General features: G+C 37.8%; 7 protein-coding genes and 1 non-coding gene across 9 annotated transcripts; 3 read left to right on the top strand and 5 right to left on the bottom strand.

The window, feature by feature from the left end:
• Positions 1-278: 278 nt before the first annotated feature.
• Positions 279-24174, top strand: LOC114473246 (MAM domain-containing protein 2-like). Its single transcript, XM_028462750.1, has 15 exons — positions 279-446; positions 565-675; positions 5470-5735; positions 10737-10821; positions 12502-12636; positions 12706-12968; positions 15007-15100; positions 16691-16828; positions 18651-18770; positions 19762-19907; positions 20915-21011; positions 21941-22096; positions 22886-23139; positions 23739-23823; positions 23900-24174. The coding sequence occupies exons 1-15, from the start codon at positions 413-415 to the stop codon at positions 23944-23946; spliced, it is 2031 nt and encodes a 676-aa protein (XP_028318551.1). The 5' UTR covers positions 279-412; the 3' UTR covers positions 23947-24174.
• Positions 24175-25291: 1117 nt separating this feature from the next.
• Positions 25292-40286, bottom strand: slc30a5 (solute carrier family 30 member 5). The gene is made up of 16 exons (XM_028463527.1): positions 39888-40286; positions 39178-39300; positions 39028-39094; positions 38800-38885; positions 38629-38716; positions 37609-37696; positions 36460-36536; positions 35377-35547; positions 33933-34221; positions 32074-32282; positions 30442-30599; positions 30239-30368; positions 28595-28835; positions 28225-28451; positions 26905-27033; positions 25292-25557 (listed from the first exon to the last, which is right to left on the bottom strand). Exons 1-16 carry the CDS (start codon positions 39956-39958, stop codon positions 25387-25389), a joined length of 2325 nt encoding a protein of 774 aa, XP_028319328.1. The 5' UTR covers positions 39959-40286; the 3' UTR covers positions 25292-25386.
• A 2476-nt stretch (positions 40287-42762) lies between these two features.
• LOC114473672 (uncharacterized) lies at positions 42763-45537 on the bottom strand. Its single transcript, XM_028463434.1, has 4 exons — positions 45155-45537; positions 44820-45029; positions 43912-44591; positions 42763-43656 (listed from the first exon to the last, which is right to left on the bottom strand). Exons 1-4 carry the CDS (start codon positions 45501-45503, stop codon positions 42763-42765), a joined length of 2133 nt encoding a protein of 710 aa, XP_028319235.1. The 5' UTR covers positions 45504-45537.
• Positions 45538-49997: 4460 nt separating this feature from the next.
• LOC114473284 (annexin A1-like) lies at positions 49998-62516 on the bottom strand. The gene is made up of 12 exons (XM_028462811.1): positions 62283-62516; positions 62123-62202; positions 60691-60796; positions 58374-58468; positions 58002-58124; positions 56791-56881; positions 55812-55948; positions 53856-53949; positions 52733-52831; positions 51557-51615; positions 50282-50404; positions 49998-50174 (listed from the first exon to the last, which is right to left on the bottom strand). Exons 2-12 carry the CDS (start codon positions 62177-62179, stop codon positions 50118-50120), a joined length of 1041 nt encoding a protein of 346 aa, XP_028318612.1. The 5' UTR covers positions 62180-62202; positions 62283-62516; the 3' UTR covers positions 49998-50117.
• Positions 62517-66130: 3614 nt separating this feature from the next.
• tmc2a (transmembrane channel-like 2a) lies at positions 66131-88323 on the bottom strand. Of its 2 annotated transcripts, none has more exons than XM_028462625.1 (20): positions 88251-88323; positions 80409-80447; positions 79946-80336; positions 78172-78324; positions 78006-78096; positions 77850-77931; positions 77647-77753; positions 77475-77573; positions 74996-75138; positions 74258-74405; positions 73976-74164; positions 73710-73889; positions 71364-71522; positions 70541-70669; positions 69675-69742; positions 69279-69518; positions 68669-68794; positions 68513-68591; positions 68271-68397; positions 66131-67325 (listed from the first exon to the last, which is right to left on the bottom strand). In XM_028462625.1, exons 1-20 carry the CDS (start codon positions 88285-88287, stop codon positions 67147-67149), a joined length of 2766 nt encoding a protein of 921 aa, XP_028318426.1. In that variant the 5' UTR covers positions 88288-88323; the 3' UTR covers positions 66131-67146. The 2 variants fall into 2 exon arrangements, with proteins under 2 accessions (XP_028318426.1, XP_028318427.1); XM_028462626.1 differs by lacking the exon at positions 88251-88323 and adding an exon at positions 85447-85661.
• trnan-guu (transfer RNA asparagine (anticodon GUU)) lies at positions 84690-84763 on the top strand. Its single transcript has one exon. It is a non-coding gene; the product is annotated as a tRNA-Asn (tRNA).
• Positions 88324-93649: 5326 nt separating the features above from the next.
• Positions 93650-105371, bottom strand: LOC114473640 (AN1-type zinc finger protein 5-like). Its single transcript, XM_028463402.1, has 6 exons — positions 105139-105371; positions 103717-103904; positions 101680-101824; positions 100582-100688; positions 97366-97497; positions 93650-94355 (listed from the first exon to the last, which is right to left on the bottom strand). The coding sequence occupies exons 2-6, from the start codon at positions 103871-103873 to the stop codon at positions 94207-94209; spliced, it is 690 nt and encodes a 229-aa protein (XP_028319203.1). The 5' UTR covers positions 103874-103904; positions 105139-105371; the 3' UTR covers positions 93650-94206.
• Positions 105372-109649: 4278 nt separating this feature from the next.
• ccnb1 (cyclin B1) lies at positions 109650-115573 on the top strand. The gene is made up of 9 exons (XM_028462786.1): positions 109650-109798; positions 110037-110162; positions 111149-111265; positions 111344-111532; positions 112100-112258; positions 113095-113331; positions 113648-113788; positions 115110-115220; positions 115286-115573. The coding sequence occupies exons 1-9, from the start codon at positions 109778-109780 to the stop codon at positions 115388-115390; spliced, it is 1206 nt and encodes a 401-aa protein (XP_028318587.1). The 5' UTR covers positions 109650-109777; the 3' UTR covers positions 115391-115573.
• Positions 115574-121896: the final 6323 nt, after the last annotated feature.

The following is a 121896-nucleotide window of genomic DNA, read 5'->3' as shown; positions in this document are numbered from 1 at the left end:
TTGCTATTGTCGGCAAAAGTTCTTTAAAGTGTGCAGCTGTTGGATGAATATTCTTCAGTACTCGCTCCAATTGCTCCACTTTTTCTTCCCTTTTCGTTTGTTGCCTATTCCTCACCCTCTCCTTCTTTTTCTCCATCAAACTCTCATTCGGTGATCCTCCTCCTCCTCCTCCTCCCCCTCCTCCTCCCCCTCCTCCTCCCCCTCCCCCTCCCCCTCCTCCTCCTCCTCCTCCTCCTCCTCCTCCTCTTCTTCCTCATCCTCTGACTCTGCAGTGTGCTGCCAGTCTGTGAGCTGGAGAGACACTGCACTGGGAGCACCCTCAGGAAAACTCTTCAAAAAGAAACTTTGCTGCAACTTTTTCTTATTTTTAAATGTGGATTTAAGAGCTGCTTTGCTTTCCATTGTCCGGTCCATGATGCTGTCCCTGTACCTCCTGGCTGTTGTCGGTGAGTTTTCTCTGTTAACGGTTAAACCATGCAGGACATGCTTTTGTCGCTGCCAGTGCAGATGATTCACTCTCACCATTCACCCTTTCCTTCTTTCCTCTCTGCACTCGCCCTGAAGTCTGTACCCAAGCACAAAGCCAGCTGCTGCCCGGATCGTGCAGCTTCAAGTCCAACACCTGCGGATACACTTCAGACGTAGACTCCAGGAGCTGGACCCTGCACAGAGATGGTACTTTACCCAATGCCCCAATGCATTTCACACGTGGACGTTTGTTGTGATGTTTCACTGGTTGTATCACTTCAGTAAAAGTTTTGGTGCGGTTTTTGGTCATGCATTAGCCTGAAAGGAAGAAAGTCCATCTGGTCCACATTGATTCCAATATCCGTGAACATCTGGAGACAGTGAAAGAACACATTTAGGCATTCATGTTGGGTTGGTGTTTCTGGCTGAATAAATGGCTGCAGCACATTACCTTAAATATTTAGACGGGGGAACAATATTCATCATTTTGACTGTGGTGCAACCACAATGGAAATATATTGAAGGAAGATGTGTTTTAGGTCACCCAACCACTAATGCTAACCCTAAACATAACAATAAACTAAACACTAAACCCAAGACTTAACTCTAGCCCTAAATTCCACTTTCTACTTTCAAACAAATGATTTGAAAAAGAAACACTAGAAACTATGGTCATGAGCTTTGGGTCTGATGCAGTAGGCTGAAATGTACTTCCTTCGTAGGGTGGCTAGGCTCTCCCTTAAGGCAAACATCCGTGGACTCCACTTTTAGAAATAGGGTGAGAAGGTCAGTCATCTGGGAGCGACTCAGGGTAGAGCTGCTGCTCCTCTGCATTGAGAAGAGCCAGATGAGGTGGCTCTGGCACCTGATTAGGATGCCCCCTGTACGCGTCCCTGGTGAGGCATTCAGGTCACGTCCCACCGGTAGGCGACTGTGAGGAAGACCCAGAACACGCTGGCCTGGGAACACCTCGGGAAAAGCTGGACGAAAGTGGCCGAGGAGAGGGAAGTCTGGGCCTCGCTGCTCAGGATGCTACTACCCTGACCCAACCACAGATACGCAGCAGAAAATGGATGGATGGACACTAGAAAATGGATTTTATGATTCAAACAAATCCTGGGTGTATATTGTATGAGGTCAAAAACAGATATAATGCAGAAGTAGGTTGTGTTTATTTATTACAATAAAAGAAGACTCCATCAAACCAAGCGCAATCTGTTTCATGAAAAAAGCAAGGCTTACAACAAGCCTTCTCAATGATTCAGTTAAATCAGTAACTCACAAATCCCAACCTAAGCCAAACAAATGAAGATGTACAAGGGCCTACACTACAAAGCTAAATAATTATATCCTGGATTTATCTCCATTAGCCGGCTTCACCTAACCAAACATTCTCCGTCAGACAGAAGCTGTCCTACGAATCTTGATAACTCGTTAAGTTAAGCGAGGTGATTTCAGCCTGGCATCTATATGTTTCCTATAGGATGTCATCAGGTAAATGAAAGGATAAATATTCTCTCTCCTGTCAGCGTCACATCAGATCCATACAGAGACGTGTTAACAGAATGATCCACCTTTTATTGGACAGGTCGTTTTCTAAGAGAACTGATTGGTCAGGAGGCAGGACTTTCATACTCGCTCAGATCCTAGCCGGAACAAAACTTGCTCCCGACCAGGTTAGTTGTTCAGCCTAAGTTACCATGGTGATTTAGCCCCATAAGATGTTAACCAGCTTCATACACACACAAGAGGAAATCCAGTTTTGTACTTTAGGCCCTAAAGGCTAATCTAAACCCTAATCCTAACCTTGGCGCAAAGTCTGACTCAAAACCAAACCCTGAGGTCTGTCAGTGCACTCACCCTACAATGACAAATATTAACTCAATGCAGATGAGGCTCAATTAGAAGAAGTGACCTTAGACAAAAAGTGAGTGTGCTATGGATGTGGATAACGTGACATCACTAAAGTCCACCAGACAACAAAGCTAAAGCTCTTGGATGGACCATCATGATGTAGATGGACCATGAAAAAACAAAACTGACAAAAAACTGTTAAATTAATAACACATATTACGAAACCAACAAAGCATGCACTTTAACTTTTTTGACAAAATAAAAGGGAAATCCACTATAACAAGTAAGAACTGAAGGCGGTTACAAGGCATCACCAGCAGCGTCTGCAAACAAATATTAAAAAGTGACCATTTTGTGTTTCACTCATAGAATTGGATTTGTCATCGTCTTCAAAGATTAACGCCTTTAAATAAAGCTGCAAACTCAGCACTGTGCTGTGAGTGACTTCTTGACTGTATCACTGAAAAAAATGCACTTGTTTAATTTAATTCTGAGTCTTATTCTGTGATGTTTAGAGCCAGAACACTGAAAACGGTCACATCTACTACTACTGCAGTGTGTGTGTGTGTGTGTGTGTGTGTGTGCGTGTTTGTGTGTGTGTGCGTGTGTGTGTGTGTGTGCGCGTGCGTGCGTGCACAGAGAGACTTTCCATCCACCGAATGGTTTTAATGATGTATTAACTGATGCTGTATGTGCCCAAACCGCAAAGCCTCAAATCCCACGACCAGTGTTTGAATTCAGGGTTTCTTGTGGCAGTTATTAACAACTCTTTGGTTGTTGTCAAGGAGATGCTGTGAGGAGGAAACATGGCTAAACACAACTCCAAAGTGGCTCCGAATGTACGTTTGTGTGGACGCTGCTGGAAGTTTCCTGTGTTGCACCTTCAGTCGAAGCCAGCTGAGCTGCTTTATTGAATCTGCCATGGTACCTGACATCATTCTGTCCTCATTTGTTCTCTAACTATCCGTCTAGAAAGGCTTTGGAAAAACAAACTCATTAAGTTTTTCTTCCCGCTGTAACCTTTGCTCCGGCTCGTCTGGAAATGTCTCGGCTGCAGCTCGACTTCTTTCCAGGATGTGTTGATCACTTGCTCCTTTCCTGTTTCATACGACTTGCTGCTTTTTCTGCCAGTTTGGTAAAAAAAAAAATGTATCCAACGCTCAGTCCTCACTTTCCTGCTTCAATGTCAGAAACTGTCCAAAAAGACACTGGGCATCGACTTGATCGGAATGTCTCATTATTTTTGTGAAACAGGTTAAATTGGTGTCTTTGATTTGGCAAAATGAATAGAAACATTACAACATTATTAAGTGAAATGAAATGAATTAAGTAAAAGTCCAAAGAGTCTGTGCTTACATTACATGATTGGAGTCATTTCTAATTGCAAATTATCTCTTTGTTTTTCTAAAAACCCTGGAATGTATCATTAATATTCCCTCAAAATTCCTGTAAATTGGATATTTACTTTTGAGAAAATGGGTTTCAAAATCAACGAATTTTGACGTAAAGATCCTGGATGTGCTAATATGTTTACCTCATTACCAGTACTTGGGTACTACAAACTGCAAAAAAATTATCTTTCACACATTTTTATCTTTTTAAAAAATCTGTATTTCTTCAGTCCAGCCCAAATCAAACTGCCATTAATTGTTGGTTGGTTTTTTGTTTGTTTTGTTGGTTTTTTGTTTGTTTTGTTGGTTTTTTGTTTGTTCTTATTAATCTAAAATTTAAAGTTTGTCTGTTAAAATATTTTTGGGGTAATTCTTTCTTGCCCGTGCAACCCTATAGTAAACTAGGATAGGCTTTATGATTATCTTGGGCAGAATAGGCTTTAATATTATTTATCACTAATTTATTGGTGAATATCAATTCATAACTAACATAAATTGGCTATTAATCATCTGTTAATAACAATAATAATATCAAAGAACAGAGCCGCCAAACTGGGCCACAGATTAATCATTAATGTACCCCAGTTAACATTTCCAGGTATAAATGATATGTAAAGTATGTATGTACAATATCCAAGCAATAAGTGACAGAAATCAGTCGCTGAAAGATCTTTACTTTAAATTTTCTTTGATTTCGTAACCAGGATAGGATTTTGTAAAAAGTTCTTTTAACAACCTGTGATTAAATATGACGACCAAATGTGCCCTGCAAATAATGTGGAGTTTTATTGAATTTGTGTATTTAGAGGGGGTGAAATATCTACAACGGGATTATTTGGTGATTTACACAATAACTTTTTCCTGCATGATGAATTGGATGCTTTGAATGGCCAGATTTGGCCCCCGAGCCTTGAGTTTGACATCAGTGCCCTTGAGGATGTAAAACTGCAGGTGATGAAGTGTTTTACAGCTGAAGCTGTGGCAGGAGAAATGTGCACCTGCAGGCAATGGAGGATTTAAGGGTCTTCAACATGTTTCCACATGAACTCTGTACGGACATGAGTGTTTGGCCACGCCTCTTTTTTAAGTTCTGGGCCAATGAAGACCAATCATACAGCTTCTACCTGGATAATGTGTTTCATTAGATAGATTAGATCAAACATTCTGGGAATACCGAGAACAAAAAAAGAAAAATGACAGAATTAATGTAGAATGAAGAATAAAAGTTAAAAAATTTTCCAATAAGCACAACTGTAACTTCACATTGCACTTTCAACTTAAAATAGTCAACTCCTCCCACCCCTTCATTTGTCCTACCCCTGCTCCCTCTTCCCTGTTCCTTTCCCCCTCACTAAGGTGCAACACTGCCCTCTTTTATTATGTCCAACCTTTAATAAAGTTTTTATCACCCTTCCTTATGGAGGAAATAGCTGTCACAAAAAAAATGCACTACACGTAGTGTTGACCTTCGACCTCTGCATGTGCAGACAAGGTAAAAAGTAAAGACAATTCTATGGATTGGTTTGCTGGACTCCACATCCCACAATGCAAAGCATGAAAATGTCACCAAACGGAGTGTTGCGGGCAAAGAGGAGAACAAACTTTCAATCGGCTTTTTCCACCTCAGGTCCTTTCTTTTTGGAGTAAATGTCATGAATGAAACTGAACTAATGTTGGTGTGTGTGTGTGTGTGTGTGTGTGTGTGTGTGTGTGTGTGTGTGTGTGTGTGTGTGTGTGTGTGTGTGCGTGTGTGTAGGTCGGTTCGTGGCAGTGGACCTAGAGGATGATGCTGCATCCAAACCAGGCAGGGAGGTTCCGGGCATCCTGCTGAGTCCACCTCTGGATCACAACGACTGGAGCTGCCTGAGGCTGGTCTACCAGATCACCGGGTCTGGGAGCCTGGAAGTCCTTCAGCGCTTCAATGGAAAGAGCATTGACAGGCCTCTGTGGAGCAGCCAGACTCCCTCAGACAGCTGGGTCATCTCAAGCATGGACCTGCAGAACCACACAGAGTCCTCCATGGTGAGAAATACACCCTTATTCTTTGGCCAACAGTGGGATGAATGACTCCAGGTTCTCCTGTGGGAACGTGGGGAAAAAAAATCCTTTAGATGTCAGAAGAAGGGTTAGCTGCTGTATTCAATATTCAAACATACACATGATCAACTCTTAAGTCTCTCAAACATGAATCTAATCTAAACCTGGGCAGTTTCCCAACCCAGACGAGCATAAATTGTTCTAAAGTCAAGATTTATATAGAACCCATTGTTTTGTCTGAACCTTAAACTCTCTAAAAACAGCTCCTTTATAAACGGTCACAACCCCAAACTCCTCACAGGCAATCTTTGAACTCAGTCAATCTCTTAATCTCATCAAGTCTGCACCACAAAGCTGTGTCACGAAGGAGGGATAACCTTTTATACCGTGGTACGGAAATAACTCATTGATCATTGTAAATCAAAAGTAGCTCAATAACGCTGAGCAGACGTGGGCGGAGTCATGGTTAGCTTGGTTGTTAGCCGCTGCTTTTGACAGAACGTAAATTCTAGCTGTAGTATTTAACTGGTACAGTCTGAATAGGTTTTTTTTACTAAGTTTCATGCTTGTGTTAAACGTTTAGGAGAACCTGAAGTATGCATACGCAAGAACAAAATGAAGCCAATTCATCATTTTGACTTTAGAAATGTATCTCTAATGGAAGCATGGCATGGTTTGACTGGTGAACATTGTTATTAGTGGCCTGGCAGTATAAGCTGCAGGGAACATTGTTATCTGAGGAAATCCTATTTCACAAAATCACCAAGTTTTGCACAAATGTCCAGTTCCATCCCACTGTAGGTGGAGCTACAGCAAGTATCTAAAGTTAAAAAAAAGGTAAATTCCCAACAAGTCAACCAAATGTAGGGGGATTATACTGGACCATGTCCTCTTTTTACATCTCGTCCGACCGGGTTTTAGAAACAGATGAAAATGTCCAGGTTTCCGTATTAACTCTGCTCACATTTGCTTTAATGGAAAATTTCCACCAGTTTTTGAAGCTTAAGGAATTGTTCTTTAGAGACAATATCATATCATTATGGTATATCTTACTCACACGTGACAGAATCATTCAAGATGCTGCTTTGTTTAGAGGAAATAGTCAGACACAAAGCAGAGAGAAGAGAAAAACTGAAAGAGACCAAATAACGGTGGATTTATTTTTAAAAATGTCAGTGAGAAAACCCTCCTGGATGATAAGAGAAACTCATCCTATAGGAGGTTAAGGTCTGTTATTGGACGTGTATATATATATATATATATGATGATAATTTAATGTTCTTGTTACAGCTCATCGTCAAACTGTCCTACAAAACATATTTATGATTTATCAAAAATTGATCCTACAGGGCATCAAAATGTTTGACTGTAAACAATGATGTTAACATACTTGCAAATTATTGCCAAACATATTTTCAATGTTCATGAAAAAAATGACAATTTTGCAGTCATATTGTGGATGATGTTTGGAAAATATCAGAATTTTAGCTCAAAAACTGAATTTTTAAAAAATTATTTTACAGCATTTTGAAAACAATTGGAGACAATGCAAAAAACATCTGTTTTTCACTTACAGAGCCAATAAATCATTGTTAAAATTTCATTTTGTTTTAAAAGCTTTTGAAATCTGCCTTTAAACGCTAACAGCTGCTGTCTTGCACACAGGTGTCTGACTTAGATAATGAGTGAAGCTAAAGGTGACATTTCCATGTGCTAATTAACTCAGTCACAGAGAGGATGTTTATAGTGTTGAAGATTGGGAGTTCAAGCCTCGGCTCATGTAACATTTCTATTTTTACCTAAAATTGGTGGCCCTAACCATTGCTGCGCAGCAGCTATAATCTCATTTTGTGACAGTGAAATTCATTTAGAGCTCTCTCATCATTCATTGTAGCGTGACTTGTCAAGAGGATCAGATTATTCATATTATTGGGGGTTCATTTTTATGACAGTTAAAACTATTCTTAATAAATTAACTAAATCATAATGCTTTTATTTGCAAATTACAAGTAAAAACAATAGAAAAACCAAGCGAAAGATATAAAAATCAAACTTTTTATGTTTGTAAAATTGAACCTTTGCCTGCAGTTGTTTCCGCTCAAAACACCACTGAAGGTGTGTAAAGCTTGTCTCTGCTGTTGAAAGACCAGATATAGGTTAATACTACATATGAAGCCCTAATGTAGGGTGTAGTCACTGTGTAAACACTGTGGGAACAGAGCCGCACATGTTTAGAATACGTGCTGAGGCTAAACCTGCTCTGACAAGGTCGCAACCTTCATGGTGGTACGTCAGTCCTGCTCCGAGCACCGGGCCCCTCGTAGCATAAACATCTGTCTCTGCAGACTATGGGCGGAGGCCTCCACTCACACATTGATGGAGGCTCAGATGTCCTCTAGTATCATTACAAACACCTGCATAATGTTGTACAATCCTTCACTTTATTTATACTAATTTATACTACACGCCTGAACGCAACACAAGGTGTTTAACATCAGTGAGGGGCAACTTTTATCACAGCAGGGGCCACAAAATGTTTGGTTTGATTAGACGGTCACATGATGATCAACCATGTCAGATTTTAGAATAATGACCAATCTGCCATTAACACAGTCATTGTGTCGATTTTATTTTGTATACATTTTTTTGTGGTCATTTTGTGTATTTTTGTCTTCAGATTGTGTTTTTTGGAGTAATTTTGATTTTCATTTTGTATTTTTTTTTTTTTTTCCAGTTTTTTCTGTCATTTTGTGTGTTTCTCGAGTAATTTTTTGCATTCCCTACATTTACTTGCCCATGTCTGCTTATTAAAGCAATCAAAAATAGAAATTTGTCTTAAAGCATAACTAAATAACTTTTTCACTATAATAAAAGTAATGAAAGTGTTTATGGGGTGATTGGGGGGTCTTTCATCTCCCCCTGCTGTCTCTGGCCAGAAAACTGCACTTGCACCGTTCCTGCCTTCAACCCGGTGGCAGACGTACTGCTTTACGGCAGCTCAATACAAACTAATGCTAGATTATGACCAGCCCCGTGGCTGCACAACTTATATCATGGCGGAGCCAGCAAAAAAAGGCAGAGAAGACCTTTGTCTGAGGAACCGAGCAACTCCATGCAATGACAGCTCAGCAGCAGCACACAGCAATCACACACACTGTTGTTGCCGCAACAGGCACACACGCACACTCACAGCCCAGCGCTCCATCAGGCAGCACACACACAAATACCCATCCATACATTTTCAGAGCCGCTTTGTCAGCACGCAAACAAACACATCACACACATTTCCACACTTCCTTCCATATTACTCCCACATCATTCATTTATTTTACTTGTTACATGCTGTTCACATGGTCACATGCGACTATATGTGTGAAAGCACCCTTAGTGTCACTGTTGTATTAGGATTTTTCAGTGATCGGTTGCTTCCGTCTTGGGAGAGCAAAGGTGCGCATGAAGGGGCAGGAGGTGGGGGGTGCAGAGTTTTTACGACAGTGGACCTTTGGGGGGAGCGCTAAGCGCAAGTTACTTAGTTCTGCTTTAATATTAAAAAAATATCTAATGAACTTGTTACATCACCAAGAATTAGACTGCAGATTAAATGATAAACAATGACCGATCTTGGAGCTATTTTCTACTACCCTTTTTCCTTCAGTTTCAAGATAAAAGATATTTGGGATTGTAATTACTTGCATTTGTAAAGGAAATCTAGTTTTAAACTTGCAATTTAGGACAGATCGAGGGAGACGCAAGGAGCAGCAGAGACGAGAGCAGAGTGAGCACGAAGAGACAAATTAAAAGTTGTTTACAGTACAGATCAAATATGAAAAGCTTTGAAATAATCAATTAACGTGCAAAGTACAATTAAACTATTCAGTCTTGCCGTCTTTGTCGGGAAGGTGAGGTGTTGTTGTAGAGGATGATGTCATGATGAAGTTCTGTGGGCGTGTTTCACCTGTGAGAGAACAGAGGGAGAGAGAGCAACGTGTTCTGTGTCAGAAATGGGATGTATAAGTAAATGCACAAAATGATCCTAAAAACACACGAAATGACAGAAAAATAGAAGAAAGGACAACTAAAATACACAAAAGGAAATCACTCCAAAAACACGCAAGACCATTACAAAAATATGCAAAATTATTCTAAAAACACACAAAAGGACAGAAAAACAGACAAAAGGACAACTAAAATACATGAAATAGCAACGCAATTACTCCAAAAACACACAAGACAACGACAAAAATACACAAAATGACAGATAAATACATCAAATGATAACAAAAACACACAAAATGACAGAAACATACATCAAAGGAAAGCAAAAATACATATGACAATGGAATTACTCCAAAAACAAACAAGACAACAACAAAAATACACAAAATGATTCCAAAAACACACAAAATGACAGATAAATATATCAAAGGACAACAACACACAAAATAACAGAAACACACATCAAAGGAAAAGAAAAATACACAAAATGACAACAGAATTACTAAAAAAAAACACAAGTTGATGACAAATATGACAGAAAAATATACAAAACAACAACAAAAGTCACACAAAACAGTATTTTCCTTCCTGTATTAATGCTCAGATTTGTCACATGAACTCTACTAAGGTTTATAGCTCTTGAATCAGACAGAAACCATCTCTGTTCTTTGTTCCTACAGGGGTTCAATACACAAGTAGGGACTATGACACACAACAGAACGGGAGAAACACAAAGAAACAACGAAATAAATCAGGAACTATGATATGAAGCTAAGCAGAAACAATCAGTGAAAAAAGTCTTTTCTAGAATATTCCTCCACTCACACCTTGAGTAGCTTCTCTTTCATCACCTCCCTCTTCCTATCGTGTCCCAGAACTCAGAGCATGAGTTTCCTCTGCTCTACATTGTGTGTGTGTGTGTGTGATGATGTCATTATATATTAGTGTGTCACTGGCTGTAGGTACTGAACATGTGTCGTTGATCATCAGGTGGTCCTGGAAGGCCGACCTGGACCTTCTGCAGGGAGCAGCGTGGCCATCTTTGAGATCGACATCACTCCAGGATACTGTCTGGGTCAGTGACTGTAGCACTTTACAGCAGTCAGCCATTACATTAGGACCAACCATCCCTCCAGGATACTGTCTGGGTCAGTGACTGTAGCACTTTACAGCAGTCAGCCATTACATTAGGACCAACCATCCCTCCAGGAACTTCTTAGCCTGTTTTTTATTACCATTGTGGCTAAGAATTGAATGATTTTAACAATATTACCATGAATATTAAATGAAGAAGTTACAGAGCGACAAACTTTAGATATAAATCAGTTTGGCTATTCTGATAAATTGTGGGAAAACTGCATATGACGGCGAGTTTTTTTCTGGAGGGACTGTATAATGTCATGGCTGGTAGTTATACTAGACAACATAAATCCACAAAATAACTACAAAAACACATGACGACAACAAAAAAAAACAACACCAAATGAGAGAAAATTTATAAAATTACAAAATGTCAACAAAAACACAGAAAACAAATACACAATAAATGCCTCCAAAACGCACAAAACAACTAGGAAATAGGAAAACAATAAATGACTTTGAAACCCCCCCCCCCCACAAATTACACAAAATGACCACAGAAAAAAAACAAAACAATAAATTACACCAAAAACACGACATGACGAGACAAACTTATTTTTCTTCCCTGTATTAATGCTCAGATTTGTTATTATTCTAAATGCTGACATGAATGTTGATAATGTGGGCGTCAGATCAGAAAATCCCTTGTTTGTGGCCCCGTTGTGATAAAAGTTGCCCATGTATGCTTTAGACAAGTGGTTCTCCAAGTACCACCATCATGACCAACATTAAAATACAGTAGCATAGTAGGACCAAGTATTCATTGAAAACAAAGCAGAGGTTTTATTCAACAAGTATATTTAATATTGTTGGCCACTGTAACATCACACATGGTTTGAACAGTAACACTGTGTTTAAATATAGGAAAATAAAACACAGTACTTAAATAATTTATCAAATAAAATTAATTTGGCATACCACTAGATGGAGCCTGCATACTACTAGTGGTACTCGTACCACAGTTTGAAAATCACTGATTTAGATGATCCAATTTGGCCTGCAGGAGAATAAACACAAATTATTGTGTAAATTACCAAATAATTTTGTTGTAGATCTCTCTGCCCTTCTAAATACACTAATTCAGGGGTCTCAAACCCATCTCGGTTCAGGGGCCAAATATGAACCAGTTTGAATGGTTTGACCTTAAGTGGGCCACAGATTTCTGGATGGGAAGAATGGCAAATTCAACATTAATGTACCCTCTGTAATTCCACGTATAAATGATATATAAATGATAAACTATGTGAGTATATCAGTCCCTGCAGGATGGCCACCTAAATTTCTCTGATTGTGGGAATATGGGGAAATTTCGTGGAATAATTTGAGGAAAATTTGCCAGATTTTGAAAAAGTTCTTTCAACAATTTGATATAAAAAATGACTACCATCAGGTGATATAAGAACTGAAAAACTGAGCTCTGCAAATAATGTGGATTTAAATTGAATTGTTGTATTTGGAGGGGTTGAGATGTATCTACAGCTGAATTAGTTGGTCATTTACAAAATGTTTCATGTTTTTTCTATCATTTTTACTTTCTCAACCAGGCCCAATTTGGCCCCCGGGCCTTGAGTTTGACACATATGCCATATTTGATTGTCGCAATGCGTGTCCACAGAGTGTGACTTCGAAGGGTCTCATCTGTGTGGATACAGCAACCAGTGGAACGCCAACGTCAACTGGTTTGTGGGCGGTGGCGGTCAACTTCTACACAACGACATACCCAACGACCACACGTATAACAACAGGACGGGTGAGTGCACAATATTTTTCAATTGCTTCTTGGTATCGATACATTTCTGACATCAGCTACGTTTCTCAGGTCACTTGATGTACGTGGACTCTGTGTACGCCAAGAGCTTTAAAGAGGTGGCCAAGCTGGTGTCGCCTCTGACCACCGTCCCCATGTCCGGATGCCTGAGTTTTAACTACCAGCGCAGCGAGGAAGGAGGAAACCTGTTCTCCGTGTTCACCCGGGACCGCCTGGGTCAGTACCAGGAGCTGTGGAGGCCAGAGAACCACAGCGAGCCTGAAAGAGAGTGGACCCTTGTACAGGTGGACATGAAGGCCCCATACTCCATACAGGTGTGTGCCTATGAGCGGTGTCGCAGAGAAATCTGTGACCTGTTAGATTCTGTGACCACAGCGAGTGACACCATAACAAAAGATATAAAGAAAATTTGCTTTTTTTGCTTTCATATAAATGCATACGGGCCAATTCTGATAGAAAAAATGATTTTGGGAAAATCAAGAATAAAAATGAAATGTCGAGAACAAAGTGGAAATGTCGAGAACAAAGTTGAAATTTTGAGAATAAAGTCGAAATGTCGAGATTAAAGTTGAAATTTCAAGAATAAAGTTGAAATTTTGAGAATAAAGTCAAAATGTCGAGATTAAAGTTGAAATTTCAAGAATAAAGTTGAAATTTCGAGAATAAAGTCGAAATGTCGAGATTAAAATTGAAATGTCGAGGTTGAAGTTGAAATTTTGAGAATAAAGATGAAATTTCAAGAATAAAGTTGAAATTTCAAGATTAAAGTTGAAATTTCAAGAATAAAGTTGAAATTTTGATAATAAAGTTGAAATGTCGAGAATAAAGTTGAAAATTTGAGAATAAAGTCGAAATGTTGAGATTAAAATTGAAATGTCGAGGTTAAAGTTGAAATTTCAAGAATAAAGTTGAAATTTCGAGAGTAAAGTCAAAATGTCGAGATTAAAATTGAAATTTCGAGAATAAAAATTAAAAAAATTAAATGGATAGATAGATAGATAGATAGATAGATAGATAGATAGATAGATAGATAGATAGATAGATAGATAGATAGATAGATAGATAGATAGATAGATAGATAGATGTATAGATAGATAGATAGATATATAGATGTATAGATAGATAGATAGATAGATATATAGATGTATAGATAGATAGCATATATAGATCGCTGTATAGATAGATAGCTAGATGTATCGCTCAGACTTCGCTCGCTCGCTGTCTCGCTCGCTCGCTCGCTGTATCGCTGTCTCGCTCGCTCCTCCTCGCTCGCTCGCTCGCTGTCTCGCTCGCTCGCTCGCTGTCTCGCTGTCTCGCTCGCTTGTCTCGCTCGCTCGCTGTCTCGCTGTCTCGCTCGCTTCTCGCTCGCTCGCTGTCTCGCTCGCTCGCTAGCTCTCTCGCTGTCTCGCTCGCTCGCTCGCTCGCTGTCTCGCTGTCTCGCTCGTCGCTCGCTCGCTCGCTCGCTCGCTCGCTCGCTCTGTCTCGCTGTCTCGCTGTCTCGCTCGCTGTCTCGCTCGCTCGCTTCTCTCGCTCTCGCTCGCTCGCTGTCTCGCTGTCTCGCTCGCTTTCTCGCTCGCTCGCTGTCTCCTGTCTCGCTCGCTCGCTGTCTCCTGTCTCGCTCGCTCGCTCGCTCTCTCGCTGTCTCGCTCGCTCGCTCGCTCGCTCGCTCGCTCGCTTCTCGCTCGCTCGCTCGCTCGCTCGCTCGCTCGCTCGCTCCTGCTTCTCTGTCGCTCGCTCGCTGTCTCGCTGTCTCGCTGTCTCGCTCGCTGTCTCGCTCGCTCGCTGTCTCGCTGTCTCGCTCGCTCGCTGTCTCGCTGTCTCGCTCGCTCGCTCGCTCTCTCGCTTCTCGCTCGCTCGCTCGCTCGCTCTCGCTCCGCGCGTCTCCCTCGCTCGCTTCGCTCGCTCGCTGTCTCTCTGCTCGCTGTCTCTTCTGTCCGCTCGCTCGCTGTCTCGCTGTCTCGCTCGCTGTCTCGCTCGCTCGCTTCTCGCTGTCTCGCTCGCTCGCTGTCTCGCTTTCTCGCTCGCTCGCTCGCTCTCTCGCTGTCTCGCTCGCTCGCTCGCTCGCTCGCTCGCTCCTCTTTCTCGCTCGCTCGCTCGCGCTCGCTCGCTCGCTCGCTCTCTCGCTCGCTGTCTCGCTGTCCTCGATAGATAGATGGATAGATGTATAGATGTATCGTAGCTAGCTACTCTATATACATTTCCTACCATTTACTTTGCAAATGCATAGAAAACCATTGATAATGTGTCAGAAACATGTGAGTAAGTGAAGTGCAGAGATGGAAAACTCTGGTATTCCCAGTTTGTGCTCCTAACTACTGCTGTGTTTACGAGCATGTGTTATGGAACCCTCAGGGGTTCTTTGAAGCAGCCTTTAACAGTCCTCGAAGCGGTCGCATCGCCCTTGATGACATTTCCTTCTCTCCAGAGTTCTGCAGCAAAGACACAGGTGAGCTGCTCATTTCATCTGAGTAGACATTAATTTAGATACATGTACAGTACATTTATTATTGAGGAAAATAATGTCATATTTGGTTAAATATTTGGTACTCAAATCGATTAACCTTTTTTAATTAGAATTGTGCTTTTATTTTGTTAAGGGGAAGTTATTTAACTATAAGTAGAAGGATTTCATGTGATGAGATGAAATGAGATAAGATTAGATCAAATAAAATAAGATTAGGTCAAATTAGATGAGCAAGAGTTGATATGGGATAGGTAGTAAAAGATTAAATAATCCAAAAATAAGATGAGAGGAAATAAGATATAATAATATGAGAAAAGATGATACCAACTGGGATGAGTTTAGATAAAATGAGAAGAGGAAAAATGAGAAAACATTAAATGAGATAAGATTAGATAATGAGTTAAGTAGAAAAACCAAGATGAGGAAAGACTAAATCAAATGAGATTAGATAAAGTGTGATAAAGTGAGATTAGATCAAATAAAATGAGATATAATGAGATAAAATGAGATGTGATAGGAAAAGACACGATAAACCAAAACTGAGATAAGATTAAATTAAATAAAATTAGATAAAGGTGATACAGTGAGATGAGATACAATGATGTAAAATGGGACGAAACATTTCAAATGAGATAAATAAATAGATAAGATTAGATAATGAGTTAAGCAGAAAAAGATCAATCAAGATAAGGTATGATTAGATCAAATGAGATGAGATTAGATGTGATAAAGTGAGATTATTAGATCAAATAAAATTTGATATGCGATATGATGATAAAGATATGCCAAAAATGAGATGAAATAAGATTAGAATAAATAAAATGAGATAAAGGTGGTGAAATATGACATGAGATAGGATGATGTAAAATGGGAAAAAGAAATTGAAATGAGATAAATAAATAGATAAGATTAGATCATGAGTTAAGTAGAAAAAGAATAAGATTATTCATGATGAGGTAAGATTAGAATAAATAAAATGAGATAAAGGTGGTACAATGAGATGAAATATGAGATGAGATACAATGATGTAAAATGGGATGAGCTTAGATGAGAAATTGAAATAAGACGAAATAATGAGATAATTAGTTAAGTGGCAAAGCAAAGATAAACAGAGGTGAGATGATTGATTATGAAAATTATGAGATAATGAAAAATAACAGAAAAAGACAGTATTATTTGTTCATAAATTAATAAAACTTCTGACCTAAAAATGTCTCTAAATGGAGCTGAATTTGTTCTGAAACGTAGATATTATTTCCAAAGTGTCTTACGTTCTATTTCAAGATTTCTTTGAACATCTGGTGCATTCAATGTTGGGAAGGTTTTGGACACTCATCTTTTATTCTATATTTTCTATCTATCTGTATAGCTCTATTCTATGTTTTATTCTGTTTTCTATACTATAGCCTGCTTTTATCTAAAACATTAGAGAAATAAATGAAAAACTTTACCTGGAATCATCTTACATTTATTTTTTCTCTTCTCAGGAGTTTTTAGGATTTTAGGGGATGTTTTGGTATTTATTACGAGTAGAGGGAAAAACCACACTTTGACCAAGATGTTGTTCCACAGAGCCGACCTTTGACCCTTCCATCGCCAACTGCGACTTTGAGTCTGGTTTGTGTCGCTACACTCAGAGCCAGCTGACATGGAGGAAAGTGTCTGTGAAGCCCAACATCTTCAGGATTGGAGACCACACCACAGGGGCCGGTACGGCTACACCCCATGACCTCTGACCCTTGTCATCACAACCATGCACCTGCTACACCAGCAGGGCGGCGACCTTCAACTTCAAAGGAGGGTCATTCCAGGTCAATCCAAAAAAAATTTCAAGACATCCCACGCACTTTGGTCTCATAAAATTCAGAAATTCTTACCAATTGTTCCATGATAATTCAATAGGTACACTGTATTTTTAGTTTGATCGGATAAATACTTTTTGAGTTATGGACATTTTAGTGAAGTGGCTATGTGTCGATTTTCGTGCATCATTAATTTTCTTCCATTTTCAGTTTCCAACATGGTAAATGGACTTGATTTATATAGCGCTACACTGAAGTAGTCCCATTCACACAATAATGGGACTGAGCCGCCATGCAAGGCACTGCTCAACCACTGGGAGAAACTTAAGGTTCAGTGTCTTGCCCAAGGACACTTTGACGCATAGACAGGTATAGACTGGGATCAAACCCCCAACCTCTTAATCAGAAGACGACCCCTCTTCTTTGGTATAGTAATACAGCTCCAACCCTACTCTCTCAGAATATACAAAAACATCTGATATACAGTATATCTAGTGGACATTTGGACATGACAGATCCCCAAAAGTGGAAAAAAAATTGTTGGAGTTTGGGTCTGGAACATGTTTGGCTCTTCAGGAAACAACTTAGCATATGCCTCAGCTCCCTGTAATTTGATCAGCTTAGAGCTATGAACATAGACTGTTCACATCACTAATGATTAGTCACATATATGCATTGGTTCTTTGGTGACAGTCTCTTGAAATCCAAAAAAATACTTTTAAAAAATATTTTTATTGGCCAATAACTGCATGTGGGTAAGAAAAAATCTGATCTCGGTTTTATTTTGTAGTATAAAGCAGGAGCTTTCAACTGGTGGGTGGGGACCCAAAAGTGGGTCGTGGGCCTGTAGTAGGTGTGCCATGGACAGCTGGTCAAAAATAAATAAGGCATGCTGTGAAATGCATGGTACACAGGAAAATATAAAGATTTATGTTTTTAAAAAGATGATATACAGTATGTGTGTTTTCAACAGCTATTTCTGGAAAAACTACATTTGGTTGGTTGAATTAAAAAAAAAAAAAAAGCTGGGTTGCAATTTCATAACCGTGGCAAAATGTGGGTCCCAGGGTGAGACCACCTGGTATAAAGATTACTCCCTCTCACTAAATTGTCCATATCTCAAAAAATATTCATCCAATCAAATAAAAAATTTCCAGTTGTGCCGATTGAATAATCACAGAACAATTGGTAAAAATGAGACAAAAATGCGTGGGCCATTAGTGAAGTGACATGGAATGAATAACCCAGGAGCCATTTAGGCCACACCTACCAAAGGAAAAGAAGTGCGAAAGCTGCAAATCAATCAGAATTGTGGCACAAACGTAACGCCATACGAGCGTGCTTGTGTTTATACAGTCGCTCCAGTGGTATCTGCCATTATGTCCTTGCGCAAGGCACTTCACCCACATTGCCTAGTATGAATGTAGTGTGTGAGTGAGTGTTGGTGGTGGTGGTCGGAGGGGCCGATGGCGCACTATGGCAGCCTTGCTTCCGTCAGTCTTCCCCAGGGCAGCTGTGGCTACAATAGTAGCTTTCCACCACTAAGTGTGGAGTGAGTGTCTATGATAAAGCACTATATAAAATCCAATGTATTATTATGATTATGAATATTTATACGCTGGGTTAAAATATGTGTCTACAGTCTCATACACAAGTTACATTTCAACTGATCCATTATATAAAAAAGTTGGACATCTTTCACAGTTTGGTTTGTTTGTTGGATCTTTTAGGTTCATTTTTGCTGACTCATTCCCGCCTCGGCCTCCAGCCCGGCTACGTTAGCCGTCTGATTAGTCCCACTCTGCCAGGGAACATGAAGTACTGCCTGAGGTTTCATTTCTCTCTGAGGGGTGAGTGACACCCACAGGCTTTTTCAATCCAATCAGATTTCATTCTCAAACCGACAGCATTCATTTATGTGGATTTTTTTTGTTACTCCTGACCAGATTTACAGCAATATTTGTGAAATTTGTGATTATTTTTCTCTTAAAAATATAATGTCAATGTTAAATCTAAATATTAAATCTAAATCTAAATCTTAAATCTTAAATCTTAAATCCAAAATCTAAATCTTAAATCTAAATGTCACATTTAAATTGAAATACTAAATGTTAAATCTAAATGCTAAATTTAAAACTTTGAGTTTTTATTTTGGTATTTCTGGTGAATTTGCATACTAACTAATATTTAGTTTCACCTGTGACATTTAGATTTAACATTTAAATTTAACATTTAGATTTAGATGTAACATTTATATTTGAATGTAATTTTTAGATTTAACATTTAGATTTAGACTCAACATTTATATTTAAATGTAAAATTTTGATTTAACATTTATCATTTAGATTTAGATCTATCATTTATTTTTAAATATAATGTTTAGATTTAACATTAGGTGTAGAATTAACATTTAGATATAAAGGAAATATTTATATTTAACATTTAGTATTTAGATTTAAATCTATCATTTATATCTAAATATAATATTTAGATTTAACATTTAGATGTAGATTTAACATTTAGGTTTTAATGAAATATTTAGATTTAACATTTAGATTTAGTTTTACCATTTATATTCAAATGCAATATTTATATTTAACATTTAGACTTAGATTTAACATTTAGACTTAGATTTAACATTTAGACTTAGATTTAACATTTAGATTTAAATGTAATATTGAGATATACCATTTAGATGTAGATTTAACATTTAACTTTAATTTTTATTTTTATATTTTTACATGAAAAAAACATCACAAATTTCACAAATATTGCTGTAATTCTGGTAAATTTTTGTTGCTAAATGTTAAAATGCTCAACTTCACAATCGGCGCCCCACAGGTTTCAACCAGACGACGCAGGCGCTGACCGTTTACCTGCAGAACCAGCAGAGCGGGGGCCTGGAGAGGATCTGGACTCAAGGAGAAAAGTCCAGAGGAATTTGGATCGCTGCAGACGTCACATTCCACACGTCACAGCCTGCAGAGGTTTGAAATGGAAGCGGAATCTACAAATATCGGGATTCCGATACGATCCTCACATTTTAGTTTTCCTATTTAACTTATTCATATGATATCAGGATCAATGATGTAGGGCATCATTGGGCAAGTTTTGCATGAATATTATGAAAAAAATGTATAATAAGGCTGAAAATAAATGTAAATAGATTTAGAATAATTTAAAAAAAAAAGGACAGACAGTCGCACCACATGATATTTTGAAACTTTGAATAACAGAATAAATTACAGAAGTAATTTAGTCACAATTTATAAAAAGAAAAAATCAAAGTGAGGGCATATATACTAAATTACTACATTTTTGGTATCTTGTTATGCCTTTTAAAACTTTTTCAACTAAAAGAAATGCAAATGGGAGAATTTACTCAAACAAATGTCAAAGGTTGAAAATTAGTTTTTGACTCGATCACAAGCAATGTGTTTGTTGATAAAATGATAAAATGTGTGACTTGAACTTTGAAAAAGTTTTATGCAAAACATTCAAAGTTACATTTCTGATATTACCATATTTTGCTTGTGTTTCTTTTGCTAGATGAGAAACACAATTATTTACTTTGTTTTGGATTATTTATGGTTTTCAACATGACATGAAGTCAGTCTGTGTGACATTAAATTTCCATGAGCCAAAATATCATTGTTTTATACACTTTCAATTTGTGAAAACTGCACAAATGTGACTTTGTCAGAGTTTGTGGTTATGACATTTTAACCATCAACATCTTTAAGTAAAATTTGCAAATACATCACCTGATTGGCCGCTACGTGAAAGGCTTGGATGAAAATCCTGATCCCGATCAGACCTTGGCACAGTCTAGGCTGGGAGAAAAGTACTGGGCTAAGAGCAGATCCCTGAGGAATTCCACTAGTGATATAAAACAAGATGGCAACAAATGCTCCTCAAACAAACATGTATGAAAGTCGAAGTCTGAGATTAAGACAATATTCACCGCTGTTCAGAGATGAATTTTGCTCCTCAGGTGGCTTTCGTCAGCTCTTGTCGTAGTTTTTGGGACTGTGGCTTCGTTGCTCTGGACGACATCAGCGTGAGCCTTGGAGACTGTGAGCTGGTGTCAGGTAATAAATACAGTAATAATATACCAGGGACCCCAACTGTACCTGAAGGTGGTTGAACACAGACATGAACATTGAAGAACAGTCATGTGGAGACAGGTCCATCTATAAGGGGGAATAAAGGGGAGAGATTTTTGGGGTCCATCCATAAAGTCAGTAAAATGATGGTCCATTGTTCTATGAATCTGTGATAAACACATTTATTTATTTATCTGAATATAATCATTGTTTTCCAGTTTATTATGATTTGTGCCATAGTATATAGTCATCTTAAAGATACGAAATCCTTGTTTTAATCACAAATAATCAGTTAAAAGTGACCAAAAATGGTGGAAAAGGTGGTGAAATCAGATTTAAAAACCACAAAAATTGGTTAAAAGTTTCAAATTAGAGTGACCAAAAACAGACAAAAGAAGTGACCAAAAATGGTGGAAAAGTGTCAATATTTGAACATTTAAGAGAAACAATTTGTTTAAACTGGCAAATAATGGGCATGACCAATTGTGAATGTGGTTAAATTGACAAAAGCATAAAATATGGTGAAAAGTGACAATAATGTGTCAACAATTGCGACAGGTTGGGAAAAGTGAAAGTGGAAAAAAGTGCAGAAAAGGCATTGGAATTTGATGAAGAAGTGGCAGAAATGGGAGTAATGTAGCAAAAAATGCAGTAAAAGGAGCAAAAAATATGGCACATAAAGTGATAAAAACAGATTAAAATATGGCAAGTTTGGTGTAGTCGCAAAAAAAGGCAAAAATAAGCAAAAATGTATTCAAATTGTTCAAAAATATTCTTAGTTTCTTGAAGGCATCTGGCGACCCTCTCCCAAATTCTCGCGACCCCAAATGGGAATCTTGCCCCAAGGTTGAGAACCCCTGGATTAGAAGACAGTTTTGGTAATTGATTTATTGTGAACACTCACCATCTGGCAGGTCCGTTGTCTTCTCCACCGGGACATTGTGACTTCGAAGTCGGGCTGTGTGGTTACACTCAGGACAAACAGAGCGATGCTGTCGACTGGGAGAGGAGGAGAGGACCCACTCCCACCTCCTACACTGGACCCAGAGGAGACCACAGCAAAGGGCTCGGTGAGGACCCAACATTATCACCATCACCCACATAGTCGGCTTCTTTACGGCTTTCCCACGGCTGACCATGACTGGTTCCTGTAAAACTGTGTAAAGAGTACTGATATGTAAATCCTACTCAAGTACAAGTACAAGTAAAAAGTAGCTCAATTAAATAGTACTCAAAGTAAAATTTACTAGTTACTTACACCCCTCATGTTTATGTCTGGTAATAAATCTTGCCACGTACGGTTCTCTTGAATACAGTAAATCTTGCACAATTGTAACTTGCTTTGTCCAAATGTACAATTCTTTAAAAAAAATAAAAAATACCAATAAATTCAATTCAATTTAAAAAAAAATTCTCAGGCTCTAAGAAGTACAGCTTATGCACTCTTAAGTCAAAAGAAGCTCAACTGAATACTTGGAGACATGGGAAACTGGAGGCACGGGGGCCATGTGTGGCCATCCATCTACTTTTATATGGTCTCTAAAGTAAATGCACAAAATGACAACAAAAATATACAAAATGGCAAAACAAAAAACAAAAAAGATTTTAAAAATATACAAAATCAGGAAAAAATATCCCAAATAACCAAAATGCACAAAAATATACAAAATGAGAGAAAAATACAAATTTACACGGTAATGGTTGGGTGTAGAAATGTAACAAATGACTTTACTTCTTTTAAATTATACTTAAACACGAGTAAAATGACTGATTAAGAAATATACTAAAAGTAAAAAGTAAAAGTACTCATAAAAGCAACTCAGTTACAGTAACGTGAGTACTGTACTTGTAATCCACAGGATACTACCTGTACCTGGAGGCCTCTGATTTACTGCCGGGTGAGAACGCCCGGCTGAAGTCCCGCCCCTTCAGGGGAACTCAGGGCCCACAATGTCTGAGCTTCTTCTACCACATGTACGGCTCGGGTACGGGTCACCTCAGCGTGCACGTGGACAAGGGCGGAGAGGACGTGTTGCTGTGGCAACGGAGTGGCGAGCAATGCGTGGCCTGGCTGAGGGCCCAAGTAGAGTACCAGTGTGAGAGCCAGCACCAGGTGAGGGGCCACAATAGCGACCTTCATTCCTCAACAGTGATTGGTTGAAATCATCCTCCTGCTCCTTTAAAAGTACCAGAGGTGAATTTACGGCAATGGTTCCATTGGTTCCAGGGTAAAATGTGCTCAAATTACAAAAATGACTCAAAAACACACAAAACAATAATGTACAAAATGAGAAAAAAAAACATCCACCGAAAATATCCACGAATTGTGATTGGAAGAAAAATATTAAAAATAACAAATATGACTAAATAACAAAAAAAATACACAAATAAAAAAATGAGAAAATGCACAAAATGACAATACAAATAAACTAAGAGAAAAACAAATATGAAATACTAAGAAAACGACACAAAATAATCCCAAAAATGACAAACATAACTCGAAAAATACACAAAACTTTTCTTATTTTCTCACCTGTAATAATGCTCAGATTGTTCATTATTCTAAACACTGACATAAATGTTGATAATGTAGCTCTGCTCTAGCGCCTCCACCTGGACAATATTCTCTATTACAGCTAATTACTAGCATGACATCCTGATGAAGCCCAGATGTTTTCATCAGGAATGTAACCATGAATATTTCTGTGTCAGATTGTGTTTGAAGCCGTCCGAGGTTCGTCGGTGAGGAGTGACATCGCCATCGATGACATCCTGTTGGAAAGTGGCCCCTGCCCAGGTAACGGGCCCCTTTAAGACACGATGAAGCCTCGTGAAATGCAAAGTCTGATGTATGATGTGTGTTTGTCCTTCAGAGATGGAGATCCAAACCTCTGTGGGGAACTCCAACGACATCGAGTAGAAAGACAGCATTTTGCGTAGATTGCATGTTCACCCAGTTTTGCACATTACGGAGGAAGAAGAAGAAGAAAACGACCCTGACTGATGTTAGTCTGAACATGTGGACAAAGAAATTTAGTCACAGACACATTTCAGTCTGCCAGGAAGTGATCCGACTGTAACTCCAAATTTATATGCATTAGATTAATGCTCACCGCTTAATTAAAGCTAAAAGGTTCTTTATCGTCAATGCTTGTTTTCCTTTTTCTGGAAACTTAACTGTGTTTTATTCTGTGGACTTTACATGATCCATAAACAGCCCAGGCCAGCACAGGGAGAACATGCAAACTCCACTCAAAAAGTTCCAGGGTCCATCATGGTAATTAATTACAGGCTCTAATTAGGACTTTACCAGTAAAACAGTCTCTGTGTCACAGTTTCAACAATCAGACATTTTGATAATTAAGTATTGGAGAAATTGTATAAAAAACTTTTGCTCAATCGATGCTTAATTTTAAATTAATAACAGAAAACATAACCGATTACTTAATACCAGCCAACTTGTTCTATTTTTCTTTTTAAAAACCTACATGACGCAAAGTAGAAAAAGAAAAAATATGAATTGTCGCAAAAAGATTCCACGACATTCCGATTGAAAAGTTGCGCATGCTATAATATAAACAGCAAATTTTTGAAACATTTTGCAACAAACCACATAAAAAAAAACTTACATGAAAATTTTGATTTTACTTTTGAACAGATTTACAGCAATATTTGTGAAAATTCTGATATTTTTTTTCTCATACAAACATAATGTCAACGTTAAATCTAAATGGTAAATATTAAATCTGAATGGCAAATATCAAATCTAAATGTTAAATAAAAAATCTAAATCTAATGTTAAATTTAAATATTAAATATAAATGTTAAATATAAATATAAATGTTAAATGTAAATCTTAAATGTTAAATCTAAAGGTTACATTTTTAATCTAAATGTGAAAATTGTAATTTAAATCTAAATGTTGAATCTAAATGTCACGGGTAAAACTAAATATTTTGCTAATATGCAAATTCATCAGAAGTACCAACATAAAAGCTCATTGATGTAAACAAAAGTATTGCTATAAATTCCACAACACAAAAATTGAAATAATAGTAATAAAAAAAGAGAAAGTTCACTTTTGGAATTTAGGTATTCGAGGAATCTGTATTTCTGCATTATTAGCGAAATGCTAGCTGTTAGCTCATAAGAGCTGCATCTTCACTCCATTATTATAGACTTTGCGAGAAATGTAAAACATGCAGGACGGGGGCCCTCCAGGAGCAGAAAACACCTGCTCTAAACAAACCACACCCACAAAAAGATGAAACCAATATATTCTAATTTATTTAAAGCACATACTTACACTGTACAGTTCAATGAAAACAGTTTAACAGTCTCTTGTGGTCCCGCCCATGAGTCACATGATGCATGTTCCATCGTTCAGGCACTTCATGGATTCCATTTGCTGAGTCATGGTGAGCACTTCCTGAAAGCCCGTGCTGAGTCCGGACATGTGCTGGAAGTACGCCTCCTTCTCCACCTGCACCGACAGGTTGTTCACGCCCGCGTCTTTAAGGACAGGCGTCACCTGTACGAGACGAGTTAAAACTTTATTTACACCAAAGAGGCACAGAATGAACCAACATATCACATCTGAAAGTGACATACTTAGTGGTTAAATAAATAAATAATGACTACTTATCTATTTATTTTCCAAATCATTACATCATCTATTATTGTTTATTTCATTAAAATGTAAACCTTTATTTGTATTTCCTGTATAAATACAGAGACGAGACCTAAGATTGCAGAACGTAAAGTATGTATCATAATTCCACATGACACTTTGCAGGTTTTACTGAGAAGTTTAATTCTTTGAAAAAGTTTTCATTCAGAAACTCTTAACAAAAAAAAAATCATCATCAATGGTTAGATATTCCAACCTTCTCTTAGTATATGTAAATTCCCTTCAAAATAAAAGCATAGCATCTTTTCCACTAATTATGTCTTTGCATATGCCCGTGAGTCACTATTGATGTGGATGGCAGTACTCGTGGATCATGTAGGGGGCGCTCGTGAGCCCAAATATTCTTCTTCTACTATTCAGCCTCAGAGTAAGACACAGGAAGTTATGGGCTGTGTCCGAATATTCCCTACTATCTCCTTTCCTATCCACTTTTCCTTAACCCCGTGGATAACGTCACAGGGTTAAGGAAAGGACTTAGGAAAAGGCAATCACATTATAGCTGATGTTATAATCCGGCGGTAAAAAAGGTTAGTGACGTCTGCCGTGGTGAAAAAACTACACATTTCTGAAAATAATGCACATTTATAACACTTTCCCCTGTGCCTCTAATCTCTGATATAATCTCAAATATCAAGGTTTGACTGTAAATCAAAGGAAAAGAGGCGACAAAAAACTAAAGTGAAACTAAAAGAACATCACATTGAGAATGGTTGCTCACACTCACCTTCCACTCACTAATAAACATTGATCCAAAATAATTTTATGAAATTGTTAAATTTATGTAAGATATAGGCCTACATAACATTGTTGGTATACATATGTACAACCAAACAAAGCATTCCTTGGTGAATAAATTATGTTGAATAAAACATAATTTTTCAGTCTTCGTGAGTTTCCGTAAACACTGATGAGCAGGTCCCTTTAAATGTAATTGTGAGTCAGCATTATCTGGTAAATTATGCATCAGTGTTTCCAAGGCTGAAGGAGGTCATAAAGGAAGCATTGAGCCTCCTTTCCTTAGCTTTTAGAGAATTGGAACGCTCCAACTACAATGACCAAGGTGAGGGAAACTCTAGTTCCCGTAGAAGTATCAGTGCATGGCACTTTAGTTACAGTTTATTACAAGTAAAGGTAAGACCATAAAAACTAAATCCAAGTAGCCAAACGTTAGTGTTGCTATTGTTTTACCTGCTGAATGATCCTCTGCTCCACCACGTCAGACATAACCTGAAGGTGGATGGTTCCAGCGATGGTGTTGGCTGAATGTCTCCAGAAGTGAGCGTCTCTGTACGACAACACTCCGTCCATCTTCTCGATCTGAAACCAACAGAAGAAAAACTAAATCCTGTGTTTTTGGTGGCCGGAGGAGGGAGCAGCCGCCGCCGGAGGCACGCCGCTGCACCTACTCCCTGGGGGGGTCGGGGTGGACGGGCAACCCGATGAGCGTGGGGCGATGTCCGGAGATAGGGAAGCTTACAAAAGGAGGACGAACAGACGGAGACAGAGCGGAGATACGCTCTATATCCAGGCTGTTCTGATCTCTGCTCCGTCAACAGTAAAAGTAGCGCTTTATCGTTTCCTTTTCTGTGGTCTATAAACAGCATAACGTTGCTAAATCACCGGTTGCGTCTGTGGTTAAGGACGCTGGGCTTGTAATCAGAGGGTTGCCGGTTCAAACCTCACCTGGGCCATCACTGTGGGATGTTGAGCAAGTCCCTTAACCCCGAACTGCTCCCCAGGCGCCGCAAAATGGCTGCCGACTGTTCCCCAGGGATGGGTTAAAATACAGAGGACAAATTTCAATATATGTGTACCAACATATATAGCACCAATAAAGACAAAAAGCCCAATTTAATTAATTCATTAATTCTGACTCAAGAGTCGGAACTCGGAGTGATCCGAGTGTATGATTCTGGTTCCAGTAAAAAGTGACCATAAAACGCTGGAAATGGACTAATATGTAGATGCAGGGCAGTGAGGAGAAGAGTTTATGTGGCGATGGAAACTTATCAGTTCTTTTTAAAGTCTACAGTTGAAACACAGAAATCTCTGTTAAACCTAACTTGAGTACAGCAGCCCGCCTACATGCCCGTTCCGATTGGTCGAGTCGTCTGATGGGCACCCTCATCAGCCAATAGAATGCGACCTATGTTATGCTGCGGTTTTCGCGTGGATTTTTTTTAGAAAATTGCTAAATTATTGGAATGCGGTCAATAAAACCCTGGGCTTTATAGCCCAGAAATTATGGTAGTTTTTGATATATTATGAAATATATAACTTTATATGTTAGAACACAAGATGTGTTATTTGGGGGGCAATGGGTGCAGGTTGGGCTTGAAAGTTCATCTTCGTTTAAAATGGGAAATACCCAAAAAAGTTTGAGAACCACTGGTTTAGGGGACACAGCACTGAAATATCAACCCTGTGTGTGTGTGTGTGTGTGTGTGTGTGTGTGTGTGTGTGTGTGTGTGTGTGTGTGTGTGTGTGTGTGTGTGTGTGTTCACTGACCTTTTCCAGCGCGGCGTTCAGCTCCTTCTCATGCTCGGGTGGAGTCCTCAGCAGCAGCACCTCACAGGCGTCCTTTATCAGAGGGATGACGCTGAGGAAGATGAGCGAGGAGATGAAGAGTGAGCAGATGGGGTCGGCGATCAGCCAGCCGAACTGACGGATCAGGATGGTGGAGATGATCACGCCGACGCTGCCCAAAGTGTCGGCCAGGACGTGGAGGAAAACACCTGCAAGTGCACGCACACACACAAGCACACACGCCGAGAACTCAGCGTCACTCCTTTAAAACCACACGGGTGATAAAAATGACTTTTAAAGATAAAAAAAAAAAAACCTAACAGATTCAGGTCACATTCCTACACACACACACCTCTCATGTTAGCGTTCATGCCACTGCCCGAGCTGTGGGAGTGGCCATGCCCTCCGTGGGCGTGGCTTCCGTGGGCATGGCTTCCGTGGGCGTGACCTCCGTGGCCGTGCTCGCTGTGGGAGTGGCCGTGGTGCGAGTGGCCATGGTCATGTGACTGGCAGCTCTTGGCGCCGTGGGAGTGGGCGTGGCTAAAAGCACAGATGCCCACCAGGTTGACCAGTAAACCTCCGACTGACACCGGCTGGAAAAGAAATTCAAACAAAATTATATAAATTTAAAATAAAACTTAAAAAAACTTTTTTTTTAAAAAGAAGCAAAGGAAAATGAGGTATGGAGGAGGCCTGTGGGTGGGGTCCCCCTCAGAACAGTGTCAGATGGGGTACAGCCTGGCCCCCTTGAAACTATTATTTCTCCCCCTTTCTTAGGGTTTCCCCCCTTTCTCTCAATTTTATATCTAATTTGTGTATGTACAGTGTATATATATATATATACTGTATAAAGTCAGCAAAATGATGGTTCATAATTCTATGAATCTGTGATAATCACATTTATTTATTCATCTGAATAATATCCACTGTTATCCAGGAAGTTTATTATTATTTATGCCAAAGTATATAGTAATCTTAAAGATGTAAATCCTTGTTTTAAACAGAAAATAAAAAAAATGACTTAAAAGTGGCCAAAAATGGTAAAAAAGTTGGTGAAATTGGATTTTAAAAATGACAAAAACTGGTTAAGTTGGAAATTAGAGTGGCCAAAAACAGACAGAAAAAGAGGTAAAAAGACGTTAAAAGTGTTAATATTGAAACAGTTAATTTAAACTGATAAATAATGGGCATGACAAATGTGAATGTGGTTAAATTTGTAAAAAAATAAGTATGAAATATGGTGAAAAGAGGTTAAAAGTGACAATAATGGGTCAACATGAGTGACATTTGGTGAGAAAAGTGGTGGAAAGGGTTCATAAGTGCTGAAAAAGTCTTGAAAGTGGGAGTAATGGAGAAAAAATACATTAAAAAGAGGAAAAATATGGCAAAAAAAAGTGAGGAATATAGGCTAAAATATAGCTAGTTTGATGTAGTTGCAGAAGATGTGTAAAAATGGGCTAAAATTCAACAGAAAATATTCTTAGTTTCTTAAAGGTATCTGGCGTTGCTTTCATAAAAGGAAGCTAATAATCACTCATTTATCAACCTATAATATCTGTTCTCTTTATCTCAACAATTTGAAGATTTGATTTCCTTATCGGCCACGACAGAGTGTCAAAAAACCAAAAAAAATCCCAAAAAGATGAGCAGACATTTTCCAGTTTCAGAAACATTCATTCATTGCAGTTCTTCATGTTTCCAGTTTAACAGCAGCATGTGAAATGTGTTTTAATGGACGATTCGCTTCTAGTTTGTACATTTAGTCGTTAAACTTTGACAGAACAGATCTATTCTTTATCTGTCTATGAACAGAGGAGAGGAAAAGTAGTTTATTAGTGACTGATGCACTTTGTTTAGACTTGGATCGTTGTTGTTTTCGGTTGTTAGAAATGCAAAATAGGAAGTTTGGGGGAAATATTTCAGGTTCAAACTTGTTCAAAGTTGGGAAAAAAATTCAAAATCAGTGCATGAGAGTGAAAAAAACATGTCCGGTTACCGTCAGCATGTCCGTGTTGATGTTTGGAGGATCCAGCAGACGCGTGATGGACTCCATGAAGACGAAGAAAGCGATGACCATGAGGAACAAACCGTTGATGAACCCAGAGAGAATCTCAACACGACCGTAGCTGAAACACAGTCAGACATTCTCAGCCTTCAACGTTATATTTCACTCCGTACACAACGAGGCGAGGAACTCACCCGTAGGAGAAGATCCGTGTGGCTTTCCATCGAGTCATGAGAGCCGCAAACAGACCGAGCACCAGAGCGGAGCAGTCGAAGAGCATGTGGAAGCCGTCAGAGATCAGACCCAGACTGTTGGTCCACACGCCGTAAAACAGCTCCACGAAGGTGAACGCCTGAAAAGGAAGCACAAGATCAATACATCTACGAAACAATCACACTGTCCTGAGACTTTCCATATAGCAGAGAAAACATAACATTTACAGAAGAAACTAACGTGATTACTGTCAAAAAATATGTTAAAAGAGTCACATTTCTCCTCTCAAACAAGATGGTCACATGACAGAGATATTCAAAAGATTTGTTTAAAAGTTCAACTTTAAAAGACTGAAATGTATGTTTTTTAAGTAGGACAAAAGAGTAACAAGATTCTGTGCTTTTATTGTGTTATCACTAAAAGGAAGTAAGTTACCACTTAAGTTTATTTAACAAAATGATAATAGGTTTTTTTCTGTTCACTTGCACAGCTACTGATGTGAAATTATTTTATTTTCATGGACATTCTGGTACCTTTATTTTGAAATATTGTCACCTCCACACAGTGAACAGCCTAATTTAATGCAGTTGAAGATACTTTAATCCTAGGGGTGTAAGAATACACTCAACCAATGATTTGATTTCAATCCGATTTAATAAAAAATTAAAAAATAAATTACAAAAAAACTCAAATCAAAGATTGGGATGTAATGATGCATTTAACTTCTTTCAATTTGAATTACATAGAGATCATATTTTGGAGAAAAATACAGATTAGTAAAAATACAGATTCTTAATCATTTTATATAAATGGTCAAGAATTGTTTTAACTACGATAATATATGTTCTTCTTATAACCTTCTTACAAGTTTTTTCATTTATCACCATTGACAGTTGAACAAAAATAGATAACTTTAAATAAAAATGTAAATGTAATTTACATGTTTTTTCTTAAGGTGTGTGTGTGTGTGTGTGTGTGTGTGTGTGTGTGTGTGTGTGTGTGTATTACGTGTTGCTCTGTGCCGACGATCGTTAAACCACGAGTTTGGGCCGGGTTCAGACGTTGCGCGTTAAATCAGGTGATGCGTTTCGATTAGCGTGAGAAAGACGCACAAGTAGATGCTGACGCGCCTACACACTTGCATAGATGTGAAACAGGTTGGGGCTAAAAGAACAATCGGCTTCATTCGGGTTAGGGCTGTGTTCTGTCGGGCTCGGGTCTGGTCTTCTTTTTTTAGCCCGATATAAGCTCTTCTCCCTCCGCTGCTCCTGGCTCAGCTGAGTGTGCAGCTGAACAGTCCCAGCACCCCCTATTGTCTAAGCTGTATCGATTTAAATCCCCTCTTATATCCTTTTATTATCTGATTTAGGATATATCCTTAAATCCCTATTTAATCCTAGTGTCTTCTTCTGCACATTGCATTTATTTTTAGTTGAGTTTTAATAATTCTATACATAATTTTCTAACACTTTAGTTCTTCTCGTACCTCTAGTTTCACACACAATGAAGCAATTAAAGGTAAACTAGATTGATAATAAATGCTGTATTCTATTCTAACTGCTTTAATTTCCTTGCTGCAGGTCTTTGTCTTTGAAGGGAACACTTTGACTCACCAGGTTGAGACACAGGAAGTAGAAGATCTGCCGGGAGTCGTACTCCTCCAGGATCTGCTTCAGTGAGTCTTTGATGAATCGTGGGAGCGACTGTGACGTGTGCTGGAGGGCGTCGCCCATAAAGTTGTACAGGGGTGTGCCCTCCGGCGAGTAGCCCACCAGGGTGCCCTTCTGCCCTTTTCTGGAAGGGGACGAGAGGATGCTGGACGCTGCAGAGAAGGGAAGAGTGAAAAGCAGTCGTTTAGGATTTTGTTTCAAACATGTCAAAAATTAGATAAATAGTACAGTATTTATGTAGAAAATAAGGAGAAAAATGCATTTTATTAAATCGTCAGAGGGAAAAACATATGAAATGTTATCTGTGATCCGAATGATCAGGTGGTTTTATTTCAGTTGTGAAAAAAAAGTGTATTAATCTACGTTTGTACATATTTAGGGACTCAGATTTTCGCAGATAATCGAAAAAAGTGCAGAATTCATGGTCTGAAATTCAAAAAAGCAATCTGAATAGTTTTTTCTTTAGTTTTTAAATTTAAAATCAGGCCCCAGTATGACACAGAAATACATTTACGTGTATGTTTTGGACAATATCACTAGGGATGGGTAACAAATTAGGTACTTCTTTAGGGATCTAAATGCATCCTTGTGACTGCGAGGGAGTGGAAGAGTAGGCTTAAGATAAACAGGATTAAAACCAACTAAGTTATGGCAATAGCACCAAACTAAAACTTGGTTCTTTTGGCCGATAAGGTGTAACTGAGAGACGTGTCTCAAAAGCAAGTGAAATACTTGCAATATAGAGCCCTGTCACATAGAGCCGCTTTTTAATTTGTGCATGAAAGGTAGGGAGTTGTAGTTAAAGGTACAGTCTGCAACACTTGTAAAAATTACTTTTTGTCATATTTTCTAAAGTTGTTACTATGTAAGGACAGTTTTACGTGAAACTAGTAGTTTGTGTGATGAAAACAGACTCATTGAGTCCCTCCTGCAGCCTTTGGCAGATTGCCAGAATGCACCGCGACCGAGCAAAAAGAACCAATCAGAGCCAGGATTGTGTTTGATGGTCTGTCTGACAGCTGTTGCTCACAGTCCCCGCCCCTTTCCCGGGGCTGTAGCGCCGTCTTTTTTCACAGTGTATGGTCTGGAGGAGTAGAAGATAAAAATAGCGACTTTTCTGCTTGCAAGGTAATTACTGCTGCTTGATTTACTTTATGTTTGATTTGTAATTGTTACACTACAACTCTGTAGTGCATGTGTTGTTCATTTGCGCGCAGTGGCCTCCGTGTGAGCTGCTGTAGGTGACACTGTGTTGCTGCTGCTGCTGTTGAGGTGTGTGCACATAGAGAGAGAAAAAAGCGTTGCAGCAATATGCTTTTAACAGAGCATGTTATATTACTGTGATGCTGCTGTCTGGCTAGCATTAGCTTGTTAGCTCGTCTGAGGGAGGGACTTTGGAAAGTTTGGAGGTTGTGCAAGAGAGCAGCGGGGGGAAGGGATGGGGAGAGAGGGATCTCAGAGTCGCGGACTGCACCTTTAAGGGTTTACCTGATGAAGACATTTGTGAAGTTGGATGCTGGTTTGATTTAATTGTTAAAGTTTGTGATAATTATAATTATGAGAAATAAATATGGTAAATTGGAACATTTTGTTATTTACCACACAAACGTACCGAAAATTGGTACCATTGTGTACCGACACCGATTCACAGGAAACGAGTATCGGTTCAAATGTGAAAGGTACCATAGCATATGGCTGCTCTGACCTGTGCTGATATGAAGAGTCCCAAAACAAATCAAGGCAGCGGTAAAGAGGATAACTGCAGCTTTACGGAGCCTGTGCAGAGTCCTTATTGTACTTACACATGATGAAGAAGAGGGCGCTGACGAGCACTCCACCTGAGAGCACGTGCTCGGTGCTGAGCTGCTGCGGAGGCTTTCCCACAGACCACAGCTGGTCCGTTAGCGGGTGGGTCCAGAAGTTGGCCAGCAGCAGGCCGCTGAGGAACAGGGCGACGGCGCCGTAACGAGCACAGCGCGGAGCCTCCATCTTAGCGCTGCACACGGACTCCACGTAAAACTCCAGGATCATAACGGAAAGGACGATCATCCCAAAGGGAAGCACAAGGGACGACCAGGACTCTACTTTGCTCTGAGGGAAAGACGAACCTTCAGCACGTTTCACACATCAACACATCTCCTCATGTCTTCACGACAGAACACAGGGTTTGGGTATTTTTGTTGGCATTTTGTTTATTTTCCCTGACATTTTGGAGTCCCTTTGTGTATTTTTCTTGTAGTTTTGTATATTTTTCTGCATTTATGTTTAATTTGGTCAGTGTTTAGACATTTGCACATTTCTGTTGTTATTTTGCATATGTTACTGGAATTTTTGTTATAGTTTGGCAGCATGCTTTTTTATTTTGTAAATGTTTCTGTTATTTTTTGCGTCTTGTATGTGTTCTTGGAGTCATTTTGTCAATTTCTGCAATGGTTTTGAGTTTTTTCTTTGTCATTGTGTGTATTTTTGGATATTTTTCTGCCATTAACGGTAATTGTATATATTTTTATGGTAATTTTTTTTGTCGTTGTTTATGTACGTGTTATTGGTATTTTTGTGTATTTCTGTTGTCATTTTGCGTGCATTTGTATTTTATATACCGGTATGCTTATGTTATTTTTTAAATATTTTTTTAGTCATCAAGTGTGATTTTGGAGTAAAGTTGTCAATTGGTCAGTTTTTGCTTTGGTTTTGTGTATTTTCTTTATTTGTCATTTTGTGTGTTTTTGGAGTGTTTTTGTGTATTTTTGTTGTCATTTTGTATACGTTACTGGTATTTTTGTTGTAATTTTGCAAGCTTTTTTATTTTGTATATGCTGCTGTTATTTTGTCTTTTATGTCATCGAGTGTGTTTGAGTCGTTGTAATTTTTTTCAATCTTTGCTATGATTTTGTGTAGCTTTTTGTGTATTTTTGTCGTCGTTTTGGTCATTTTTCTGCCATTCTGTGTATTTTTGTTGATGTTTTTTTGTGGACATTTTGTGCCTTATTTTTTTCTTGTTACATATATGTAACTGTCATTTTGCATGCTTTATGTTTTGGAGTAATGTTTTTGTTATTTTGTCAATTTTTGCAATAGTTTTGTGTCATTTTTTTTAATTATTTGTCATTTTGTGTGTTTTTGGAGTCTTTATGCTGTTGTTGTTTTAGATATTTTTCTGCCATTCTGTGTATTTTGGTCTGCGTTTATACATTTTTGTGTAATTCTGTTGTCATTTTGTGTGTTACTTTACAAGTTATAAGTTACCTCTGTGGTGGCTGAGAGCACAACGACCCATGGCAGCAGCACCACGGCACACACCAGGTTGTCGAGCGCGTAGAGGCGTTTGGCTCCGCCCAGTTCCACAGATAACTTCCTGGAAGCGGTGTGGAAGGCAACCTTCAAACACAGAGAAGCAACAAGCAGGACAACGCCACCCTGACAAAAACACACAACACAAGAAGCAGATCAAGTTTTATTTGAAGGACTCATATTTAATAAAGTTTGAATATGACAATTTGGGGCTATAATGTTCAATGAAACTGTCTTATCAGGCGCCTTAATCATTGAGACTTTTGACGCTAACTGGCAGTCCAGGGGCCACATGTGGCTCTCTGACTAATTTGTGCAGCCCAAAGAATAAATGCAAAAAATGACTCAAAAATACACAAAAATATACAAAACAAAAGCAAAAAATACACTAAATGGCAACAAAAACATGCAAATTTACTTAAAAATATTCAAAACAACAACAAATATACATAAAACGTCTCCAAAAACACAAAAAAGAACAAAATTATTAGATACATAAAATGACTGCAAAAACACAAAATTACATAAAAATACACAAAATAACAAAAATACACAAGATAACTAAAAGTTACTCCAAAAACATACATGACAACATAAAAAACACACAAAATGAGAACAAAAATACACAAGACAGTAATTTGAGCAAAACGATAACAAAAATACACAAAACAATAACAAACAGACAAAATGAGCACAGAAATACACAAAATTGCAATAAGTTGAGCAAAATGCTAACAAAAATTTAAAAAATGACTGGTAAAACAATACAATAAGATATACAATACAATAAAATAAGAAAAAATGCATCAAATAATGACAAAAAAATACAGACAATGACACTAAAAACACATAAAATAACAACAAAAACACAAACTCTTTGTTCTTTCGTGTATTAATACAATGACTATTCATCATTATTGTAAATGTTGATGTGGTTTTTGCTCATGTGACCCTCAGATCAGATAATCAGAGTGTTGTGGCTGCTGCTGTGATAAAAGTTGTCCTTGTTTGCAACAGTTGTAAACAGAGAGAACTTACTTTGTGGTCGGCGAGCCCCAAAAAGGAGATTGACGTGTAGAGGAAGTGAGTGAGGTGACTGTCGTGATGTCCCTCCGCTGGACACAAGGACGTTAAGAAAAACAGACACAGAGGACGACAAAGTGCAGGGACAGCAGGACAAAATATAAAAGGACATAAAACGGACTCAAACAGTACTCACAGTTAATAACAAGACTTTTACTCCATTAATACTTAACGCCGCTCAAAAGAGACAATAGAGAAATCACATAAAATATTAAATACGGCAAATTAAAAGAATAAAAGAATCAACTAAAATCAAATATAAGAAAGTAAAATTAGAATAAAATACAAAAAATTTAATCTAAGTAAAGAAAACTAAAACTAAATTGAGATAATTAAAGCTTATTTTAATGTATCCTGTCGTAATTTTTTATATAATTTTATTTCAGTAATGTCATTCATTAACACTGGCATTTATTTAGTGATATAGTATTTACAGGAAATTTAAATTCTTTTTTTTACAGTATCATTTTGTTTTAATTTTCATTTTAAAATTTATTTGTAAAATAAAACTGCTGCCTATTTCACACAAAGCTCTTTTGAAAAGCTGAATAAAATATATAAACTAAATATTTAATACCTCGAGTTTGTTTTCAATAAATAATAAAATCTGAATATTTTTTATTTATTTTTGTGGTAAAGTTGAGATGATGGTTCCTGGAGTCAGACCACAGAACAAGCACTGGTTTTAGAGACTTAAAGCAGCCTTTTTTCAAGCTAGGGGTCGAAACCTCATGTAGGGTCGCCTGTAATTAAAATGGGGTCACCTGAAATGTCTAGTAATTGGTAAAAATATTTAAAATAAATACTGCTTAAAATTATATTTACATCTTTTGAATTATTATTCTCTTTCAAATTAACACATCACGCACACTAAATATCAAACAACCGTTTTCTAGACTTAAACTCTCTCAAATAAAAATATCTGAGGTGGTGCATCTTGTCACATTGTGCACTAATCCTGGCTACTATTTGTAACACCCTTTATAAACATGATCAAAAACAAATTTTAGAAAAATGAAATGTCTCTGGGGTCGGTGGACATTTGTGATATGAAAATGGGGTCACGACCCCAAAAAGGTTGGGAACCACTGGGTTAAAGGATACGGTGCTCGGCCATCTTTGCCATTAGGTCATCGTTGTCGAAGAGGAGGAGGCAAACGACGGCGATGATGAAGAAAGCAGCTCCTCGAGTCTGCATCACACAAGCAATTCAAACAGGGTCTGAATGCTGCTGTACCACATTCACTGTTAAACCTGTCAAAGCTGTTATTCAAGGCTAATCAGAAGTAACATGAACTCAAGTTCAACCCATGATTGAGCACATTGTTCAGACACTGGCAGACATTTCTAGAGATGTCAAACATATTCAGTGCATCCAAGAAAAAGAAAAATATCACAGATTCTCACAAAAATAAAGCCAAAGAAAGCCAATTTACTATTAAGTTTTTAATAAAACCTGGTTACTAGCAGTTACAATGTTACAATAAACTGCAACGAGATTTTGGGCCAGGCTTTATCGTAACAAAAATGACTAAGAAAAACCAAAAACGACAACAAAAGTAGAGAAAAATTACTTCAAAAAATAAAATTGACAGAAAAATATACAAAAGGACAACAAAAATACACATAAATGACTCCAAAAGGCAATAAAAAAAAATACACAAAAAATGACAGCAAAATAAATAAAAAGGCGCATTTAAAAAAACACAAAAAAATTCATTTAAAAATACGTAACAAAAATACAGAAAAATGATTCCAAATAAGCCAAAATGACAACAAAGGTACACAAGAATGACTCCAAAAGCACAAAAAATGACAACAAAAGTAAACAAAAATACAGAAAAGGGACTCCAATAAACATAAAGTACACAAAAATGACTCCAAAATTCACAAAAAATGACAGCAAAATTCACAAAAAAGCACACAATAAAATGACTCTGAAAAATTTCTCCAAAAAAAATCCAAAACAACAGCAAAATACACAAAAAAGCACACCAAAAATTACTCCAAAAATCTAAAAATTACTCCTAAAACTAATAAAATGACAACAAATGGAGTCTTGTTTATGTGTGTTCCGTTTTTCAGTCTTTTTGGACAAGTAAACGTGTTGCGACGACCTCTAACCTTTGATGGTCCTCCTCCAGTGTTGGTAAAAAGGACGCCAAGGAGAGCAATGACCACCACATCACTGTGTTCAAACAGCAGTAGAGCCCTGTGAAACACACACACAGTTTAATCACACACACACAGTGATCATTGTATTAGTGTGTGTGTGTGTGTATCAGCAGGTCTTACCTTAGCGGCCCACACAGAGTTAGACCAAAGAAGCCGAGCAGGGAAATGACACAGCTAAAAACAGCGTGCTTTAGTAACTTTATCCACTAAAAACACACAAAGAGTAAAGGTTAAATTCATGTACACAAAGATTAGGACCACCGCCCAGCGGTTAGAACACTCACAGTTTTACCAGTGCACTTAAAGCAAATAACTGGTCATTAAGGGGATCGGGAGGACTTCACGCACCTGTCTTTTTGTGATAACTTTTCCAGATGAAAAAGGCTTTTGAAAGAACAGCAGAATTATGGCACTCCTGAAGACAAAACACATCTTTTTAACATGAGGAAAAAATTAATAAACCTATAATCCTGATACATTGAATAAATAAATACTTACCCTAGTTTTAAAATGAAAATAAACTGAACTATGTGGACGTATTTAAGGACATCGTAAGATTCAAAGATTCCCAGAGCCTTGAAGACCTTTGAGATGACCAGTAACACAATGTAACGCATCAACCTGCAGAAAAAGAACAAAAATACACAGAAATGACTAATAAAAACAACAACTAAAGTACAAAAAATAACTCAGAAAAATTAAAATTGACAGAAAAATACACAAAAGGACAATAAATAGACACAAATGAATCCAAAAAGGCAATACAAATAAGTTATAACCAAAAAATGACAACAAAACACACAAAAATACTCAAAAAAAAAAAAATACAGAAAAATTTCTTTTAAAAATCCAAAACGACAATAAAAGTACGCAAAAATGACTCCAAAAACAGAGAAAAAAACAGCAAAAAACCAAAACAAAAACACACAAAATATGAAAAAAAAAAAAAAAAATACAGAAAAATGACTCCAAAAAACTACAAAAGTATACAAAAATGACAGCAAAATACACAAAAAGAACACTAAAAACATACAGCCCCCCCCCCCCCAAAAAAAAATTACTCCAAAAATACAGAAAAATGGCTCCCAAAAAAAATCCAAAACTATAACAAAAGTACACAAAAATGACTCCAAAAAAACACACAGACAAAAAATTATAGCAAAATACACGTATTCTTTACGTATTTTTACGATTGTAAAGTGACTCACTTCGCTTCAGGAACTTCCACCATTCCCAGTTTACCCGCTGACAGCACATTACTGCTGTATTTATCCTCCATGGTCCTCTTTGTGTCCAGATGTTTGTCCACACTCACATTAGTAATATTTATTAACACCAACCGCAGCTAAATGTGCTTTAAAACCTCCACGAAGTCAAACTCCATCCTCTCAGCCAGCCTGTTAGCATGTTAGCTGTAGCAGCTGACCGCTAACAAACAGACACAAAAGCTACAGCAGCGTCCGAAAAGCTTTAACATCGGCCTCAGACAAAAAAAAACGAGTAAAAAAAATAATGTTTTTGGCTGAATTTTTTGTTAAAAACGTTCATAAAGTCACATCAGCAGCAGACCAGGAGCTAAAGACACGACACTTCCGGACACGGTAGGATTTCCACGTCACATGTTGTGTTGAGAGGCGTCAGTTGTGCGCTCAACGCGCATCTTAAAAAAATAAAAAAATTAAAAAAAATTACGCAGCGTCGAAATACACAGAGACAGCCTAAAATAAACCGTGCACGGTAATATATATGTTACATTAAAACTAAATAGAATACACATACAGTATATCAATTATGGGACTTATGTTTTAAAACATTAAATATATAAATATTTAAGAGGGCTTCAGATTTTTCATATAAATATTCCACAATGCATTGCCGGTTGTACTGAATGCGTATCGTACTGAGATTGTATATGCGCCAGGGGTGGAAAGAGTACAGAAAAAATATCTTAAGTAAAAGTACTGTTAATTTGATTAAATTTTAAAGTAAAAGTAAAGTTACTGGTGTAAAAATCTACTCGAGTAAAAGTAAAAAGTAGCTCACTTAAAATGTTCTGAGTAAACGTTACTGCGTTATTTATTTTTCATTTATTTATTTATTTTTTTTGGGGGGGGGGGGGCACCTCTCCCATACAATAAAAAAATAAAAAGACTTGTATACAGATCAAACTAGGTTCTTTTCTTATTATAATATATTAGGGAACACAATTTCAAAGTAGCGTGCATGAGAACAAGACGGTGTGACCAACCTGGATAAATAAATTAAAATAAATGTCAAGGATGTCAATTTGATGAAGTGTTTGTATCAATACATCCATTGTGTCAGAACATCCAATAATTCACCTCTGAAAGCAAGAAATGTGCACAGTATGTTATATAAAGTTTATAAAATATTCTAGGTGGAATGAGCCAAAGGACAAAAAAAAAATGATACTGATGCCCCAGGGTGACGTGCGCACACCTACAATTACAGTTTTATATTAATAATTGTAATTAAAATCACATGATCATTGCGCAAAACTGCAGATCAATTGCCTACAACACCTGTAGCTGTTGTAAAAAGAAATGCGCACAAAACGCGTAAAGACGCACAGTGGCTTATCAGGCACTGCTGGAGGACGTGGCGTACGGGAGACTAGAGTCGGCGCCAGGCAGTATTAAATGGGGGGGCATTGAGATAACTTCGAGAGGCATAAACACGCTCCATTCTGAGTCGCTAAAAACGTAATTCATTTTTGTTTTCAAAGTGAAGGGACATGTTATGTTTATAGTCAGTAGTACGTGACAGCGGTGGCCATTTTGGAAGGCTTTATTTACTGAGCGTCATTCTTGACGATAGCGCCATTTAATGCACACGCGATATTTCATAAGTATTCAGTTGAAAATAACATTTCACTGATTTTGGTACCATGGAGAAATACTCCGAGTCACTCTATAAGAAGTCTCTTACTCGTTACAAGGAGAAAACAGCCGTAATTGGATGTGATGATCCTTACCAGATCAACAAGTCTAAGTGGAGTACAGACCACCACACTATTATTCATTTTTGACTGTTAAAATATGGTTGCCCCCCTGTATTAAACTATAATCTGTGACATATAAGCAAACATTTTTATCTAAGATGCATGAATAGTGTTCATAAAATGTCAATAAATTGTGAAAAATTAAGATCAAAGTTTCCAATTGTCTTTTTGAATACATTGAACCAAAACAAGCAGTTATAGTTAGTTTATTCTTTGTTTAGTCATTAAAACAAGGCTTTATACAGAAAATCAAAAACATGTCTATACATAATTACTGAAGGGCTTAAGGTTGAAGTATATTACTTATTGATGCCTTAACCCATGAACACAATTCCAAAATAGACCACAGAACCAAACAGCAAACAAGATGATGAAAAATTAAAAATTCTAACAACTTACAAAGGGTTCCAACTGAGAACAGCAGGCAACAAGATAAATAAATAGAATCATTCGGTTACAGTCATCATTAGTAATGTTCAAGTTTAAACACAAAGCAAAAGATAAACAGAAAAAAAAAAATCCTGCTTGTTTTATCTTTTTGATTCCTTTCTTTCTCTTTCCCCATCTTCCCTTTTTAACCCTGCCTTATTTATTTAACAATATATATATTTATTTCTCCTCCCTGACCTCCCCTTGTATTTGACTATCTTACACACATACAGTACATACAAACACACCCTCACTATGCACATACTCTCATACATACAATATGCATGAACACATAAAGCAAACACACAGAATGTGACAAAACAGATTAGCAAAAAATAATACGGATAAATCAAGTTCAGTCATACTTCAGTCACACTCTCTACATTTACTGCTTTGATGACAAAGTGATAAGCAGAATAAGCAAACAGTGGACAATTATGCTTTAAAATAAATTCAATCAACGTATTGATATATGATCAAATATATGATTTTGATTAAAAAAACTATATACAAATAATACAGTGTCAGAGTCTGTGGGTGGGGAGGAGAGGGACAATATTTAGTGTCCAGGCCTCTGGAATGGGGGGGAGAGGGGCACTAACTAGTGTCCAGACCTCTAGGAGAGAAGTAAACTATTGTTTGTCCTGTTTCATTTTCTCCAACCACAGCTCCTTAGACATAGCCTCTACAGAGGGGCAGTACACAATGCCCTTGTATTGGCTGTGACCTGTGGCAGCTGTCCTGAACTTACCGCATTTTTTGCAGGTGTTGTGGGGTACTTTACGGATCAGTTTGCGGGGCGGCGCACGAGGTGGAGCGAGAGGAGCAGAGAGGAGACTGGCTCCCAGGGATGGAGCAAAAGCCACCAGTGCAGGACCCTGCAAAGTTCCTGGAGCCAGGATTGTGATTTGTGGGCCCATAGGTTGTGCAGGCAGGATCCTCCTTCTCTTCAACTGAGCCTGGCCCACAGTGCTCTCAGGCAGAAGATAAATGTGTTTCTGTCCTGTATGAGTTGGTGCAGCTGGGGCTCGTACATTGGCAGGAGGGAGAGGGGAAGATGCCACGGACAAGCGACTGGGCAGGTGCAGGCCTTGCTTGACAACAGCAGTGTCCTGCCTCTTCACCCTCCTGTTGTGCCACTGAACTAGGGTAGTGTGGCTTACATCTACCAGCTGCAAAGTGGTCTGCTGCATTACTGTCCCATTGGCCAGAATGCGCTGCTTAATTGATCTGTAGTCCTGCAGGATGAGGTCCCACCGGGACATGTACCCTGTCCCCTTTTTTTTAGGACTGCGGTGGATTTCACACAGTCTAATGAAGAGGCAGCAATCTGGCCACTGAGCAAGTGGGGCTGTGGTAGTGAGAGCATGCCTCTTCACACTCTCCAACCCAGGTGTGAATTCCTGCCTCTTCTTAGGAGACCTGAACCTCCCTGTGTCCAGCCTGTTCTGATATCTGGCAGAAAATACAACCCTCTGCCTGTCGTATTCCAGCAGGTTCTGCCACAAATAGACAATGTTGCTCACCTGAGCACAGAGAGAATAAAAAAGGCATGTGAAATGTGTGTGCAGTGCACAATGGCTGGTTTCTGAGCTCCAGAAGATAATCTGCTAAATTGTGAACCTTCTCTATACCTTCTATGCCAGAGTCATCCACAGCCTGATAAATATGTGAGAAAGCATTAAGGACATTTAAGGACAATAACATGGAATATATGCATTTGTGAGATTATTTCTTCCCCCACACAATCTATTATTTACACCAGATTGATCAGAAGATACAGTGACATCTGGCACAGAAATGGAGGCAGCCAGGGAGGAGGTGGTAGCCTGGGAGGAGGAGGAGGAGGAGGCAGCCAGGGAGGAGGTGGTAGCCTGGGAGGAGGAGGAGGCAGCCAGGGAGGAGGTGGTAGCCTGGGAGGAGGAGGAGGAGGAGGCAGCCAGGGAGGAGGAGGCAGCCAGGGAGGAGGTGGTAGCCTGGGAGGAGGTGGTAGCCTGGGAGGAGGTGGTAGCCTGGGGGGAGGTAGCCAGGGAGGTGGTGGTAGCCAGGGAGGAGGTGGTAGCCAGGGAGGAGGTGGTAGCCAGGGAGGTGGTGGTAGCCAGGGAGGAGGTGGTAGCCAGGGAGGAGGTGGTAGCCAGGGAGGAGGTGGTAGCCAGGGAGGTGGTGGTAGCCAGGGAGGTGGTGGTAGCCAGGGAGGTGGTGGTAGCCAGGGAGGAGGTGGTAGCCAGGGAGGTGGTAGTTGGCTGAGACAACAAGAGAGCTTCAGATGATGGGAAGCTCGGGTCATTAAGGAGAGTTGAAATAAAAAAGTCAGGGGCTTGCTCCTCTTCCTCGAAACCTTCATCTTCCTCTTCACCCACATTTACATCCTCCAGCATGTCCTCTGTCTCCTCTGTATCCGGAATAATTTTTAATGGCTGTCCAGTCTGACAAAGCAGGTAGTCAACACCAAGCAGCTCTCCTATAAAAAAGAAGAAACAGAAATTAATGCACACACATACACACAGCTACATTATTGTTTAGTCATATTCAAAGCATACTACTTAGGAACCGTCTATTTTAACATCAATTAAATGTGTGTAACATGGTCGTAGGAAATGAAATTCAGGCCTGTCATAATCACATTAAATGCAAAAAAATGAAAACCAACAAAATGTTGCACTGAAGTAAAATAAATAAATAAACACACCCGTGTATTTGGCAGGTGGCGTGAAGGTGGGTACTAAGGCCCTACCCAACACCTTCAAGCTGCTGGTGTTGACACAGTGGGTCACATCCCCAGAGTAGGTCAGCAGAGATGATGGCCTGCTTGCAACTGCAGCTGCTCCCCGGTCCTGGTTCCACCTGTTCAGGCCTTCCAGCAGGTAGAGCTGAAAGTTAAGTGCATTTGCACTTGTTCCTGGTAAAAAAAAAAAAAAAAACAACACTGATGTCAATAAAAAGGGGTTTTCTTAACAACTGAGTTTTTCTTTCTCTCATAAAAAAATAAGATGAAAACAATCACACATAAAGTGAGACACAAACCTGGAATGAACCTGTTCAGGTGGAGATGAAAGGACTCCAGGGATGTGGAACCTCTGGCACAGCGATACTTTGTAAGAACTACACCACACTTAGTGTTAGTGGTGCCGTTCTCCGTGTAAAGGTGAACATCAGGCACGTCCTGGATGCATTTGATGTGACGCTTCTGAACACGCCAGATGTGTTCCATTCGAACCAGGTCCAGCAGTGGGACCCCCATGAGGTCTCTCCCATTTGCACCCCCCAGTTGCTGGAGCAGCTGATCTAAGAGTCTGGTGGTTTCCTCCTCACCACGAGTTCTCCTCCTGCAATACAGGCTCAGCTCTTTTTTACTGATCTGGATGTCCACCATGCGATCAGTAGGAGCTGGAACACCCTTTCCCTCTTAACCCGTCTTAAGAGAGCGAGGTCTCCTGCATCCCACTCAAAGATGCAGGCAGAGAGGCAGCCCATGAAGGTGGGGTACAGGGGATGAGCGTCTGTGGTGAAGCCACCAGTCAGCCTTCACATGAAGTGCCAGATGTCCAGGCGGATTTTTATGTTTGGCCAGTCTGAAAACCTGGATTGCAGCTTTCTTGCTCCCTCGCTGACACAGCAGCCACAGTCCACGTAAAGCAACAATGGGGATGGACCAGCCGCCTGCCGATAGCGATCCATAACCCCCTTCACCATGGTGTCCAGACCTGGCCCCTCCTGCACCGACAGGACACTGGTGAGGATCTGACCACGCTCGTTTCCAATGGAGGTCACCCAGAGTGCTGTACCCCTGGCATGACCAGCCAGCTTCTTTGTAATCTGAAATTTGACAATAGTGATGTTTAAAGGCATTTTTATGCATTTTATTTTTTTTCTACACAAAATCTATAAAAAATATTTAGATTTTTTTTCACAGCTCACATATCAGCATCTTTTCAACATTTCATCACTGTTAACAGTATTATGTGTACAAAAGATTATCTTCATTACGCAGTAATTTTTTTCTTCACCTTTTTGGTTGAATCCATCTTTAAGATGGTGCCAAATATTGACGTTATGCTGGCCTTTATGTGGTCAAGACGGCAGAGGATGTCCCTCCCATACACAGACAGCAACCAATGACTGGTGGGGATGTCCATTGGCTCAGGGGGCTCCTGGCAGACCACTGGAAATAGGCTGGGCCGATCAACAAAGTCAGCACACTCATCAAGATAGTGTGCCAACCTGTTGAGCCACTCCTCCCCATGGTTCTCCTTCAGCTGTTTCACCAGCCTTGCTGGACTGTTCCCAAGAGTCCGGTCCCGAAGCAGCCGAATGACACGAATGTCACAGGCGTACCTGAAATGTGGATTTTTCCAAAGTTTAGCCACCTGTTAACAGTACAGTTATTTCAATGGTTTAATTTCTCACTAAGTAAACATTAAAAAAAAATATTACTCACTTGCGAGTCAGGATCAGCCGGAACATTTTTTGGTGCGGCAGGTCTAGCTGGTCTCTGACGGTCTGGCTCGTGGACAGATAGTTGACAGAACAAACAGTGCACCTGAGCGTTTCTGTCACCATCAGGTAATACCTGTCAATGTCCAGGACCTTTCTTGCCCTTTTATGGACGCCGTAGCCAGTCAACTGTTTGCCACAAGCTGGGCAAAACACCCTCACCTTCCACAGGTGGTACGGCATCCACACCATCAGCCGATGGGTAAAAAAGCGGTCATGTGTCGGTGTCTGGTGGTAAATTAGGGCTGGGACAGGGGGCTCATACCACAGCTTAACATCTGGCTGTAGTTTTCCTGAGTGGAAGAGGGTGTTTGCAATCCATCTCTGATCCTGCACAGGGATGGTCTTGCTCATTTCCCCTGGCAACCAGAAAGAAGCTGTGGTCTGAGCTGTGACTGGTTGATCCCCTCCAGGCTGAACTCCTTCAGACTCATTCTGTTAAATAAATTAACATTAACATTAAGTTAACTGATTAATTTACGGCTACTCTAGAACAAACAGAGATGTGCCAATAATTGACTGGTAAAGAATATATAATTATAGCAGAGGAGGCTACAGGGCTGATATTTACAGGAGGGTAGGAAATCCTTACAGGGGACGGTGCAGGGCCGGTGGTCCTCACTGAGGCTGTAGAAGGGGTCCCCACAGAGGATGGAGAAGAGGAAGAGCTGGGGGTCTTTCTAGCCACTAAATTGGGCAGACAGCTTTCCACCAAAGCGTGATTTGTTGAACTGATAGGAGAAACAGATAGATTAGATAACTTGGTCACAAAGTAAAATAATTATCTATTTATCAATACCGAACAAATTAAAAACTGTAATAAAAATAAAAATAAAATTAACCATTGATAAACTGAGAGGGGGTCGCCAAAAGGTTTTGCCAGCTGCCGCAGTACCAGCTGCTGGATCTGAGGCCTGAGACTGCTGTGTTGCAGCAGGAGCTTCAGGAGTGGGGGGAGCAGGAGCGGCAGGCTGCTAACATAACAGCAAAACAACAACAAAACAGCAAAAGCACAACAGCATAAAAACATCATAAAATTCAGGTTAAACAATTATAAGATATAATTTTTAGAACACTTTACCTGACCATCATGAAATCCACAATTACAAGCTGTGGATTCTCCAAAAATAGTGGTTTGTTCACAATCTGAAACAGAATCATTATTAGCCTAGGATGAGTCAAATAGTGAATGTTTTTAACACTGAAATGTATTAGTATTTCCCAATGGCGTGTATAATGTCCCTTCAAAACCAGCAGACATTTCACAAACTTACATAGATTACTGTACTTTACCTTCTGGTAGAGGTTGTGCCATTTTTTTTGGCGAGGGGCTGGTCTGTTCCCTCCTCCAAGGGGCCAAACCCCTGTTCTGGCAAAAGACTTCAACCTGGACATCCACTCCCCATCTCCCATTGCCTTGTGGCTTTTAGCTTTAGTGGCCATTCTAAAACAAAAGCAAACATGACAACACAACACAACACTAACAGTAATAACAACTATGCATTGCAGTATGAACATGCTCTATGTGAGTACTGTAACAAGCTATTCCACTACTGTAGAAAACTGCACAGATAATGTTTGTAACACTCAAATACAGAAATGAAAAGTACAAAAGCTGGAGGTTCATGTTAGTGGCAAATCATGTGTACACCCTCTTCATATCATAAGTACCCTCGCCATAATTTAATATGCGTTTTCATTTGTGGAACAGCTGGCTCTCCTAAACCCCTAATTTTTAAAACAGTGTGTGGAATTTAAAGTGGATTTTTTTTTAAATAGCATGGAACTTTTATGTGATTACTTCTACAGTAAGTAAATAAAGTCTCCTTTCTAAAATGTTGGTAATTATTGTCTCCTATTGTCAAAAGTGTGATAAAATAGCCTCTACAATATTAAATAATCCTGTTTCAATAAAGTAAAAGAAAATATAGTATTTTATTGAGCAATAGTACTTTTAGTTTGCAGTGAATTTGTACAAAAAAAAATAGCCTATAAAGGAACCAGGAACATTTCTCAATTATTTTTAAATTCATTGTTAAATCTTTTCGAGTACCCCCTGCAATAATCTATAAATTAATCACAATTGCAAAAGAGAATAAGTCCAGTGTTTGCATGTAACGCGTCGATCACCAGTTACAATAATCGCCACCTAAGCTATAACGCCGGTAATGTTATACGTTATAAGATATAACACCGGTAATGTCACATGTTGTGCTAGCTCAAGACGATAAGGGTACAGCGAAGTGCTGATTAAAATAAAAAAAACACGGGGTTAAATTCGAATACGTTGATTTAAAAATACATTATGTTCTCTCTTAATAAGGGTATCATTAAATAGCGACGGTCACCACTTAAGTTATAACACCGGTAATATTACATGTCATTCTAGCTCAAGATAATATGGGTACAGTGAAGTTCTGGTTGAAAAAAAAAAAAAAAACAGTTTTAAAAAGATATATTAGCTGTCAAAAAGGTATCATTAAATAGCGACGATGGCGCTAGATGTAATGGGTGACGGGCAGTAACATAATAACAAAAACACTTTTTAAACTGATGAAAATACAACATGGGGGTTATAACTATGATTTAAAGTACACATAATTATGAAAATAGTACTTACATTTTGCGTGACATGCAGGAACAGTTCTCCGTCTGCTATGTCCGAGCGATGGAGACTCGAAGGGGGCGGGACGAGATGGTGCAAATGGCACACCGACCTGTGCAATGTCACGTTGGAAAGAGACGGCTCTTATTGGTTGGAAAGAGACGGCTCTTATTGGTTTATGACCAATTTCACAATCGGTCATTATTGGCGCATGTCTAATTTCGGAATAGGCAGTGGCAGTGATGATTGGACAACGACATAGGACCTGAGACAGACAATCCTGCACCAAGATTGCAGTATGGTGAAACAGGCCCATTTCATTACCACTATGGCCCCATATCAGTAAAATGACCTCCAATAATGTCTCTGCCTCAGACGTCTGCTGTCTAAAGCCACTGAGGTGCAAATCGTCTCTTAAAACATCGTCTCTTATAAAAGACAAAGTTAGCTTTGCTAGTGTTAGCTGCAGTTAGCTTACCACCACGTGCTCCCTTTCACGATGGGTTAGGGTTAATCACTGATGATCAGTCTGAGGTGATCTCAGCACACTGACTATAAGGCAGCATTGAGAGAACACTGTTCTCATGTCCGCTTTAATTTCAGAACTGATGAGTTTAGGTCTGTCTCCATTAAACCATAAATATTTGTTCGACTTTATATCTTATCAAAGTCTCCACTTAGTAAGTATTTGAGTAATTCATATACCCACTCTCTGTTAACAGTGAAAATACTTTGCTTACTGTGCAATACAAGCAACAACAACACCCATTTTTCCTCACGTTGCGTTTATTTGCTGATCGTATCAAATGTAGTGATCATATTTTTTTTTTTCTATCATCATCATCATCAGCCTCAGGAAGAATAACAAAGTGTTGATTATTCAGAGTCTCAGTGAGGGCCACACAGTCCCAGCAGGACGGCCTGGTAGTGGCCCTTTGTGTCGTTCTGGAAACAATCACACACACACACACACACACACATATTAGATCCAGATTAAACCACGTGGGTTCAGAGGTTTGTATCCTGTGAGTTATTGATACGTAGGATTTTACCAGAATGTCCTCCTGAATGGGTTTCCCGTACATGCCTCTGTATTCAGCCACGATCTTCTTCAGGTCGATCTCAGAGCGACTCACCAGGATTCGGATCAGCGTGTCCTCACATGTGCCGTGACCCTGTGTGAACAGGAAACGCATTCAGTACCAAGAGACCTGCACCAGCAGCAGGACAACACCACAAAAGGGAAATCAAAATTTTATTTTAATGAACAAAACTCATATTTACATGAAGACTAGAATTACAGTGTGATTATTGAATAATTTGGGGCTTTAGCCATCAGTCAAATTGTCTTATTAGGCTCATCACTCATTATTAACGCACAGCCCAGGAGTCACATGTGACTAATTATGTGTGTCTTACAAAATAAATGCAATCTTCAAAAAAAAAAAAAAAAAAAAAAAAAAAAATGACAGAAATATACTGTACACACGCAAATTTACTTCAAAAAAAACAAATATTAATTTGTAGCCCACAGAATAAATGTAAAAACACGACTATAAAAATACACAAAAAGACAGCAAGATACACAAAAGAAAAGGACAACAAACATGCAAATGTACTTGAAAAAAAACAAACTAATTTGTGTGGCCTACAAAAAAATGCAAAAAAAAATGTGTAAAAACAAATTAAATATATGAAATGACTCCAAAAACACAATTACAGAAAAAGACACAAAAACACAGAAATACAAAAAAGACTAATAGTGAAGTTACACTAAAAATATCCAAAACATAACAAAATAAAAATACACAAAATGACAAAAAATTCAACAAAATAAATAAAACAATAACACACAAAAGGGACAACACACACATGCAAATTGAGTTTTTAAAAAATACACATAAAATAAAGTTAAAAAAAAAAAGTCTAAAATGATAAAAGAAATGCACAAAAATAACTAAAATAAAAAGTTGCGCAAAAAATATACAAAACATAAAAAAAAAATCTCCAAAAAACAATCGATGCTATGCTAACTAGCTTAATACTCACTATAGCTCTATTCATAACTCAGAGTCCACAGGTGGTAGTTTTTATAGAAGGGGCGGGGCCAACAGTGACGCAATAAGCCTCCAAAACAAACCACCAATCTCAGCCAATAGCAAAATTTGACTGTAATAGCCGTTTTAGAACCCATAGAGGGCAGTCACTCTGACATTTTGACAAAATAAATACTTTAACAACAATACCCAATGCTGAATACAGTTTGCAGCTGAAATAATAAGTGTTTTTGTGGTTTAGTTGCTTTTAATCCAAGTTTAGCGACACACCTTCATGGCCTCATGGAGCTTCTCAGCAAAGAAGGCTGGTGTGTTCCAGGCACATTTTACTATTCACAGACAAACACACACGAGGAAAACAAAGTCAGAATCAGAGATACTTTTACACATCATACAGTATATAGATATACAGTAGTCTCACTTTAATCGTGCCAGAGTTTAGGTTTAGTTTGGCTAGAAGTGAACTCTTTGGTGCAGATCTAAGACACAGGAAGGCATCTAGAATTTTTCATTTAGTCTCCTCGGCTGTGTTTGAAATGTAAAACACATTACACACTACAAACTCAATATGTATGCTGTCTACTATATACTATAATCAGGATGATGACTGATGGTGAGCGTTCCCACTAAAGTAAACTTCTCAGTTTTGAAAGATAAATTTCGAACCTACGACGACAAAAACATGAAGCACACTGAGGCTAAATATATCTGTTGATTCTCCTAAACATTAGAAGTGAGAAAGTAGAATATCAACATGTCTTCATTTCATCCATAACTCACGTAAACACACATTTCATTCCAACATTTCTGAGACTTTGAGAGACCCTCCATTGTGCCACTGGTCAAACTTCCTGTTAACTTCAAAACAAGAGCCCTATTTATAAAAGTGTTAAAAACTAATAGAAGACAAGAACAGATGCTTTTATTTTGAAAAGGGGATGATCGATTTTCAGCTTGAAGTCAGTCCCTGGAACATTTTACATTCAGCTCGCAATGCACCATGGGACGGTTGAGTATGACTAGTGTGCCCACTGTGCATACTTAAAAAATGTCCCCCTATAGTAGGCTATACATCCAGGTATTTATCACATACTCAACCTTTACTATCCAACGTGACGCACTACAAATTCATTCTGACGTCAAACTTAGTAGAAGTAGTACATTAGTAAGCGATTTTGAACAGGGCCTTAGTCTAATTTTATAAACACATAATGTATATTATAGATTGATATATTTGAATTTAACTTATAGCTAAAACTATTTTTAAAAATCATCCTTGGTTGACTGAGGTGCATGACTGTACCGTGTCCCTCTAAGCCCCGCCCTAATCACTGAGATGACAGGACAGACATCATATGAGGGCTGTAGACAATCATATTGTGATAAAAGTTGCCCATCTCTGTGAAAGGATGTAGTCTACACTTTAGTTGGGATAACGTCGCCTACCAAGAGAGATGAAGCAGTCCTCTATGTCTCCTTTCAGCTCCTTCTGCATGAGTTTAGGTAAAGACGTCTCCCCCAGTTCCTCTTTGTAAATCTGCAACGCTGGAAAACAAACATCAGGTTTAACACATAATACAGGGATGGGCAACATTATTAACCTTCATGTCAATATTTAGAATGAACAATCTGAGCATTAATACAGGGAAAAGAATAAAAACTGTTTTGTCATTTTATATTTTTTCTCTCAATTTGTTTATTTTTATTGTTATTTTGTGTATTTTTCTCTCATTTTTAATATTTTTTGCCATTTTGCATGTTTTCATTATCATTTCTGTGTATTATTTCGTATATTTTCTCCTTATTTTTATGTTTTTTTTTAAAAAAAAATGTCATTTTATGTGTTTTGGGAGTCATTTTTGTTATGAATATTTTTCTTTGAATTTGTGGATTTTGTTGGGCATATTTTTCTCTCATTTTGTATATTTTGTTGTTTTGTGTGTTTTGAGTCATTTTGCTGCCTTTTTTGTTATTTTGTATATGTTTAATGTAATTTTGTGTTTGTGGAGTCTGTGTGTTATTTTTGTGTTGTTATAATTATTTTTCTGTCATTTTCTGCATTTTTGTGCATTTTTGGGGTCACTGTCTTTGTTGTTTTCTGTATTTTCCTGTCATTTTCTGCAATTTTGTTGACAGTTTGTGTGTCTTTGAAGCTCTTCTGTAATGTATTTTTTTTTGTAGTCATTTTCTTTAAGTGGTTGTTTTGCAGTTTTGTGGTCTAGTCATTTTGTGTATATTTTTGGATTTTTTGTGTGTACTTTGGGCATTTCTCTGTCGATTTGTGTTTTATTGTGTGTATTATGTCGGGCTTAAAATTCCTTCCAACTTCTTGAAATACATAAAGATAAGGAAGATACATATAAAAGTTTCTTAAACCTCATATTTGTGTATGAATTGACTTAAATCTAAAAGTTAGAAAAAGCTGAGCTTTCTTACTCGTATTGTATTTATTTGAGAATCACGGTTCTAAAGGCTTAGTGTTTGTAATATGAGCTGATTTCTCTATTGGTTGGGTGTGGTTCCTGCTATGTTCAGAGGTGTTTCCATGTCTAAATAAACAATGACTCACTTTTCATAAGCTGCGGCTCGCTGCGGGACGTCAGGATGTCGATGAACGTGGCCTCACAGATGTCCCCCTTATTCTCCCCACTGTCAAACAGAGTCTGCACAGAACAAAAGGCAACATTACACATCAGTGTGTTTAAAAAACACTTGTTCATTGTTACAGAACCAAGCCTGCACCGACCCATTTATCCAACGAGGTTGGATGTAAAATTATCTGTGTTCAAATTAGGGGACGGATCTAGATAAGCAAAATGCTTTTTTCCGTCGCCCTTTCCGGCATGAAAAAAAAAAAAAAAAAAAAAAAAAAAAAAGCTCTGAATGTCAAATGAATTTCTGTGAATGCAACCATGTCGGAAATGAACTGAATAAATAAATAAAAATAAAATAAAATAATCACCCTGAACACACCAGTGTTGCACCATAACTGGTCACAGTTCACAGATGGACTTGTTTGACACTGGGTGGAAACACTTTTTTCTGTATTTCAGACATGGGCCACATACAGCCCCCGGTCTGATTTAATTAACGCACAAAATTTTTTTTAATTAAAAGCTAAAATCTTTTCCAAATAATATAAAAATCACAACAAAATTACACAAAATGAGTGAAATAAACAAAGCGACAATAAAAAAATTACGCAATAAATTACTCCAAAACACACAGTAAAAAACTTACAAGATGAGAAAAACAAAATGAGTGACAGCTAAATGACTCCAAAAACAAAACACACAACATGAAAGACAAACACAAAATTACAGAATATATATACAAAAATTTACAAAACAAGTCAATTTAAAAAATTCAAAATCACAACAAAATGACAAAAAATGAGTGAAATAAACAAAGCGACAATAAAAAAAAAAAACACAATAAATGACTCAAAATAAAAACATAAAATGAGAGAAAACCAAAGTGACAAGATAACCAAAATAAGAGAAGTGACACGACAATACAAGAAACATTTTTTATAGAAAAATATACAAATCTAAATTACACAAAATTAGTGAAATTAAGCAAAAATACACAATAAATGATTCCAAAACACAAAACAACAAAAACACAAGAGAAAACAAAAAACAAACAAGTGACGACTAATGACTGCAAAAAAAAATAAATAAAAAATAACAAAGATACACACAATGAGAAAAGTGACAACAAAAATACACAACATGAAAAAAAAAAACACATTGACAGAAAAAGAAACAAAATGAGAAAACAAACCACCCCCCAAAATTTGAGAAAATTAAATGAGAACAGAAACAACAAAAAAAAAAAAACAATACAAACTGTTCTTTCCTGTATTAACCATTTGTTATTTCTTGTGTTAATGCTCAGATTGGTCATTATTGTATGTAAATGCGGACATGAATGTTGATCATGTGACCCTCAGTTCAAACAATAGTCCTCCATTAATGCTTGTTGAATCGGGCTGTAATTTGACATCGACATTCTATGAGCAGATGTTAAGAGCCTCTCCCCCCCTTCCGATAATTTTAAAATTTATCGGAACATAGTCATGTGATATATCCTTTCAAACTTTGAAAGGATATATCACATGACTACGTTCCGATAAATTTGTTCCGTAAAATCGTAATCTAAGATTTTACGTCGCACAATTTATTTTGTTTTACTCGGTGGAACCGAGTCATTTGACTGAGTTCTCGAGAACGTGGTACGTGATATTCGGCGCGGAGACGTTCCGCGGACCCGGCAGAACTTGTTCACTGAACTGGAACTTTTCTCGTAGTTAGCACAAGTGATTGGGAATAATTAGAACCTTAATACAGACACTAAACCATATTGGGTACCAGGGACAACTTTATACCGTACTTATGGTTACGCCTGGTGGGAAAAAAAAACTGGTAAGGTCACATGACCACCAGCTAATCATGAAAAAAAGGAATGATTTGTTTTTAACGTAAACAAAACCATCCGTGAACCAGGTTCGTATTTCATTTACGTGTGCGTCCTCTCGGGCCTTTTTGACGTTCACGTCGTGGCTCTCTTCTCTTTCGGCTCGCAGCAGCTCGAGAAGAGCGTGACAGAACGTTCCACTGGTCTCGTCCTTAATCACCTCCTCCAAGTCTTTGCCGTATTCTAAAGGAGACAAAACAATTGATCAGGCAATACTACTTTTACTTGTTTACCGATTATCATCCTAAGAAAGAAATATTTCTCCTCAGAGTCAGAATCAGCCTCGAAAGGCTTTAGTGTTGAAACTGAAGGCTTTTTCCATTAGAAGCAGCGACAAGTGAATCATTCTTTAATAGGGTGGTTCACGCTATACATTTTCACCAAATTTTTTCAGATCACTTTTTGCCTTGTTCTCATTAAATTTTTGGTAACAGATGCTTACAATGCCAGTCAATTGGGGCACATTTAATGTTCTTACTCATTTAGTTTAAATACAGGGAGAAACTATTAATGATCATATTTACCTTTAAATCCTTAAAATTTCTGATATCTGTGAAAGTTCTCTTTGATTGAGCAATAAAAATTATGAGAAAGTGTCCCCCCCCTTTACGGACGTTATAATGGCTCAGATTTTGGTACAAATGTTTTAAATATGAATAGGAACAAGGCAAAATGTGATGTGGAAAACTTTTTTAACACCATTCTATTGTGAACCACCCTATTATTTATGTTATGGACTGTTTTATGAAATCAAATGTTGAAATATTGAAGGTTCGAATTAAAAACCAACCATGTTAATGACTTATGCAAGCACACATGTGGGAGGAGCCTTAAATAAGTAAATGATGGGAACTGTTAAAAAAAAAAAAACTCCATGAAAGAATATTGGGAGAGTTTTAGTAACGAAGTAGAGACAGGACATCGACCACATTAGGACACTAAAAAGTCCAAATATTAGAATACATGGATTTTGTTCTTAGGTTTCCTTCATCGTGTTCATGTAAAAAATAAAAATATGGTGGGACCTTCTTTGAAGACTCTTTTGATGTCTCGGATCTCTCGGTTCGATCTCGTCACAAGAATCTCAATCAGAATTTCCTCATCTGTGCCGAGACGCTGATGAAATAAAGAAAATATACAGAGTAATTATAACAAAGTTTAAAGTCCAACATGTAAACAAACAGTAAACCGTTTGGAGGTTTGTTTGCACAATATGAATGAAAATTTGATCTGAAGTGGGGAATAAAACAAATTCAACATTCAATGGAATTTGAGACAAATTCAATGAATTGAATAATTGTAAAATTCTAGTTCCAAATAAATCTGTTGAAATGTTATGTTTTTTTTTAATGTATTATTTTGCATAGATGCCAATATTTATGTTTGGATATGATAAATGACTCCCAATTTGTGCTTAATGTCAATAAATAATTCTCATTAAAAGTTCATATTTTTTGAATATTGCCTTAAGTCCTGAGCTTAAGTTACTGTAGAAAATTTTGCCAGACATTTTACGCCCCTGTGCATAGACCACCTATAGCCAGAAACGTCCAATGACTATGATTAAAACAAAAAGTCGAGATCCAGAAATGATTTTACATTTGCAAACATTTTTACATTGGTGAGGAAATCCTGAATCATATCATACAAACTAAAGTGTTTTAATAATGCATCAATTTTATATAGCGCTTTATCATAGATGCTCAGAGTCGCTTTACAGAATTAAGGCATTATTGTGTATGAGACTGTAGACGCATATTTTAACCCAGCGTATAAATATTCATAATCATAATAATACATTGGATTTTATATAGTGCTTTATCATAGACACTCAAAGCGCTTTACAGAATTAAGACATTATTCTTTCACTCCACACTTAGTGGTGGTAAGCTACTATTGTAGCCACAGCTGCCCTGGGGCAGACTGACGTAAGCGAGGCTGCCATAGTGTGCCATCGGCCCCTCCGACCACCACCAACACTCACTCACACACTACATTCATATGAGGCAATGTGGGTGCAGTGCCTTGCCCAAGGACACAATGACAGATACCACTGAGGTGACTGCCACCCCACTGTGGCACCTGGAATTCTCAGTGGTTTCCATCCACCTACTAACCAGGTCCAGACCTGCTTAGCTTGACAGGCTGTATGGCCACATGGGATGTTTTAAGAAACAAGGTGAAGTTATCGCTCTGTTGCATGAATGTTGAAATAAACAAACGTTATGTTTCACACCTTGGTGGCCTTTCTGATCAGAGAAGAATCGAAATGAGCCGGCGTCATCAGCATCGCCAGAGTCACAGCCTCCAAATCTCGATCTTTGAACTTGAGGACGTCGTCCAAGTCCTGCTCCAGTTTCTGTAACATGTGATCGTCAGCACAAATTCTGGCTTTACCATCCTTAGTTACAGCCAGGTCCATTTCTGCCCTTTACAGTAATACATGGCTGTCAAACTCATTTTAGTTCAAGGGCCACATTGAACTCAAGTGGACCGGACCAAAAAAATAAATTCATGTTTTTGTGAAGGAAAAAGAAAGCATTCAAACTAGTGGGCCGAACCTAGCCCGCGGGCCTCGAGTTGGACATATGTACTTTAATACACTCACCTTCCCTGCACTGGCTTCATAAACTGCTTTAATCTTCTGCCGCTGCTCATTGCTTCTCTTCACCAGGACAGCGATGATCACGTCTTCGTCCACTCCTGTAACCAGACGTTTTACAAAAAATACCCAAACTCAGAATTCACAGCAAACCTGTCCAAATATGTGCTTAAAGAACGTATGAATGGCTTATTACAGGGACCAGCGTGTGTTGGAATGCGACGTTAAGTCAGAAATAGCTCATTGAAGCTACAGGGTTTATAAACTATAGTAAGTAAATCACACGCATCTGCTCCTCAAACAACAACTGCCATCTGTGAGTAAAGCTGTGACAGTTCAACGCTGTCAAATGTGTTGATCAAATACAAACAAACATCTCCTAAATCACACTGCATGTGCTAAATTGATCAGTTATTGACCATTAGCAACAGGTGGCTCGGGGGCCACATTCGGCCTTCTGTTTAATTTTGTGTGGCCCCTGAAGTAAAACACACAAAAAGACTTTAAAAAATGACCCAAAATAAACAAATGCACATAGTTACTGTAAAAAATATAAAAGGAAATCAAAACAGAAGTTTTCAAAAACCCACAATGAAATGTGGATTTTTTTCTCAATCTCTTTTTAAAAAAAATTGTTTAATACATAATGCCTCAAAAAAAAAAAAAAAAAAAAAAAAAAACAGAACACAAAATGACTCCAAAGATTATACAAAATGAAAAAAAAATTGAACACACAAAAGGAAAACAAAAACATGAACCAAAAATAAAAATCTCACAAGATGAAAAAAAATACACAAAAGGAAAACAAAAACACAAATGTTCTCAAACACACAATAAGACTACAAAAATATACAGTGGTGTGAGAAAGTGTTTGCCTCCTTCCTGATTTCTTACTTTTTTACATATTTTCCACACTTACATGTTTCAGATCATTAAACAAATTTAAACATTAGTCAAAGATAACAAAATGCAGATTTTAAATGAAGGGTTTTATTAATGAGGATTAAAAAAATCCAAAGCTACATGGCCCTGTGTGAATAAGTGTTTGCCCCCTAAACCTAATAACTGGTGGACCCCCCTTAGCAGCAACTACTGTAATCTTGCGTTTGCGATAAGTTGCAATGACTGTTTTCCAACGCTGTGAAGGAATCAGAATTGTTGTAATTCAGCCACATTGGAGGCTTTTCCAGCATGAACCACATTTTTAAGGTCATGCCACAGCATCTCAATAGGATTGAGGTCAGGACTTTGACTAGACCACTACAAAGTCTTCATTTAGTTTTTCTTCAGCCATTCAGAGGTGGACTTGCTGGTGTGTTTTGGATCATTGTCCTGTTGTAGAACCCAAGTTGGCTTCAGCTTGAGGTCACAAACAGATGGACATTTGGACATTCTCCTTCAGGATTTTTGGTAGAAGCAGAATTCATGCTTCCATTGATCACAGCAAGTCTTCCTGGTTCTGAAGCAGAAAAACAGCCTGTTCCGTGTTTTCACCATTTGTGGATAATGTCTCTCACTGTGGTTCACTGGAGTCCAAAGCTTTAGAAATGGCTTCATAACATTTTCCAGACTGATAGATTTATATGACTTTTTACTCATTTGTTCCTGAATGTCTATGGATCTCTGCATAATGTCTATAGCTTTTGAGGATCTTTTGGTCTACTTCACTTTGTCAGGTAGGTCCTATTTAAGTGATTTCTAGCTTGAAAACAGGGGTGCAGTAATCAGGCCTGGGTGTGGCTACACAAATAGAACTCAAACTTATGTTTTAACAGGAGCTGGGGGGCAAACACTTATTCACACAGGGCCATGGAGCTTTGGATTTTTTTCTTCCTCATGAATAAAACCCTTCATTTAAAAACTGCATTTTGTGTTTACTTGTGTTGTCTTTGACTAATGTTTAAATTTGTTTGATGATCTGAAACATTTAAGTGTGGAAAACATGCAAAAAAAGTAAGAAACCAGGAAGGGGGCAAACACTTTTTCACCCCACTGTACAAAATGGACATCAAGGACTCTCAAAACACACAAAAACAAACCCTGTGCTAATGCTCAGATTGGTCTTTATTCTAAATCCCAACATAAATGTTGGTAACGTGGTCCTCGGATCAGATTACACTTTCGTTGCCCTGCATCTCTTCCTTCCAATATTTTGGTTGTCATTGCAAAAACAAAGATTAAATGTATTTAATTTGATGCTTATGTCATTTAGCCCATTGTACAGACTCATTCTTGGCTTAACAGATCAAATGCAACTACACGTGTTTGTGTTCTTGTCCAGTTTGTAGTAAATCCAGCCCTAACAGTTTCACCGTGTACTCACCTTTACTTTCAATGGCGCTCTTCAGAACTTTAGCGTCATTGCTGGCGTTAAAGTTCTGGCTTGGAGTGATGGTTCCATAATACCTCGGCTGTGGTTTACCCTTTACCTGGAAGACGGAACAGGAAGGTAGAGGTTTGACCAAGTAAATGGACTTGATTGTTTTAGTATAACGCAGGGATCACCAACCTTTCTGAGACAGTGAACTATTACATAGGTACTGAGTACTCCACAGGGCTAGTAGTTTTAAAACCACTACTAAAATACTTTAGAGGGTAAGCTCTTAAGGAAGGCTCGCTGTAAGTTAAAAAGGTAGGAAATGTTGAAGTTTTAACATGTAACACTATATTTCTCCTAGTTTATGCATTTTTCCCCCCATTCTCATTACATTTTTTGGAAAATGATCATATTCCTATTTTACTAGCTAATAACAATTAACTAATCATATAACTTTGTAAAATTCAATGATTGTGTCATTTTACAAAAATCCACCTTGCTTTTTTTTTTTTAGAATACATCTTATAAATTAAGGGAACCTCACGATTTGATCATAATTCAGGGTGCTACGATTCAATTAATCAACAATTATCACGATTTTCAACACATACAGGTTCCCCAAGAGTGGTACGCAAATTGTCATGGGGGGTATGTGAAAAAAAAAATATATATATATACATTTAAACCAGCGTGACAACATTGGAAATTAGAACTAAAATAGAGCAGCAGTCAGGGGCCTCCATTCATTACCACAAATTGCACATTGGCATATGTTAAACTACCCTGTAGTGAAGAGGTTCCCAACTCTTTTTGGACCATGATCCCATTTTTATATCAAGAATATCTATCTTTTTGTTCATGTTTGTTATACTGCATTACAAATACAGAGTGGCCAGGATAAGTGACATTTTATTATTCTTATTATTAATAACTAGATTTATATTTGACTAAGTACAATTAAATAAGTATTGTTTAAGATTGTCCATTGTTTTGATTTGAAAAAAGAATAAAATGATTTTTAAATCAGTATTTTTTTTTTTTTTTTTTAAATAATCAATTACAAGACACTTCAGGTGACCACATTTAAACTCTAGGCGACCCCACATGGGGTCCTGACCCTGAGGTTAAAAAATATTGCTCTTGTAACAAACATGAAAACAAATTAAAGAATAAGACAGAACAATTTAAGAATGAAAAAGGTTCTGAATAAGATGTTTTGTGTCCGTACAGATTCTTCTTCTTTTTTTAAATATATTATTCAACAGAATTAGTCAAATTCAGGGACATATTTCCCTGTAGGGCTACATTGTACATTACATTATCATTTTTTTAAGTGTGCAAAAGTAGAAAGTACATGGCTTCAGGGTCAATATCTGAAGGGGTACAAGACTGAAAAGTTTGAGAACCACCGCCCTTAGCCCAATGAAAGCTCACTCACTTTGACGTCATCGTCGTCAGATCTGTTGGGTCTCAGTTTGTCCAGAAAGCGTCTCATCTTCAGAGGGTGAAAGGGTCACTCTGGAAGACGAGAAACAGAAGGAAAGCCATGAGATTAAAACATGTTCTGATAATCATCATGTGGTACCCAAACATCTCACCTGTTCCACTCAGGATCGTCCTCTGATCTGCTGCCTTTTAAATGATTTTCAGCTCGCCTTATTTACACGGAGTGAATTGGACGATTGTGTCTTATTTCCCAATGTCTGCGTTCCTGTAAGTGTTTGAGATGTTTTCTGACTGGTCCGACCGCTCGTCTGTTTGAACTCGTGCAGTAAATCAAAGGCAAACTAAAAAACAGGGACAGGCGAAACAAAAGGTTGATACACTAACAGGAGTCAGGGAGGCGAACACACCTTGTGGAGACAGAACCAGATCGTCCACATTTTTCTCTGAAGGCGTTACCGGCTGCCCTCGTGCTTCACATTAGTCTGACCTCAAGAGTACCTTTAGAATTTAAGCTTTCATTGCAAAGACCAAGACATTTATCCATCTATCCATTACCTATTTACCTAGCCAAGGCCGAGTATGAAGCTTTCTACTCACTGCAACTTACACCCAGTATTCAAATGTGGCACACAAATTTTAGCCAACACATTTGCACACTTCTTAGGTACAAGGGTGAGGCTCCTTTGTAGCGCCATCTTTACTCCAACCAATTAGTTCTCTGAATTGCCAAACTACATGGAAAGATTCCGAATCCATTAAATGGTTGATGAACTGCTGAATGTTGGAGAACTCTGGGGTTTATTGATTCTGCCTTAGTTTCACTTTAGGATACCGTTTATAAAAACTCTGTCAAAGAAGTTACAGATTTGCTCATCAACAGTCTTACTCAAAAAATTAATGGAAATATCCAAAAAGGAATAAGGTAGTGACTCAATTTTGGGAATGATCTGGATCAATATCCCCAATCTGGATCAGTTTTAGACATTGAAAAATCTCATCGTTGGCAAAAATTCAAATCTCGGTTCGTAATCGATCCATCTTTACGGACTTATGTAGGTTGATTGGTTATCTTCACGAATTTCATCTAGATTGGGATTTTCATTCCGATTCATCAAAAATAATTGGCGCTTGGCAGAGGTTTACGCTCAGAGTGCTCTTTTTTTTAATTCTAATATCTGACGACCTTGGAGCCCCTAGTGGCTTATTGGGTTCTATGCATCTGCATTGTCATCCAAACTCTCACCAGTTATAACACTTACTATCTTTGCCTTTCCCCATTCTCTCTGAAGATGAGGACATGGGTAAACTGACAGTCACATGGTGACTTTTAAGACTTAAAAAAAAGCTCAGGGCAGAGTTTTGTTCAAAGTAAAAGTTACATTAACGATCAGCCCAAGAGTGTTAAAGTCTTTATAGTTCAGAAGCTAGAGTCCACCCATGACTTTCAATAAATCGAGCCAGTATAATCTGAGCATTTCGCAGAGGGAAATGATTTGGCAATAATTAGGTAGGGTTTTACTTCATGAATATTTTCTCAGTAATTTATACACAAAATAATTGATCAAAAATAATGCAGAGGGTCGAATCAAATGCTATGATAGGCTGAACCTGGACTGTAGGCCTAGAGTTTTACTGCATTAGTCATTAAGTACACTAACACATGGCTCAGTTCCAAATATCTGTAACTGCAGTACACCATGTGTCAAACTCAAGGTCCATGGGCGAAATTCGGTCCTTCTGAACATGCAATGGCCCATAGAAAATGGTAAAAATGACAGTGAAAAACATTAATCATTGTGCACAATTACGCAGCAGTAGATATCTCGGTCCGTACAAATTTATTAAAACTCAATATTTGCAGGGGCACATAATTTTCCCTGCGCTTTCATTCCATGATGGAAGTCGTTTATAATTGCAAGTTGGGGGAAAACTCTAAATTTAGAAGAACAATCCCACAAGATTCCCTTAAAAATGACAAACTGGTCACAAAAACCAAGGAATTTAGACGTGAAGATCCTGCAAGCACTGTCACATATTGTTGTCTTCACCAACCCAAAATCTACATCCCACCACAGAAATACTGGTCCATATTTTAGAAGCAAACTGAACAAACATGAGTTTGACACACCTCCAAAGTATTCCTGTTGGTCACGCTGCATTCTAACTGTTCCCTGTCTGTAGTGCTAGTTAGTAACTAGTAATCATGTGTGAAGGCAGACAAACACTGCTATTATTGTGAAAATACACAGGATGTGACAAAAAAAAAAAAGCTAAACACAAACATTTAGAATGACACAAACATGTAGATAAAGAGAGAGGAACTCACCCAGGATGGAAACTACAGCAGAAACTGAGAGAAGAAACAAAGAGGAGAGAAAAGCTAAATACAAACAGGTGAGACTAATCAGGGCGGGGCCAAAGTGAGTCTGATCAGAGGGTCACATGATCAACATTCATTCAGAATAATGATCAATCTGAGCATCACAGTGTTTATTCATTGTTTGAACACTATAGACACATGCTTTAACATAACACGAAGTAGTTACGATACCTTAAACTTTAGTTGACATTGTGTAACACACTTGCTCCTGCACACTACTTCATACATAACACTTAGTTCAAAAAAGAATCTTGTGGTACCATTGTGAAAACACATCTATTCAAAACACAACACACATTGGGTAATTCAAAATACTTAGACACAACTGAAAATACTTAGTGACAAAAGGTTACGCCATTTAGTGAGAGAGAGAGGTCATGGTTGAAGAGGCCACGCTAGGACAAATATTTCAGATGACATCAGAGCAACTTGTTGGACCATGTCATAAACCATGGTCTGACTATGAGAGGAGCTGGGTAGAAAGTCCACACTAATCCAAACCGATATTGGATATCCGTCCGATATCAGCCTGAAAACGAATATCAGATTCAAATTGCCGTCCCCCCCATTCATTTTTTTATTAATTTTATTCAACTGTAGAATACTATAGATATTATGTTGAAGGTTAAAATGTATGTAACCCATTAGTTAATAATAAATGGGTCCGTTTTTCTCATCCCTACTGTTGCTGACTATTCTTCTCTGTTTGAGTAACATCACTTGATCAAGACTTTTCTAACATTCCACATTACAAAATAACTTTTTTTTTTTATTAAAGAAAAAAAAGTAATAAAAGTATGTATGATTCATACTGATATCAGATCAACATTGGTATCGGCTGATACGCAAGGCTGCGATATTGTCATCTTAATAATAATAATGACATTCTGACTGGAGAACATGTGTGTTTTCAGCTCTGTGCTCTACTCAGACTGTATCTAGAGTACTTACAGTACTGTATCATTTCACATTACCACACTTCATGATGCAGTCGTACATGATAGACCAGAGCAACCCAGGTTTGTCGTTGTCTGGGATAATGTTGGTTTCCGTCAGGCTGCTCTGGTTCAGAACTGGTTGACCAACCATGATCCATCTGAAGTTGTGCACTTGCCTTGTTAGTCGCCATTTCTGAATTCTATATTGAACTTTGCTTGGAGATGGCGTACATGACCGCCAACCACATGCCTGTATGCCTCTTCTGCAATAAGTGGATATTTTACCAGTTTATCAGAGCATTTTGAACAGTGATGATGATAAGTTTTGACGGCAGTTTCATTTTGACATAAATGTGGATGGTTTATTTCTCAGTGTTGTGTCTAATTTGCTTGTGTTTAGAGTTTTGACACAATGAGCCAAGTTTTGCAAGACGTGTTCGAGCAATGGACAAAAACTGTAACACAGGAAACAAAACGATTCTCCGTGTTTTTGTTGAGATTGTGTGTTTTGAGTAATTATTTTTTGTAATTTTGTGTATTTTCTGTCATTGTGTGTGTTTTTGTATTTATCTCTGTCTTTTTTGTGTTTTTGTTGGCATTCAGTTTATGATAACGTCTTGTGTGTTTTTTGAGTCATTTGTGTGCTTTTATTGTTGTCCCGTGTGTTTTTCCTGTCGTCTTGTTTTTTTTTTTTTAAGTCATTTATGTGCTTTTATTGTTGTCCTGTGTATTGTTCACATTTTGTGTTTTTTGTGTATTTCTGGACTTATTTTGTGTATTTCGTAATGTGTTTTATACTCCTTTTCAATTATCATTTTCTCATACTAACACCATTGTTAAATAACTTAACGGCGAACTGAATCATTTTTGCAAATAAGTCACAAATGCCACTTGTATCACAATTTAGTATGAATATGGTTTTTATTTGTACCTTTTTTGAGAAGAGCCACATCTGACTGGTTGATTCAAAGTTAAAGAGATGTACCTGATAAGGTTATTAGGAACATAAAGGAACGAATATGAAAGTAGGAAGAAATGCTCAGACTTCTGAGAGACAACGTTGATGTTTTTATGTTTTATGTTTTTGAAACAATATTAGCGGGACTCACATTTTCCCCATGCTTATATCACACAATGGCGGTCCCTTTTAATCTGACAATGTTAAAATAACTGAATTTTTGCAAAATCCTACAATTTTCTTCAAATTATCCCCCAAATTACATTAAAATTGGCAACAAAATCTAAAAAGTTTAAAGTGAGGATCCTGCAGGGGCTATGTGTCATTTAATGCTTTGATATTATCAGTGCCATTCATATTTTCTCATTTATTTATACGTGGAAGTGCAATTTATAGCACAATTATGATTAAATTACTCATTCTCCTGCCTCAAATCTGCAACCCACTTAAAGATAAACTGCTCCGTACTTGGCCCTTGAACTAAAATTAGTTTGATACCCCTGATTTACAGTCATTAATTTTCATTTTTTACATTGTTTCACTCCAAGCGCAAATTTTGTTGCATAGCCTTGTTTAGCTTTTAAATCTTTATGCTTATCTTTAGGTTTGCAGCCAACAGCAAAGATAAGAAACACAGTTTTACCTTTACAACGAAACAAGGCTTTTGTTTGTTCTCCAAAAGGTTCAAGAACAGCAATACAATTAACTGTAGTGTGATTTTCTCAAGTGATCTCCTGAGGTTAGTTTGCAGGTGCTCCTCTGCCTGGGCGTGGCCCAGCTCTCGGGGTCGGTGCCTGGCTCACAGGACCCCGGGCGTTGGGGTTGGGCGATGCCAGAGCCACGTCTTTCTGCACTTTAACTCCCTTAGCAGCAGAGCCGGGTTTGGTCTTTGTCGGCTTTGCTTCAGGTTGTGGTTTTTCTGCACAGGAAGAAAGAGTCACGTGACCTTGATTTCTGTTTGATTGATCAGAGCATCCCTAGTGTGAATCATCTTCTAAGCCAGGGGTCCTCAATCTTAGGGTCAAGACCCCATTTGTGGTCGTGAGACACTGGGAGTGGTTCACCAGATGCCTTCAAGAAAGTAAGAGTATTTTTTTTTAACAATTTGTGCCCATTTTTGCTCCTTTTTACTTTTTTTGCAACTACACCAAACTTGCCATATTTTAACCTATTTTCATCACTTTTTATGCTCCTTTTAATGCAATTTTGCTCCATTACTCCCATTTCTGCCACTTCATATAATTTCAATGCCTTTTCTGGACATTTTTTCCACTTTCAAGACATTTTAGGAACTTATAAACCCTTTCCACCACTTTTTCACCTAATGTCGCATATGTTGACCCATTATTGTCACTTTTAACCTCTTTTCACCATATCTCATGCTTATTTTTGCCAATTTAACCACATTTACAATTTGTCACACCCATTATTGGCCAGTCTAAACTAATTGTTCCTACTTCTTTCTGCCACTTTAAACCCTTTTTACCATTTTTTCTGTCCATTTTAGGCCACTCTAATTTGCAACTTTTAATGAATTTCTGTGGTTTTTAAAATCCCATTTCACCACCTTTTCACTGTTTTTGGTCACTTTAAACCATTTTATTTCTGATTAAAACAAGGATTTACATCTTTAAAATGACTACATACTATGGCACCAATAATAATAAACTTCCTAGATAACAGTGGATATTATTCATGTTATAAAATCTCTTCCCTTTATTCCCCCTTATAGATGGACCTGTCTCCACATGACTGTTCTTCAATGTTCATGTCTGTGTTCAACCAGCTTCAGGTACTCTGGAACCTTTAATTTGGGGGTCGTGGGCTGAAAAGGTTGAGATCTTAACATAATAAATTTACTGACCAGCCTTTGGTGGAGGAGGAGGAGGAGGCGGGATGAAGGATCTGTTCGGCAGTAAGTCCTCCAAGTCTTTCATCACCTGGTTGGTGCTGTCTGTATTGTTCCTCCGGTTCTTCTCTTCGTCTCGAGCCTGGATGAAAAACAAAGAGGGAACAATGACGTGAACTCCCTGGATTTATAAATAGAAGCTTCTCAGCAGAGAGCGAGGAAGACTCTACGGCTGCTCGTTTACTGTCTCTCCTCACCAACTGCATCTTCTTCTTCAGCTCATTGTTGGAGTTTTTGTAGGCCTCGGACACGGCGTTTAGATAATAAATGGCCAGTCTGTGAATAGAGACGACAGCGTTGAGTGATCAGAGGGAACAGTGTTGGAAAACATAGAGTACAGCTTTGTCACTTACACCATGAGCAGCACAGCAGGGATGATGAGGCCGGGGTTGGCTGCATAACTAAAGAGGGTTCCCATGAAGGCCGGCAAGTCCAGGTCAATGGTCTCCATGATCACATCGAACATCTTCAGCCTCCCACTACACCAAACACATCATCAACAACACTAAACACATCAGGCCCGTGCTACGAAGCTGTCCGTATGTCCGGGATTTATCTCCATTAGCAGGCTTCACCAAACCCAACATTATCTGTCAGAGAGACCCTGTCCTACAAAGCAGGATATAAACACATTCAAGTGGTGATTTCTTACTATTGTTATTATTATCACTATTATTAATAATAATAATAATGGTAATAATAATAAGAATACTGTTATAAAGAAATACATGATATAAATAAATCCATAGAAAATCTTCAAAATAAAAAGAAGCTGCACAAGTTAAAAGCCAGAGTAAACAGGTATGTCTCGAGGAACTGAATAGATGAATAGAAGGATAAATGAATTGATATATAAACATATAAATATATAGAAAATCGGCCAAATGAAGATGTGTTAAACATGCAAGCCTTGAGCCTGACCAACCCTAAGCGGTTACTGTTTGGATGGTGTAATGTTGGTACCTGAAGGGTCCACAGTCAAACGATGGAGGCAGTGACATAATGGTGTAGACCACAGGCAGCAGGCTGAGGAAGAGCACCAGGAGCAACAGGCCCATGTAAAAGTTGTTGGACTTGGAGGCCTTGAAGACCCTCTCGTGGGGAACGTTGGTGGCCATCACAGCCCAGCATTGATAGTACATGGAGCTGAGCAAACGCAGCACGTTGATACCCACCAGACCTGGAGCGTAAAACGCACCCATCCTGGAGTCACAGGGGACACAAATTACACCACAGATACTCAAGTACTTTACTGCAATAAACAGAGAGAAGAAATACACTATTAAAAACAGTTAGCACACGGATGATGACTCAGCAACATTATAAAATGTGGAGACAGACATAATACAGACAGAATACCAGATCATTCCTTGATTAAAGACCAAACCGAGGACGTTCCCGCTGATATCAAACTCTCCGTACGACGGCTGAAAATGAGACAGCTGTTACTCCTAATTTTAATTATTATTAGTGTCATCTTCAGTTAACATCCATTGATTTATGTTGACATACACAACAAAGCTCTGAAGTCTTCCAAACAAGCTGAAATACTCAGTGTGTAAACCAGGAAGTCATGATAAAAACATCACAACATAGAGGCTTAAATTTGTTTTCCAAAAACAAAGTTTCATCAGTTATGAAAGGGGGCCCCAAGGATAACGGGCTTGGGGCGAGCATCAGGACAGAGGCCAACGTGCCATTTGTAATAAACACGTGGATATAAAGTTTATGAAGGTGTATTTTGAAATGTGAAAGTTAGAGGCCAAAAAGCGTTTGCACCCATTATAGTGACACCTCGTGGCACAATTATTGGTATGGGTGGTCTGTGTGCTAAATTTCACAGCACACTACATAATAATTCAGCTGAAATAAAGGTTTGTTGTAATGATTGTAATAAGACACGCCCACTTTGACCAATCACGATTAACTTCGAGCTATGGCCTCAGGAGCGACCCAAGGTCATACCCACCAAATTTGGTAAAAATCAGTCTTGACATTTAAGAGATATAAATGTCCCATATTTGCAGCGCCCCCTAATGGCCTACATTATGGGCTACCTGGTACCCACAGGCACCGTGTTGGTGACCCCTGCCCTAAATACTAACCGAATGTGTCCTTGCACACACACCGTGCCATTGTTTGGACTTCTTCAGCTGATCTGGTTTGAATTAACTGATCTAGTGGAAATGACCTTAATTTAATAAATCGACAAATGTCGGACTCACAAATCCCGCCTCCAGGTCCCAGCACCAGCAGTAGTTGAGGAAACGAACAATCATGGCTCGGGCAAAGTCACCGATCAGGATGGTGAGGTAGGTCACCTGAATGTCCGACACCGTCAGCTTCACAAACTCCTGCAGCAGGTCACAGTCATTATGATTTTAGTAAATATTCATTTATGATGTAAAATATTTCATTTGTTATTATCCCTCTGGAGTCTGGCAAACTCTTTTACCTCATGTTTCAGTGGTGTTTGGGATGTTTATTTCAGTCTGTTCCGACACAGGTGATAAAGGGGGTAAGAAAAAAAAGTTTTGCCGATATGTCGCAATATTTCACAGTGCGATTATCATATCGATCCAAAAAATGTCTGAATCGCTTTTTTTTAAATAACGTTTTTTTAACGCAAAAACACTTTTTATTGTGCTAACCCATGCATAGCATGTAAACGCCCGGTCACTAGGTGGCAGTGAACCACATCAGACCTTGTTAAACTACCTCACTCTTCAATGCATTTTAGCTGGAAGTTGATTGTACTTTATTTTCATAAAACATACTGGACACTTTTATAGATGTATATGGTTACTTTAAAAAATAATAATTTAAGAATTTAACAGAATCCAAATCTGTTATTGGAGCAAAAGTTAAACACGTTCAAAGGGCAACGTGTTCAAAATGAAAGCGATAATTCTAAATGTTGACAAAGTATAAGGGTAACTATACTTTGTCAACATTTAGAATTATCGCTTTCATTTTGCTAAATTCTGTAATGGAAACCAAGCTTCTGTTACATTAAAACTGTGTTTTCTCGGATTTGAGTGTCGTTACTATTCCAACGGCCGTCTCCCAGCAGGGTCCTCTGATGACATCAGCGGGGTTCATGGGCGGAGGCGTGGCCTCGGTGTCATTGGTCAAGCGAGAGAAGTTGGCGTAGTATTCCTTCATTATCCAGATAGAGTTGTTCTTAATGTCCTGCTCCTCTTCAAGCTGAGGAAAGAACATGTGTAGAGGTCAGAGACAAAATCTTCAGTCCTGCATGTTTTTAATGTCTCACAGCTCCAAAATTCCTTTATCCAATCAAGTATCCTCATGCGACTGCAAAAAACGTTAACCGGTTTAGTTTGGGAACCGGTTCTTAGTCAAACAATTCTTTGTAATCGCCAACAAAAACGGCTGCGCCGCCACTGTAAACAAACATACAACACTCGCAAATTTGCAATGACGTCACACACATAAGCTGCTGCAGAGCAGACGTGAGCTGAGCTGCTGCAGTTCACAAAGAAGGGCGACACCTCGGGGATCGTCACCTGTAATTCCTGTTGAGGGATCTGTGCAACAAAGGCGGTAACACAACCAATATGTCCAAACATTTGGCCACACAACACAGCATTATACTCAAGCAATGCCGTGTCTTTGACGCACTTAGCAGCACCAGTGCTAGCACTAGCATTAGCACAGCAGGTAAAACTAAACAACTCTCTACGCTGCACTAACTCCATTGACTCCTTTAAATTGCAGCTAAAGATACTTTTATATAGACAAGCTTTTAATTATCCTCTTTTATTAAGTTGGTGTTAACTATTTTGTTTTTCCTTATTTTGAAGGACCGTCTGGTATTGTATCTTTGTAAATCACTGTTTATTCTGTTTTGTGAAGCACTGTGTTTTTATTGTAAAGCACTTTGTGATTTCTATCTATGAAAGGTGCTATATAAATACAATTTACTTACTAACGTTGTGTGATAATGATAAAAATTAGGTTAATTTATTATCCTAAGCCAATAGCCACTTGACTTGTGGACTCATTTGAGTATTGTTTATTCTCAGCGTAATAGTTATTTATTTTAATAAACCAGGCTGTATTCTTTTCTGTACTCATATACTACTAGTTTTTCAACCTCCGGGGCAGGACGTTATTCATCGCAGGAGTTTTAGAAATGTTTTTTTTTTCTTCTTTTTTCAAATTAAAATAAATTATTAAACTGCTCAAATTCACAAATAAACCTAAGAAGAGATCAACATTCTCTGTTACACACAGAAACTCTCACTATTTGGGTTTGTGGGTTGTTGGGTTCAGGTCCTGGTGAGCCTCTTTTTAACTTGGGGTTTCATTATGCTTCAGTTTATCGTTTGCTTTAGTTCCCAACTTCTTGAGCTATGGGTTATTAATATTGATTGTTCGATTGATTGATATTTATTTGTTCTTGGTCGTCTTTCAACATATACAATGCAATACAAAGAATGAACATTTATTTTAATGGGCTGAAGCAGTTAGTGCTTATAGGAGCCCATCCAGAAACTGCATTATATAAAAAATAATAGAAACAACTCAATAACAGCCATATTCATCATATTATGTTTCAATAGGTGCAAAGCTTTTAGTTTTTTAAAATATTTTTTTTAACAGACTGATTAACTTAAAGTGATCGTCAATATCACTAACACCGTAAACACCTTTAACACCTTCTAAATTTACTTTGTTCACAATTAAAAACCACTCCTAAATGAGAAGGAAATTATCAAGCCCAAAGGAAGCCTTTTATTTTTACTCTGAATAAAATCTCCAACACTGTTCTTGATTTTTTAAACAGTTCATTAGTAGGTGCACGGAATTCAACTTTATGTATTATTCTTAATGCTCTCGTTGTAATTTTAAAAATGGATCTACCGGTATACGTATATGTTTTACATGTAGTACCCCAGCTTTCTGAGCAATAGGCTTGGTAAGGCAATATGAGCGATGAATAAAGCAACTTCTGACACTATCTATTTAAAATACTAGTTGTTTTATGTAGGATGGAAATCATTTTTTCTAATATATAGTCCCATTTAAAGCACCCATCTTGTTTTTGTTCAAGTGCCGGCAGAGAGATTATGAAGACTTCTCTCTTGTCTCCACACAGCTGAAGCTTGTCTCCCTGATTGCCTTCTCTCACTATTGAAGGAGTGTATGTTGGCAGTTAGTCTTGGTTTCTCTCTCCTTGTGTTCCCAGTGCCTTATAGTTTTTCACTTTAAGTTCTTTTGATTTCATCAGTCAAACCCAGAGCCTTCTTGGCGTCAGGTAAAAACTAAAGTATTTTATTATGGTGGTGTAGGCAACAAGCTATGAATCAGTCTCAGTATCACTGATATAAGTCATGGAAGAGAAGACACAAGCACACTTTGCCACCTCACCTTGCTGTTGACCTCGTCAAACAGAGCGAACAGGAAGGTGTAGAGGTTTCCCAGGAAAAGGGCAAAGATTCGTCCCAGCTGCCACTTCAGAGCAATCCGAGGATGGTAGTCCTCCAGCTCTGCAATAGTCTCGAACAATGGTGGGCACACGAGCCCAAGGAGAGACATGATGATCTCCAGCTGTCCAGGTGAGTCAAAAAAACAAACAGCTTCTGTTTTTAAACCAGTTTGCAGCAGGATGAGCTGGAACACTGACTGAGTCCTACCTCGTTCTTCTCGTACCAGCTGAGGTCATCTCTGTTGGCGAACTCCTGAGACCTTTTCACCACAAAGTAGATGAGGTATCCACTGCCACCGAGGCTGCAGGTAATCATAAAGTTAGCCAAGACTCTGAGAAATCTGCGCAGATGAATGTTCTCGTCTTTCTGGTTCTCCTGCTCATCCACAATGGACTCCTGTTCTTAGCAAGAAAAAGAAAAGGTAAACAATCGAGACCAAGTATCCAACGTAAGCATTAAGTAATCTCATTGCAGGTTAGGAGATGTTACCTTGAAGCTTGTTGTAATGGAGGCGTACTTGTTGTCAGCAGTCTCAGCGTTACCAATGAGGTAATCCCAGCTGGTGAACATCTTCCAGGCAAAAGTGAACTCGCTCTCATCTCCGTCTCCACCCCCGACATCGGCATTCTTGGCCATCCTGAAAAGCAAACGTGTTTAATAGCAGACGGAGATGGGTACAATCATATATGTGTAGTAGGGACAATTAATGGATGTGATCCATCTCTATCTCAACCAAGCAACACAAAAAAATGCTCAACTTGCCCCACATACTGTACTTTAAGGGTGTCCTCCATGATCAATAATAAAAACTCTTTCACAAGATTAAAGTTGGTTCGTCAGTGGTGTTTTGCTAAAGACGCACAATTATTGCAATATTCTTAACTTTTCATTGGTCTCATATTGACAAAAAAAAAAACACTAGCCCTTTACCCTTGCCAGCGTTGCTACGTGGTAAGCTACTCAAAACCTTGATGGACTGGTTGCTGATATGGAGTTTTGTTACAATCTCAGAGGAAGAAGGGACATTTACCTCACGCAATACCACTTATTAAATGCATCTTAAAGGACTAATTTTTATACTTCCACTGAATTCACTTTCCTATTTATTAAGCTAAATAATGGAGGTTCAAAATAGTTGGTTACCTAACGCCAAAAATGAGCTTTTGATTGTTCACGACTACTGTATGTACGTTCATTGAAGCAAACAAGCTAGGAAAAATGTCTCACGTCCGAATGACAAGCATCAGGCTATAGCCAAAGTTGCCGATCCCGACCAGGAGATATGACAGAGGCAACCTGAACTTCAACAAGCCAATGGTCCTCTGGTCATTGTAGTATCCGTAGAAGAGCACTGAGTACTTGCAGTATCCCTGAGGAAGGAAGAATGACAATCAATGAGCAATGCAACCAATCCGAAACGATTCATTGGCCCAAAGTTTTGATGAATTCCTTTTTCCTGCATAACTGAGCTTTAAAAAAACAAACATGTCAGCGAAATAAAACATATTAATCAATGACCAGGTTCCCCATTAACATTTTACGACACTTTGTCCACAAACAAATAAAAAATAGATCTGTTTCTGCAAAGATAAACTGCTAATTGTATCTCCTCCCCATCTTTCACTTATTTTTCTGACAGTCTGTGCAGCGGTTGTTTCATATTGCTTGTAAAGTCGCCATTTTTATGTCTTCCGTTATAGGTGCAGTCTGCGACTTTCAGATCCCTCTCTCCCCCTTACTCCCCGCTGCTCTCTTGCCCAGCTTCCAAACTTTCCAAAGCCTCCCTCAGAGGAGCGAACAAGCTAATGCTAGCCAGACAACAACATCACAGTAATATAACATGCTCTGTTAAAAGCATATTACTGCAGCGCTTCGCTCTCTCTATGTGCACACACCTCAGCAACAGCAGCAGCAACAACTCAGTGTCACTTACAGCAGCTCACACGGAGGCTGCTGCGCGCACATGAACAACACATGCACTACAGAGTTGTAGTGTAACAATTACAAATCAAACATAATGTAAATCAAGCAGCAGTAATTACCTTTCAAGCAGAAAAGTCACCAATTGCATGTTCTACTCCTCCAGACCATACACTGTAATAAAGACAGCTCTACAGCCCCGGGAAAGGGGCAGGGACTGTGAGCAACAGCTGTCAGACAGCCCATCAAACGCAATACTGGCTCTGATTGGCTCTTTTTGCTCGGTCGCGGCGCATTCTGGCAATCGGCCAAAGGCAGCAGGAGGGACTCAATGAGCCTGTTTTTTTCACACAAACTACTAGTTTCATGTAAAACTGTCCTTACATAGTAACAGCCTTGGCAAAATATGACAAAAAAAAAATCACTTTTATAATGATAAAAGTGTTACGAACAAATGTAGCGGCAATGACTGAGCAGAATCAAAAGGTAAAGGGGCGGGGCTTTGTTATTAGGTCAACTTGTGTGATCAAATTGTCTTATAAGGTTGATAAAACAATTAATATTAATGCCGGCATTATCGGCTGGTGACATATCAAACTCATAATTATCGTCCATCCTGTCCATCCACCCACACATTTCAAAGTCTCTGAGTTAGGTCGGCAAAGGCCTGTTTGTTTTGGGTCCAACCCAACACAGCCTCTGCCAAGAATGTGCGATGTGTTATAGTTTACAATATATTGTCAAAAACATCCTCACCGGTAACAATATGTCATCCCATGATAAAAACAATAAATGCCCATGTCAGAAATGAGCAAGGGCAACGGGCCATTTGTCCCACAATTTAGCCAAGAATGCTCCTAAAAACCTTGTTCCACGGGCCAAAATTGCCCGCAAGTTTTTTGTCAACAACTTATTATTCTCTGGAGCAGAGCGCTGTTCATGGAGGTCCACCGCGGTGTACGCCGCCACCACAGACACAGACGGCGGTGCTCGTCACCTGAAGCTACCGTGCAGCAGTACATTATGGACCGCTACTTAGTTAAGACCAGACAACCATCAACCAAAGTGAACCTGCCCAAGTTACTCTTCCAGATCCACCCAAAGTTCCCACAAACACGGTGATAGAGATGCACGCTGCCAGCTACGATAATGAACTGCAAACTCAACTAAAGCTAAATAAGCTAAGCTAACCGGTAATGTTTAACATTTGAATGGAAGGATAAAAGCTAACATATAACACGTTGTGTAAAATAAATGTTAGCATAAATACTTATGTCACTATTCAACAATCCCAACTTGTAAAACGCAATATTTTTAATTATATTTCACATGATCACAAGACAAAGCTGGTCCCATTAAAAAGTAATGTGACTATTGTGATTAATACACCAAAACATCCTGAATGATTAAATCATCAACCTTGATTTGGTTTCATATTGGAAATCTGAGAGATATTTATCAACCATAACTTTATGTAACTCATTTTAAGTTATACAATAAACAAGCAGCAGTCAAAACATCATTAGTTAATTTTTGCTTTTCATGCACTTTATTGGTTTTTTAGAAAATAGTTTTATTATAAATGAGGAAATAAATGAATTGCATACAATAACAGTAAAAGTGTGACCCACATGCACAAATATAATACATTTTTATTTATTGTGACTTTTATCATTACCGTGATAAATACCAGAAATTATCGCGATAACTTTTTAAGTCTATATTGCCCATCCCGAGTCTCTGTGCCTTATACGAAAACTTTGTCTCTTTCAGAAACCAGACTCACGTTAAAGTCCATGAGGACGGAGTAGTCTTGAGCAGTGTCCTGCTCAGGCCTGGGGACAGTTTTCCTGGGTATGGATCCATAGGGAAGACCCATCAAAACCTGAAAAGATATTAGAATAATAAACCACTCTTTTACAAGTTACTCCAGGTTAATTTCAAGGGTCGTACATCACCTCGGGGATAACCACAAGTCCAAACGTGAAGCCAAACAGCACCAGGTTCATGCCGTACATCCAGCGCAGGAAGATGAAGTAAGACGCCACCGAAGACCCAAAGTGACCTGAAGAATTTGAGAATAGTAGGAGCTCTTTAGAAGAGCTCTCATTTCCATCAGTAGCTCTTTATTTTCTCTCCTTTACTCGGCAACAAATCTTACTCTCCACTTCTTTGATCTTCCTCTCCCATGGGATACAAGACGTTTTGAAATTATCAAAATCCCTCTGAAACTTGATCCATTTCTAAGGAAAGAGGAATGGAGGTGGAATGGATAAAAGTGGAGCGAAAAAACGTGGGTTTGAGTTTTGTGCCCAACCTTGGTCATCATCACTTTGTAGGCGAACCACTTCCGGCCTTTTCCTTTGCCCAAAGCGCCCTCAAATTTATCCACAAACTGCTGAGCATCCCTGTGAGGAAGCTCTCGTTAGGACAAGAAATCAACTCAAACGCTGAAGCTGAGCAGAAAGATATGAGGCGAGTACTTTAAGAGCACGAGCCTCCGTTTCATTCTCCACGGCTTGTTCCTCATGGTGGCGATGAGCTTCTTCTTCTCCTCTACCTCCTCCATCAGGCGGGCCATCTCACCCTCCGACATGGAGTCCTCCTCCTCTGATCCAGAGTTAGAATCAGAGGAGCTGTGGAAGGATTAAGAAAATAGGAAGATACAAGCAGATAACTCAATTACATACAGCACATATAACATATTTGGTGGAAGCACTATTTAGGTCGTGTTGTATCATTTAGCAATGATATGAAAAAAGGTGACAAGGGAACTTTAAGGCACAATTAATCCACAGTTGTTTAAATGTAAGGAGTGGAAAAGTAATGAATGCCATTACTGAAACTCAAAATCGTCTCTTCCACATTTTTCAACGCTTTTTCTGATAGTCTGTGCCAGCCGTGGTGCCACAGGTTTGCACTTCTACATATAAATTAAGTATAAAGTGTGTGGGTATATCAATCCCCACAGGAACTTTACTTAAAATTTCCTGATTTTGGGAATTTGCAGAAATTGGAATTTGGACATTTGGGAAAAATTGACTCTCAATTTTGAGATTAAAAATGACTGCTGTCATGTGCTGTTAAATATTGTGGATTATATTTTAACTTTTTTCAGATATTCAATTGCAGATATCTGCAATTGAATTAGTTGGTAATCTACAAAATGTTTCATGTTTTTTATGCGAGCAGGCTGAATTCAATCAGTCTGCACCATTTCAAGATGATCTACTGACCATCATCCAGCAGGTCTGAGCTCCTGAGCAGCGCTGTCTCACCATTGTGCCATCACTGCACAAATTATGCACCTGATCAGCTGATTCTGGTCTGATGCTCATTCCATCAACGTGACAAGTTTTTTTTTTCTTTTTTGTCTGCACATGCTGTCGAAGGTCAACACTACAAGAAGTGCAATCTTTTAAAGACAACAATGCATGTTTTGTTATTGCAATTAAATAAATGAACTTTATTTATTGCATAGTTGTGACCATCACCAGTCCTCCCTAAGGAAGGGTAAGAAACACTTTATTATAGGGAGAATATAAAAAGAGAGGGTAGTGTTACACCTAGGTGAAGGGGAAAAGAACAGGGAGTCAGGGTGACATGAGAGTTTGGTGGTCAAAACATCACTGGAGCGGTGCGTCCATAGCACGCACAGCATCCTCTCTCCACCGCAGACACAAAAGCCTCCACACGCACCACCGCGGGTGTGCAGCTTTTCTCTCTCCCTCAAACACACTTCGCTCTGCATTTACTTATTCAGTGGCTGTTAAATACTGACTCTTATTATGTTTTACTAGAAAGGTTAACTGGAGCATTTTTTTCCATCTCTGCTGTGTTTTGTGTCAACATTTACTGCAGCTGATCTCTGCGTGTGTGTTTGCACCTGATTGTCAGTCGTACTATTTTCCGGTGCTAAAACAGTCACCGCAAACAGTTCCAGATTTGACGAATTGCATTTCCCCCTCCCATTTTTTTTGCACCCCTTATGAGATCCGCCTACTTTACATATTAATCAGAGGGAAACACACTAAATTGATTGAGAACACATTGTGATGCGCAGTCCTGATTCCCTGGGCTTTGTATGCCTTATTAGCGCATGGAGTGACGTTTGCACATGTTTTAATACCCCTAAAACTTTAGTGAATTTTCCCCATAGTGTATTTAAAGCAGATCTATTGGTTTCTGCTCAAAGAGCACATTTACTATGAAATTCTCCCTTTTAAACATTTAAAAAGATATTTTCAAGCTGCCAACCTTCCTTTTTTCTTCTTCTTGTCTTTGTCCTCATCCTTGTCTTTCTCCTTCCCTGTGCTGTCCCCCTTCTCCTCCCCCTTTCCCCCCTTTCCTCCCTTCTTCCCTCTCCCTTTCCGTCCCTTCTTTCCATCACCGCCCTCCCCGTCGCCCCCTCTCCTCCTATTGGCCGCTCCTCCTCTCTTCTTCTTGGAAGCCTTGTTGTCGTCTTCATCTTCGTCTCCCTCTTTCCTGGCTGCCCTCCTACGTTCTCCTGCCCTTCGAGGTCTTGGTGGTGTATCTTCCTCATCGTCCTCATCCTCACTGACTGGTGATGTTCTTCGGCCTCTTGCCCTTCCTCCTCCTTTTCCTGGAGCTCCTCTGCCATTCGTTTTTTTCTTCTTGTTATCGCCATCTACAGAAGATACAACCACATTTTAAGTGTGAGCATCACTCCAGTTTACTAAGTTTAGTTTATCTTACTCACCGTCCATGTCACTGACATCTCCTTCTACCTCAATCCCAACTGTGCAAGAAGAAAACAAAATGACAGATATCACTGTCAATATAGGGATGCACAATAATATTAAAAAGCACATTAACATATTGACCTTACTAAACACATCTAACATAAAGATTCCCTGAGGAGGGAAAACACGTTTCTATTCGTCACTGATGGTGTAAGAATCACATTATTTAGAGGGAAAATTAAACAGCTATTGCACAGTAAGTAGAGCCCCATAAAATCCGCGTTAACAAAATCGCGAACGGAATCACAGAATCGACCAATAAAAACGTTTAAACGAAAATCGGCATGAAACTCCGTCACCGTGGTGCAAGGAACGTTTTTTTATGGGGAAATTTTTCCGGGGACCGCTTATGCACACCGCCCTCTCTCCTCCCGTCCTGGCTGCATTAAACTTATCTTAAACCACCACAAACACCCTCTAAAACAACACAAATCATCACTGACTGCTAACTACAGAACCTCTAGTGCAAGTTAACTTGGCTGTGCCTGTAAAGCTCTGTCCGTGTTTCGTGTAGCGCAGCAGCGCTCCGTGAGAACGTGATCAGCTTTAATCATCTTCACCTGCTCAGTGTTAGAACTGTTTTGTCTGGTTAACTAAGAATAACTGTAATTTAGTTCTTTTTATTCCAGCTTTTTGTCCGTGTCACACATTCACAGTCAGCAAACTACCTCAAGTGCAACCGTTTCAATGGGAACTTCCGGTTTACAAAATAAAAACATTCTAACATCTCATCAGAGCTACAGTAAAATGCATGTTGAAATAATGAATTAATAAAAAAAATTAACTAACGAAACACAACAATGAAAACAATCAAAGTTTATACTTAATTGAATTTTTTTTTTTTTTTTTAATTAAGCAATGAAAAATTTAATATTGGCTTATTAGCCAGAACATTGTTTTGTTGTTTTCCTAAAAAATATGTTTTGTTTTCTTTTGTTTTTTAACTTTAGTGTATTGATGGTGTTACTTTCGTCCTGACTATGGGGGACAAAAGTAACAAAGTGCAACATCTAGTCAAAGTCAAATTCCACATTACACAGAAGATAGGATCATTTAAATCAGGTTAATTTAAACTAACTTGATCAGAACTTAATCAATAAATCTGATCAGATTCAGTAAACCACCGATCCCTTAGAGGAAATCAGGTGACATTAATGTTGTTCTCATACATCTTTATATGACATGTAAATAATAAAATTTGGAAAAAATAAAACTGATTTTATAGGGCCCTAAGTAAGGGTGTAAGAAAAGAATCTATTTGGCGATATACTGATATTTCACCGCGCGATTATTTAGAGCAGAGGTGGGAAACTTCTATGACAGCAGGGGCCACAAAAATGTGTTTGTCTGATTGAAGGGCCACATTATCAACATTCATGTCAGCATCTCTATCTTATCCTTAAGCAAGGAATCTTTGTCTGTCTCTGTGTTCCTGAAATATCTCTGCAAATCAGGCTCAGATTGACCTAATATTTTCAACATAACTGCTGCTTGGTTCAAAGGTGTGCAACGTCAGACTTGTCTGGACTCCAATGATACCGTTAATGAATCATTTCAGAAAATTGTCCATCGGGAGCAGAGCCAGCAGAGTCACGTGCACCCCAGAGCAACAAATTATTCAAAACTTAACATGCTTGTTTAAACATACCAAGGGTTTGTGTTAAACAGCAATGCAACAGCATAACCATGATGGATAACAAATTCATACTTATTACAATATTTGACCATACAGTACATACTAGGAATGTGCGATATTATACAGTTTATGATTTATAGTCAAAAACATTCTCACCGGTAAGAATATGTCATCCCACAATATTTGTGCTTTTCGTATTCTTTTTTTTTTGTTTTTTAATAATTTTATTTCAAGTGAGGAAATAAATGAATTACAATAACACTAATAGTGAACCGCATACAAATATATTCCATGAAATATCAGCTCACTAACTCTGTGAGTCAGCAGCTATTGTAGCCTTTTTAATGTGTCTTTTGTTGATGTATTCACATTTATTTGTGTTTGTAAGGAACCTGTTTATACTAAGTTGTGATTTTTTTTTAATCTATAGTTTTTATTTATCGTGATTTTTATCGTTATCGTGATAAATACCAGAAATTATCAAGATAATTTTTTTTTGTCAATATCACCCATCCCTATTACATACCCATTAATTATCCTCAAAACAGAAATCTAAGCAGATTTAGCCTTCAAATCACTTTCAAATAGCATGCTGTTGCATTACAGTTTTTGCTTTTTACTAATGGATAAAAAAGCAAAAGGCACATCCCACCTTCAAACACAACGTCATTTGGTCATCCATGAAAAAAGCTACTTATCCTTCCACTTTTCCATAGCAATACATTAGGGATGTAACGATTCACTCAACTCCCGATACGATTCGATTCACGATACTTGGTTCACGATACGATTCTCTCACGATTTATTTTACAAAATGGGACTGTAGACAAATTTTTTTTGGGGAAAAAAACTAGAAAATACTGTACTATTTTCCTTTTATTTTTCATTGTCAAAAGAATTCCTTGATAAACTATTCAAAACAATGCAATTTAACTAAAAATAAATCTTGAATGAAATAAATAAAGGAATAATACAAATGAAAATGAAGCCTATTAATTTAAATTCTGGTTCTATAATAAACAATGCAAAACTGCATAATAGTTCTTTTTCTTTTAAAAGTGCAACTGAAAATGTATTTTGTGCCTTAACAATTGGACTTTAAAAAAAAAAAAAAACCGTGATTGCACTGATTTACGTCATATTTGTTTGGACCAGCAGAGGGCGCTGGTAACACAGTGGTCGGTTGGCATGCAGATATCTTGCAGTGAAGAAGAGAAGCTATGCTAGCAGACAGAGCTAATAGAAAAACGTGACTTTTACAGATATTCAAGTAATATTACAGATAATCTTTCGCTGCTAAAGGGGTAATGAATCATTTATTAACATATTTAAGAGTAGAAGGCGGCCAGAAAGAAAGTATTAGCAGACTCCGCCCGCCGCCTACACTTGTGGATAGCGCCCTCTGCTGGTTAAAAAAAGTACTGCGATTCAATTTTCAGAAAATCGATATCAACCGTGATACCTATGAATCGATTTTTAACTGCCTTACGATTAATCGTTACATCCCTACAATACATACTTCCTACGGGCACTGCACCAGTTTAGAATAAGGACCAATCTGAGCATTAACACAGGAAAGAACAAAGAATTTTTAGAGTAATTGTGTGTTTTGTGTATGTTTGTTGTCGTCTTGATTGTTATAATTGCATTTTGTGCATTTCTGTAAAATGTATGTTTTGAGTCATATTGTGTATTTATGTTGTAATTTTTTTTTTTTTTTTTTTTGGATATTTTTTGTAATTTTGTGTATTTGGAGTATCTTTGTGTTTTATTGTCGTTTTCTTTTTTTTTCATTTTAATGTGTAATTTTGTGTTTTTGGAGTATTTTCTGTGGTTGTTATTGTCTTTTACTGTATTTACCTGCAATGTTGTAATTCTATGTATTTAAAAAATTAAAAATAAAAATAGAAAAAACATGAAACATTTTGTAATTTACCAACTAATTCAATTGTAGATATCTCAGTCCCTCCAAATACAAAAATAACATTTAAACTCCACAATATTTGCAGAGCTTATTTTTCAAGTTCTTATATCACATGATGGCAGTCATTTTTATTCTAAAAAATTAAAAAAAATCTTGCAAATGTTTGTCCAATTATTCCACAAAATTAAATAAATAATTGAAAGTAACATTGTCATTTACTGAGTGCGCGTCATACTGAGATTGTATATGCACATGCGCACTACCGGAAAATGAATTTTTGCTAAAAAAAAAAAATAATAATAATAATAATAAAAAATAATAATTCATTTTTGTTCACAAAGTGAACGCACACGTGTTTTATTTGTTTATTGGATTAAGTTAGGGTTAGAGTTATAATCTCAGTACGGAGGTAAACTCAGACCGTGACACCGTACCATCATGCATACATTTCCTATTGCGTTGAGGAGACGTGAACGCAGCGCGCTGTGTTCAATGATCTCTAAATTGTCTTGTGTGTTTTGCGGCAGAAAAATATTTAAATCATCAAAGTGTGAGTTGTTTTTCTCTCCAACACATCCAGCAACATTGGAGAGCGAAAAAAAACAATTAAACACACGTTCAGGTTTTTGGACTAATGAAGAATATGAAATAAGAAGCATAAAAAAAACTGATGAAAAAGTCTCTGTGGCGCAATCGGTTAGCGCGTTCGGCTGTTAACCGAAAGGTTGGTGGTTCGAGCCCACCCAGGGACGAAATCTATTATTTTTTTCTTCTTTCAAATCCTGTTATTTTTACATTAAATTAGAAACCACCACATGATTGGTATTGAAGTTATTGCCAAAAAAATAGACATTTTTGGTCAAAACTAATATCAAACATCCCACGTAAAGCCACATATTTAAGCAATTAGACCACATGTACACGAGCAGCGACAAAAGTATGTACTTGTACAACCGGACACGTGTGTGTGCGTGTGTATAATCGGTACAATTGTGTACGTAACCTCTTCCCCTTTTAAATCTTAATTGTAACTTTTGTTCAACACATATATATATATATATATATATATATATATATATATATATATATATAGTGTAGGCCTATTTTTATTTTATTCTTCTTTTTATTGTATCGCACTTGACAACGGTAGCTACTTATTTTATTTATTTATTTTACATGTAATCTTTTCGTGTATCCATCGTTTTGTCACAATTGTTTGGCCAGCGCTGGTCTCGAACCCGCGACCCCTTTCAGTTACAGGCCCGTTTCATTACCACTATGCACTACGGCCCCATATCAGTAAAATGACCTCCAATAATGTCTCTGCCTCAGACGTCTGCTGTCTAAAGCCACTGAGGTGCAAATCGTCTCTTAAAACATCGTCTCTTATAAAAGACAAAGTTAGCTTTGCTAGTGTTAGCTGCAGTTAGCTTACCACCACGTGCTCCGTTTCACGATGTCGGATGAAGTTAGACGTCGTCCCCGCCGTTTCTCTCAGCTGCAGACAGCAGAACTTACACACCGCAAAGTATTTCCTTTTCGCAGTGGTTTTACAGAGGTATTCATTGTAATTCGTGGAACCAAATTTAACGACCAACGAAGTTGGCGGACATTTTTAGCTCTTGTCTCTCCGCTCTCGTCTGGGTGACGCCTCACACCTCTCTCTCCCGCACGTGTGTATTCGTATGTGACGTCATTCACATTAAAGTTGCAGTCAGTATACTCATCAATTATGGATACTAGTGCATTTTTTTAAAAAGGAAAAAAAATATATATATATGATACTAGTGCAGTGCTCGTAGGAAGTTTGTCTCGCTATAACAGGGGTCTACCACCTGGGGCTCTGGAGCCTAATGTGGCCCTTTGACTCGTTTGCAATGGCTCCCGATAGCTTTAAAAAAAAAAAACAATTGAAATAAATATTTATTTATTTTTTTACAGAGGCTATTAATGATTAATGACAAATACAGTCAAGATATAACATTTTGTTAACCTTAAAATAAATGACGTTGTGCAACGATGTCAATTTAATTTTTATTTTATTTTAAACTGTTTTTAAGTTGTCATTTACATGATCAATATAAATCAAGTCAAATTAAATCAAACATTATTCTATAAAATTTTAACTGTATAGAATTTAATACACTGTATTGTCTTAATTGAGAAGGTATTTTTCCGGCTCCAGGAGGACTTTAATCCAGGTGAGATGAGGCAAAATGGCTCCTTTGAAAGTAAAGGTTGCAGACCCCTGCGCTATAGAAAAGTGGGAGGATCAGTTGCTTTTTAATGGATGGTTTACATGGGAGCTTTAATTCAGAAAAAAAGTTAAATCCTCATTAAACTCACCTTGTAAACACTTAATTCCTAATGCAAATTTCATTCTGAATAAATGGTAAATGGACTTGATTTTATATAGCGCTTTATCACCACACTGAAGCAGTCTCAAAGCGCTTTACATATCAGCTCATTCACCCAATCACTCTCACATTCACACACCAGTGGGACAGGACTGCCATGCAAGGTGCTAGTCGACCACTGGGAGCAACTTAGGGTTCAGTGTCTTGCCCAAGGACACTTCGACACATAGTCAGGTACTGGGATCGAACCCCCCAACCTTTGGTGCCCCCACAGGCTGCCTCTAACCCGGCCAACTGTGCCGCGTCATCAAAGCCAGCAAAGCATCATTCCACAGTGACGATGTCAACCAGCTGTTACAACAAACACTTCCATAGATAAGCCCTTTACTCAAAGTACAGAGCACCTATAACCCATAAACACTGTGCTGAGCAGTACAGAGCAACATGCAATACAAACTAAAGCCCACAGTAGAGGTGTACACCAACTACAAACAGAACATAAGACAATGAAAAAAATCATAAATTGTGGACTATTAAATATCTGATTGCTTTCGTCTAAATCTTTCTTATTATGCCTCACTGAGACTTGGCTCAAAAATGAAGATTTTGTTGCTCATAATGAAGCCTGCCCACCCAATTATGGTAATCACCATATTCCACATGAGAGTGGTCGGGGAGGGGGAGTGGTAGCAGTTTTTCGTTCTAGCTTATCAATTACCCCAAAAACCAAACCTAACCAAAATTCATTCGAAAGCCTCTCCTTTGAAATTTGTGATTCCAAAAATAAAATAGAAAAACCCGCTTTATTGGTTATAGTTTACCGTCCTCCTGGTCCATGTTCGGAGTTTCTCTAAATTCTCTGACTTTCTCACTGATCTGATGCTGAGCACTGATAAAGCTATCATAGTAGTTGACTTTAACATCCATGTTGATGATGAAAACAACAGCCTGAGTAATATGTTTACCTCACTATTAAATTCAATCGGCTTTACACAAAATGTGAACAAACCAACTCATTATCTTAATCATGTCCTGGACCTTGTTCTAATATATGGTTTAGATATTGATCACCTGACAATATATCATCAAAATCCTATTCTTTCAGATCACTTTTTGTTTACCTTTGAATTTAGAATATCAGCCTGGTTAAACTCTGAGAGAAAAGTACACAATAGTAGATCACTGTCTGAAAAAGCTAGATTTAAAGATTTAAGTTCCAACACTGCTCTGGGACATTTGGATGTCCTATCTTTTTCTGTCCACTAACCCAACCAGTCGACGCTAATGGGTGTAACCTCTGAACCTGCTTCTGCTGGAGATTTATTCCCATAAAAAGAGGGAGTTTTTTCTTCCCACTGTTGCTGAAAGCTTGTTCATTGGGATCTTGTTGGGTTCTTTCTTTCTTACTATAGCATATATTTTGTTAAGCGTGCTGAGATGACTTTGTTGTAATTTGCTGAGTTATTTCATTAACGGTATCATTGCAGTCCAAACAAGTGTTCAACAACATGTTGAAAGTCTCAGTTTTGTCTGTTCCTGAGCCGCAGAGATATTTGAGCCATGCACACAGACAGAGATTTCTTACTTTATGGATAGAATTATTGTTTTGTCCAGTTCTTCTTCTTGTTATTACATTATTAAAATGTTTTAAAATAGCAGGAATTAGTGCTGGTCTCAACCGGTCTTCAAGGAAAATCCCGAGTCCGGGCAGCCCGAGTCTGAGACAAGAACAAGACCTTTAAAATGTTGTCTCGAGACCGGTCCCATGAGTTGAAAACTCCCAGAAACAAAGATAATGCACACATTTTCACACGAAATCAGTATCATTTGATGAAAATGTTCCATTTCTAATTTTTCAACTTTTATGTTTTTTTTGACTCACCCTCCTCCACTTTGATCACATCAGCTTTCCTCGGCATGATATCGATGCTTCTACAGGTTTTACTCTCAGCATGGAGACGGTTTAGCTCCTGGCACACAGCCAGCAGCCAACTCAGGTATCCCTCTCGTTACTATAGCAACCGCCGCATCATTAGGAGTTCCCATGCAGGTGAAGCAGTTTGGTTTTTGGGAATCGAATACGATGCAACCGTCAGGATCGAGGATTCTGGATACTTTGCATGTTTGTCGTCTTTATCAGTTGAAAAATGATGATGTTGTTAGAGAGGTTTGTGGTACCAAACTCACTGTGACTCTCACCGCTGAGCAAAGCATCACTTAGGCTAACGAGGCTTAAAAACACTCTCACTCTACTGTCATTGGAGACGACAGACACACACACACACGCGCACACACACACACACACACACTAGACTAGACGTCCTAAACATTTCATGAAGTTTTGTGTTACTGCACATCTTGGCAGCCAGTAAATGCTTTAACAATGGTCATCTTTGGTCATATATATTAATATACACATATATTAATATGCACTGTATATACTTTTAACAGACGGAGCATGCTCTTAGTGATGCACGATAATTATCATTTTGATAATTTATCGGCCAGTGCAGCTACGTGCTAAGCCAGGGGTGTCAAACTCATTTTAGTTCAGGAGCTAAACACATACCAGTTTTAAGTTAACTAATAATAATAATGATAATACATCAAATTTGTATAGTGCTTTTTTGGGCACTCAAAGATGCTTTACATGGAGAATAAAACCAAACAAAACAAAAGGGGTTCATGGAAAAGGTGGGTTTGAAGTAATGATTTGAAGTTTGGTAGTGAGTCAGAGTTTCTAATGGGAGTGAGTTCCAAAGGGTGGGGGCAGCGATGGCGAAGGCTCGGTCCTTAACTCAAGTGGGACGCAGATTTTAGGTTGGGAAAAAAGAGCAATTTTAACATCACTGTGCCCTAGTTTTTAATATCAGTACCTGCCAGATCTTAACTTAACAATGTATTGATTTTATGACCAATTTTTGTGTAATTTAAAGGAATTTCTAGGAAATGTTTGTTTGATTTGTGGGAAAAATTGAGATTTCCTTTTACAATTTATCATTAAAATTTACTGCATTCATGTGATATAAGCAAAGGAAAACTGCAAACCCCAAAACATATGTGGAGTTTCATTATATTTGTGAATTTAAGATATCAAGACTGGATTATTTGGTAATTTACACAATAATTCATGCTTTCCCTGTCATTTTTATGTTTGACACATAGAGTATGTGCTAAGCTAAAGACTGACCAATGGTATAGAGTTCCTTCACAGCGTCAAAGAGAATCCCAAAGAAGTAAAAAACATCTGAAAGTTTTCTTATTCCTACCTGTACAAATAAATGCTATAATAAAAACAAATCTGTAAAAATGATTTGGAAGGAATAGGAAACAGCTGCTGCACAGACGGTACAAAAAATAAAAAAAAAGCTTTAAGGTGTTTTTTTAGCTGCAGGGATGTGTTTTGTCCAATAAGTTGTAATTTGTTTGATTTTAGTTTACACATTTACTCATTTTACTTTGACAGGAACAGATCTATTCTTTATCCTTTTGTTTAGAAAACACAGAGCCAGTTGCTTTATTCAACATTGATGATTTAAATGTTTTGCGGTTAACATTTATTGACATTCCGTCTTCTAAAGCAATGTTGAAATGAAAAAAAAACAAGCAAAAAAACCACACTAAACAATGGAAAATTAAAGCTGCAAGCAGCGCTGAACGGGCCCTCGCAACCACACGCATGTCAGGACGTGGCGCACGTTGAGGTGTGTTGCATGTCGGGGTGGGGGCAAAAATGTTAAAGTGTTGAGACGTAGCTGACCATTTTCAAGGATTACGTCACAAACTTTCCTGCAACGTTCTGTGCAAATATATTGCCTATGATTTCCTTTTACCAATAGGTGGCGCTATGACTGAATGATGGTTGGGTTAAACCAGAACTGGAGGTGTTTGATTTGTTTCCGTGTGGGTATAAAACAGATGTAAATCATTAGATGATAAGGTTACATTGTGTAGTCTTTGGGAATGTGTGTTTCTAGAAAGAAATAGCAGTACTACCAGATCAGGGAAATCCTCAGTGTACTGAAGTAATAGTTCTTCAGTACACTGACGATGATGATGTCATCAGTCCAAGCTGGGAGCCAATACAATTTTCAAGGGGGCGCTATGGCCATTCACATGTCCAATTCCTGCAAAATATCACATTTTTCACCCATCCTAATATGCGTACAAATTTTCATGAGTTTTTGAATGTGTTCAGGCCCTCGAAAATTTGATAATTTTGCCGTAAATAAAATAATAATAATAATATTTTTTTTTAAATAAAGAGATGGATTACAACAGGGTCCTACGCATCGTTGTGCTCGGGCCCTAATAATACATTTTTAATTTTCAAAAGAAAGAAGTTGAGTAAAAATGTTTAAATATTTTTAGAAACGACTAATCCGCGAGAAGTTTAAAGCCATCATATATCAGCTATACTGTACGTTTGTGTGCAGCGAGCGTGTGTATAATCATTAAATAATGGAGTAGAGCTCAGCTTACACATCCAATGTGATCATTTCACGCCTAGCTGCTCCTAAGATGAGTCACACATACTAAACGTTAAAGATTTAAAGCTGCTGGAGATGATTATTGCATTGCATTGTGGGACGTGGAGTCCTGTAAACAGATACATAGAAGTGTTTCTACTTCCTTCTTACTGCGATTTCTTGTGTTTCTTCGTCAAATTAATTTGATTTTGTTCTCCGTGATATCACCTCACTGCGTGAGACAATTTCAGCTTTCTTTGTGGAACAGTGTTTCTCAACCTTGGGGTCGTGACCCCATGTGGAGTTGCCTGGAAGTAAAATAGGGTCACCTGAAATGTCTGGTAATAATTAGTGGAGGGGGGAAAAAACTGTTACTGATTAAAATTTTATTTTTTAACTTTCTATTCTTTTTCAAAGTAACACATCACACACAATAAATATCAAACAACTGTATTTTAAACTTAATCTTTCTCAAATATAAATCTAGTTCAAATCAAATGCAGTATAAAAATATATTGTCGCTACTCTGTATTTGTAACACACTTTATAAACATGATCAAAAAGGTGTAAAACCAAAAATAAATCATCATTTTACCACAACTTTCAGTGCGTGAAAACACCAGAAATGTGTTGGGAAGTCACTTTGGCAGAGTTTTTAAGGCAAACACAAGAAAGAATGAAGTAAAAACACTTGGACTCCACATCCCACAATGCAGTGCAAGAAACTCTTCCCACAATGTTTGTGAAGCTTATTTTCTGCAGCTTGAAAGAACATGGATGGAGCACAAGAGGTCAACTCAGCTTTTAAAAGTTGATTCAGTTTTGTAGCAGGTTGAAAGCATTAAAGAAAGGGTGAAAAAGAGAGCGAGAAAGAAATTCGCTCTATTCAAATGTTTTTAAACAATTAATGAGCTTTTTCCTATTCTAAATAATGTATTTATTTATTAAATAAATGATAATTTTTTTTGCTATTTAATATGTAATGTTTTTAAATCAACCTAAAATGTTTCACTATTTCTATTTGTAAAATTAAATCATGTGCTTTGATGTACGTATTTTAACCAAAGTCTAACTTTTTAACAATGTATTTTACCCATAAACGTATTTATTTTAGTATTTATGTCAACTTATTTATCTGAAACAATATTTATTACTCTTAACATTTTAGTGACTTCATTCTTCCATGTTTTAACATAAATTTTATATATATATATATATATATATATATTGGATTGGATCAAATAGTAACTAGACTAAGTCGTCTTTAGGCAAACAAAATGGTAAGGCCAAATTATGACACTATGGCTAGAGTTATTTTAAATTTGGGTCAAATGGCATATAAACAAGGAATCAGCCTGTGTACATTAAGATGACCTATATTCCAATTGAAATACTTGCTTTTAGGAGCTTAACTTTAAAATAAACCATAGCTGCAGAGTAACAGAAGCAGGAGGTTAGACCCAACACTTATGTTGGGGCTCCATCTAGTGTTTAATTATAGAACTACACCTACACCTGACCTAAGGTGGACAGAACAGGTGAGAAGGTTGAGAGAGTTGGTTAGAGGAGTTTTTTGGAGTGACAATTCTTCTTTTCTTCATTTCTGGCAAACCAATGTCAATAGGAGAGTTTATAGTGGGAATGAAAATAAACTTTCAAGCAATTTCAACCTTTTACAAACTTTTTTTTTTGGAGCAAATGATCTTGGATTTATTGATTTATGAGGCCTAGTACACTGTGTTTTTATCTGATCAAATAGGATCAAGTCCAGAAGCTTTAACCCTCCTATGATCCTCAAATATTACTGATACATTTTCCTGTTGGGGTCAATTTGACCTCAGGGTTATTTGCCTCCAGAAAATTGTTGATCACGTTTTTGTGTTACACTGTTTATTTGTTGATTTATCTTGAATAGTTTAAATTCATATCTTCTCAAATTTAAAGACATTAATGACCGCTAGAGCAGCAATTCTCAACTGGTGGATCGGGACCCAAAAGTGGGTCGTGAAACTGTACAGGGTGGGTTGCAGACAACTGGTCAAAAATAAATACTTAATGTCTGTCTGTCATGTTGGACTTGTCTTTTATTTTGAAAGAAACTTTTCTCTTGACAGCTATTTTTATGAATTAAAAAAAATAAAAAGTCAGCTATTGTTTTCTGAATGATAAACATTGAATTGGGTCAGATTGACACCAACAGTGAGAGGGTTAAAAGACAACATAAAATAGGATAATTTAAGAAGCGTTTACGTTTATAGAGGATACCATATGAGAGAATATGTCTGATCAACAAAGCACCAGCAATGGTACGCGTCATTTCTGGCCTTTTTTTTTTTTTAGGTCAGTTGAAGCTAATTTTTCTCGTATTCTGCAACTAACACCAACTATTCTTTCCTTCAGGGTTCCTACAGCTTTAGTCAAATTAAAAGTAACTTTTATTGCCATTTAAAAATAAATTTCAGATCAACTTCACAGTAAACATAACGGGGGAAGCAAACACCACATCAGTTACATAGGGTTGGGGTAATTTTTTTTAAAAAATTAATCAAAATGACTCTAAAAACACTAAAATAGCTCGAAATCTATAAAACAAAAATACAAAAAATAAAAACCATTTTCGAATTGACAGGCAATTTTTGCTAAATTGACATTTTCCCATGTTGTTTATACATCTTTTAAAAAACAAATGTTACCATATATTTTGAAACGTGAGACCACGCTACAATCATACTTCTGTTAAAATGTGAGACTTTTGATACATTGATTTAAGACATTTGTTCCTCATTTAAATCTGAACCAACAACAAAAAAAACAATATTCAAATCATTGTTTTATTTGAGAACAATTTATTTACATGATCATATCCTTTATTCTGCATCATTGGGAGATTACGCACACCGCAGAGTATAAATAAAAATGTACAAACTTGCATAAACTAACTGGTTAAAAAACACGCACACACCACTCAGATTAGGAAGGAAGTCAGAAACCAACGAATGATTAAACTATGATGACAGGCCTTTTTCTTAGACTCCCGCACAGGAACAACAGTGTATATCGCTGTGATACCAAACAAACACGCATGAACAAACTGAGAAATTAAACCCAGAGCAGACGGACCGGGACCTGCAACCGTGTGTGGGAAATAAAAACAAACATGACTCAGCAACTCGCTGCAGGCACTGATTAAAAAGGGTTCAAGATAGTTTGGATTATTTGCTACTCAAGCCAGCAGAGAGCAAAGCGTGGCCACTTGGACAACAAAAACAACTAAACAAAAACCAGGAAGCTGAAAAGTTGAAACGTTCATGCACCGGGTGGAGGGAGAAAAGTTCCCAGGATTCACAGCGTCCACACTCTTCATCTCACTCATATTCTCTGGATCTTGTCGGCCACCACCACCGGGTTCTCTTTACGGATCTTGGCGGCGGCCTCGGACCTGTAGTCGTACGGACAGTTGTGCTCGTCGGAGTAACGGTGGATTCCGCAGAACAAGTTACCGCAGCGACAGCCGAAACCTGGCAAAAAGGGGGCGGAGTTTATAGGAAGAATTATTAGGGAGTGAACATTAAAGAGTCAAAGAAGAAGAATATAAAGCTGGAAGTCAAATAGGTACGTGAAACAAGATTAAACAAGTTTAAACTAGGGCTGGGACTTTAATGTGTTTATTGCGATTAACTAATTACAGAAAAATAACACACAAAAAAAAAAGTTAATGACTATTTTTGCACTCAACGCAGCGCGGAACATTTCTCATTGTGAGTTCCTAATACACCAATAATACTGATGCACAGAACACAACACAAGACACAGGAGAAGTCGTGGACGTTCATTTTAGTAGGACTGTAGTCAACCAAGGAAATGGTTGGTCGACCAAGACTATGGCATATGTAGTGATTAGTCGACCAAAAAAAAAAAACAGAGAATGAATGAGCAGGTGCAGAGGAGGGCGAGGAGAAAGAAAAAGAGATAAATATTTAGTTTTGTGGTGCAGATTTGCTTTTAAACACAGACCATTTATGATATGAACCCTATTCAAGCTTTGACCAGAACCTGACAAAGCAAAAGTGAAACCGACATTAGGTACTGTATTTATATCAGAGCCGGACCTGAAACCGACAATTAAAACCTATTTTTTCCTCATACAAATGACATTTTTATGTTTGTTTTAGTGGTAAACATTGCTTTTATTAATAAACTGTTAATGTCAACATCACATCAGCGCACGGGGAAAACAAACGCACATCAAACACAGGTGCCCAATGCACGCCGCGGCGGCAGAGACAGCAGTGGATCTATTTACATAATCCACGTATCAAATATAAGGATAATCCATGTTCTTGTGCAGAAAAAGCATTTATTAAATAATGGATGCTTGTGCTTCAAACCCGTCTTAATTCTCTGACTACAGCGCACTGACAGCTTTGACACAAACACTTTTTTTTTTTTTTTGCAGAACGCACTCACATAGAGCTGTTGCTGGACATAGAATCATGTTTAGGCATTAAATACATTATATTTCATATTTAATCATAAATAGAAGTGCATTTTTTTTAAACAGTATTGAAACTGATAATGTCGTGGTCGACCACGACGGCGTCGACCAAAGTTGGCAGCCAGCATTTTATTTTAAAAAAAAAAAAGTCTATTTCATGCCACAGATATTCTTTTCTGCACTGTTTCCACTTCTCTGGAATGTTCTGTACTAAGTGCTTTTTATTTTTATCTTAATACACAAAAACGTTTGTTTTAGAAAGTTTACAAGCATGATTATAGCTTTCTTATATTTAAGTTTGTACTTTGTGAACAATGCAATCATAATATTCTTTATTCATTTTGCACATTACGTGACGTAAGCACTCAAGCTCATTTATTGCTTTCATTAATTCAGTCATATACCAAAATCTACCATTTAAATTAATTTAGATTAGTTACAAAGTCCCTAATTAATTCAATTACTGGTAGTTTTTATCATCGAGTCCCACCTCTTGTTTAAATGTGTTCCCTCGTCCTTCACTTGTAACTTTTAGAGCATGAACGGCATTAATTGATGGGTTTAAGTTTAGACATTTTTTACATATATTATTAGTCCTTGTCTGCCTTCGTTTGTATATATTCTTAGTTGGTGTTGCGGTTAAAGTAGTAACCATGTCATCTTGTGACTTGTTTCTGATAGCCGCCCATCAAAACCACACGTCTTAAAAAGTGTAAAATAAATCCCCAGCATTCACAAAGTGTGTTTGCAATGTTCTGTGACGTAACAAAGGTGGGAGAAAAAAAAAATCGATTCTTAGATGCATCGAGATTCGAAGGTGGACGATTCTGAATCGATTCATTAATTTCCAGTAATCGAAAATCTAAATTTTAGAGTCCGTTTCAAAGTCTGAAAAAAAGGCGGAACAAAAAGGCCGCGGAACTGTGGCGTGCAGCGCGTTTCCAGAGGGACACTTTAAAGAGAGCACCACAACAAGGAAGCATGGACGTGCGGGACTTAAGACCAGCCCTGTGCAGTTTCTTTAATGTCCACGGTGGAAATGAACTGGACAAGAGCCACGCTGTATGTAAGCTCTGTTACACTAACATTAAGTACTTTGGGAACACAACAAACATGAGAAGCCCTATAGCTTTCACCCATAGGAGGAGGCAAAGTCGGCTTCTGATGTGGCTAAAAGTACCTCTGCTAACCAGAGAACAATCGAACTAGTCACAACAAAGCTTCCACCCTCTTCGGAAAAGATAAAGTGGATCAACAAGTCGATTGCAACATTTATTGCTTACTCGGTCGTCGAAAACCAGGGCTTTCGTGTGCTGCCGCATACTTGGAGCTGAGATATACCATCTCTTCTTCACGTTACTTTACTGATACATGGCCATCCTGAAGCTTTACAACCAACCAAAACAGAAGTCATAGCATCGCTGCAGAAAGCCGGTAGGATAGCAGTGACATGTGATGCGTGGACATCTTATAACTGCGCACTTTATCTCTAATGACTGGAAGCTAACGTCATACGTTATGTTTATTTTTATTTTTCCAATTGAAGTTATGTTACAAGGAAGGCTGCTGCTCCCTTTGTTTCAAAAACTTGTACATTTTCAGTTCACATACTTTTTCCATTAGTGTAATAAAAGATAATGAATAGTAATGTATCTCTTTTTTTCTAACTACAAATAATATATATATTTTACAGTGTGTGGACACAGTGAATACAACAGATATTTTGTGAATAAAACATGCATCAAAATACATTAATAATCGAATCCCCTTGAATCGTAATCGAATCGTGAGGTGCCTAAAAATTCCCACCCCTAATGAAGATAAATATAAACACTGAAGCTGTGATGCTTCACCAGTTCTAATGATCACCAGTTGAAGCGATACACCCTTTAAACACGTGTTTTCTTTAACTTCTCAGAGCGTCTGCATGTTGTTCTCCTCCCTGAGCTGAGAAACTGTCTGCTGATCTAAGATGTTCCGTTTCCATCTGAGTTCTCAAACCTTCCTTCTACACCAGTGCGGCTCCTTCTCACCTGTGAGGCCGACCTTTTTACGACACATGAAGCAGCGTTTCTTCTTCTTCAGTTGCGGAAGCTCGGGGGACTCTGAATCGTCACTGCCTGCAGTGGAGGGATGTGAGGCCGACACCGTGGGCTGAGTCACCACTGAGGACACACAGAGACACTCGTATCAATAAACGACGACAGGAATGAGTAAAAAACATGTTCACAAGAAGAAGAGTGATGAATTTATAATATAGCCTCAAGAAAACAAACCATGTTTTTTTTTACTCCTTTTGTTGCAGAAACGAGAGTAATCTACACACCCTGAGAACATCGTAAAAGTCACACAAAAACAATAAAATAGTGTGTCAATGTAATTTTATAAAAGAAAAAAATGAAATGTGATATCAAAAGATTTCAACATCAAAAAAAAAAAAGAAAATTTGCGACCGTGTCCTTAGTCTCTCTCCCACCAGGGGGCATTAGAGCAACCCTGTTGAAAACTTCTGAAGAAAAATTTAAAATTAGTCAATAAGTATAAAATTATTATTTTAAAAAGTCAGGTTGTCACTGGATTGTCCTGAATATTCTAAATTAGTGTTTTTTTAACCTTAGGGTCAGGACCCCATATGGGGTCATTTGAAGTTTAAACGGGTCACCTGAAATGAAAATAAATTTTCAATTTATTTTTTAATTATCAGTCTTTTTTAAATTAAAACACTAAATCACCTGCACATTTTAAACAACTGTAATCTATACCAGCGATTCTCAACTGGCGGGTCGGGACCCAAAAGTGGGTCCTAGACAGCTGGTCAAAAATAACTAAATAATTAATGATTTTCATGTTGTACTTGTCTTTTATTTTGAAAGAAACCTTTATTTTGACAGGCATGCTGTGAAATGCTTTTTGCACATGAAAATATACAGATTTGTGTTTTCAAAAAAACATGCGTGTGTGTTTTCAGCAGCTATCTTTGAAAAACTACATTTGATCAGACGCACTTCCACTAGGTGACGTAATAATCTGACGACTGCGAAGGTTAGTGACGTCTGCCGTGGTGAAAAAACTACAAAATTCCAAAAATGGACTAAAAGCTCATTTATAACACTTTCACCTGATATAATCTCAAATATCACAAGGTTTGTATGTAAATCAAAGGAAAAGAGGTTACCAGGCTACGAGGAACTAAAGTGAAACTAAAAGAACGTCACATTGAGAATAGTTGCTCACACTCACCTTCCACTCAGAAATATGAATTATGTTGAATAAAACATAATGAGGCTAAAAATGTCTCTGATCCCTTTTTTCTTGAACCACAGAGTGTCTGTTTTATGTCAGTTATAATCTGATAATATTGTATGCCTGACATATCATAAAATATGGGTTTCAGATTATCTATTTAAAGTTGTTCAAGGCATATTATTGCATTGGTACGGTCACCGCGAGTTTCCATGAGCGCTTGGGTGTGCGTTTCCCTTTAAATGTTGTTGCTGCAAGGAATTGTGGGTCAGCATTTTCTCATCTCCTTTGGTAAAGGATGTATTAGTGTTTCCTAGGCTAAAGGAGGTAAAAAAAAAAGGAAGCATTAAGCCTCCTTTCCTGAGCCTAAAGAGAACATGGACACTCTTTATCACGACCCCCACTTAAACACTTCGGGTGGTGACGGAACAGTGGATAGGAAAGGAGATAGGAGGGACTATTCGGACGCAGCCATGGACTCAATAATTAAATCAAAGAAGATGATTAGGGCTGATGATCTTAGTGACACAGAAGCTTAAAACCGTGGTTTACACTAAGTAAATAGTCTTTTAATGGCCTGTTATTAGGGATAATGATGCAGTTTATTCACTGAGAGATACGTCAGAAGTCAAACCATCTGATTAAAGATGATCAAGGCAGTATTACTCTGAATACTATTGTGAGGTTTTTTCCCACGGTTCTTTAGAAACTGTCAGTAAAACCCTCACATAGCTTACTCAATAATAAATCAATAAACTCTAGCTCATAAATGTGGAGGAAAGTCTCTCCACATCACCTTGATTGTTTAGGACAAACAAATCTTGATCCAAACTCCATTGGTTTTAGGCTTATGTTTCCAACTGACAGCAGTACATCAGAGGTTCCCAACCCTCTTTTGGGGGGTCGTGACCCCATTTTGATATCACATTTTGATCCTTTTTGATCATGTTTAATATAGTGTATAATATAGTATAGCATATAGTGTGGTATTTTAATTTGAAAAGCATTCTTTTTTTTTCAATACAAAAGTATAATGTACATTTTTAATTATTATTAAATTAACTATTTAATTATTAAATTTTAACTAGATTTATATTTGAGGACGTAAAAGTATAGAATACAGTTGTTTAAGATTGTATGTGGTGCTTTAATTTGAAAAACAATAATTAAAAAAACAAAATACAAAAGTTACATTTTATTTTCTCATTAATAATTAATTAACTATTAAATTATCTATTTTTTAAAACTCGTTTTATATTTGAGGAAGTTAAAGTATAGAATATAGCTGTTTAAGACTGAACGTGGTTTTTTAATTTGAAAAACTATATATATTTTTTTATACAAAAGTATAATTTAAATCTTTAATTATTATTTAATTAATTATTTGTATGCCGTATTTTTTATTAACTAGATTTATATTTGAGGAAGTGAAAGTATAGGATACAGTCGTTTAAGATCGTGTGTGGTGTTTTTATTTTGAAAAACAACAATAACGTTAAAGAAAATACAAAAGTATAATTTTGTTTGTTTTATTAATTAATTAACTATTAAATTATTTGTTTTTTATACAGTATTTTTTTCAAACTACATTTATATTTCAGGAAGTTAAAGTACAGAATACAGTTGTTTCAGATTGTGTGATGGTGTTTTGTATTTTTCTTTTTTTATTATTATTGTGTCTCAAAAATAACAGTGTAATAAATATTTTTTAAAATAACTATTCAATTTTTATACTGTATTTTTTTAACGAGATCTATATTTGAGGAAGTGAAAGTATAGAATACAGTTGTTTAAGACTGTGTGATGGTGTTTTAATTTGAAAAATTACAAAAATATCATTTCAATCGTTTTTTTTTTTTTAAGTCAATCACTAGACATTCCGCGTGGCCCCAGGTTGAAAAACACTGCACTACATGACCCCCCCCACCCCCCCAATTAACTGTCTCATGTTTCCAGTCTGATTGAACATAGTGCATCTCATATCTGTGGCGCTGCCTGTTGCTCACCTGGCTCTGTGAGCTCTGCTTTACTTCCTGCTGTGGATTTCTCCTCCGAGGACAGATTCATCTCCGTCATTTGCTGAGTCACAGAACCAGCAGGTGAAATTCCACTGCTGAATGTACAGAAAAAGAACCACTTTAGTATTTGAGTGACATTTAACACCCACAACCTCCCATTTAAATAAATAAATCATTAATACTAGCTACATTAAGACTTGCACTTGAGATGATGTAAAAGGTTGAAATTATTGCTAAAAAGTTTGTTTTTCCACTTCCACCAAATACACTTTTTTAAAAAGTTTCTCACATTGCATTGTGGGATGTGGAGTCTTCATAGGTGGGTGAATAAAAGTTCTTTTTTCTTCATTCTTACTGTGATTTTTTGCGTTTCTTTGCCAGAAAAGGAGGACAGTGATTTCCTTAAATCCATTTTTGTCCTAGTCTGTTCCCAATATTCTCCGTGATATCGCCTCACTCTGTCAAAAATTCAACTTTGGCTGGATTTAGATCTCTCCGTGTAAACCCCAAAATAAACTTCTGGTATTATTTTGCCACAACCTTCAGTGAAAACGCCAGAAATGTAGTGGGAAGTGACTTTGGTAGAGTTTTGTGGGGCAAATACAAGAAGTCACAGTAAGACCGAAGTAAAAAATATACCATACAGAACACCACATCCCACAATGCAATGCCCCAAACTTTTCCGACAACGTCAATAATAAAGACTCTCTATCTATGACAGAGTGTTTACAGTGCAGATGAAAACAATATTTCAGGAGACAATTTCATCCTTTTACATGTTTTTTAGCAAATGATCTTGAATGTATTGATCAATGAGGCCTACATTGTTAATAATTACCTCCAGCAGCTTTGATGTCACCAGAATATGGCTTTTCAGCACTTTTTTTTTTGAAACAAGCAAATGAATTATAAAAGTATTTAAAAACATGTGTAAACGTTTACAATACTGTAAACACTTTTCTTCCTGCTCCACACATGTATTCTTTCACAGTACAATTGCAATGTCTGATTTCCATGAATGTTCAATGATTTATTTGTTATCACTTCAATCAGGGAACATTCTGGTTTTGTGATGGTTTCTCTTACCCAAACGCCTCCGAGGCTAAAACGTCAACAGAAATGGCGGCCTCGGCTGCAACCTCTGCAGCAGCAACTGCAGCAGCTGCAGCGTTGTTTAGCGTCGCCTCCAACCGCTGGATGGCTGAGACCTCGACGGTGGGGCTGCTGCCACCTGGTGTCACACACAAAACATGTTGTTGAAAGCCTATATACTGTATATAGCTCATGTGATTCTTCCACCCAATTCAAAGCCTGGTTCTCCGTTGGCATTGTATATTCACTTTGTGCCTTTCACAATAAGAGCCCCTGACGTTGGCTTAAAGCAGTGGTTCTCAACCTGTTCAGCCCACGACCCTCAAAATAAAGGTTCCAGAGATCGGGGACCCCCACTGTAGCTGAAGGGGGTTGAACATAGAAATGAACATTGAAGAACAGTCATGTGGAGACTAGGGGTGGGAACCTCTGGGTACCTCACGATACGCAATACAAAGCTCACGATAACGATTATCTCACGATATGACGGTACTGCGATTATCGATATATTGGTCAGAAATCAATTTATGATAATCTATGACAATCTTTTTTTTTTTTCATGTTAAGTGATAAAGTACAATTTTTATTTTATATCTATAAAAGACAATAAATTGAAAAAGTGCCCTATGAACAGTGACACTATTTTAGTGCAACATTTCTGTAAATAAGTGTCAACATACCAATGTAAACGAATAAGTATCGTGCTTTCTGTAAACAAAAAATAGGGTCTTTCTTACCAGTGACACAATTATAGTGCTATATTCCAGTAAACAATATACTGGTTCCTTCAACAAACAGTGACAACATTTATGTGAAGATCTACCTGCGCATTTTAGTGAAAAAGCAGAAAAGATTTTGAAAAAACAATAAATAAAAATAATTTAAAAAAATCGATAATCGATCGTGCGGAAAAATATCGCGGTATATCGCATTATCGAGATATTGTCACACTCCTAGTGGAGACAGGTCCATCTATAAGGGGGGAATAAAGGGGAGAGATTTTTGGGGTCAATCCATAAAGTCAGTAAATTGATGGTCCATTGTTCTATGAATCTGTGATAACCACATTTATTTATTCATCTGAATAATATCCACTGTTATCCAGTAAATGTATTATCATTTAGACCATAGTATATAGTCAGCTTAGAGATGTAAATCCTTGTCTTAATCAGAAATTAAATGGGTTAAAAGTGTCAATATTGGCTTACAAATGGCAGAAAGAAGTAGGAAAATTAGTTTAAACTGGCAAATAATGGGCGTGAGTCCGTGTTTTAATTAGAAATAAAATGGGTTAAAAGTGACAAAATGGTGGAAAAAGTGTTGAAATGGGATTTTAAAACCACAATAATTGAAACAGAAAAAAGTGGTTAAAAAAAACAGTTCAAAGTGTCAATATTGGATTAAAAGTGGCAGAAAAAGTAAGGATAATTAGTTTAAACTGGCAAATAATGGGCATGACAAATCGTGAATGTGGTTAAATTGGAAAATAAGCATGAAATATGGTGAAAAGAGTTTAAAAATGACAATAATAGGTCAACATATGCAACATAAGGTGGGAAAAGTGGTGGTAAGTGCCGAAAATGTCTTGAAAGTGGAAAATGTATAGAAAAGGCATTGAAATGGGAGTAATGTAGCAAAAATGCATTAAAAGGAGAAAAAATATGGCAAGAAAAAATGATGATGGTGAAGAAATAAGCAAAAATGGGCTCAAATTATTCAGAAAATATTCCTAATTTCTTAAAGGCATCTGCTGACCCCCTCCCAGTGTCTCACAACCCCGAATGAGGTCCTGACTGCAAGATTGAGAACCACTGGCTTTGTGTGGTTTTGAGTTTAATGCATTTAATCAGCTTAAGTTGGTTCAAAAAGCTGTGTAGAGCTTGTGGTTTCCTGGGTGAAGTCAGTTGCTTAGTTTGTGTTTTTCCCGTGTATTCGTACAGATGGTACTAATCCTAGAGTGTGGTTTAAAGTTCAGATGCTGCAGAAAAAGCTGAAAGCAACAGAAATGGAGAACAACGGGGCGAGTCTTACCCACGGCACTCAAAGAAGTCACGCCGCCGTTGTTTTGCCGCGATAGGTGCTCTTTGTGGCACACGGAGCACATGCCGTTGGTCCGAGGGTTGCCGTAGAAACCACAGCCGTTGGCACACAGCATGGCAGCCGGGCTCTGATTGGTCTCTTGGGCCATTGCGATGCCTGCCACCCACAGTTTACCTGGACTAAAAATAGGAGACTAGGTGTTAGCGTAACACAAAAGCAATACAAAGTCACAATTGTGTTTAACCTTTGGCCTAATGGCTGATGGAAAATTAACATTTCAATATTTCACATTGCTATGTTGACTCAATTATGTAAAGAACTTTATATTTAACAAGTGTTTTGTTTTGTTTTTTTACTCATAAGGCGGTTATTAGGTTAGATTAATGTGTAAACTTCCCCATAAACTATATACTGACGTAACATGTGCACTACAATCGAAAGACAATATGATTTAAAGAACATTTTATCAGAAAAACATCGATTTATTATTCAGACACAAATCCGATTGCCAAAAATGGTAAATAAATGTATCAGGATATTCATCGAGACAAAAGTTCGGCCCGAACAGCCTCTTGTTTCTGTTTCCTGTTTTTCGGTGTCAGGGCTAATCTGGTGGCCATTTTAACTCATGACTGGTTTCAGTCTGCGTCACTCGGTCTCAAATAAAATCTAATTCTCCAACCCAAAATTTATCGTGAAGTTTAAAACTTAAACTGAGCAAATACCAAGGTATTTTATAGCAGCGCTAACAAAGCTTCATACAGTTGTTTTAAAAACAACATAGCGACGTCGGTAACTAGTTAACACGGTTACGAGTTACATCGTAACTTCGCACTACAGCCAATTCCACCGAGTCATGCTAGCTAACTGCTGCTAATGCTTAAACAACAAAAGCGTGTCCCTCGACAGCGTGGTAAATGTGTGTAATAATGATTTTAAACATTTATTAAAACCACATGTATCCATCTTGGACTTTTATGGCGCTTATTAGCGATGTTTAACGAATGATTATCACCGTTAGCAGCCAGGTTAGCTTAGCAGTATGATTCGCTTTGTTTACTCTTGGGATTAACTTTCAGGGTCTAAAAACATGTTCATGTCGCGATTAATACAAGTTGGACTATATTATTTTAAACAATCGGGAGAGGGAAAACTGATTTCAGATAACAAGAAGTTGTCTGTTACCAGTAAGTTGGCCTCATGGTCACCTTTGTATTAAGGCAGAGTTATTACCGAATCCTCATGAAAAGATGAACAGGTCATAAAAATTAAAATATATGACCATATATATTATATTATTATTATTATTATATACGTTATTGTGCATGTGCAGTTAAAGCACTTTGCAGCAACACTACTGCTGGCCTGAATCACACTCATAAACATACTGTGAGTGAGTGATTGATAACTTACCTTATGTTTAAAAAATGCTCCTGTTCTTGCTTGGTTTTTTTTTACTGAAAAAAATCGCCTTTTTTATTGGAGCTAACTTACTAGGGCCGTCTAGGTATGTCGTTTTCTCCCAGATAAACGCGTGGACGCCTCTACAGACAGTCTGCTTCTGCTGTATCACAACCAGTGGCACTACCTAATCTTTTCACGGACCGGATCCTTTCGGATCCTTCCTACGTCACTTCCTTCACTCGCAATTCTTACAACAGCAAGTAGTTAAGGCTGCAGCCAATATCCAAACATCCAGCCCTCAACATCCGGTGTCATGGTCTGAGTTCACGTCGTACTGAGATTTTTGCTTTAAAAAATTAATTCATTGTTGTTTATTTTTGTTTTCAAAGTGAACAGACACGTGTTTTATTTGTTTATTGGATTATGTTAGGGTTAGAATCTCAGTCCGGAGGTAAACATCCAGCCCCGCCCACATCCAGTATCATAATCGTGCTTCGTTCAGGACAATGGGGATTTTGGGCTTCCTGGATTTCTTTGAAACTTGCTGCATTTACGATACCTGCGAACTGCAGGACTTCGTAATTTTACGTACATAAACGTTGTCATCTATAAAACTAAATTCAAAATCTATAATTACGTCATTCAAAAAAAAAAAAAAAGACAAATGCAGTACAAACAAACGAAACGTCAATAGAAATACACAAAAAATACTCCAAAAAACACAAAATGGCAGGACAAATACACAATGTGACTGCAAAAAACACACACAAAAGGACTACATAAGGAAGACAACAACAAACCTACAATAACAGAAAAACACACAAAATTGCTATAAAAACTTTTTGTTCTTCCCTGTATTATACTCAGATCACTCATAAATGCTGACATGAATGTTGATCATGTGGCCCTCTGATCAAACAAACACATTTTTATGGCTCTGCTGTGATAAAAGTTGCATAGCTCTGGTCTAAAGCATCAAAGTCATGAAGTAATTAGATAACAAACAGTATAAGGTATTTTACCGGCTTTCTGTGAAGTGTCTTGCGTTAACGTGTTTTGAATTGGCGCTATACAAATAAAGATTGATTGATTAGTGAAGTTATTTAGAGACATAATGGCTTCTTTCAATGGCAAAATAAAGAAAATAAAAAACAAGAATCAACAGAAGAAAGTTCATTTGCAGCTCTAAACATATTTAAGGTGTTTTTTACTAACTTTTCATCTCTCCTATGAGGTTATTCTTCTCATGCAGTGTCCATTACAATTATATGCAATTAATCAAGTTAGACAAATAAGTCATTTCCCCTGCGCTGAAGGCCTCAAAACCTGTCACAACATTAACCATAAACACACACACGCACGCACGCACAAACACACAGACACACAGACACACACACACACACGATAAGCACCCCTGCCCTAAGAAATGTTAAATGCAAAATAAATAGTTTTGTTTGTACAAATGTATGTGTCTTTTATCAGATTTTACCCAAACCGCCGCTGCAGCCAAAGTCTCACTCTGAACTGAGTTCAAAACTTGAGAGCCCTGACTGTATTTCAGCATGCTATCCATTTGTCTTTTATAGCATCATTGCACCACAGATGGTGCCAGGATCCTGGGCATTTGTTTCAAACAAGGTGAAGGATTTATTTTTATTTTCAGATGCATGGTGAAATGTGCTGTTTGCATTGAAATGGTATCAATAAATTACATTTTATTAAAATTGTCAATAACTTCTGGTATATTGTCAGGATGTTCCAGCCAAAGCAGACAGCGTGGACTGTGGTGTGTTCATGCAAATGGTAAGTGATAAATAAGTGATGGGATTGTGCATCTCGGCATCAACAAATATAAACACATAAGCAGGTGCCAAGGGAAAAGGATCATTGACATGGTTTATATGTACAGTATCAACTCTGTTCTATCATATGAAAAGAATGTAAACAGTTGGTTATAATGTGGATAACAGTATGTACGATATATGGTACTGTACTGGACCTTTGTCTTCACTCAGGTCAGCAATTTAAGTCTGAAATGATTAATGTACAGATTTTAGGATTGAAATTACAACAACATATCTGTCTTCATCTACTAGCATGATATGCCACATATAAGGAGGTGGTGGTGCCAGCTTTTGTTGAACAACATAGAACACCAAAGGTATGAACAACTCCTTACTTGATGACTACAATGTGTTTCTGGGGGTGGGAGTTGTATTTTAGTGGTTTGATATTTATGAATTTGTTTTTAGGAAGCGGAAATGTGATAATGCGGACATGGACGAACAGGAAAGGTACTGAAGTTTGTATTGGTCCCCAGCAAGAGTATTTTGTGAATTTTGACACGACTGTAATAACAGTCAACAATAATAACACTCACAAGGACTGTTTTTATTTACCGACAGGCTATGCAGGAAAAGGGAAAAGAGGGGTGCTGCAGGGGATCTATTCTGAAAACTTCTACCCTGGCTTCTGCTCTGACTTCTGCCAGCTCTGTGTGAGTTGTTCTCAATAAATGGTGGGTGAGCATTTATTTATTTTTATTTATAATTTTATTTGGTTCAAAGAGATTTTTTAGGATGCTGTGAATGTTAGTCCAAAATGGACAGAGGGGCAGCTCCAAAATAGATATAAAAAAATGCTTTGTGCCCTTGTTTATGCTACATCAGGCTTTGGCTACGCAACTAATACTTGTAAGTAGGATCAATTATCTTTTGGTTTTGGGCTTCTCATGGAATTTGTTGACAAATGATAGAATATATCACTAGATTGGCTTGTTCATGTGGATCTTGTTGGGTTCTTTCTTCTGTTTTACTCTGGACTTTATATTTTGTTCAGCGCTTTGAGATGACGTTGTTGTATTTTGCGCTATATAAATATAGTTGAATTGAATTGAATTTATCCTTTCATGATTCTTTTCAATTATAGAGACTCCAAGAACTTGAAGTGATGGTGTCAATCAGATCCGGACATCTCCCCAAACATCCATACAGACATCCGGGCCATCAAGCAGCTCAAAGTGAGCCACTAATGCGTCTCCCTGTCATGGTCCAGGATCTTCCCCAACGGGATGTGCACGCTCTACCACTCTACCACGCAACAATATACCGTGGACCACATGTGGCTTCCGGGCCATCAGTTGTCCAATCCTGGATTAAATATTAAAAGTGTCTTATACTTCACATATTTGAAAATAAAATAAAAGTATTTTAATCATAAAATATTGTGAAGTGTCCTGTTAACACGCGCTTGTGCTGTTTAGTAGTTTAGTTGACACCATCTCCACTAATGGCATTCTCTATCACCACCCACATCCACATACTATCATCCCTCATGCACACCTTAAACTACTGATTCCACTGATATCCACACTCCACACCTTGTTAATATTGAGCTCAATTCATTTCCTTTTGTTACATAAATGACTGTTTTTAAAGTGTTCATAGTGTGTCTCCCACATTTGTCATGGCCAGGTTATTATGGAAGCTGCAGAGTTTTGTTCTTACACTAGGTATTTTCCATGGCCATATGTATCTGGATGATGATTTGTCCTGTTCCCAAAACTGTTCATCTACCGATATTGAATGAAAAAGGCATAACACCCTGTGTTCTTCCACTTGAAGATGAAAAGGAGTCATTGTAGGAATAGTGATATTATTCCCATGAAGTGAGTTTATAGGGGAGACAGTGAGTATAATAATTACATTCATGTGTCCATCATTTCCATAACTCTGCTTCATAGAATCATACAGAATGTGGTAGTAACGTATATTGCATCTTTTAATATAAACTACATTGACTTTAGGTTATGAACAAGATTTGTAAATCATTCACAGTTTAAACTACAACCTTTTTATAGAGTTTCACCTGAAATATATTCTTTTGTAGAAGTGCACCATAGGAAAAATCATATTTTTTTATATATAGAGAGCTCCCCCCCCCCCCCCCCCCCCCTCTCTCTCTCTCTCTCTATATATATATATATATATATATATATATATAGATATATATATATATATATATATATATATAATCCCCACAGGAAGAAACAAAAAAAAATTCGGTAAACGGATTTAAAAAAATAAAAAATTCAGAAAACTGATTAAAAAAAATAAGAATTCGAAAAACAGATTTTTTTTACTGACTACAATGCTTCATCGTAATGCTCCATCGTAGGTAAATAATTATTCATATACACAATATATTTACTATTCATGATTCTTGTTCAAATTTAAGTCATTTATTTATTCATTATTTCATATTTGTATTCTAACTTGAAATGTGTCCGTGGATTTTCCAACACTCAAAGATACATTTTATTTTATTTTATTTTATTTTATTTTATTTTATTTTATTTTATTTTATTTTATTTTATTTTATTTTATTTTATTTTATTTTCCAACACTCAAGATACATTTTATTTTATTTTAGTCAGGAGGAAAGGGACGCCTTTGTCACGTGATCAGGGGTAGCCCGGGTAACGCGTTCAGAAACAGCTGTGCTTGACCAATCAGATGGAAGCTGTTGGTCCTGGATCAGCCAATCACCTTTCACGGAGGGCGCATTTAAACGTAGACAGATCCCTGTTTGAATCGCACACAGCTTCCATTTCGATTCCTGCTGTTTACTGAAGCGACTCACCGTTCAAATGGCTCTCCGTGTAACCAGAGTAAGTCCCACCTGCTTTATGTGTAATTAGTTTCAACATTTCTACTCTTAACTTACGTTTTTACTGCATTTATGTTGGAAAATATCTACATTCGTCACATTGGAGCGTTCTCAACAATGGCGTCGATTTCTCTGAACTCGTTGTGTCCTTGTTTGTGTTCATGAACTCGCGTTTGTGGTGCTCGTTTAGTTTGATTCAAGTTTAATTTCCATTTTTCTGTCGTTTTCGTTCCGTTTAGAACCGCTTGGCCTCCGCCAGGGCCGACCTAGCCGGGAAGGCCTCCTCGGTGGCCGGAACACAGAAGCCTCGGGCGGCTCTGGGAGAGATCGGAAACATCGCTGCTGTCAAAGAAGTCCAGAAGAAGGTAAAATAACATGTTTAAAATGTTACTGTAATCACTAAATGTTTGTTTGGAGGAAAATTACTTTGCATGCTAACTGATTAGCAACAGGCCCTGGAGTGGCAGGAAACGTGCGTTAGCTAGTTTTTAAAAGATGCTACATTTTTATAAGTAAAATTTTAAAGCAGGGGTTCCATCAGCTATTAATGTTAGCCACTAAAAAAAACAATAATTAAGAGATACAAACTGAACATTTGCAGACTGTCAGCTTGTATTTTACACTTTAAATAATGACTCATTGAAAACACATTTTGGCTCTTTATTCAGTTGGAAGGGTATTGCGTTTTGTTTGTCCCTATGCAACTTTACATACAAATTTTCTCATAGTCATAACTCTCCAGATCATAATTATAACTTTCCAGATTTTTGTTTGACATAAATTGGCTGTTTGCCAATAACGAAATTAGTTATCATTTTAAGGTTTGTAGTCACAAATGGTGATGCATTGTAAATACTTATTTGTCCCACTTTTAATAGAAAGATATTGCATTGTTTATTAAATAAATACATTTAAGACAAGCTTACTGACACAAATTGTCAAGTGCCATCAAAATTAATCAATATTTTTCAAATTTCAGAATAAACTAATATGTAAAACATGTGGCCAGTTGCTGTCAGCTACTGAATAAAGTTAATTGGCCCATTGGGGTACTATGTGAATAATAACCTTAATCCAATGCCTTCTTAATTACACTCTGAGTAATTCACATTAGCTCTTTATTTAGTTTATTGCTAAATTATTCTGTCACTTATTTGCAAATTTGCTTCTCATAATTCTGATTTACCATAGTGATTTTATTTTTAGTTGGTGGCAGAAACCAGCTTTCATAGTTGTCAGTTTAGCTTTTAAAGTCCCTTTGGAGTCAATAATGTAATTTAAAATAATATTTTCTCAATGATATGGGTTTTTTTTTTTTTTTTTTTTTTAAAGTTGTCTGTTTCCTGCGCAGAATGTCAAAGCAGAACCCACCAAGAAGACAAAGGTCACCATCACTAAGGTTGAGAAACCTCAACCATCCAAACCACCAGTGGCTCCTGTCCCAGCTCCTGTTGAGCCTGAGGTGCAGGTAAGGGATTTTAAATCTAGGATGTAACTCTTCGCTGAGAGTCTGGGGTCCTCATCGTCTGCTCTTGGGTTCTTCTAGGTTCTCCCAGAACCAACCTCTCCGACTCCAATGGAGACTTCAGGCTGCGAGCCCGCCGACCTGTGCCAGGCATTCTCTGACGTCATCCTGCACACGGCCATCAGGGACGTGGACGCCGACGACTACGACAACCCAATGCTCTGCAGCGAATACGTGAAGGACATCTACAAGTATCTACGTCAGCTCGAGGTGAGAAATTGGTGCAGCAGGTTTCAGCCCTGCACTACAATTAAATTAGTTTAGGTAACCACCAGGGTTTGGGTCAACTGTAACTGATAATTAGTTATGTAAGTCTAATAAAAAAATGCTGATAATTGAGTTAAAGAAATTAATTATGATTTGCCTGTGGAACCATGTTAATGTTTTGTTGCTTACACATGTGTAGTTAATAATTGTTCCAATATTTCACTTCAAATTTTTCTTCAAAATGACTTCAGGATCATTTTACCTTATAAAGTTTAACAAGGTAACCAAAACATTTTTACATGACTTTTTAATTTATTTTACAGCTGATTTAAGACATGGGTAAATTCTTATAAGAGATGCTAACACGAGGTGAAATTTAATGGCCTTATTTATTAAAGGCTCAATATTTCTTCTGTGATTGCAGTTTAATAATTAAGAACATAATTAACTTTCAAGGGGCAAAATAATGGTCATTTTAATTGGCATGTTGTTATACTCGTATTTGAGATTCAACTGCATAAATCCTTCACAGTTGAGCATCTTTGTGTTGACATGTTCTGTGCTCTGCAGATTGAACAGGAAGTGAAAGCGGACTATCTGAAAGGTCAGGAGGTCACTGGTAACATGAGGGCCATCCTCATCGACTGGCTGGTGCAGGTGAACCTGAAGTTTCGCCTCCTGCAAGAGACGATGTACATGACTGTGGGAATCATTGACCGATATCTTCAGGTTAGTGATGCAACATCCAGGATCTTTTTCATATTTATATAAATATATTGCTTTACTATTGCAACAACACGTAATCAGTATATATATCATACATCAAGAAAATTAATGTCTTTACAAATAAAAGATTTGTCAAACTGTAAAATAATCATCTAAGAATAGCTGAACTTATGAACTCTAAAAACCGTGCCATACCAAATGTGAAACTAATGGTTGCATATAAAAAATATACCAATTACTTGACTGGGGTGTCCCCAGTCAGAAAACGAATGCATCTAAAATCTCCGATTCATATATTTATAAGTTGTAGATATTAATTAACAAATTGGTTGATAATCAATACGTCAATTTTGTCATACCTACTGTAATCCTTTCTTTTCAAACTTTCCACACAACAAATAAGTAAAAATATATGATTTATGCTGATATTGGTCAATACTCGAGGCTGCACTATCGGATGAAGAAAAAGTTGTGTTGGGATGTCCCTATAATATACTATATTTAAAATGTACTTATGTACAGGTAAAAATACTAATTTTGAAATGCACACAACTCAATTAAAATATCAGTACTTGTAACCATTACTGTCACCTGTGGTAAAAGTAGCATCAGACTTTTAGTTGCATTTTTTTTTTAAACCAGTGAAGTCATTGATCTGCAAAATCCAAATGTGATATTATGCACTTTACATTTCAGATTAAAATGGAAGCGTGTATGGTTTGTCACCTGAAAGTTAGATCAGACAGTCCTAAAGGAATGCACAAAGCTATTAACATTGTTGAGTAGTGGTGTTTTTGTTGACAGTAATATAAATTTTCCTCTCTGTGCCCCCTTCCCAGGACCACCCAGTCCCCAAGAAGCAGCTCCAGCTGGTCGGCGTCTCCGCCATGTTCCTGGCCTCCAAATACGAGGAGATGTACCCACCAGAGATCTCCGACTTTGCCTACGTGACGGACCGAGCCTTCACCACGGCTCAGATCAGGGACATGGAGATGAGCATCCTCAGGGTCCTAAAGTTCCAACTGGGCCGTCCTCTCCCTCTGCAGTTCCTCAGGAGAGCCTCCAAGATCTGTGAGGTGGGTATCTGCTCTGCAACATCTGACTGGAACACACTGGTGTGACTGTGGATCAGGTGGTAGAGGGTCGTCTTCTGATCGAGAGGTTGGGGATTCGACCCCAGTACCTGACTGTGTCCTTGGGCAAGATACTGAACCCTAAGTTGCTCCCAGTGGTCGACTAGCGCCTTGCGTGGCAGTCCTGTCCTATTGGTGTGTGAATGAGCTGTTGTGTAAAGCGCTTTGGGACTGCTTCAGTGTGGGGATAAAGTGCTATATAAATCAAGTCCATTTACCATCTGCTGCTAACTGGTTTGTGGTTCCTCTCCCTGCTCAGGTGACCGCTGAGCAACACACGCTGGCCAAATACCTGCTGGAGCTCACTATGGTGGACTACGACATGGCTCACATCCCTCCATCACAGCTGGCCAGTGCCGCCCTGGCACTGACTCTCAAAGTTCTTGATGCTGGTGAATGGGTGAGTTGACACCAGTTTGAAGCTTTTTCTAACCACAGGCCAGAATTCAGGCGACTTCTAACATGCTGGATCTTTAGAAGGCATTGTTTGGTCTCAAACAGTCATCTGTGGAGGAAAAAAAAACAGGTTTATGTGTACACGTGTTCTTCCACCCCAGCATTTATAGAGACTTGTAGAACTAAATCTTATATGTAAATTGGGCTAAAGTGTTTTTCTTGATTATGGGTGTGGCTTCTGGAGCAGTTAAAATGCATCTAGTCACTCTAACAGCAGCCTACTAGCTCAGTACCTACTCAATACTCACTGTAATCTGTGGTGAGTAAGGGTACAGAGTCGATGGGTACTAGGTTAATAGGATGGTTGAGGCCAACTATGGATGGAGAATACCAAAGAAGTTTGAAAAACAAATGCATTGAGTCACAGTTGAATTTGAAAATTCCCATCTGATTTTGTCATCTTGAAATGAAGATTGACTTTAAAGCCATTGCTCCCAAATAATCCTGACAAATGAGACATTTCTTGACTTTATTAAACCAACAGAGAGAAAGTAACGTCAAAACTAAATTTATCACCTGCATGAAAAATGTCCTATAGTAAAAAATCCAGGAATCAACCAAACCTTGTTTGCAATTTGTGACAAAGCTTTAAACGTAAACTATCATGTTTCATAATGCAACTAACATATTTAATAAACACACTTAAGTTAATTACATGCACAAAATCCAAATTTTAGGAGTGTTTAATAGTTAGTGTTACTAAACCCCAAACCAACTTTTTTTGCTGAATATGAGGTTTGTACTTTTATTCCTAGTCACATATCTAATGCAGTCTAATAATAATGCTTTTCATTTTACTACAGTTTTAGGCTTTTTTTTGATGACAAATTCACCTTTATTCAAACAAAGGCCGTCTCTAAACTTTAGCTACAAAGACATTAAATTAGTAACATAGAACAAACTGAAATTTTGACTAGTACATTAGCCATTTCATAATATACAATAGCTCTAATTATTTGAATGTAAGCACATCACTTACAGTGTCTGGCTGACATGCATAATCAGCCAATGTCAAAATTCAGTTGTAATCAAGTTTAAATTTAATAAACAATCACTCTAACCTTTTTACAACAAAATATGCCAAATTTAAATACTTATGTAGTGTTAATTATCAAACACGTTTGTTATAAACACCAGTGTTCATTTACTCCTAATGCACTCTTCACAAAGTTCTGTTTAAAAATATTAAATAGTTTATTTAGTTTAAAGCCCAAACTACATTATTCACACAGACCCTCTCCTTAACGTCTCTAAATCTCCCCCAGGATGTGACGCTGCAGCACTACATGGACTACACAGCAGAGAGTTTGAATCCTGTTATGCAGCATATCGCCAAGAACGTCATCAAAGTGAACGAGGGGCGGACCAAGCACATGGTGAGCATCAAACTCTCATGGAATTTCTATGAAAAAGACTCTCTGACACATTTTCTATCTTCCAGGCCGTGAAAGGGAAATATTCCACCTCTAAACAGATGAGGATCGCCTCCATCGCTCAGCTCAAGTCTGCAGTTATCAAAGAGCTGGCTCAGCAGCTTCCTCAGTGACTGTACAGATCAATTTGACCTTTTTTTAAATGACATGGGGAGTTACAAACAAGGACCGTGACATTTTAACGCTAACGTGATCAAGCATCCTAAAACTACTCTGTAGTACAACTTAATCATTTGAAAACTTTAGCCCAGCCTCTACACATTCCTTCCCGTCTGTTACTGAAGATGATCATCAGGATGCCTTCTCTAATGTAACTCCCTCTGCTTTCTGAACTTTTAAATGTGTTTAAATTGTACAGCAATGTTCTTAAATGATTTTACTGTTTTGTTTTTTTTTTTAAAGTGTTTATTAAATGGTTTGACCAAAAACATCTGCCTTCTCTGTCCACTAGATGGTGCTCCTGATTTAAATGTGTTCTTGTAATATCCAACAAATGTGCTTTTAGAGCTAAAAATGAGTGTTTAGAATGAACATGATTTTTAATAACAAAAACTATCAATGTAAAGTTTTTGGTCCATGGCTCAGGTCGTCGAAGTGTCTTCTGATCGAGAGGTTGGAGGTTTGATTCTACAATCAAAATGTAAAAAAAATTCATTGGTATAAAATAATGAATACAATTTTCATTATATTGTAATGCAGGGGTAGTCAACTTTTATCACAGCGGGGCCACATGATCAACAGGTCAGCATTTAGACTGAGTGATCTGAGCACTAATACAGTAAACATTTTGTTTTGCTCATTACGAGGCATTTCTGTTGTGTAGTTTTTTTTTTTTTTTTTTTTCGGAGTTGGTGTGTTTGTGCTGTCTTTAGTAATTTTTGTTGTGGGTTTGCAGAGTACTTTGTCTTTTTGTGTATTGTAGTTTTGTTAATTTTCGGGGGTTTTATTTCTGAGTATTTAGTGTTTCACTTGAATTTTTCTGAAATTTGGTAATTTTTTTCTTTTTTAATGTATTATTGGTTTGTCATTTTGCACATTCACTTTAAGGGGGGGGGGCTACATGTGGCACCCGGGCCACCAATTGACTATTCTCTGATTTAGAGTGGTTTTTGTAAAGAAACGGTTTAATCATTTACTGTAACAAATAGAATTTTTAACACAATCTACATAAAATGAGTTAAAAGCTGCACCATATTTGCAAGAAACTCTTTTAAACTTTTCCTTTGGGTTTGAGTTTATTAAAGAGTGATGGGGTCCCAACTCTGAGACAAGCTTCCAATGAAGCAAAACAATAAAAAGGCATCTTCTGACTGTATGGATGTTCTCACTGTATGTTCATGCAGGCTTTCTTGCAGATTCAGTAAGTTCCCATCAAGCCGTTAAAGCTAATGGACAGAGCAGAGTGGGGGCTATTATCACTTAAAACTCCTCCCATCCCACTGTGATCCATCCTCAGGGGGAAAGTCCGAGAGCATCGGTCGTATAAGACCACCTGCTTTCTTTCTGTGTGACGTGATCCACAGTGAACAGCTTGTCAGCATCTGTTCCTCTGTGGCCCCTAAAACAGAAACATCCTTCAGCCTGTCTGTGGGTTAATGTGGGTCATAGAGCGAATGCATGTAATTTAGCAATAAACACCAAAATCTCATTCCTATTAGTGATGCACAATACACAGATACAAGATTCTCACCAATAATTCCAGCAAGTGCATTTTCTCTTGTTTTTGAATAATTAAGTTTTTTTTTTTTTATTCAGGCAACTTTTTTTTATTTAGGAAAGTTCCTTTGATCTCCTGACATGTTTCGAAGGTCAACTGCCAGTCGTCCTCAGAGGCATCTGCTGACCACTTTGATGTGTCATGAGTTTTTTCTGCATGGCCAACTTGACAGTTCTGCGATGTACAACAGCATGCAAATGATTGGATGTTGATAAATGCAGCAGCTGAATTTGATTGTCATCTTGTTACGCCAACCTGTTTCGGCGCCCCCTCCCACTAACGTCAAGGAAGAAAATTAACTTTTCCAAGATGAAAATCGGAATCTTCTCATCTGAGATGGAGCAAAACAAAGATGTGTTTTTTGAACGTGTGAAAACTTAAATTTAAGTGGAAGAGAATCAGCTAGAAGAAGAGTAGGTGACGTCTGCCCCCCTGTGTGCACTGAGAACAACTTCACAACAGAGATCCTTTACATTTTAAAAGCATGAATGAGGTCCTATTCTCCAATATACAGAATAGCAGCACTATGTCCTGTGTCCGTGTGTGCGTACTGGGTGAACCTATGAGTTTATTTGCAGGGTTTTACGGTATTCCGTAATAGAAAAACCAAAAGATTGGTATCACTAAAAACGAGGCCTTTTAAAATATCTATATTTATTTTGTTTCATATGTTTTAACAACCCATCTAGGTCTGTTCAGAATGTGTGTTTGGTTATGATTAAAATGCGTGAATACAATATATACTCAGATCTGAACGTAGAATCGGTTGATAAGTGAGGTCCAAGGTGTTTGGCGGCTTGGCACGCTGTCAAAGTCAAAGTCCAAAATATGTCTAACGCACTGATTTGTGTGTGTAACAAATATGAAACATCCGCTTTGCAGTGTCGGATATTTTCAAAATAGTAATAAGCTACAGAAGTTCAAATTTATCTATGATTGGTTGGAAAACAAACTTATAAACTAACGCTAATCACATGACAGTGATGCAAAATCAAGATCTCTGATACACACTTGGATATTTACTTGTTCTCTGAGCCAGAATACTTCTGTCCTTGTGTGTTAGTTGAAGAACTCTCTATTCAATGATTTGGCGAGTCAGCACTCTGTGGTCCAATAGGAATGCAAAGCTTGGCTGTTTTCTAGCAACTCGACCATCAGAAGTTTGTAACTCTTTCCTTCCTCTTCTCCAACACGGCCACAATTCGAACAAGTGGCTCTTTGAGAATGAGTATACATGTTCTCACCTCCCGTCTACAAGTTTCATTTCAACAATGACAAAGTCAAACAAACACACGCGCCATTACAGGTGTGAACGGGTCGGTACGTGGCTCCCTCGCAGGTTGAGGGTTCCAGAGTCGAGTGGAGGACAAATATACACAGCAGCGTTCATCTTCTGAATTTACAGATTTTTCAGAGTAGATTGTGTTCTTCCTGAACTTTCCTGACCTCAGTGTCTGACCGAGCAGAGAAAGGCAGCCTTTGTGGCCATAGAACAGGAGAACATCAGGACCAGATGGGAGGAAGATTTCAAACTCTCAGTGTAGTCTGAGCGACAGCCGGGGTATTGTCTCCCCAACAACCAGTGGTTCTCAACCTTTTCAGCCCACGACCCCCAAAATAAAGGTCCCAGAGACAGGGACCCCCACTGTAGCTGAAGGTGGTTGAACACAGACATGAACATTGAAGAACAGTCATGTGGAGACAGGGTCATCTATAAGGGGGAATAAAGGGGAGAGATTTTTGGGGTCCATCCATAAAGTCAGAAAAATGATGGTCCATTGTTCTATGAATCTGTGATAACCACATTTATTTATTTATCTGAATAATATCCACTGTTATCCAGTTTATTATTATTTGTGCCATAGTATATAGTCATCTTAAAGATGTGAACATGAGTTAAAAGTGACCAAAAATGGTGGAAAAGGTGGTGAAAAGGGTTCAAAGTGTCAATATTGGCTTAAAAGTGGCATTTGACACATTTGACGCAAATCGGAGTTCGTATGTGCAAATGGGAGCATTTTCCAAAAATTGAATATTTTGTCATTTTTGGCCAAAATTCACGGCTCCGCCCTGCAAACAACGTAAAAGTTATCAAAAATCCATGGATGGCTTTCGGTGCCCCACTTCTCTCGATGATCTCCAGTGATTTTGAACCCCGTCTGTGAAACGCCCCAGGAGAAATGCGTTAAAGTACAACGTGAGCGAAATTAGCAAATTTGCAATTCGAGATTCTGGACTTCCTGCGGGTTTTTTTGGCGTGGTCTTAATAATATTTTTTACTTGTCTTGTCCTGGTCTACTTCTGTGTCAATTTTCAAGATTCTAAAATGAATACATATTTTTGACAATTCCTATCTCGTAATGCATTTTTGGCGTACTTGCTGGCAGGTCAGATTTTTGCATTTTTAAAATCGGAAATAGCGAAAAAATAGAGAGACGCGCGATTGAATTTTGTTAAGAATCTTTGAGACTCTACATAATGGTTCAGTGGGTGAAAAGTAGGTGAGTTGGTTCCGCCCCTTCCCTTGTAGTGTGGCTACTACTAGAGCAAGACGCCCATTGCCAGCTCGTGGCACTCGGGTCTAATTATGGTGAAAAGAGGTTAAAATAATAATAATGGGTCAACATGTGGGAAAAGTGGTGGAAAGGGTTTATAAGTAGAGCTCAGTGAAAAAAATCAATTTAATCGATCTTGAATTGATTTCAGTGAAAATTTTCAAAATCGATTCACAGGTGTTGAAATCGATTTTTTTTTTTTTTTTTTACCCTAACCCCAGTGGTCTCGCATTATAGTCTGGTGTTAGCAAAGTCCACTACTGCTCCTGCTAGAGTGCATTCAATTCAGTGCAAACATGGCAGATGAAGCTCCACTGAGGTGAAAAGGTTGGAACAATCTTATTAATATCCAAATAAAAATTGACAGATCAATACTGAATCGAAATCGAATTGTAATAAATCGATTCAAGACCTTATTAATCGAAAATCGAATCGATTCAGGCCATGATACCCAGCTCTATTTGTAAGTACCCAAAATGTCTTGAAAGTGGAAAAAAATGCATTGAAATTTGATGAAGTGGCAGGAATGGAGTAATGGAGCAAAAATGCATTGAAAGGAGCAAAAACACTGCAAGACAAAGTGATGAAAATAGATTAAATAATGGCAAGTTTTGTATAGTTTCAGAAAAAGGGTAAAAATAAGCGAATAATGGGCTCAAATTGTAAAAAAAAAAATTCTTAGGTTCTTGAAGCAATCTGGCAACCGCCTCCCAGTGTCTCGCGAACCCAAATGGGGTCCTGACCCCAAGGTTAAGAACCTCTGCCAACAACTGATATATAAAACATATAAAAACATATATACTGTATATATATATATATATATATAGTAAATTTCCTGAAAAAAGTTGTCTGAATAAATGAAACCTTTACATATTATATATTTTTTTTAAAAAAGACAATGAACATGCTGGAACTAACAAAAAAAAAGTTTGTCACAAGATCTGGCAACTCCTTGCAAGAGCACTGTAAAGATAAGAAAAACTTCTGCCTTCCATTATTGACTGGCAACCTTTCCTTCAAATTGTTCTTAAAAACTAAGGTTTTAACTTGTGGGAAAGAATATGAAAACTAGTCCCATCAACTAAAAATAATCTCAACACTCCCTCAGGGTTACAGATTAGGGGCTATTGCAAAGATAAAATCATGCACAAACACACGTCCTAGCTTGATTTCATCGTGCTAACAGGTTCACTGATGTTTACCCCAAAACCAGAGACTGTAAAACCAAACATTGCAGCTCCATTTGGTTAATGTTACACAGTGAATATCAATGGTTACATCAAACCCAAAAAAGAGCCAGGGCTGAGCTTTTAGTTTGAATTTCAATAATCAGTAATGATGAGAACCTGACGACTCCTGAATGATTTTTACACAGGCAGGTTTATTAGCCACCTACTGCACTGCTAGTAAGAGTCTCTTTGGTTGATTCTTGTCGTTAAACCCTGAAAATAATCCACACGCGCAGCTTTATGGGTTTTTCTTTCCACATAAAGTAGCCGTGGGCAACGTTTCTGTAGAATAGAGTGATGTAAATTCTCAGCAAGACTAAATGCATAAAAGCGATGCCTACTGGTCTGAGGCCGCGCTGTAATCCGACCTGTACGGTGAGTCAGGCCGCTTGGCAAACGTCGCTTTGGCTCTGTAATAAATCCCCACTGAGTACCACTTCTGCTGACTCGCTGTAAATCAACCTCTGGGGTCACTTGGTCATCGCTTTTGTCGTCCACTCGGGGAAAAGAAGATCGACAAACACCATCTGACTCAGACCTTGGATGCCTCTATGTACCACAACACATCTGAATCCATGATAACATCCCTATTGATAAAATCCCAATGGACAAAATCCCCTCTGACAAAACCCTATCATACAAAACACCAATGGACAACATTTCAAATGACAAATATCAAGAGACAAAATCCTAGCATCTAAATCCGAACAGACAAAATCCCAATCCCATCCCATATTCAGACTCGCCGAGTCTGAATATGTGTAATATTAATCATATAAACACTATTAAAACACTAAAGATCTCTGGAATAAAATGACAAACGCTGTTAGGTTGGAAACATCAACAGAGTGAACGAGATTGTTTACGTTTATATCCCTCTTGACCTATGACCCCGCCCCCAACGGTCACGCACGCGCAGTTCCAGAGCGTGAAAAGGCTTTAGTTATAAAATCAACATGTTGTTTTTAAGTAAATTTACAAAGAATGATTAATGTTCCTTCTTTTTTTAATGTTTGATTCCACAACCCATGAGCACATCCATAAAAACTCTGTTTATGAGTGGATGAAATTTGCTGGAGTTTCCCGCGTCAGTTGCTAACAGCTAACGAGCCTACGGA

Source organism: Gouania willdenowi, chromosome 12, assembly GCF_900634775.1.
Source record: "Gouania willdenowi chromosome 12, fGouWil2.1, whole genome shotgun sequence".
Taxonomy (NCBI): domain Eukaryota; kingdom Metazoa; phylum Chordata; class Actinopteri; order Blenniiformes; family Gobiesocidae; genus Gouania; species Gouania willdenowi.
This window is presented reverse-complemented; position numbering and strand designations above follow the sequence as displayed.

Excerpts from the sequence above, each read along its gene's own strand:
- LOC114473246 (XM_028462750.1), top strand. The coding sequence starts at position 413 with ATGATGCTGTCCCTGTACCTCCTGGCTGTTGTCG. Across the intron at positions 12,637-12,705 it reads CACGTATAACAACAGGACGG|GTCACTTGATGTACGTGGAC; the intron begins GTGAGTGCACAA and ends TACGTTTCTCAG. Across the intron at positions 15,101-16,690 it reads GTTCTGCAGCAAAGACACAG|AGCCGACCTTTGACCCTTCC; the intron begins GTGAGCTGCTCA and ends GTTGTTCCACAG.
- slc30a5 (XM_028463527.1), bottom strand. The coding sequence starts at position 39,958 with ATGGAGGATAAATACAGCAGTAATGTGCTGTCAGCGGGTAAACTGGGA. Across the intron at positions 30,369-30,441 it reads ACACGGATCTTCTCCTACGG|CTACGGTCGTGTTGAGATTC; the intron begins GTGAGTTCCTCG and ends ACTGTGTTTCAG. Across the intron at positions 28,452-28,594 it reads CATGAACGCTAACATGAGAG|GTGTTTTCCTCCACGTCCTG; the intron begins GTGTGTGTGTGT and ends GTGCACTTGCAG.
- LOC114473672 (XM_028463434.1), bottom strand. The coding sequence starts at position 45,503 with ATGGTGGACATCCAGATCAGTAAAAAAGAGCTGAGCCTGTATTGCAGG. Across the intron at positions 45,030-45,154 it reads CCTGAACAGGTTCATTCCAG|GAACAAGTGCAAATGCACTT; the intron begins GTTTGTGTCTCA and ends TTTTTTTACCAG. Across the intron at positions 44,592-44,819 it reads GCCACCTGCCAAATACACGG|GAGAGCTGCTTGGTGTTGAC; the intron begins GTGTGTTTATTT and ends TCTTTTTTATAG.
- LOC114473284 (XM_028462811.1), bottom strand. The coding sequence starts at position 62,179 with ATGAGACGCTTTCTGGACAAACTGAGACCCAACAGATCTGACGACGAT. Across the intron at positions 58,125-58,373 it reads ATGAAGCCAGTGCAGGGAAG|AAACTGGAGCAGGACTTGGA; the intron begins GTGAGTGTATTA and ends CACATGTTACAG. Across the intron at positions 53,950-55,811 it reads AGGCCCGAGAGGACGCACAC|ACTCTGTTTGACAGTGGGGA; the intron begins GTAAATGAAATA and ends TGTTCTGTGCAG.
- tmc2a (XM_028462625.1), bottom strand. The coding sequence starts at position 88,287 with ATGCCGAGGAAAGCTGATGTGATCAAAGTGGAGGAGG. Across the intron at positions 74,406-74,995 it reads CTGATGCTTGTCATTCGGAC|GATGGCCAAGAATGCCGATG; the intron begins GTGAGACATTTT and ends TTTGCTTTTCAG. Across the intron at positions 71,523-73,709 it reads TTGACGAGGTCAACAGCAAG|CTTGAAGAGGAGCAGGACAT; the intron begins GTGAGGTGGCAA and ends TTCTTTCCTCAG.
- LOC114473640 (XM_028463402.1), bottom strand. The coding sequence starts at position 103,873 with ATGGCCCAAGAGACCAATCAGAGCCCGGCTGCCATGCTGTGTGCCAAC. Across the intron at positions 100,689-101,679 it reads TTAGCCTCGGAGGCGTTTGG|CAGTGGAATTTCACCTGCTG; the intron begins GTAAGAGAAACC and ends CTGTACATTCAG. Across the intron at positions 97,498-100,581 it reads AGCAGAGCTCACAGAGCCAG|TGGTGACTCAGCCCACGGTG; the intron begins GTGAGCAACAGG and ends GTGTGTCCTCAG.
- ccnb1 (XM_028462786.1), top strand. The coding sequence starts at position 109,778 with ATGGCTCTCCGTGTAACCAGA. Across the intron at positions 110,163-111,148 it reads TCAAAGAAGTCCAGAAGAAG|AATGTCAAAGCAGAACCCAC; the intron begins GTAAAATAACAT and ends TTTCCTGCGCAG. Across the intron at positions 115,221-115,285 it reads AGGGGCGGACCAAGCACATG|GCCGTGAAAGGGAAATATTC; the intron begins GTGAGCATCAAA and ends TCTATCTTCCAG.